A 113,601-nucleotide genomic window follows, 5' to 3' on the forward strand; every position below is an offset into this window, starting at 1 on the left:
GGGAGATGTGAGGCCATGCCTTTGTGTTAAAGACTACACTGTAAACAATTACTTCCCATAAAAAAAAAAAATACAGGCAGGGGAGATAGCATAACGGTTATGCAAACAGACTCTCATGCCTGAGACTCCTAAGTCCCAGGTTCAATCCCCTGCACCACCATAAGTCAGAGCTGAGCAGTGCTCTGGTGTTTCTCTGTCTCTGTCTCTCTCTTTCTTTCTGCACCTCTCTCAATAAATAAATAAATAAAAATACAAATAAATGAACAAATCAAAAAAAGAGAGAAAGAAAGAAACCCTAAAAATAAAACTCAACCAGTGAAAATTGTGTCCATTACTATTGGTGAAGTCTAATTATGAATCCTGTGGAAAGTGTGTGGTCAACCAGGTGCACACATGCTCAGCTCCAAATCTAGTATGTCGCCAGTTAAAAATATTAATATAGAGAAATGGAAAACTAAAAAATATAAATGCCTGAGAAGAGAAATCTGCAGACATACAACAGAAAGAAGAGATTCTGCAAATGAAATCTGGGCCAATTTACGAAACAAGCAAATCAAACAAAACAGTGACTAGCAACCAACTACCCTCAGAGGAACAAGTACCACATCCAAGGCTAACACAGCATTACATACAATCTCTGGCTTTCAACAAAGTTATGAAGCATATATGAAGAATTAGGAAAGTGTGTCCTTTGGTCCTTCTCCCAGCCATGACATCATCTCCCCAGACAATAATTAGGATTCACCTGCATATCAGATTTCAGGCTCAGGCAAAAAATAATAATAAAAATAAAAACAAAAAAATAAAACACTAGTATAGCTACAGGCCCTTTGAAATATAACTAAACTATGCCTACTAGCTATCTACAAAATGGAGGACCCCCCCAATGCTTCACCTGCACTATTCCAGCCTTTAGGTCCATAATTAACCAACAGTTTGTTTGGCTTTGTATATTAACTCTCTTTTCAGCCACCAAGTTCCAGATGCTAACAGGATGTGACCAGACTTCCCTGGACAGACAACCCCACCAATGCCAATGTGTCCTGGAGCTCCGCTTGCCCAGAGCCCTTCCCCACTAGGGAAAGAGAGAGACAGGCTGGGAGTATGGATCAACCTGTCAACGCCCATGTTCAGTGGGGAAGCAATTACAGAAGCCAGACCTTCAGCCTTCTGCATCCCACAATGATCTTGGGTCCATACTCCCAGAGGGTTAAAGAATAGGAAAGCTATCAGGGGAGGGGTCAGTATACAGAGGTCTGGTGGTGGGAATTGTGTGAAGAAGCTGTATCCCTCTTATCCTATGGTGTTGTCAATGTTTCCTTTTTATAAATAAATTAAAAAAAAAAGTGTGTCCCATACTCAAGAAAAACAGATATTTGAAACTGTGAGCTCCTTTGTTGAATTTGATAAACAAAGACTACTACTCCCCAAAGGGCAAATACTGCATGATTCTATTCATAGGAGAAATATGAACGATAAAACTGTTTTAGCAAGAGAAAATAGAGTCTTGGTTGCAGTGAACTAGGAGGGAAGAGGGAATGAGCTGGTCAGTGGGTAGAAAACTTTAGGTAGGGGGTCCAGACCTAATTAAGTGCACATAGTACTAAGTGCAAGGACCTGGGTTCAAACCTCAGGATCCCCACCTGCAGAGCGGACGCTTCACAAGCTGCATATCAGGTCTGCAAGTGTCTACCTTTTTTCTCCCTCTCTGTCTCTCTCTCCCTCCTCAATTTCTCTGTCCTATTTAATTAAAAAGGAAAAAAGTGGCTGCCAGGAGCGTGGATTAGTAGTGCTGGCACCAGGCCCTAGTGATACCCCTGGAGGCAAAACAAAGACAAAAACAGGGGAGTCGGGCTGTAGCGCAGCGGGTCAAGCGCAGGTGGCGCAAAGCACAAGGACCAGCATAAGGATCCCGGTTCAAACCCCGGCTCCCCACCTGCAGGGGAGTCGCTTCACAGGCGGTGAAGCAGGTCTGCAGGTGTCTATCTTTCTCTCCTCCTCTCTGTCTTCCCCTCCTCTCTCCATTTCTCTCTGTCCTATCCAACAGTGACGACAACAATAACTACAACAATAAAACAACAAGGGCAACAAAAGGGAATAAATAAAATAAATATTAAAAAAAAATTTTAAAAAAAGACAAAAACAAACTTTAGGTATAAAAGATGAGTAAGGTCTGCTTTACAACACTCCGGATTATAGTAACAATATTATACTGTGTGCTCAAATTTTTTTAAGAGATCTTGTGTGCTCAGTCTGTACTGGCTGAATTGTTCATACCGAGAGAGGTTCGGCGCAACACCACAGTGCTGAAGATTCCCCCACTGCTATAGGAGCAGGGTTGTAAGCTGGGTCTTATGTATGTAAGGTGAACTATCTCACTGATTTGCTCCTTCAAATTTTAATAAAAAGATTGATCAATAAATTTCAGAGGTTGAAAACAAAACCCAAACAAAACTAAATACAATTGCATACATAGACCTACCATGGTTATTGCTGAAAACTAAAGAGAAATCTTAAAAGAGAAAACATAATATCACAAATAAAATGAGTCCACAGACAAAAAAGCAAATTTTTCATCAGAGACAATGGCAACTACAAGGTATTTGAATGATTCAAAGTCCTGTGTGTGGGGGGGAAGTCAACCAAGAATTCTAAATATACCAAACTGTTCTTCAGTGAAGGTTGGAAATAGAGTAAATTAAGGCCAAGTGGTGGTGCACCTGGTTAAGTGCTCATTACTATGCACAAAGACCTGGGTTCAAGCCCCTGGCCCCCCACCTGCAGGAGGAAAGTTTCACTAGCAGTGAGAGAAACAGGTGTCTGTCTCTCTTTCTTTATCTAACCCTCCTCTTAATTTTTCTCTGTCTTATCAAATTAAATAAACCCTAAAAAGAAAAGAATCACTTAAAAACAAAAAGAAATAGTCTAAATAAAAGACAGAGAACTTCTTGTTGGCATATCTGTCTCAGATGGCATATTTAAAGTTCTTATGGTAAAAGGAAATAACAGATTTAGTGACATATTGCATGAAGGAAAATGCAGGACAGCAGAGCTGGTAAATAAGTCAAAATTAAAACAAGCAGAAGAAATTAAAGATCAGAAGCAAGGTTATCAATGAAATAGGAAACAGGAAAAGAGAAATGAAAGAAAGCAAAAATTGATGGGGATCAAGAATCAAGAGTAATAAACTTTTACCTAGAATGACACGGAATACCAAAGGCAGGGATGTAAGAGGAGCCGCCAGTAACAGTCCGACTGAAATAAGGAGTATTTTTTTTTTTCCCTCCTCCAGGGTTATTGCTGGGCTTGGTGCCTGCACCATGAATCCACCGCTCCTGGAGGCCATTATTTTTTCCCTCTTTTGTTGCCCTTGTTGTAGCTTCGTTGTCGTTGTGGTTATTATTATTGCCCTTGTTGATGCAATTCGTTGTTGGATAGGACAGAGAGAAATGGAGAGAGGAGGGGAAGACAGAGAAGGGGAGAGAAAGACAGACACCTGCAGACCTGCTTCACTGCCTGTGAAGCGACTCCCCTGCAGGTGGGGAGCCGGGGGCTCGAACCGGGATCCTTACGCCGGTTCCTACGCTTTGTGCCACATGCGCTTAACCCACTGCGCCACCGCCCGACCCCCAATAAGGAGTATTTTAAGAGAACATTTTAACCAATATTATGTCAACAGACTAGACAACTGAGGTAAAATAAATGACACAGAAACCAAAAATGACTAAAGATACCAAGAATGACTAATGAAAAAAAAAAAAAAGTCTACAGAAGAAATGAAAACCTGTCTATAACTAAAAAAAAAAAAAAAAAAAAAGCTGCTTAAAAATTGCTCCTTCAGGGGGCTGGCAGTGGCATACCTAGTTAAGAGCATATGCTACAGTGTGGAAGGACCCGGGTTCAAGTCCCTTGTCCCCACCCTGCAAAAGGGGAAAGCCTCACGAGTGGTGAAGTAGAGCTATGGATGTCTCTCTGTCTCTCTATCTCCCTTCTCAATTTCTATGACTCTACTCAATAACACATAAAACTTTTAAAAAATTGCTTCTTCACTCTCATCTCACACAGAAATACAAGTTAAGCTAGAAGACTTCCCCTAGTGAATGCTAACAGTTACAGAGAAAATTTTATCAATTCCGCAGACTGCTTTCAGAAAACTGAGACAGAGGAAGTTTCCAACTGATGCCATGAGATCAATACTATTGTTTTACCAAGGAAATCACAGCTAACACAAGAAAACGAGAAACTATTATCTCCCATGAAAATATACATGGAAATCCTTAACACAATATGAGCAAGTGAAAGTCATCCATGTTAAAGTGGGGCTTAAGTCATCATAGCATCTGTGGGACTACTGTCTCCTCTCTGTTCTGAAAACTATAAGCCACCACTGACAGCTATAAACCACTGCTGTAGTTTGGTTCTGCCGTTTCTTCAATTGCACACCATTAATGAAGATGTGCCTTGGTTGTGTATAGGGGGCCAGAAATACAGTGACTTCTTTCTACTGAAATCATGCCTGCCAAGAGATTCAGGACACCATGAAAGGGACAGAAAGCACAATTCCTGAGCTCAGCCTTGAGACCAAGGGGTTAAATCCCTAAGGATTTAAAACAAAGACATAAAGTAGGTGAGTGATAAGCTGCATTCTCAGTTCAGTATCATTGTGCCTGGCCTAAGAGACTTTCCTAGAGAAAGGATACCCCAAAGGGTGCTGGCTCATCAGAACTGACTTTGCAGAAATGGCATGTTTCTTTCCCCAGCTGCATGGCAACCCAAACACTGAAGTTCAGTGCTGACTTTCAGGCTAATTTCATCAGGCCAGGAGTCCCAGTAATAGGGCTTTTCTAGCCCTAGAATTCTTTTTGGGTCTTGCTGTTTGAGATGGTTGGTTATGAAGAGAATGTGGAGGGGGAGGAAGAGGACATACCTCATCACCTATCCAACCAGCAGCCAAGTTTACCTGGCAAAAAAATATACTGGATCACCCACAAATAATCCATCAAACTGCTGGAAGCGAGGAAGAGAAAACTACAGTTAACAGTTTTGGAGACTATACTTGCATACACTAAAAACCTCTATCATCTCTAGGAACTGCAAATTAATTCATCTAGAAACAACAGTATTGGGGGCCAGGTGGTGGTGCTTCTGCTTAAATGCACAGAAAACTAAAGGACCCATGCAAGGATCCAAGTTGGAGCCCCCGTTCCCCACCTGCAGGGGAGATGAAGCAGGGGTACAGGTGTCTAACTTTCTCCCTCTGTGTCTCCCCCTCCTCTCTCAATTTCTGCCCTAGTCAATAAAATGGAAAAAATGGCCTCAGAAGCAGTGAATCTGGAATGGATTCAGAAAAAAGAAAAAGGAAAAAAGAAACAAAAGTATTTAAGTGATTACCCATTTCTACATGGCTTAGAAGTATAGCCTTCAACTTGCAGCAATAATAAATTTGCTATTTCTGCACTATAAGAGAGGATAAATATCTAATATTTTTGCTAAAAGATAAAGTAGTTATTTCTATTTTAATTAATGATTTAATAATGATGACAAGACTATAGGATAAGAGAGGTTCAATTCCATATAGTTCCCACCACCAGAGTTCCATATCCCCTCCCCTCCATTGGAAGTTTCCTTGTTCTTTATCTCCCTGGGAGTATGGACCAAAAATCTTTATAGGGAGTAGAAGATGGGAGGTCCGGCTTCTGTAATTGTTTCTTCACTGGACATGGGCATTGGGAGTTGATCCATACCCCGAGTCTGTTTCCATAGTTCCCTAGTGCGGCAGAGCTCTGGGGAGATGGGGTTCCAGGATGCATTGGTGAGGTCATCTGCCCAGGGAAGTCAGGTTGGCATCATGGTTATTTCTATTTTTTAAAAGTAATTACTGGAGGTGGTTATGCTAAGTGAAACAAGTAAATATGAAGGGCAACTACAAAATGATTCCACGAACTTGCAAAAGATCGTTAACATTCAATCTCTGATTTTGTGAGAACTTTGGTGGAGAGTGCAGTAACTTTATACACACTATGTGTGGGTGTGAAGTCATAAACTTTTGTAAAAATTACTTACAATTATAATAAAAATAATTTTAAAATTACTAATAGATATGTAAATAAGTAAGTTTCTGATGAAAAAAAGACAATGAAAGAGGCAAAGAATGTCCCCAGGTATCATAAAAGATTAGAAATAACGCAAATGTTAACTGAAAAAAAAAATTCTGACATATTTTAAATAATCATACCAAGACACAGCTATACATTTTGTGGCAATCTTTGCAAAACATTTTTTCTACCAAGGGTCAGCATTCTGAGTAGATTTGTTTCCAGGAAAAGGATGTCTAGAGTCAGCCCAGTCTCATTAAACATGCCTAATTTCAAATCTTCAGTTTGGCTAAGTAGTCATACATGGAAATTATTCAAGTTGTTTTCTCTGGATGAATTCTGAATATGCCAATGCAACATTCTTCTACTATGAATCACAAAATAATTCATAACAATTCTACAGACCATACATATTTATTTAAATAATTTAACACTCCACAGAGAACTAATTTAGCAGTATAAAAATAAGACGGTTTCACAGCCAAATACAAGCACCACACAGAAACAGAATTACACATACACCAGCCGTTGGAAGATTAATGCAACGTTCTCCAGTAATTTTATGAGAATACTTTACTCATGCGATAGTCGTATGTTATTAAGCCATCTCAAAACAGGCAGAGGCCACATGTTTTCAGAATTAAGCCTTCCTTCCCTGTACCCTTATTATATTAATGATTCTTCTTAGATACTGTACAGCAGTTATTCTAAGTTGATGAAAGGGCTATCAAAGCCACTATCTTGTTGGCTTGATAGAGGAGCGATTATGTTTTGGGCAGGCTGCCAGTGTAAGGAAGATGGTAGCATGCTGCTCAGTGGTTTGGGTTCTGACTTCAGTATATCAGCCCTCTGATGACTTGGACTGATCTTCCCTGGCTGGCATTTCATGCCTCCCTGTGACAGGTCTGAAGCAGGGCCTCGTGGACACTTCACTGGTTGAGACGTTACGTTCTTTTTCTCTGAATCAGAAAGACAACTGATTGCTGAAAATGGCTTGAAATCCACAGATTCTGTGAGCATATCTAGGATTTCTTGGGGTCCACCATGTGAAAATGACCCTTCGGGACTGTCACAGAGCGGTGTGACACAGTTGGAATGCCAGCTCCCCAAGTCACTGAGATCCCCTCCGTCCTTCACGGGAGTTTCCTGCACACCTGAGCTTTTAATAGTCTCAGATAGGATGTTTTCTTTTTCTGTGAGTGGATCACCCTTGTATACTTTCAAGCCAAGTCTCTCGTTAGGATCTTGGAACGGTATCTGTGTACATCCAGTTTCAGAGATGCCTGTGAATCTCAATGAAGGTTTATTTCTACCAGATCCAAGAAAAGGGGAAGTGTCTGAGTGTAGGAGTGATTCAGAGCTAGTGTCACCCAGCTCTCTCTTCCAGTGCAAAGCCAAGCTTTCGCCTTCGCAAGGAACAAACTCAGGAGTAACACCCTGTGGTGAAGCATCCAGGTGTCTGTAACTGCCATTCCCAAACTGAATATCTGAATGTGACCCTTTGGGACCCACATGCTTGATGTCCCCCTGCTGTGTATTTTCCAACCGTTTCTGCAAGTTACAAGCTGTCCTCCTCTTGGGGACCTGGTCACACATACTTCTGGGGACAGTTTTTACGCTGCTGGATTTGCTTTCAGTGTGATATGGTATATTCTGGTTCACGTCATTTCGTTTTGGCTTTTCAGTTCCCATCATCTCTGAAGTCACAGGTTGTGCTAATATATACAAGGAGATACAGAATTAGGAGGATACAAAATTAGGAGAAAATTAATATTGAAAGAGAAGGGAAAACTATGTCTTCTCAAAAAAGAAAAGGAAAGAAAGCATTTGCATTTAAATCTTCCTCAAAGAAAATGCATCAATACTGAATATTTTAGAAATTCTTAAGATGGATATGGGAGATGGCTCATCCAGTAGAGTACACACTTTGCCATGTATGAGAGCCTGGGTTCAAACCCCTGGCCACCTCATGGGAGCACTGTATTGGGGGTGGGGGTCCTTTACAAGTGGCAGAGTGGCAATGTTGTGGCTCTCACTATCTTAAAAAAAAAAAAAAAATCGACCCGTCAACTCCCATGTTCAGTGGGGAAGCAGTTACAGAAGCCAGACCTTACACCTTCTGTACCCCATAATGTTCCTGGATCCATACTCCCAGAGGGATAAAGAATAGGAAAGCTATCAGGGGAGGGGATGGGATACGGAGTTCTGGTGGTGGGAATTGTGTGGAGTTGTACCCCACTTATCCTGTGGTTTTTGTCAGTGTTTCCTTTTTATAAATAAAAAATAAAAAAAATACAATATAAAAAGAGACCACTGAAAGTGGTCGAATCATGTAGACAGACAATTTCAGCAAAAAGAAAATTCTGACACACAAAAAAATTCTATACATATATACATTAGATAAAGCTAGGTAAGTTTGTTATTGAAATCTGATACAATTGCTATCCACCTGAACTATTTGTTTTCCACAGTAGAGACTATAGCATTTCAAGACTCAACTCCACAAATGTATCCTTTGATGTCAAGTATGGTGTTTTTCATGAAGAAAACTTATTGAACAAACCCTACTGCCGACAGTGAGCATAGCCCATTCTCCCACACATAGAAACATATAGTAAAAGCTGATCTGATAAAATGAGTCAAGACATAAAAGGGCAGAGGGGAAGCTGTGTAGCACCCAGTAAGATGCTTACTGTACTGTTTCTTGGTCCCTAGTTTTCATGAAGAGAGTCTGCCTCTCCTGGGGACATTACTGTTACTCTAGACATTCCTCTCTCCTTTCACACCATCAATCTGAATTTTATACAGTAACACATGTGCTCCTATTTGAGGAATGTTTCAAACATCAGACTCATGGATTCCTGAACAATCTCTGTTTTAAGCTCTCCAGGAGTCTAAAAAAAAAAACAAAAAAACAAAAACCATTTCCTGAGATATGTTCAAAATCCCCCAATTATGACTGGGAAATTACCAAACTTCTCATATGCATTTCCATCAGCTTCTGCTCTGTGTGTGTGTGCATGCATATTCTACAGCTATTTTTTTATGTACAAAAAAATGCTGTTTTATCTTTATCTTATTTCACTCAGTGTAATGTACTCAAGGCTACCTACCGTCAAGTGACAATTTCTATATATGAAAAGAGTCCATTCTTTTCCATTACTGAGTAGTATTTCAGAACGTGTGTGTGTGTGTGTGTGTGTGTGTGTGTGTGTGTGTGTGTGTGTGTGTGTGCACCTCTCTGTGGTATACACACATCTTTATCCACTCAGTGATGAATACTTAAGCTAGCTTCGGATCTTGTATATTGGACATGGTGAACACAGGAGGCACTTATCTTTACAAATCAGTATTTGCACTTTCTTTGGACAAATATTCATAAGTGGAATTGCTGGATCATATATGGCAGTACTGTTTTTAATTTTCTGAGGAGGAAAAAAAACTAAACCTAAGCTCACATACGCAGAGAGAACAGATTGGTGGTAGCTTTAGAATACACACACACACACACACACACACACACACACACACACAGCAAAAGTTGATCGGGGGAGGTAAAAAGAGAGGACAAATGGGGGAAAGAGGTCAAAAAATAAAAATCCCCAGACAGGAAATAAGTCATGTGGACGTAAATGTCTCAGTGACAGTCATTAGCATTCTATGACATCTCTGGGAGTTGCTATGAGTGTAACAAGTCTTTCATGTGTGTGTGGATCCAGGCTCTCATGTGCGTGCGACTTCACAGTTCCTGGGCCGATTTTTTTCATTCAGGTTGAGAGAGACGAAGAGACACCATAGTATGAGAGTTTCCCCTGGTGGCATGACATTCCCTTGTGGTGCTGGGCCTGAATCTGAGTCATGAAGGTGGCAGAGGACAAGCCTTACCCAGCGAGATTATCTCTCCAGCCCAACAGAGGCAATCCCTATAGGTCTCAACACACAAACACCAATGCTTGCAGCTATGCATGATGGTGAATGGTAACTAGACTTCACTGTGGGTCATTTCAAAGTGTATCTAAGTGTTAGATCATTATATCGCACACTGAAACTAACAGTGTCATATGTCAATCACACCATAATTAAATATAACAGCTACGTATTAATTAACCAGTATTAAAACATATATTTAGTATCAAGCCAGAGAGAGAGAATTAAAGCTTCTTGGAGTGATTATTATTATGCACTATCACTTTAGCCCCATGTCACACTAACTCCAACTTATCTTAATATTATATACTTTACCTATGATTTATAAATATCAGCTCAATATATCCTCACATATCTTTTTTTTTTGCCTCCAGGGTTATATGTTGTGGCTTGATGCAAGCACTATGAATCCACTGCTCTTGGTGGCCACTTTTTCCATTTCACTGGCTAGGACAGAGAGAAATTCAAAGAAGAGGGTGAGGTAGAGAGGGAGATAGACTTGCTTCAACATTTGTGAAGCTTTCCCTTTATAGGTGGGGAGTGGAGGCTTGAACCTGGATCTTTGCAAGGGTCCTTGCGCTTTGCACTATGTGTGCTTAACTGAGTGAACCAACCAACTGCCTGGCTCCCCTGACATGTCATTCACTATTCCTTTACTTTGAGTTGCGAATGTTCTTGTGAAAAAAACAACATATACCCAAAATATTTAAAGTGAAAGCTATCACCTTCTGATAAATTTAACCCATTTACATTTAGTATGATTATTAACATTTCAATCTATTATTATTCCCTATCTCACCATGCTTTCTAGCTGTGATTTTCCTCCTCCTTGATCCCCCTAAAGTTTAAAAGACACATAGGTATATTCTAACCCTCTTTGGATAATATTAAAATCTAATACTTGTATTTATGACTATATTTTTCTCAAAATGACTAGAGTTATCATATTTATATCCTAGCTTTGAAAACAGAAACATGTTACTAATGGTTAGTTTTCTCTACAACATCTTCTTGCATCTTTCTGAGAATAATTTTCTAACATTAATAAATCCTAATGCTGTCCCAACAGGTATATTTTCTACTAGACTTTTTTTTGTTGTTGTTGTTGTTCTGCTTTGAGTTTGCTGGTGTGTGTGTGACTCTGTGTGTGTGTTTATGTTGGTTTTTTTACTGGATAACTCTTGGTTGAATCTTACATGTTCAGGAGGCCAGGTGGTGGCACAACTGGTTGAGCGCATATGTTACAGTGCACAAGGACCCAGGCTCAAGCCTCCATCCCCACCTGCAGGGGGAAAGCTTTGTAAGTGGTGAAGCAGGGCTGCAGATGTCTATTTTCCTCTCTCCCTCTTCCCTCTCGATTTGACTATCTCTATCTTAAAATAATAATAATCTTCTATATTCTTCTTTTTCCATTTTGTTACCCTTGTTGTAGTTGTTATTGTTGTCATAGCTATTGTTGTTGAATAGGACAGAGAGAAATCGAGAGAGGAGGGGAAGACAAAGAAGGGGAGAGAAAGACACCTGCAGACCTGCTTCACCACTTGTAAAGCAACCCCCCTGCAGGTGGGGAGCCGGGAGCCAGAGCTGGGATCCTTACGCCAATCCTTGCCCTTTGCACCATGCGCACTTAACCTGCTGCGTTACTGCCCAGCTCCCTAATCTTTTATACTCTAAGCATGGCATCTGCTTGTGTCCCCTTTAAAAGAATTGCAAGTGAGATGGCAAAGAGTGAGCTGTGGAATAGGGAGCCCTAGTGGCTAGTATTCCAGGCATATGGATGCTCAGAGCCTCTCAAAGAAGCTCTACCCAGTTCTGCTACTCCTGCTGCCTTTCTCTCTCCCTCTCCCTCTCCCTCTTCTTCCTTTGCTGTTTAAAATCTTCTCTATCACTTCCAGAGATGGAAAAGGCAATAGCACTTTGACAGGAAGGCGCAGTCTGATGACAAAACTGAAATGCTACTCTTTATAAGTCTCTAGCTTAAGTGAAACATACAACTTTGTCTATAAACTCTCACTATATTGCTGGTTTGTTTTTTCTTTCAATCCTGGAAATATTAGCTCTCTAAAAGGAGATAAAAATTCTTCAAGTGAGTCACTTTGACATACCTGACTGTGTAGTTTTGCTCTGGGATTTATTAGAAATAGGCGATTCCAGCAATTTGGCCATTGCAACAAGTTTGCTAGCAGCATTCATAATCTTTTTCTCAGCCCTGTGAGGAATTCCAGATATTGAGTTAGTAGTATGGCTTAAAGGAAAAAAAAAAAAAAAGAGTTCCCTTAACGTGAAGATTGCCACTTTCCTATTAGCTCTGCCAACATTTGGCATAGCACAGCCATAAGCCTCCCCTCAACCTCTGATGATGCTCACTGAGAAATACTGCATTTTGTGGTTTTTTAAAAAAAAAAAAGACAATTTTGCTGCCCTGTTCCTCTCAGGGCCTAGTGACTGTTTAGACTTGAACTTACCCTTCCTGTTTCCCATTATCTTGCAAAATCTGTTGGAGGCAAATCAGATAATATTTGCGCATCTTTCTGGCAGTTTCTTGCCTTTCTCGCAGTACTTCTGCTTTGACCATCTCTGCAGCTCTTTCCTTGCTCTCCTGAATGTAGCGAAGCATGTCACCTGGGGGCAGGAGGTGGGCAACGTTTACTGATCATTTGTCAATAGAGCAGCAGAGGCAGACTTCACACCAACGTTATGGCAGATGACATGATTAGAGCCATATTCAGAAATTTTTATTTCCCACCATGGAATGTTTTACATCAGCATTTTGAAGTAATCTAAAAGTTCTTTCAGAATGATGGCAGTCACATACTATGGAGGAAATTTAGCTAGGGACTTTTTTTTTTTTTTTTTTTTATTCCCTTTGGTTGCCCTTGTTGTTTTATTGTTGTAGTTATTATTGTTGTTGTCATTGTTGGCTAGGACAGAGAAAAATGGAGAGAGGAGGGGAAGACAGAGATGAGGAGAGAAAGATAGACACCTGCAGACGTGCTTCATCGCATGTGAAGCGACTTCCCTGCAGGTGGGGGGGGACTTTTTAAAAAAAAAACAAATTACTAGGCAAGGAGTAAAATAAAGAAGGAACAGGTCTTAAGAATTTCAATTTTGGGGGGGCGTATGATGGTGTACCTGGTAGATCATATGTTCTGCAATGCACAAGGAACCCAGGTTAAAGCCTCCGGCTGCCGCCTACAAAAAGGGAGCTTCACATGTGGTGGAGTCATGCTGCAGGTGTCTCTCTTCCTCTTTATCGCCCTCCCTCCCCTCTCTCAATTTCTCCATCTCTCTCGAAGGAGCAAATAAAATCTATAGAAAAATAATTTCAATCTTACATGATATGTATATGCAATGTGCGGCCAAGTGAAGAAAAAGAAAAAGAAATATATATAGAAAGGGTGAGGCAAAGAGGGAGCAAGAAGCAGACACAGAGAAAGAGGCAGAATGAACAGAGACACTGAATACATGCTCAAACTCTGATGGATTCTGCTCGGAAAAGACGAGTTTCAGTATTTTCATCTTTCAGATCTAACTAAATCTAACTAAACTTACAGCTAAGTTAAAGTATATGACATATATAGATATAGATACAAAATACCGAACTAGGAAGAAGGGTGAGACATAGGTTGCCCCATGGAAACTACATTTAAAACTAGTTCACAGCTTTGGAGGGCTTTTTTGTGGGTTTTGGTCACTCTGGGGGGCGGGGAGCCTAATGATTTCTTTAGTATGGTTGTTGCCACCTGGGTACAATTTCTCATCTCCCCATCTTTAGTTCCAATTGGCTTTGCTTTGATGGGTCAACCATTACTTCAGATTATCGCTTTTTCATTAGATGCTATCCTTGCGGTATCTACAGTATTGCCATCCCAGGGATAGTAAGAACTCCAATTTCGGGAGGGAATCTGTTCTCTCTTAATATCGGTATATATTCCTGAAAAGTAGGTCTTCTCTACAAAACACTAATGAGGGGAGTGTTTCCATTCTTCGAAGTGGGTGGAAAAAAATAAAAAAACCTCTAGTCTGCTAACAAAGCATCACTTTGCTTGTAGTAGCATGGTCTCTCTCTCTCTCCCCACATCAGCAATGACTGAGGAGAAATCCTCCTTATTGATACTGAATGGGATTTTTAAAACATCTACACATGATTTTGCTTTTCTCCCAATTATATTAGAAATTGAGACTTTTCCCACTCACTTTGTTAAAAATGAACTCAAGTGGCTGGAGAGACAACATGATGATTATGCAAAAGATTTTCTTTTTTTTTTTTTTTCTCATGCCAGAGTTATCGCTGTGGCTTAGTGCCTACACAACAAATCCATAACTCCTGAAATCCATGTATTCTTCTAAATTTCTTCTGTTTAATAGGACAGAAATTTTGAGGAGTGTGGGAGGGAAGAGAGAAAGAGAAAGAGAGAGAGAGAGGAGAGACACCCACAGCACTGCTTCGGCCCTTATGAAACTTCCTCCCTGCAAATGGGAGACATGGGGACTGAACCTGGATCCTAGTGCACGATAATATGGTAATACTCAATGGGTGGTCCACTGGCCACCCCAAATAAGGCATTCATGCTTGAGGTTCTAAGGTACCAGGTTCAGTCCCCCAACCCATAATAAGCCAGTGCTCCATTTTCTTTCTCTGCATCTTTTTCTCTGTATCTCTTTCTCATTACAATAAAACAAATGTTTAAAATAATATAAATTCGATTTTAGGAGGTAAATATACATTTCTCCTATACAAATGCTGGTTATTATTGTAGGACATACATACATTCTATGTAATAATGTAAGTAAAACCAATATATACTCTACTTGGAAACCAAAAACCGGGCAAATGCTCTGAAGAGAATGTCACACTACCTAGTGTACTGCCAAGGACTTAATGAACAAATTTGTATATATTATTTAATCCACTATCAAAATAATGAAAAACAACAGAATAACTCCTAATTAGCTCTGCTTCCCATGGTTTATGGTAGTAGACTTTTAAGTAGTAGTAATATGTTAGTTAAAAGCTCAGTGGCAGGAGTCGGTGGTAGTGCAGCAGGTTAAGCGCACGTGGTGCAAAGTGCAAGGACCGACATAAGGATACCGGTTCCAGCCCCTGGCAGGGGAGTCACTTCACCAGCAGGGGAATCACTTCACAGGCGGTGAAGCAGGTCTGAGGTCTGCAGGTGTCTATCTTTCTCTCCCCCTCTCAGGTTCCACTCCTTTCTCCATTGCTCTCTGTCCTATCTAACAATGACATCAACAACAATAATAACTACGACAACAATAGAAAACAACAAGGGGAAAAAAAAAGGGAAAAATAAATATAAATATTTAAAAAAGCTCAGTGGCATTTTCTTTGTCACAAGTTATTTAAGTTGGGTGATTATTTTTACTTCAGTATTACTGTGCTCAAAGAAAAAGCAGACTTAATGACATAAAATAACTGTACACTCATGCTATATTCAAAGGATATTGGGCAAAATAATCCATTAATGTATAGATTACAAAGATATCAATAGTCTCTTTTAAAATCAGTTAAGAACCCAGAACAGAGGCCAGGCAGTGGCTCACCTGGTTGAGCGCACATGTTACACTGTGCAAGAACCCGTGTCTCTACCCCAGCCAGCCCCCACCTGCAGGGGAAAAGCTTCATGAGTAGTGAAGCAGGGCTGCAGGTGTCTCTCTGCCTCTCTCCCTATCTCCCCCTTTCCTCTCGATTTCTAATAGTCTCTATCCAATAAATAAATAAAGATAATTTTTTTTAATGGTAAAAAAAAAAAAAACACTTTGGAAAAATCACCAAAGTCACTACTGCTAGTTAATTCTAAGTTCACAATTACCAACAACAGCAAAAGGCCCAAATAATCTGAAAAAATGTTAGGACTGTGTTTTTCTTTTTTATTGCCACCACGGCTATTGTTGGGGTTCAGTACCAGGACAATGAATCTACTGTTCCCAGTGGCCAAATTTTTCTTTCCTTTTATGTATTACTATTTTTATATTTGATAGGACAGAAAATAACTAAGGTGAGGGGAGAGAAAGAGGAAGAGAGAAACAGAAACATCTGCAGCCCTGTCTTAACACTCCTGCAGTTTCTCCCTTGCAGGTAGGATCGGTTGCTTGAATCTGGGACCTTGCACGTTGGAGCATGTGTGCTACCATCCAGTCCCACTGCCGGGACTTTTTTAGAACTTACGTTTTATTTTTTTTACAGCTTTAATGTACTGCCCACGGAGTTCTTCCAAGGCCTCCCTATTAAATGGCAGGCAAGTGCTTTCAATGGCTCCTTCTGACAATGACCTGGAAGCAAAGCACACGTGGCAAAAACAGACTGTCGGTAACAAACTTCATTCTCAAAAATAGGTCCTTTTAGAGTTTAATAAACTGATGTGCTTAAAATTCAAGGTTCTTCACACTGTGGTTAGTTACAATAGGAAAATGGAATTAAAACATATAAATTACAGAAGATAAAAATGATATAAGACAGATATTATGACATGCAAAAGGTTAACAGGGCATCTTTGAGGTTTGGAAAGAACTGCTTCAGTTTTCACTTTTTTTTTTCTTTGCTACAAAGCTATAAAAATCAGATTCCAGGTATGCTATTGTTCTAGCATTTCTTGAAAACAGCAAACTGTCTACCTACCTTGGTGGTGTTTTACAAAGTGTTCTGAGTTCTTCTAATTTAATCTTCATGTCATTGTTTTCTTCTATTAATTCTTCAACAACTTTATTATTCTCCGCTAGAAAAAGAAAGGTTATATGGTATTGGTCAAATTAACCTTTGCTTTTTCCGTCTTCCTTTTCGTATGCTGCCAATACAAATATTTTTTTCTGAGGAGACTAAGTAATCCCCAGTGGCTCCCTCTGTCATTCATGCTTGATGGGTCCTACTCTGGCCACTCCCAGTTCTATTTCCTCAGCACTTAAAAATCTGTATTCTGGCCGAGCTTTGAGTTATGCAGTGTCTTGGATAGGTTTCCAATGATGTCATATGTGTGAGTTTTGTTTTCCAGCTAAATTGGAGCGCTATAGAAAGGCACTAGGCTTTCTAATGGCATGTTTTCCGTCTATCCTAATACTAGGGACTATTGAACAAGTACCTCAGTACAAAAATAACACAAAAATTAAGCATAAGTAGGGGCCATTTTTGGAAACATATTTTCAAATTCTTTAAATACTTGAAGAGGATGAGGAGACTAGTGGTGTCATGTGGCACATAAGACAAAGCATAAATGTCTCAGTGAGAGGGACATAGCCGTAATTCCAGCTCTGTTTCTACTAGTTGGGTCAATTTAGGTAAAGGATGAATCTCTTCACATGCACATATTACCAAGTGCAAGGACTCTAGTTAGAGCCTCTGCTCCTCATCTGCAAGGGGTATCCTTCTCAAGCAGTAAAGCAGGTTAGCAGGTGTCAATCTTTCTCACGCTCTATTTCTCCCTCCTCCACCCCCTCTCAGTTTCTCTGTCCTATCAAAGAAAAAAAACTAGGAAAAAAAAAAAAGTCCACCTGCATATTAGGTATCAGCCTTAGGCAAAAACTAGTCATGGGCCCCTGGGAATCTACCTAAAATAGACCTACTAACCTTTTCTAAAATGGAGACCCCAAATCTTCATTCTGTAATATTCTTGCCTTTAGGCTCATGATTAGTCAACAATTTGTCCTGCTTTATATCTTGACTCTTTTTCAACAACCAGGTTCCAGATGCTACCATGATGCCAACCTGACTTCCCTGGGCAGACGATCCCACCAATGTGTCCTGGAGCCCCACCTCCCCAGACCCCCTGCCCCACAAGGGAAAGAGAGACAGGCTGGGCATATGGATGGACCTGCCAACACCCATGTTCAGCAGGGAAGCAGTTACAGAAGCCAGACTTTCCACTTTCTGCACCCCATAATGAGCCTGTGCCCAAGTTCCCAAGAGGGATAAAGAATAAGAAAGCTTTCAAGGGAGGGATGGGATAGGGAGTTAGTTCTGGTGATGGCAATTCTGTGGAATTATACCCCTTTTATCCTATGGTCTTGTCAATATTTCCATTTTATAAATAAGTTAAAAAAAAAAAAAGGCCACCAAACGGTGGATTCATAGTGCCAGCACCGAGCCCTGCAATAACCCTGGTAGCAAATAAATCAATAAATCAATTTGCATACAGCACCCTAAGTATACTGCTATGCCACTCAATGTACTCTATCAGGTGAGCAACAAATGAACCACTCTGTTCTCCTCAGTGCCTGGTAGGGTCAGGCTGTATATGCTTTCAGATCATTTACTTGTACTCCATTACTTTTCAGTAAGAACTACCGAGACAGTAGGAGACAGGATTCAAAGGTGGGGGTAGATAGCATAATGGTTATGCAAAGAGACTCTCATGCTTGAGGCTCTAAAGTTCCAGGTTCAATTCCTCCACATCACTATAAGCCAGAGCTGATTAATGCTCTAGAAAGAAAGGAAGGAAGGAAGGGAGAAAAAGAGAAAGAAAGAAAACTAGAAAAGAAAAGAAAGGATTCAAGAAACAACCACAGTAGCAACGGTATTGTCACCTAGTAGATTTCAATTAATTGAAGTTAAACAAGAAATGATGCAAATTCAGACCCTGTGACGTTTCATTAACTGCTGTTCCGAGTTAGTACCAACTTTCATGAATTATCTTCAAGTCTATGAATTCTAGAACATAACACCCCCCCAAAAAAAAGCACTAGGTAGAATGGCTTTTACAGTCATAGTGTATGGAGCTAAATATTATTTATAATAATCATATCAACTTTCACCATGTATAAAATTGTTTTCTGGTTTCCATCAAACTTGATAGCAGTTGCATTCTAACTATATCTGCGGATCTACTGCTAAATCGACACGGCCAGTTATGGTGCTAAGTACAGGGAAGGAGACTGAGCCTGGTTACCGCCAAGTCTATACCCTGAAGGAGAAGAGAGACAACAAATGATAGCCAGCAAGAGGACTGCTGAAGAACTCCTACATGGGGCTGTCCGGCAGATGAGCCAGACCAGGTCTGGGATGGTCAGGAGAGCCTGCCCCCGAGGAAGTGATGTACAGGGAGCCTGCTGAGGAAGATAGAGTCAGGTAATGGAATGAACTGGAAGACAGATGCTCTGGGAAAGGGAGAGCGTGAAAAGAGGTGCAGAGGAAAAGAGCCAGTATGGCCTGACTAAGAAAGAGAGTAAGGGAAATGGGAGGCAGGTGGAACTGGTAGGAGTTGGATCATGAAGCATTTTTGAAACTGTTCATTCAATTAAGTGTGCTTCATGCTGACGAGTCACGGGAAGGTTTTAAACACGAGTACCAAGATTAAATTATTTATTAAGAATTATTGATGAGAGAGAGAAGAGAGAGAGACCAGCACGCTGCTCAGCTCTAGCATACAATAATGCTAGGGATTGAACCTGGGACCCCTGGAGCCTCAGACATGAAAGCCTGGTGTGCTGCTCCTGCACTAACTCCCAGGTCTCCAATTTATTATTTTTAAAGCTACTTTCTATGGGGGGTCACTAAAGGTGCAAGATGAGGGGCATACAGACACATGGGAAGTAACTGTTCTCCAAGCAAGTGATAGAAATGTGTTTAGCTCCAAAGAGGGGGTTGGATAACATATTCTATCTACCACCTGAAGATGGGTCCTGAAATTGGTGCAACTCGTAATGATCCTTCTGATGACCACAGAATGCAAGTTCAAACCTACAGGGATGTAGAGGTCACATAGGCTCCTATGCTGAAGATGGGCCCTAGATCAAATCGATGGGATTTACAGTCAATAATATGTATACACTTTTCCCATATTTGGGAGCAACTCTGTTACCAATTCCAGCTTTCTAGCCCTTTTTCCAGCCATGGTATCATCTCCCCAGACAATAACCTGGGTCCACCTGCATATCAGATGTCAGGCTCAGGCAAAAACTAGTAAAGTCATGGGCTCTTTGGAATATACCTAAAATAGACCTACTAGCTATTTCCAAAACAAAGGCCCCAAATCTTCACCTACAATATTCCAGCCTTTAGGTTCATGATTAGCCAACAATTTGTTTGGCTTTATATGTTAACTCTTTTTTCAGCCACCAGGTTCCAGATGCTAACATGATGCCAACCAGACTTCCCTAGGCAGACAACCCCACCAATGTGTCCTCGAGCCCCACCTCCCCAGAGCCCTGTCCCACTAGGGAAAGAGAGAGACAGGCTGGGAGTATGGATCGACCTGTCAACGCCCATATTCAGCAGGGAAGCAATTACAGAAGCCAGACCTTCCACCTTTTCACCCCATAATGATCCTAGGTCTAGACTCCCAAAGGATTAAAGAATAGGAAAGCTATCAGGGGAAGGAATAGGGTAAGGAGTTCTGGTGGTGGGAATTGTACTCCTCTTATCCTATGGTCTTGCCAGTGTTCCCATTTTACAAATAAATTAATTAAATTTTTTTTAAAAAGAAGTGTGATTAAGTTAAAAGTGAACCTACTCTGTTTGACTTTTCTGGATACTGCAATTATCGGAGACACTTGCATTCAGTCCTTCATAAGTTCAACTTTCAGTGTTGTCTGGTATTTACTAGGTAAGCACCATGACTAAAAGGACATGATGAGTACTTATTCTCAGGGGATTTATAGGTTATAAAGGGTACCAAGAGGGCCAGGTGGTGGTGCATATTACCATACGCAAGGACTCAGGTTCAAGCCCCCTGTCCCCATATGCAGGGGGAAGCTTCGCAAGTGGTGAAGCAGCGCCACAGATGTTTCTGTCTCTTTCTTCTCTCAATTTCTATCCAATAATAAATAAAACACTTTTAAAAAGAAAAAGAGAGGGTACCAGGCAAGTAACAACAACAACAACAAAAATTAAATACTGACCAAAAATGAAAGAGGATTCAAGTGCTAAGAGGCCACACAGAAATGCCCCATGAAACCAAGACTGGAGAAAAATCAAGAAGGACTCTGGAGATAAAATATTTTCTGGGTAGAATCCTAAAGGAAGAGGATGAATTAGACCAAAACAAGAATAAGCAGGTCAAGTCTAGGACAGAGTAACAGCATCATATTCAAGGCCCAGCAGGAAAACAAAATGCCTGACCAGTTGAGGTATCTGAAGTATGTCTACAGCAGAGTGCACAGAAAGTGGCATGTGAGTGAACAGAGCAAGGTGAGAGGAGAAGTCTTAGGAGTCTAATAGCTTCCTTTCTTTGAAGGGCAAGAAGAAATGGCTGAAGGTCTAGTCTGCCTTTTAGGTAAGTACCCTGAGTGCACTGTGAAGAGTTTTCTTCAAGGAAGCTAATTAGAAGATCAGACTCATGGGCTTTGTCCCTGTCTTTCCTGTCTACCTTGAATACTGTCATCTGTGGTAGACACTTTCATCTTAAGAAGCTTAGTCAGTTTTTCCTTAACTCTAACAGGAAGAGTCAAGTAACACCTTTTCTTTCAAATTTACAAGAACATATTGCCAGAAGCACTCAATAATGCACCTACTTATTAATCCCTTTCAGCCTGTCTCACTTGACCATAAGCTTCTTGAAGCAAAGGATCAGAGTCTTGTAGCTGTGCATCAAAACTAGCATTCGAGGGAGTCGGGCTGTAGAGCAGCGGGCTAAGCGCAGGTGGCGCAAAGCACAAGGACCGGCATAAGGATCCCGGTTCGAACCCCGGCTCCCCGCCTGCAGGGGAGTCGCTTCACAGGCGGAGAAGCAGGTCTGCAGGTGTCTATCTTTCTCTCCTCCTCTCTGTCTTCTCCTCCCTCTCTCCATTTCTCTCTGTCCTATCCAACAACGACAACAACAATAATAACTACAACAATAAAACAACAAGGGCAACAAAAGGGAATAAATAAATAAAAATAAATATATAAAAAAATTAAAAAAAAACAACTAGCATTCGAGTGTGATATATTCATTGCTCTCTTCTGGGTCCCTAAAATACTGCTTACCACAGAGCTATTCAATTAAGAAAGGAAGGGATGCAAACGTTTAATCAAAGTTCAGATTTTTCCCTTTTGAGTTCAGTAATCACTTGGTTAGCCAAAATATAATCAGATTCGCTCACATCAACCCTAAGAGAGTCAGCATCAACATGAACTAAGAAGTCACATTTGCACATTTTGACAAGGACCAAGGGGATGCCGGTGGCAGTGGTACTAGAAATGCTAACCTCCGATTTTTTCCACTACATTTTTGTGCTTCCTTTCTAAATGCTGAAGATGCCTACAGCATTTCTCCAGTTTTCCTTTCAGATCTTGGCATTCCTGCTTTGCCTTTTCAAGTTCTTGGAAGCAGTGTCCACAGCATGAGTCTTTAATTTCAAGGATCTTTTCCTTATCTGCAAAAATTAAATGATAGCAAACTTTTATACCAATTTAGACTAAGGACTACAAATCAAAACAAATAAATCAACAAAATAAAATAAAAGCAAGGAAGAAAACCAGAAGAAACATCTAAACACTGAAATGTAATAGAAAGATGCATGGTGCTGAAAAGAGAAAAAGCTGGAATTAAATCCTTTTCCCACTATTTGTTCAATGTGTGTACTCTCTAAAATTTAGTTGTTTTAACATGTAGAGTTGAATGACACAGTTTATTTACACAATTGCTATGAAACCTTGCACTCAGGTTTTAGTAGCGATTATCATTTCCAATTAACAAGAGACTGCAATCTATAAGAAACAGTCGAAGCAAGTATTGGGACAGGAGATACAGAAAGATGAGACTAGAATATTTTGCCATGTCAGAAAGTAGAAAATAATTAAAAATATGGGCATGCCATAGTTCAAGGAAATGTTAGAGTCAGTTTAAAGGGGCTTTGCTCGCTGAATATGGAGCAGTCCAAAAACTAATATAACAACATATTACAAAATATTGAAAAAATATGAATATGTGAGTCATATTAATATCCTTCCCCAAAATGGAGAGACAGACTCTTAGATACGTGGGAAAGGAGGTAAGTGGACAGGCAGTGGATGAGTGGACAGAAAGATAGCTAGATAACTATACAAGTTAAAAAGGAGTTTCAATGTTCAACAAAATGCTATGTGCCAAATGGTAAAAGTGGAGGGAGGCCAAGAGTTGGAAAAATTATAATTTTGTAAACACCATGGTAAAGACTAGATCACACATGCATCATCACTGAAAGGTAAGTCCAGGAGAAAGTTCTAATAAGGAGAAAGATATTTTAATGGTCTGAAAGGTGTCTCCCCATATAACACTTATTAAGTTGCAAAGGAACGTGAAGCAGAAAGCAGACAATAGCTTGTCAGTGTATCTAAAGAGCCTCACCAATAAAAGGAAACAGACATAATGCACCTCCAGACGTGACAACACCCACCTTGCAGTGTTCCAGTCAAGAAAGCATAGGGTGAATTTAACCCCGAGGAGACATCAAGCACACACCCCCCAAATAGGAAAACCAGGATAGGAGAGAAGGAGGGGAGGATAAGAAACAGGCCTCTCAAAAATACCACTGGCATGACAGACAAAGACATATGCTATGGAAACATACTAGATCAAAGTCAACTCAAAAGATGTGGCAACAGGGAGCCAGGCGGTAGCTCAGTGGGTTAAGTGCAGGTGGTGCAAAGTGCAAGGACTGGCATAAGGATCCCGGTTCGAGCCCTCAGCTCCCCACCTGCAGGGAGGTCGCTTCACAAGCAGTGAAGCAAGTCTGCAGGTGTCTTTCTCTCCCCCTTTCTGCCTTCCCCTCCTCTCTCAATTTCTCTCCGTCTTATCCAACAACGACAACATCAATAACAACAATAATAATAACCACAAGAGTAAAATAACAAGGGCAATAAAAGGGAATAAATAAATATTTTATTGGAAAAAAATGATGTGACAACTAAGTGTAACATCTAGTCCCTGACAGATTCCTGCACTGGAGAATGAACGCTGTAAAAAGATAAGAGTGGTTCAACTGGCAACTCTAAGTTACTATAGTACCAGCAGGTTGATCTATACTGTGATAAAGCTCTAATACTAAGGGTATAGAAGAAAATACTCCTAACTCTTAGAAAACATACATCGAAGTATTTCGGAGTAAAGGCCACTGGAATAAAATATTCAGACAGTGAGTTGTCGCACACCTGGACACACAGAAGAACATGCACAGAAATCAGGTAAGATATCATCTTACCTGACACCTTAGGTATATCTAAGAAAGAGAAAATGGATGTTCTTGGAAACTATTTCAATTTTTGTAACTTTTCTGTATGTTTGAAATTATTTCCAAATTTAAAAAGAGATTTAAAGTTGTTGGGAGGCCTAAGTGTATAAAAATTGCTTAGCACAAGACCTGACATGGAGCAAGGATACAATAAATAATTGCACTGCTATTAGGGACATGTAGAGTGTGTAAAACTAAAACTACATATGAAAATGTTATGACTAATGTTGATATAATATATATATGTTATTAATACTATTGTATTAACAGTATAGTAAGAATACAGCTTGGCAATACAGGAATAAAGATCAGGCTCTGATAGCAATGCCCAAAATGTTTATGTAAAGTCATTGGTTGAATAAAATTATTCCTAACTATTCCCAATTTTTTAATTTTTACTTTCATTTAAATGGTATAACTTGTGGTCTTAAGTATCGAAGTATTAATCACATATCACATTGTTAGCATTATACTGTATATTTTATTTAAAACATTTCTGTAAAACTGGGAACCAAGGGGGGGCTGTCGGGCGGTGGCACAGTGGGTTAAGCGCATGTGGTGCAAATCACAAGGACTGGAGTAAGGATCCCGGTTCAAGCCCCCGGCTCCCCACCTGCAGGGGAGTCGCTTCACAGGCGGTGAAGCAGGTCTGCAGGTGTCTATCTTTCTCTCCCCCTCTCTGTCTTCCCCTCCTCTCTCCATTTCTCTCTGTCCTATCCAACAACAAACAACATCAACAATGGCAATAATAAAACCACAACGAGGCTACAACAACAAGGGCAACAAAAGGGGGGAAAATGGCCTCCAGGAGCGGTGGATTCATGGTGCAGGCACCGAGCCCAGCAATAACCCTGGGGGGGAAAAACAAAAACAAAAACAAAAACTGGGAACCAGGTTAATGTCCACTGAGGCAATCACAGTACGGCCATATAATGGGAGACCATGTAGCAATGAAGATGGATCAACTATAGACATTTCTGCATCAACACAGACAAAGATGAGAAGTATAATATTAAGGGGGGGGGGAAGGAAACAAGTTACAAAGACTATGACAGGTAGCAAACCAACTTTATGTTAAAAAAAAAAAAAAGCAGGACTGGGCAGTAAAAAAACCTGGTAGAGTATACTCATTACAGTGTACAGGGACCCTGGTTCAAGCCCCCAGTCCCCACCTGCAGGGGAGAAGCTTCATAAGAGGTGAAAGAGAACTATAGGTCTCTTCTTTCCTCCCTCTCCCCCTCCTTTCCCTCTTTCTCCCCTTCCCTCTCAATTTTTCTTTTTTAATTTACTGTTGTAGTTATTATTGTTGTCATTGTTAGGACAGAAAGAAATGGAGAGAGGAGGGGAAGACAGAGAGAGGGAGAGAAAGATAGACACCTGCAGACCTGCTTCACTGCCTGTGAAGTGACTCCCCTGCAGGTGGGGAGTCGGGGGCTCGAACCGGGATCCTTATGCCAGTCCTTGCGCTTCGCGCCACGTGTGCTTAACCCACTGCACAATCACCCAACTCCCTCCCTCTCAATTTTTCTCTTTTTCCAAAATAAATAAATGAGGAAAGAACACGCAAAATAAAATAGCATTGTTTAAGGTACCTATATTTGGTTGAAACAAAAGAATAATTTTAAAAAATATTTGTTCCTTTGGGTTGTGGGGATACTGCAGGGATGGAACTGTAGTAAAACACACAATGGTCTTAATAATACTGTTGATATTTTATTCAGTCAAATTGTGACACTTGATTGAGAGGCATCACAACTCACTCATACATTCTATGCACGGTGAGTATTTCATAATTAATGTTTTAGTCCTTCTGAATGGTAAGATACTATGATTGAGCAATCAATAGTAGTCCTCTCTGATGTTACAATGGCACAGGACTTTGTCACTTAATAGATGTTTTGGATTATTTAATCCTTTCTAATAAATTTATTAATCTGTTTGCTTTTTGAAGAAAAAAAGACTTAAGAAAATTTCATCTTTTCATAGTCCAATTTGACTTAGATAAAAACTAATTTTTCCTTCATAGTGATAGGACTTCCCAAAGTCAAATACTTGTTTCTATTCACTTAAAATAAGTTTCTCAGGCTATGATACAGATGTATCTACAGATATCAAATTACATTGATAAGCAAGAGTATATTACAAATTAAGGTAGTATTGACATTCACTCAATTGAGAAAAAAATATCTTCAACCCTACAGAACCTGAACATAAAAAAAGAACCAAGGGCATATGGATTGACCTGTCAATGCCCAAGTCCAGTGGGAAAACAATTATAGAAGCCAGAACTCCAAAAAACTATTCTGCACCCCAAAAAACTATTTTGATCCATATTCCCAGTGGGTGAGAAGTGATAGGAGGAAGAAGATAAGAGGGCTCTGAACTCCAACTCCAGCAGGACATGCAGAGAGAGGAGGAAAAAGGGAGGGACATTTGGACGTAGTAATAGGGTTATGTGTGGCTTGGAGGAGAAGAGAGGATGGGACCTGGAAGAAAAATGGGGCAATTAAGTAAAAATGTAGACAGACAGTTGTAGAAATGATAGCTAACCCATGTCTGCAACCTTAGGAGAACTGCTGTGGCTTACAATGGAGGGATTAGGGATTCAGAACTCTGGTGTTGGGAACGGTATGGAAGTATACCCCTGTTGACATGTAATTTTGCAAATCAAAATTAAATCACTAATAAGAAAAGGAAGAGAGAAAGAAAGAAAGAATGGAAGGAAGGAAGGAAGGTAGGTAAGGAGCCATGAATAACGAGAAAAAGGAAGGGTTGGTTGATCTCTGCAGAAAAACAAAGGTTCCCTAAAAGTCTGGTAATACTGTCTACTGAATTACTCATTACATGGAAACTAAGGTTGCTGGCTTAGTACATATGGTTTACCATAGCACTTAGTTCTTTTCCATATTAGGGTGGGACAACAGGTAAGAACAATGTACATGTTTATATGTGGAGAGAAGACATAGGCTGCAAGGAGTCACTCAAGATCTATTTAAGGACAGGAGCTAATAAAAAAATACACCAGTTCTTAGTTCAGATATCTCAATGGTTTAGCAAGATACGACACATATTTCTGGGTGGGCTGTGAAGGTGATGTAGTACTGTGAACAGTTCTTTTTCATAATGCCAGCCTACAGGAAGTTAAACTATTCACCAAAAATTCAAGGGAAGTGAATCATGTACTATTTACTCTACAGGGAAGGAACAAAACAGTAACTCAGAAAACACCTAGTATAATTCAGAGAGATTTTCATTTTTAAATATCGTAATTACCTTCATTAATCTGAATTAAAAGGGTGTCAGTTATTTGGCAAATCTTTTATGCGACCCCCCCCTTTTTTTTTTTTTACCAATGAATTCAAGGAATAAAAACTAGACTTCTGGGAGTCAGGCGATAGCACAGCAGGTTAAGCGGACATGGCGCGAAGCACAAGGACCCTCGTAAGGATCCCGATTCAATCCCCTGCCTCCCCGCCTGCAGGGCAGTCACTTCACAGGCGGTGCAGCAGGTCTGCAGGTATCTGTCTTTCTCTCCCTCTCTGTCTTCCCCTCCTCTCTCCATTTCTCCGTCCTATCTAACAATGACGACATCAATAACAATAACAATAATAACTACAACAACAATAAAAAACAAGGGCAATAAAAAGGAATATATATATTTATTTATACATATAACTAGACTTCTCTTAAAATTCTGATTCTCCTCCTTATAGTAAGAATCACCTATGAATGGAAACAAAAGACAAAAAATAGAATATCTAAAGCAGCAGGGGAGATAGCATAATGGTTATGCAAAGAGACTCTCATACCTGAGGCTCCAAAATCCCAGGTTCAATCTCCCATACCACAAGCCAGAGCTGAACAGTGCTTTGATGTTTCTCTCTCACAAAAAATTAAATAAATAAAAAATATTTTAAAAATACACACGAAAACACTCATAATAACTGCATCTTTAATCTCTCTGCTCAAATAAACTGTCTGGAATGGTAACTGTGCATACTACAAAGACTGGGAGAAATAAAAGTTCATTACCAGCTTCTGCTTCTGTTTCTTGCAAGGCCAAGGGTTGGAAGTGGTGTCCAGAAGTGGGTGCAGGGACTCCAGGGTCTCCTCTGCCAGTGACCCCAGTGATCTTGACCATATATCTCTGAAACAGATGATCTTCATCATTAAGGCCTAGTAAACATCTATATACAATTCTTTATTTAAATGCTAGTATTGCCAATAAGAAAGCTCAGTAGTAGAACAGTGGCCTGGCATGTCCAAGGCTCCAGATTTGGTCCCTGGTCACCAGAGTAGATTGGTGCTCTGGTCTTTCATAAAAATAAAGAAATCTGGGGCTGGAGTGGGGGTATGTGTGTGATATACCCAATAGAGTGCAGAGCTTACAATGTGCAAGGATTATAGGTTCAATCTCCTGAATGGCATCTGCATGGGGAAGCCTCAAAAGTGGTGGAACAGTGCTGCAGGCATCTCTTTTTCCTTCTCTCTTTTCTTTCCCTTCCCTTTCTATTCACAGGGGGAGAGAGAGGGAGAGAGGAAAAAGGGAAAGAGAAGGAAAAATATGGCCACCACCAGTAATGGAATCATCATGCAGACACTAATCCTCAGTGACAAAAAAAAAAAGAGGGAGACTTTTTTCAAAATAAAATAGGGTGTCACCCATGCAATATATTCTCCCTGCTAGGTCTCTCTTTCTCCCTGGCCACTGCACTTTCCTTTTCTAATTAAGGGCAGTTGAATTTCATTGATACAAAGAGAAACTGAATCTCACCCAAGTTAAAACATTTTACCCAAAACTATTTCTTCTTTGTGGATAGAGGCAGAGCGAAATAGAGAGAGAAGGAGGAAGATAGAGAGGCAAAGAGAAAACAAGACACTTACAGCACTGTTTCACTACTTGTGAAGCAGGTGGAGACCAGGGGTTTGAACTAGAGTCTTTACACACGGTAATGTGTGTGCTCAACCAGGTTCACCACCACCTAGTCCCTCTTCACTAACATTTATTGAACATTCTTTGCGTTCTAATTCCTGTGACAGGCAAAACAGCTACTGAATTCATCCATGGTGGCGCACCTGATTGAACACACACATTACAGTGTGTAAGGATCCTGGTTTCCACCTGCAGGGGGAAAGCTTCACAATATAAGGCAGTATTTCCAGATTTTGGATTACCAGATCCAAAAGCAACAGATCAAGGTGATCTGAAAAAGGATGTCTCGTTTCCTAACTTAAAACCACATTGTAGATGTTTGGTTCTAAAAGTTTTGATTTTTTTGATTGTGAAAAACTCTTTGAACAGATTGTCAGGAAACCTACCAATAATGTTCAACAGATGCAGAAGTTAGTAGCTCCAGAGAAAAAAGGCAGACACCAAGAAGCAACCGAGAGGATGTGGGGTTGAGGTAAAAAGGAAAAATAAAAGCTGAATCTCAAGGCAGTCAGTGTTTTGTTTCTACTCAGAACTGGGGAGAAAAAAAATCAATATAACCAACAGTGGCTGGAAAGCGGCAACTACACATTAAAAAAAATAATAACTATGTTTTATATTTCTACATTCGACTTTACTTTTGGGTGGGGAAGGAGAAATTGAGAGGGGAAGGAGAGACAACTGCAGCACTGCTTCACTATTGTAAAGCTTCCCCCCTGCAGGTGGGAACCAGAGGCTTGAACCTGGGTCTTTGCACACGGTAATATGTACACTCTATTGGGAGCACCCTGGCCCATAGCTACATTTTACATATATTACACCATTTCCATCCAAAACTTTCTATAGCTAAGCTATTTTAATAGAGACTTATTTTACTTATATGTTAACTTTTGCCCGTCTTAATTTTCATGAAGAGTTCCACAAACTATAGATTCAGTGATAAGTCAGAGTTCCTTGCATTAATGGTATATATACTGAAAGTTTATAATCACTTCTCTTGCTTTGCTTCAAGTTCTCAACTGAGACAGCCTAAGTATTACGCTGTGACAAATGCCAGATTAGGCATTTCAAAGCCACCCCTTTCTCAGCAATGGAATCTGATCCCACCCAACAAAAGCTGCAAATGTCTAAATTCTTGGCCAGATTATATAATTCTGTGTCTGTAGATGTGTGAGTCACACTAAGTCATACAAATGATCTTATACTGCTTGTACAATTATAAACCCTATAAAAAGCCTCCAGGGTTTATTATATGTTAATAGGAGGAGAAAGGTTTTATATTTCTTGATTTTTAAAGCAGATTGCCTTTTCAGTAAAGCAATAAAGACCATACACCATGATTCACCCTATAAATTTGTATCCTGAAAGCCTGCGCTTGTATGTATGTGTGTGTGTGTGTGTGGGGGGCTCGACCTAGTGAATTCTTAAATCATCTTTCCATCCCCCCAAATTCTCAATTGAATATTTTAAGCAGTATTCATTGGAAATTATCTTGTCCAGCTATTTTCACATTGAAAACAAATACTAAGAAGTAGTATCTCTGTGGGGGCTGGGTAAACACGCATCACCAGATACAAAGATCGGAGTTTGAGCTCCTAGTCCCTGTCAGCAGTGGGGAAGCTTCACAAGTGCTGGCTCACTGGCTCTTTCCTGCTCTACCGTTCTCTGTCTCTTGCTCCCTGAAAGGAAACAAAACTAAACACCAGCCACAGGGAGCAGGGATGTAGTACAGGCACAAAGCTTGAATGACTGCCCTAGTGACAAAATCAATCAATCAGTCAATGGAAGGGCCAGGCAGTGGTGTACCTGGTTGAGATAACCAAGAGCAAGAAGGACCCAGGTTTGATCCCTTCCCCCCCACGCAGGGGCTATACTTCATGAGCAGTGAAACTAGTCTACAGGTGTTCGTTTTTCTCTCTACTTTTCTACATACCTCTCCCCTTTTATTTTCTGTCTTATCAATTAAAAGAAAAAGGGTTTTAAAAAAGGGGGGGAATGGCTGCCAGAAGCAAAGGATTCATCAGGCAGGCACAGAACCTCAGCAATAACCCTGGTGACAAGAGAAAAAGAAGAGAAAGGGAGGGGAGAGGAGGGGAGGGGAGGATAAAGAAAAAAAAGAAAGAAAAAGTAAGAAGGGAAAAAAGGAGAAAAAAGGAAATTTCTTTGTGAAATCTAGAATAAAAATAATCTACTGGGTGAATAGAACTGCAATTGAACTTTCAGTTATTTTTGCCTCTAAAATTAAACTATTTTGGGCACAGGACTGTAGAAACACCAAGTGGTATCATGTATATCGTGTCACAACTCAAAGAACTAGACAGGCCAGAAATCTGTAATTTTTTTTCTCACATGAACAACTACAGACATACTGCCCTAAGTGGATCATCTCCAAGTATGGAGTCAGAACTGAAGACTATCTTTCCTAGTTTACAACCCTTTCTAGTAGGTATTAACATGAATGCCACACCTTAGCTCTTGAGTTTCAACTCTTCTAACCTGACAAATCTTACAATAATGACGTTTTTTCTACCTTTAATTCCAAATGTAAATAATTGCTTGTTCTCATAGCACAGAGTATCATTCTGGATTTTTCACATATAGTAACTTTCCTTAATCATAAGGTAATGAGACTATGAGTTTAGCAGATGTTAATCACAAAGTAAAAGCTGGTATCAGAGAATATTTGTACAGTAAAGGAAGACAACTAATCCATTCCACACGACCATGTGCAATGAAACTGGGCTTCCGAGTTTAGTGTGAGTCATACTTCTATTTTCTTGATTATACATCAGAATTATATACTAACATTGTTTCTGCTCTGTTGGCATCTTGTGCCTACATGAGATATAAACTCCTTGAGGGCAAGAAATAGGCTTCCAACCTATTTGGAAGCTTTCAATAAACTCTAGTTTAAAATTACACATATTTCCTGAAGTGATCGTGATCAAATTTTCTGATAAAAAAAGGAATGAGATCTATTTAGTTTCTGAAATCACAGAAATCACCTTTACAAAGAATAATAAATAAACTATTTGGGGATGAAGGGGTGTCTGGAAGCTAAAAGGTAGGCCTCAAAGTTATAGCACTGTAACAAGTAAACTTCTTATAGCAAAATTAATTTTTTTTAAAAAAGGTATTCTTCGGATCCACTAGGAAAAAAGTTTCTGACGCCACTAGTGAAAGCACATGTCTTGATTCAAATGGTAAAGAAAGGGACAAAATAAAATGAAGGAAGAAATCCATAGGTAATTGTTCCACTCATCCTCAATGTTTTAAGAGCTCTTTTCCCTTCTCAGGGACATACCTTTTCCCATTCTGGGTTGGCATTTTCTATGATTACTGTGAGTATATCTTGAAATGCTTTCTGTATGCAGGCCTTCAGTTTTTCATAGTAGTGCACAGATATCCATTTTGATGAACAACGCGGCATGAGTTCCAAAGTCTGTTTGCTCTCTGAAGCTCCGGCATACTCCTTCTGGGTGTCCTTTAAGAGGAATTCCAGTAGAGTCAGGACATCTTCTTCAAACTGACAAATTTCCAGTTGGATCCGTCTGGCTTCCTGCATAGTCCATTCTCTACGGTTCTGGTCGAGACAGGCTTGTAATTCTGTCTCCTTCTGAAGAAGGAGCTCGGTTTTCTGTTTTATAAAGTCCTCTTTAGCAGCCGCAAGCACCTCATTAATTTTATTTCGATGGTCATCTAAAAACTGCCGGTAATCATGTTCATTTTGTTCTTGAATTCTGTGGATTTCTTCTTCCTTCTCTTTGTTCCATTCATTTCGGGCCTTAGCCAACTCGGCCCTCACAACCACAGGGGTTTCCTCAGTTTTTAACTCCAGCTCTCTCTGAAGAGAAAGAATCTTCTCTTCCAACTCCTTCCCAGGTGTTATGTTCATCTTCATACTTTCAACTTCACGTTTCCATTTCTCTTTAGCTTCAGAAACAGCAAACAATATCTGAGGGACACACAATGTACATTTTGAAGTCTTTATAATTCTCATGTCAAAAATCAAGGTAGCAATTAGGACTAACTTCAGAATGTACTAAGAGAGTTTAAGTGAAAATTAAACGGGGAAGTGAATATAGACAAAACACTGGACTTAAATGTCATTTCTAAAACACACCTACATTAAACATAAGGTCTTTTTCTTTGTTTAAGATCACCTAATATTTTTCTGTTGTTGAAAAAGCATCAGTTTCCTGATGGGGAAGTACAGTATAAATATAAATTATATATACATTCTATTATGTCTATCCTGTGTGTGTGTGTGTTTCTGTGTGTATCCCAACATACATGTGTATGATTAGCCAGCACTAATTTTAGAAAAAATTCATGATTTTTTTTTTTTTTTGCCTCTAGGGTTATTGCTGGGGCTCAGTGCCTGCACTACAAATCCACTGCTCCTGGAGCCCATTTTTCCAATTTTTTTTTTTTGATAGGACAGAGAGAAGTTTTGAGGGAAGGGAAGATAGGAAGAGAGAGAGAGACAGACACCTGCAGAGCTGCTTTACTGCCTGTGAAGTAAACACCCTGCAGGTGGGGAGCCAGGGGCTTGAACCGGGATTCTTAAGCGGGTCCTTGTGCTTTGTACTGTGTGCACCTAACCAGCGTGCTACTGCCTGGCCCCCCAAAAATTTCATGATTTTTAATGATGAAGTAGATGAAGTCCCAATTTTATCTAAGCCCCCAACAATTAAATACTTTTTACATGAAGCAAAAGCAGTATCATATGAAAATCTTACTTAAGAATATGCATACATCTGAAATATTACTTGCTGACTGAGTGACAACATCTAACAGAAGAGGTCATTTTTTTCATAAAGCTAATTTTCTTTGTAACAGAGTTGACAAGACCAGATTACAGGAACTCACATATAGCCAAAAAGTGTAAAAGGGAACTCTGGACTCTGGTTGGAATCCTGCCATTGCTTTGGGGGCAGCCTAGCACTGGGTTTCACCAGCAAGCTCTGGACAAACTGCTCATCTGCCTTGCCAGCTGCAGGAACTCAGGCCACAAGCTCCTGGCATACAAAATGGAGATAAGGGGTGGGAGTAGATAGCATAATGGTTATGCAAAGAGACTCTCTTGCCTGAGGCTCCAAAGAGCCAGGTTCAATCCTCTGCACCACCACAAAACAGAGCTGAATGATGCTCAGGTAAAATAAATAAATTCCCATTAAAAAATGAGGGGATGGGCCAGGTGGTGGCATACCTGGTTAAGTGCACACATATAGTACACAAGAACTGGGGTTCAAGCCCCTGGTCCCCACCTGCAGGGGGAAAGCTTCACAAGTAGTAAAGCAGGGCTGCAGGTATCTCTCTGTTTCCCTCTCTATCTCCCCCTCTTTTCTCAATTTCTCTCTGTCTCTATCCAATAATAAATAAATAAATAAATAAATAAATAAATAAATAAATAAATTTACAAAACGGAGATAATTATCATGCTCTTCCTGGTAAAGGTCTTTAGGATGAAATGGCAAAGAAGAGATGATGTATTAATAACATGTCACCCAGAGTCTGGCAGATGATATGGGCTCAATATACTTTGTTGTTATTCTTGGCTGTATGGCTTTGGAAAAGTGAATCGCTTTTACACTTAGTATCTTAATGGCTACAGGGAGCACAATGGTTAAAGGCCTTTTACTTCTAATATTCCCTGATGAAACCACCAGAATGCAAATGTTAACAGAAGAACGGGGCATCTCCAAAGGCTTGGCCTCGCAGTAGTCACCACTACCTTCACTAAAAGTCTCTAGATGCTCTGGCTCAGATAAGGCACCTGCTTACTAAATTTTAGACCGTTAATATCAATACACAGAACATCTTCACCTACATAAGATTCTGAAACACCCCCAGTCTGTCTTTTTTTTGCCTCCAGGGTTATTGCTGGGGCTCCATGCCTGCGCTATGAATCCACTGCTCCTGGCAGCCATTTTTTTCCCATTGTTGATGCTGCTGCTGCTGTTGTTGGATAGCACAGAGAGAAATTGGGGGGGGGATATTGAGGGGGAGAGAGAGACACCTGCAGACCTGTGTCACTACTTGTGAGGCAACCCCCCTGCAGGTGGGGAGCCAGGAGCTCAAACTGGGATCCCTCAGCCCCTCCCTGCACTTCTCACTATGTACACTTAACCCAATGTGCTACCACCTGGCCCCCAGATTCCATCTTTAACAGTATGCATTCTTAAATGCTTGCATGTGAATAAAACATTCGAAATTGTATTTTTCCAGTTTACTAAAGGAACCTGCTGTCTAAGATGAGCTTTGCAATGGAAATCACAAGAGAATTCTTTTGTTACCAGCAGAATAACTCAGTAATGATTTGAAACATGTTTAAAGAGTTCCTTTAGGGACAGTAGGTCATGTCACAATGGATGCCTGGGAATCATTAGCAGGCCATTTGGGCGGAGGGGGTGGATTCCATGGCTTTTACACAAAAAGCGAGCATCCTCCTCTCACGTGAACTTTTATGAGGAGAAATTGACAGCAGTCACTGACTTGGATTTCCAAGGCGTCATCTGAAGAGTCTAAATTAGAGTCACCTTGAGAAGCTTTAAAACATCCTGATGCCCAGGTCACACCCTGTACCAATAAAAATACAAAGCTTGGGGTGGGAGTCAGCCTCAATGATTTTTTTTAAAGAAAGATCCTTGAGTTTTTCCAAAGTGTGGGAGGCACTGAACCAACATGGTTACTTCTGGACTCTGGAAAATCAGCAGTAAATTTCCACAGACCCTGATCACTCATGTTAACCTCAAACTCTCCAGTCAATGTTAAGAAGACGTTCCTTCCTATGGAATGACAACCCTTCAGCTTCATTACTCGGGTGAGACCTTTCCTTTCATAGTATTCTCTAATTCCATTCCAGGTGGTTCACTTCCTAACAAAGTCCCAAAACCTGACCAGTCCCCTGAGATAGAGCATATGTTCACACGTATCCATAAACTAGGACAAAATATATACCTGAAATCAAAAGTACACAATAGTCTGCAGTGAGTACCCCCCAACACTTCATCTGCACTATTCCAGTCTTTAGGTCCATAATTGTTCAACAATTTGTTTGGCTTTGTATGTTCACTCTCTTTTCAGCTACCAGGTTCCAGATGCCAGCATGATGCCGACTAGACTTCCCTGGACAGACGACCCCACCAATGTGTCCTGGAGCTCCGCTTCCCCACAGTCCCACCCTACAAGGGAAAGAGAGAGACAGGCTGGGAGTATGGATCAAACAGTCAATGCCCATGTTCAGCAGGGAAACAATTACAGAAGCCAGACCTTCCACCTTCTACATCCCACAATGACCTTGGGATAGAGGGATAGAGGGATGGGAAAGCTATCAGGGGAGGGGATGGGATATAGAGATCTAGTGGTAGGAACTGTGTGAAGTTGTATCCCTCCTATCCTACAGTTTTGTTAATGTCTCCTTATTGAAAGAAAGAAAGAAAGAGAGAAAGAGAGAAAGAGAGAAAGAGAGAAAGAGAGAAAGAGAGAAAGAAAGAAAGAAAGAAAGAAAGAAAGAAAGAAAGAAAGAAAGAAAGAAAGAAGACGTCCTTCCACAGATCCCTAGGTTGGATAGATGGCACAAATGTTAACTTTATGTTTTGTGGCTGAATAATCACCAAGAATAGTCTTTTATCTAAGTGTGGCCCAGAGATCAGCAACGTCACATGCCCTGGGGTTAGGGGGGGTCTTTCAAGAAAGTAGCTTCTCAAATCTCACTCCAAACCCACTAAATCAGAGTCTCAAGAAGCAAAATTCAAAACGGCACTTTAGCAAGCCTCCCAGGAGGGTCCCACACCTGCTCAAGCTTGAGAAGCAACAAGCTGTCCTCTCCTTTCTGTGTTTCTGCATTCACAGATACTCGCCTCTTCTGAATGGAAGGAAAAATAAATGGCTTGTTGCTTAAGTAAAAAAAGACCTCGGGGCCAGGTGGTGGCACATCTGGTGAAGCGCACACATTACAATGCGCAAGGACCCAGGTTCAAGTCCCTGGTCCCCACCTGCAGTGGGAAAGCTTCACAAGTGGTGAAGCAGGGCTGCAAGTGTCTCTCTGAAAGACCTCAGGAGAGATCCTTTGCCCATTTCATTGTCTATATTCTACCCAATTTTATTTTCTATTTTATTATTTATGGGTTCTCACACACCTCTGCACAGCACTGTCTTGTTCCTTCTTAACTGCTCCCTCTCAAATTTCCTCCTTTTTTTTTTTTTTCTTACAGGGTTATCACTGCCACTCAATGTCTGCATTATGAATCCACTGCTCCTGGAGGCTATTTTTTCCCTTTCTGTTGTCCTTGTTTATCACTGTCATTGTTGTTGTTATAATTGCCATGTGTGCTTAACCCGTTACGCTAATGCCCAACTATGGGGAACATTTAAAAAGATCATTTTGCTAATGATGAGTGATTCCCTCAAGTCAACTGTGGAATTAGAAATATATTGTATGAGTCATTTACAATGTGTTATCCATATTATCATCCAAAATTATTGTGACAGAGGATCAGTTAGTGTACGCTTGTTACTGTCATCTATTATATTTAGTTTATTATAATTAAAGAATTTTCTTTTTTAAAAAATTTATTTATTTATTCCCTTTTGTTGCCCTTGTTTTTTCATTGTTGTAGTTATTATTGTTGTTGTTGATGTCATCGTTGTTGGATATGACAGAGAGAAATGGAGCGAGGAGGGGACGACGGGGAGAGAAAGATAAGACACCCGCAGACCTGCTTCACTGCTTGTGAAGCGACTCTGCTGCAGGTGGGGAGCCCGGGGCTTGAACCAGGATCCTTATGCTTTGCTCCACCTGTAGTTAACCCACTGCACTACCACCCGACTCCCAAAGAGAAGAGTTTTCCACATATGGCACAAATGGCACCTTAAGTCTATGCTCTTTTGCATGCCTCAAATCCTGGTAACTATGGACATCCTTCCACTGGTTGTGTTCCAAGTGAACTTCTCATGAAAATTACCATTTATATTATTAGTACTTATTCATAGATTCCTGTTTTTCTTGTAAACCAATACTAGTTTTATCTTATCATTATTAGCACATTTCTTAAGCTTTTGTTTCTTCCTTTTTAATAGGACAGAAAGAAATTGAGAGGGGGAGGGGGAGATAAGAGGGAGAGAATAAGAGAGACATCTGTAGGTGTGGAGTGGGGTTTGAACCCAGGTTCTGTGAATGGTTAACATGTGTTAACCAACTGGGTGCACTGTAGCCCAACCGCCTCCAGTTCTCGATTCATTTACTTTCCTTATTTTTATTATTCCTTTACTTTTGGTTGGTTTTTATTATTACTATTACTATTGCTTTTTTTTTTTTTTAAACTAGAGCACTGCTCAGCTCTGGCTTATGGTGGTGCAGGGGATTGAACCTGGGACTTTAGAGCCTCAGAGATGAGAGTCCCTTGCATAACCTTTGTGCTCTCTACCGCCTGAGGTTCATATTTTTTTATGACATAAGTAAAATTGTTTTAAATGTCCATTATTTTATCCTATTCCTTTATTTTTGCTACTATGCTTATTGCCTCAAAACAGTTATTACTATGATACATATTTGAAATATTGCTTCTTTCAATTTTTCTGCAGTTGAATTTTAATTTGTTTAATTAATTAGTTTTTTAAAAAAAAACCAAAGCACCACTCTGTTCTGGTTATTGGTGAAGTAGGGGCATTAAAATCAGAAGCTCTTGCATGCAAGCCCTGTGTGAAACCATTGTGCTATCTCCCTGACCAGGAGTGTCCCCCACTACAAAAAGTTAACTTGTTACTCAACTTAAAATTTATATAATACAAGAAATGGGTACTTAATTTTTTTCATAGTGCTATTTGGGTATTAAAAGACTACTTATTGTGAGGGGGTAGGTGGTTGCGCACATGGTTGAGCACACACATTACAGAGCACAAGGACCAGGGTCCAAGCCCACAGTCCCACTTGCAGGGGGAAAGCTTCACAAGTAGTGAAGCAGTGCTTCAGGTGTGTGTGTGTGTGTGTGTGTGTGTCCTCTCAATCTCTGTCTCTATCCAAAATAAAGAAAAAAATATTTCTTTTAAAAAGAACATTCATTATGGACTACTACTTCATTATCTGGTTTTCAAACAATTAAGTTCTTATATGGGCACTCTGAAGTTTATATTCAATGAAAAAGAATGACATATTTTCTCCCTTTTTTGTTTATATTTTATTTATTACTACTAGAGACTGAAAAAAGTAGAGAGGGAAGTGAGAGACAGAGGGAGAGAGACACCTGCAGCACTGCTTCCCCACTTGTGAAGCTTTTTCCCTGCAGGTGGGGACTTTGGGCTTGAACTTGAGACCTTGTGTGTTGTAAGGTGTGCTCAACCAAGTCACCCTGCCCCAAGAATTGTATTTGTCTCAGTGATTGAACATGGACACATATAACATATATATACACTGATATGTTTTAAGACTGAATGACTATTTCTTTTTTCTAATTATTTATTTATTCTTTTTTCTATTTATTTCTCTGATAGAGACAGGGAAATTGAGAGAGATGAGAAGGAGATAAAGAGGGAGAGAGAGAGAGAGAGACACTTGCAACCCTGTTTCACTACTCATGAAGCTTTCCCCCTGCAGGTGGGGACCAGAAGCTTGAACCTGGGTCCTTGAGCATTGTAATGTGAGCACTTAACCAGGTGCACCACCGCCTGGCTCCCATGACTACTTCTTCTCTAGAATATTATAGAGGTACAGAGAAAATGAGAGGGGGAGAAGAGATAGGGAGGAAGAGAAAGAGAGAGAGAGAGACCTACAACACTGTGTCATCTACAGGTAGCGACCAAGGGCTTGAACCTGGGTCCTTGCACACCCAGGGGCTCGAACTGAGATCCTTATGACATTCCTTGCGCTTTGTGCCACATGCGCTTAAGCTGCTGTGCTACTGCCCGACTCCTGAGTCCCCACCTGCAGGAGTCACTTCACAGGTGATGAAGCAGGTCTGCAGGTAGCTATCTTTCTCTCCCCCTCTGTCTTCCCTTCCTCTCTCCATTTCTCTTTGTCCTATCCAAGAACGATGACATCAATAACAACAATAATAACTACAACAATAAAACAACAAGGGCAACAAAAGGGAAAAAATAAATTTTTTTTTTTTTTTAAAGTGTGGACTCAACTAGGTTAGCTACCACCCAGACATCTCTAGAATATTTTTGAAAAATTCTGGTCCTTTCAGCTTTCCAAATAAAACTTAGAATTACTGTATTGAATTTCAAAGCTATATGGAGTATAATAGAATTCTGACCCGGAATGCTTTATGTTGGTATACTGGGCAAATACAAAGGATATTATTATCTGATTGTTCTAGTCAAGGAAAATGACATCTCAGAATATAAGTTGACTATTTACTAAAAAAACCATACTATATATGACTAGTGACACAGCACAGACAACAATCTATAAGGAGAAAAAAATAATAAATTAAATTAAGACAGAAACATACCTATTCTCAATTTCTCCTAATGACAGGGCAAGAGAACAGAATTTATTTTCACAGCTATCTTCCTGATTACTAGTTTCCAGATGCTGGCATATATGCTCTCTTCCTGGACAACTTCATCATTGAGAGCAGGTACTCTAGGCTGGCCCTAAGCTAGTGCTTAGCACACATTATTATTGCACTGAACCCTTCAGTAACACTGTGAGTCAGTACACATTCTCCACGACTGTGATGAGAGGTCAGGAGAGGAGGCCTCCTGAAACCTTGCTTCTAGAAAGCTCTTACCCGTTTGGCCACAGAGATTTCTTGCTGTTCCTCCCACTTCTTTTGTTCCGCTCTTACTCGAGCTTTATACTCAGCGAGCTCAGGCAGTTCTTCCAGCCATCGATGGCGGGCATTTTGCACAGCTGTTTCTACCTGTGGAGACCGTGAACAGAGAGGTAAAATTAAGGACCAGACTGCAAAAAAAAAAAAAAAAAAAAAAAAAATCCCATTTCAAACAAACAGATTTCACATGCTTTACACTTTGTTAGCACAACTTTGCTAGCTTTAAGCATCCCACCTGGCCCAAACGGAGAATTTTCATTGTTTTGTTCTGAATTTACCAGGTTGTCTGACGTAAATGCTACAGCAGAAAGTGGGAATCTAAAAAAGTTTGATGGGCATAGCCTGGGAGCGTTGGACTCTCAAGCAGAACCACAGAGTTTGATCTCCAGCATGATATGTGCTGAGAGGATGCTGTAATTTTAGTTCTCTGTCACCCTTTCACTCTCACTAAATAAAGATTAAAATGTTCGATAGCCTATTTCAGAAAGGTTTATACGAAGAATCAAGTCTTTATTCTAACAAACTCTTATACTTATATTGGGAGAAAAAAAGTAAGCAAGATAGCTTCTTGGTGCCAGTTCCTATCTAATCAAAACACTCAACATTTTTCAGCCCTTATGTGCTACACACACACACACACGCACACGCACACGCACACGCACACGCACACACACACACACACAGTCTCAGTCTGGTTGTTAAGCCTATCAGGAATGGTGGTGAGGGCTGGCTTAGATAGTGTGCTGTTCTGCCGTGTGTATAACTCTCATTTAATGCCAGGCTCCACTACACTGAATGAAGCTTCAGTTCTGTGGTCTTGTCTATGCTCTGCCTTCATCTCTATCTTACCAAAAAAAAAAAAAAAAAAAAAAATCATAGGAATGGTGGTAATATGTCAATTCACATAAAAACAAGACTCAGGTTAAGTGCACGTGGCGCAAAGCGCAAGGACCGGCCTAAGGATCCCAGTTCGAGCCCCCAGCTCCCCACCTGCAGGGTGTCGCTTCAAAAGCAGTGAAACAGGTCTGCAGGTGTCTGTTTTTCTCTCCCCCTCTCTGTCTTCCCCTCCTCTCTCCATTTTTCTCTGTCATATCCAACAACAATGACATCAATAATAACAATAATAACCACAACAATAAAACAACAAGGGCAACAAAAGGGAATAAATAAATATTTTAATAAAAAAAACCACAACACTTAAATATGGGAGAGGTAAGGTTATAAATCTACTATAGATTACCCTGAAGGCACTTAGTAATTTTCCTTATTTTTTTTTGAAATCTACACACACACACATCCATGCATGCACACAAAATCAGAGTTGATATAAAAGACTATATTTCTCATTAAAATGCTAATTATATTTACAGATAAATTCTAGGAAGTTAAATACAGGGAAAAGACAAAGCTCTCATAAAAGTTTATATTCCTGGTGGTCAGGAGGTAGCGCAGCGGGTTAAGCTCATGTGGCGAGAAGCGCAAGGACGGGCGTAAGGATCCCGGTTCGAGCCCCCCACTCCCCACCTGCAGGGGAGTCGCTTCACAGTGAAGCAGGCAGTGAAGCAGGTCTGCAGGTGTCTGTCTTTCCCCTTCTCTGTCTTTCCCTCCTCTCTCCATTTCTCTCTGTCCTATCCAACTACAACGACATCAACAACAACAACAATAATAATAACTACAACAATAAAACAAGGGCAACAAAAGGGAAAAAATAATTTTAAAAAGTTTATATTCCTGTAAACACTTTCTTTCTACTGTATCATGTGATTTGTTTTTCTTCACAAAAAATATCTATAATATCAGAATTTCCAAAGCAGCATACTTAACTATTTTTGTCTAGAAAACATTTGCATTCTGATCAATTTTAATAGCATTCCAGAAAAAAAAAAATTTTAACTGACTGAAGACATCTGTGACATCATTACATATCTTTGCCTGTGCTTCCAGTCTTAAGGATGATCAATAAAATCACACAGAATAAGTTGACAAATAAGCACGATTTTAAGTATTTATCAAAAGTTGAGTGTATTTTTAAAAACCTACTTATAGTGTTCATGGGTATAAAATGATAAAAATAAAACACTAAGGAATATAATATTAAGGTACTAGAGATTTTGAGGGCTAGAAACCTTATCAAGTGGTCTGTGAGGTCAAAATTATTATTTTGAAAACCATACCCAGCAATTGAGGACAGAACTCACAGGTAGAACACTGGACTTGCAAGCTAGAAATTCACTGTTCAATCCCTGGAGTAGCATGGCACAGAGTGGTTCTCTGACCTGTTTCTGTCTAGACGTCTTACATGTAACTCTTGCTCTCACATGCAACAAATAAATCTTTAGGGTCCAGGCCTAAAGATTTATTTTAGGCCCACCTGGTTGAGCACGCACATTATCATGTGCAAGGACACAGGTCCAAGGCCCTAGTCCCTACCAGCAGGGGGCAGGCTTCACAAGTGGTGAAGCAATGCTGCAGGTGCCTCTTTCTCCCTCTCCCCCTCCTTTATCAGTTTCTCTTTGTCTCTACCCAATGAATAAAAGTCGTATTTTGGAAAAAGCTAGTTTTTGTCTGAGCTTGACCTTTTGCACCCCATAAGGATCCTGGGTCCATACTCTCAGAAGGTTAAAGAACAGGAAAACTTTCAAGGGAGGAGGTTGGATATGGAGTTCTGGTGGTGGGAACTGTATGGAATTGTACACTTCTTGTCTTATGGTCTTGTCAATATTTCCATTTTATAAATAAAATGTATTTTTAAAAGTAATACTTTAAATAAATAAATCTTAAAAAAAATTCCCAGGTCATCACATGGGAGCACCTGCATGAGGAAGCTTCACAAGTCATGGAACCGTGCTGTGGTATCTCTCCTCTCTCCCTCTACCTCCCCTTCCCTATCTCTCTCTCACTCTCTGTCTCAAAAAAAAAAAAGGTCTACTAAGAGGCAGAATTGTGCTGGTTGTAGAGCCCCAGCAATAATCCTGGCAGCAGTAACAAACAAAACAAAACCCAAAATAACTGTAATAATAGTGTTCAGACATTACCTTTTTTTTCACCCCCACTCTCTCATATGTAAACAGAATAGTATTCCAAAGTCTGCACTTATCTGGTGGATCATGACCAGAGAGCCAATGAGAGGTTTCCTTGAGCATTTTTCTTTTTAGGATATCCCAGATTTATCTCCCCACACAGCAAATAGATATAAGCAATACAAACAAATGCTCCTTGGAGTCCTCAATATTTCAAAGTGTACAGGTATCTCAAAACCATAAGCAAAAGAATAACTCATTCTTAATCGGTTAACTCAGACCTGTAGAGACTTTTCTCAGTATGACAGTTTTTAGAAACCAAATAACTTGACCCCGTTCTAAGTGAGCTCACTTTCTGCACACCTCCCAGGAGACAACAGAACTGATTCTTGGCAGCAGCAAATGGGAGTAACTGACAATGTCCCACGTTAGGAGCTTGCCTGTAGATTCCACCCTGCAGATCTCAACACAAATACTCTAATACTTTATTCATCATACAGCTATCTGTCTCTAACAACTGTAGCGGAATCTTTTCTATAAAGTTAGATATGAGAGATTATAATTACATTCATTCACATATAAAATCCACTATCTTTAACCTAAGGCATGTTCATGCTTAGATGGACCTTAGCGGATCAAGCATCTTGTAACCTGAAGTAATACACAGAAAAACTGGAGAGTTGACAGCTGTGTGACAGAAAGACAATGAAGACAGTTTTAGGAGCAATGTAAGAGGTTCCTACTCTAAAAGGCACGAAGATCTTAAAGGTCAAGCTATGAAAAAAATTCAGAGTTAGCACTTTCAATGTTCTCATTAATCGACAAGCAATCCCAATAGTGTTCGTGTGGTCAGCCTGCCTATTACCTGTTTGGCAATATTCGCACAATATCTGAGTTCCAATTCAGCCTCCAGTTTCTTTAAGTGCCCCTTGATTGCTATTTCCTTCTCATGCTCCAAGTCTTGATGGAGCTTATTCTTCTGCTCTTCTATAATGACCATCATCTCTTCCTTGGAAAGAAGCTCCATGATGGTTACTTGGTCAGTTTGACTACAGCAATCCAAAGTCTTCTTTTTCATTGCCTGTATAGCTTGGTCCAGTTTAGACTGCCAGCCCATTTCAAGCTCTTGCGTAAGTTCTTGTTTGACCTGTTTACATATGAGAAGAAAAGAATAATCAGTAAATGTTCACTGGTCAACACAGCAAACACCTGTCTGAAAGTGGTCTGAAATGGGGACCAGGGCTCGAACTTGGGCCCTTGAGCATTATAATATGAGCACTTAACCAGGTGTGTCACCCTTTGGCCCCCTCACAATTCAGCTCTACATTTTCTAGGATACTCATAACATTTCCTAATATCATATGCCACTTAAACATTGAGGAAGCTACATAAATTTAAGATACTTAGTGAATGAAGATATATTCTCACGTAAATCTTGAAAATCATACTTTAATCTTATAAACTAATGGAACATATAAACATGCAGTGTGACGTCATCTATATTCCCCCTGAAGATACAACCTTCCAAAGCTTTGACTTTGCCACTATAAAGATGGCATTATAGTCCTCCTGGGTCACATTTGAACCTTGTTTCTTAGGATGACATGAGATTCTCAGTAGACTGTGTATTCAAGAGGAAGACATATTGAAAGGATGTCTCAAGATCCTTTTCTCCTTCCAGCAGTGTAGTGGATGCAGCCAGTCAGTCAGTTTCGGGTCAAACTGTGAGATAGCAATATTTGCTTTCCCCTTTTCAGTTTCCTACCTCCTAAGTATCAAAAGCTTTAAAATTGGCCCCTTGGCTATCATGGCCCGTGGCTATATTGGGTCATTTAAAATGGCCAATGTGTATAGCAATTTATGCTGTCCTGACATCCTTCCAAAAACATTAGCTGTTTGTTTCATCTCCCCACTAAAGCACTAGTTAGCAAATCCAACTTCAAAAAAAATGGAATCAATGTAAAAACAGGAAATTTGTTGTGTACCAACCATAGTTTGTATAAATATATATACATAAGCATGTATGTATATATGTAAATTATAACACAATATGTTCATATGTGTACATGAAGCATATCCACATTTCTGTACAGTTGTATATGGATAGCACAGACATACATAATGTATATTCCATGTATACATATCATATACATGGATATTGTATGGATATTGAAACATATAAACCAGAATATCTTTTTTTTAAATATTTATTTATTCCCTTTTGTTGCCCTTGTTGTTTTATTGTTGTAGCTATTACTGTTGTCGTCATTGTTGAATAGGACAGAGAGAAATGGAGAGAGGAGGGGAAGACAGAGAGGAGGAGAGAAAGATAGACACCTGCAGACCTGCTTCACCGCCTGTGAAGCGACTCCCCTGCAGGTGGGGAGCTGGGGTTCAAACCAGGATCCTTACTCCAGAATATCTTTTTATGTTAAAAATGACTAGCAGAAAAAACGTCAGTTGCCAGCACTAGATTAATGAAATGTTCTCAAGGGGAAGGGCTAGGTGATGAGAGGTAGCAAGGCCAAAAGACAGGACAATGGTCTACTATTTCAATTACAGGTAGGTAGCCCCAAACCTACTTCAGAGCAACCTCAGGAATAAGAGAATCCAGTTTAGTCAGGCAGTGACACAGCTGGTGAAGCGCACACATTATAGTGTGTAAGCATCCAGGTTCAGGCCCCTGGTCCCCACCTGTAGGGGAAAGCTTCACAAGTGGTGAAGTAGGTCTGCAGATGTCTCTCAGCTATTTCCCTATCTCCTCTGCCCTCTTAGTTTCTCTCTCTCCAGTAATAAATTTATCTTTTTAAAAAGAGAGAATCCAGTTTAAATAAGCTTGAGAGCTTATTTCATTTCTAAATTTTATTTTATTTTTTAAATCTATTAACAAATCTTTTTTTTAATTTTAGTATCTTTATTTATTGGACAGAAACAGCCAAAAATTTAGAGGGTAAGAAGATTAAGGAGAGAAACAGAGAGACACCTGTAGCACTGCTTTCCCCTTGCAAATGGGGACCAGGGCTTGAACCTGGGTCCTTGAGCATTGTAATATGAGTGCTTAACCAGGTGCGTGACATCACCCCTTGGCCCCTCTAAATAAGTGTGTCACCCCTTGGCCCCCTCACAAGTCAGCTCTAAATTTTCTAGGATACTCGTAGCATTTCCTAATCTCATATGCCACTTAAATTATTAATAAAGGTAATGTTTTGTGCTTCTAAGTCTGCTCCATCATTCTTTTTTTTAACCAGAGTACTTCTTAGTTCTGGCTTAAGGGGGGAGGGGGGGAGATGAACCTGGAACTTTGGAGCCTCAGGCATGAAAGTCTCTTTGCATAACCATTATGCTATCTACCCCCACCCCATTATTACTTCTTTTAATCCACAATCTGGGTTATAAAGTTACTTGTCAAACACAGATTGGCCCAGAGTTATCAGAATCATTCCAAATAAGAAACTAGGTCACAGTTCCATTTTAAGGCAGCAAACCATATTTTTATCCTGAGCTGGGTTGAAGGGTCAAGGAAGGGGACATTTAAAACATTTTATTTATTTATTTATTCATTTTCCCTTTTGTTGCTCTTGTTTTATTGTTGTTAATATTATTGTTATTGATGTCATCATTGTTGGATAGGACAGAGAGAAATGGAGAGAGGAGGGGAAGACAGAGAGCAGAAGAGAAAGACAAGACATCTGCAGACCTGCTTCACCACCTGTGAAGGGACTCCCCTGGAGGTGGGGAGTGGTGGGGAGCCGGAGGAGGCTCGAACTGGGATCCTTAAGCCAGTCCTTGTGCTTCCTGCCACATGCGCTTAACCCACTGCACTACCGACTCCCCAGAAGGAGACATTTTAAAAAAGACAACATGACTGTGGGTAAGCTACTTGCAGCCCAATTCTGAGAAGTAAAATGAGTAATACTCCGTTTTTAAAAGAACTACACAAATATTTTATTAGGGAAGACACTATGAAAGATCAAAGCAGAGGGAGGGCAGAGAAGAGTCAAACCATCATATAAATTTGGCACATTTTCTGAACACATAGCCTGTTTACCGAAGTCCAGGGTCCTTTTCAACTTTCAAAATGATTGTCCTGTATACAAGGCAAAGATTTCGCTTGACTTCAGTGTGACCCTATCGTTTTACTATGCATGTCCTCTGCTCTAATACAGACTTTGGTTTGTGGCTGCATCTGTGGGTCTATATGTAGCGAGAAAAATTATCGTCCAGTGTCAGACTAAGGCCTCTGAACATCCAGAATCTCATAATGATCTTTTTACTTAAGTGGCAGGACTTAACCCCCCCCCCCCCCAACCACCGAGTCTTGTTTGTACCTGTGGAGACAGAGGAGGAGAGACAACACAACAGGGCTCCACTGCTTGGAAAGCTTCACCATGCATAGTACTCTCACATGGTAGTGGTGGGGGACTGGGGTCAGAGCTGGGCTCTGGAGCATAGTTGTGTGTGCTCTGCTAGGTGAGTTATCTACTAGAACTGACTGTTAGGTTTTTGCCACCAGGATTATCAATGGAGCTCAGTGCCTGCACTACCACATTTCTCCCAGAGTTATGTCTTTATTAGTTAACTTGAAGTAGAGGCTGAGAATCAGAGGGAGAAGGAAAGAAAGGCTGAAAGAGAAGGAGAGAGAACTCAACACTGCTTCTCTGATTTTTTTTTTTTCCACACCAGAGCACTGTTCAGCTCTGGTTTATGGTGGTGCAGAGAACTGAGCCAGGGGCTTTGGAGCCTCAGGCATGACAGTCTGTTAGCATAACCATTATGCTAGCAAGCTCCTCTTCTTGTGAAACTTCCTCCCTGCAAATGTTCCCAGGTGACAGTCTAGGGACTAGAACCTGGATCCCTGAACACAGTAAAGTATGACTTGGGCTGTTTTTGTTTTGTTTTGGTTTTGGTTTTTTAACAAAAGACTATTTTTTAAACACAGTGACTAAAAAGGACTTATCCCACACCTTTTTCTTTTCCTCTTCCCAGTGTGCTTTCGCTAACTTCACTTCTTTTTCAACCTTGTGTCTAACAATGACTTCTTGTTCTTTCAGCCACTTGCTCTTCTCCGTCACAAGGGTGTCTCGGCGCTTTTCTTCAAGTTCCATCTGCAGTCTGCTTACAAATGCTTCTCTTTCCTCCAGTAGCTGTCTCTTTAAACAAAACTCAAGTAAATACTTCTGAATAGCACTAAAAGAGTTGTCCATGTTTATAAAATGATGGTCCTATGCATGCATGGAAGACAGAAGCAAGTCAAATGTACTTTTTTTTTTTACCACCAGGGTTACTGCTGGGGCTTGGTGTGGCCACTACAAATCCACTGCTCCTGGTGGCCATTTTTTCCATTTTATTGGAGAGGACAGAGAGAAACGGAGAGAGGAGGGAAAGATAGAGAGGGGGGAGGAAAAAGAATGGCACCTGCAGACTTGCTTCACCACTTGTGAAGCTTCCCCCACCTGCAGTTGGGGAGCCAGGGGCTCGAACCCAAATCCTTGTGCTTAGTATTAAGTGTGCTTACCTGAGGGTGCCACCATCTGGCCCCCTTAAATGAACTTTCTAAAGGCTAGCTTAATCAGCTTAATAAATTGCTTTGTAAAAGCTTGCTTCACCTATGTGGATTAAAATATCTAAGAATATAGGCTCTGTAGTGGAAGCAGGAGGTTCCTGCTGTCTTAGGGTTTAAGAAGACAATTGGATCCACTGGCATATCAGATTTCAGGCTCACGGGCAAAAAGAAAAAGGAAAAAAAAAAACTAGTATAGCCACAGGCCCTTTGAGATTTAACTAAAATATGACTACTAGCTATTTACAAAATGGAGGACCCCCCAACTCTTCATCTGCACTATTCCAGCCTTTAGGTCCATGATTGTTCAACAATTTGTTTGGCTTTGTATGTTAACTCTCTTGTCAACCACCAGGTTCCAGATGATAGCATGATGCCGACCAGACTTCCCTGGACAGACGACCCCACCAATATGTCCTGGAGCTCTGATTCCCCAGAGCCCTTCCCCATCAGGCTGAGAGTAAGGATCAACCTATCAACGCCCATGTTCAGAGAGGAAGCAATTACAGAATCCAGACCTTCAGCCTTTTGTAACCCACAATGACCTTGGGCCCATACTCCCAGAGGGTTAAAGATTAGGAAAGCTATCAGGGGAGGGGATGGGATACAGAGTTCTGGTGGTGGGAACTGTGCAAAGCTGTTACCCCTCTTATCCTATGGTTTTGTCAATGTTTCCTTTTTATAAATAAAAGATTAAAAAAAAGAAAAAATGTAAAAAAAAAAATCTAAGAATAGCGATACTGAAGAAAAGCAGTTAGTACAACATATGCATTCTTAGAAATCCAGATATTTTCTTCAAACATAAAACTAGCACTGATATTGATATCTTCCCTCCTCCCCGTACTCCCCCCCATGACATCCGTCAGGCTTCACAGCCCAGGAAACACACACACACATTTCTGGAGAAATGTATATATTAAAATTACACTGAAAATGATTAAATGCATGTTGAGAGAAGCCCCAAATTATTGCTCCATTCTAAACATCTTAAATGCTTATGGTAAATCAATACTAGCTACCATCACTTACTGGAGAACTGCCAACCATCAAATAAATTTTAATCATTTGTATTAGTCATATAATATTCTCTATTTGTTCTAGAATTCTAATTAATTCAAAACCTAATTCCTTGCATTGTGTTACATGATAGTAATGAAAATTCTACTCAGGGGTCAGAGTTGTTTCTGAGTTGGTTAGAATGTTTTTGGAAATGGTGCCCTGGAAGTTTGACTGAGATCGTCACAATAAGTTACACATTGAGACCAACACACTATAGCACCAGAGGACACCTCACATACATCTACCAGATAGCAACAGAGCTTGAGCTCTGCATCTTTTTGCCATCGTTTCATTTCTTTTCTTTTTTGCCTCCAGGGTTATTGCTGGGGCTCCGTGCCTGCACCACAAGTCCACTGCTCCTAGAGGCTATTTTTTTCCCTTTTGTTGCCCTTGTTGTTTAACATTGTGGTTATTATTATTCTTGTTGTTACTGATGTCATTGTTGGATAGGACAGAGAGAAATCGAGAGAAGGAGGGGAAGACAGAGAGGGGAAGAGAAAGATAGACACCTGCAGACCCACTTCAGACCCCCCCCCCCGCAGGTGGGGAGCCGGGGGCTCGAAACGGGATCCTTACGCGGTCCTTGTGCTTCGCACCATGTGTACTTAACCTGTTGTGCTACCACCCAAGCCCCTGCCATCATTTCTTATCTGTGACAACCTGGGTGGCCAGTTTTTTGCTGGTTCACAGCTGACCTAGATTATTTATGACATTTGATTCCTCTCCAACACACCAAGAAGATGATATCTATGTGCAGTGCTGCACGATTCTGGGAAAATTTCTGGAGACCGAGATACCCATTTTCCTTACAATTTTGTGACGGGGGTCGCAGCTGTCACAGTTGTGACTGCAGGACAGCTTCAACGAGGCAGTGTCTCATTCTATCATGTCACATCTGTGTGTGTCAGTGTGTTGCTTCCCTTTGTCTGCAGTGCCTTTGACCCACAGCAGAAACTTGCTACCAAGTCTCCATGTCTTGCACATTTGTTAGTATGTATGTCAGTTAGCTACACTACAGAATGAATCAGTCAAAACGTAGTAATTTAACACAACAAACATCTATTATTTCTCATCATTCTGTCAGACAGCTGGGTGGTGGCTCTGGCCTAAGTCAGCTTATGCCATTGAAATACATGGGCTGGGCTGGCTCGTGTTTATTCTGTGGTTAGCTCCGTATCTAACAGAGTGATGGTGATCACATGTGTCATCATCTAGCAGATCTTTCACACGTCAGTTGCCACAGGGTCCCAAGAGCATCAAGCTTGCAAGCCCCAAGATTTTGTTTTTGTTTTTGTTTTGTTTAATGGTTGCTAGTGTCCCAATGGTCAAAGTCAGTTCAGTGCAACCAACCAAGATTAGTTATAAAGAATGGGAAACAGATGGTCACTTGTGGAGAAGATCTACATGGTCACATTGCAAGAGAACATGCATTCAGGGAAGAGTCTGTGGCCACTTAGGCCATCCAGCACAGTGAGGAAAATATTGCTTTCTTTCTCAACAGAGGAAAAGTAATAGACATACTGGTCTTCGTGATCTGTCACTTGATTAGCGAAATATCTAATTCAAAAAGCTTTAGCATTGCTAAAGGAAGGAAATATTTTTGGTAGTTTTAAACATTTAAACATGTTTGACAAAGCTTAGATAGAGGTTGAGTGCCGGGATAGCCTGAGGGTGCTTCTTCCCGAGCAAGTGCTCTGTGGGTTGGAGAGAACTCAACTGGAGTCAACCTAGGCTGCTGCGTGGGAGAGGGACCAGGAAGGAGATACACTCTGGAACTCTTGGAGCCGGAAAGCAATTCCAAGTGTTTTCACTCAGAAAAGCAGTTTGTATATATACTAGCCAAGTAGGGTGGAAACAGGGTGTGCCGTGAAAAGACGGTGGAAATCAGGGTGACTACAAGAGGGGGCGGAGCAAAAAGACATAGTGAACCAATGGGGAATAAACCAATGCTCTGGAGGCAGGGTGGTGCTTAGTTAACAGTGGTTTATGTAAATAGACCACAGCTTTAAAAGTGGGATCAAACCAACGCCCTGCAGGCATGCTGGTGCTTAGTTAAGCAGGAATAGAGACAGAAGCTTTAAGCCGGGGGAGCTGGCATACTACCCAGTTACTAACAGTTGGGGGCAAACAGCATAATGGTTATACAAAGAGACTCTCGTGCTTGAGGCTCCAAAATCCCAGGTCTGATCCCCTATACCACCATAAACCAGAACTGAGCAGTGCTCTGGTTAAAAACAAAATAAAACAAACAAACAAATCTCAGGTAGATAAACTCAACTTCTTTTTTTTTTATTATTAATTTTTTTTATTTTTGAGAGAGATGCAGAGACAGAGACACACACAGAAACACCAGAGCTTATGGTGGTGCGGGGGATTGAACCTGGGACTTAGGAGCCTCAGGCATGAGAGTCTGTTTGCATGACCATTATGCTGTCACCCCCACCCTAAACTCAACTTCTAAGGATAGACTTAGCATGTACTACAAGTGTTTAAAGGAACCTTAGTGTGTACAGAGAAAAGCCTTATGAATGGGAATATCACATGTCTTTGTCTGATCTGCAAGTCAGGAAGGTGCTCTATGTATAAATGACTTCTTTCTCTTTCTCTGGACAAGACAAGCTAACTAATGAGGAAAATTCGGGGTTAGAAAAACCTTTGGAACTTGGAGTGGAGCTTCTATCTAATTTAAGCCCTCGCTAGTCAAGCTATTTCAAAAAGGAGCACAGATCAAACAGGAAAATACACCCTTGAAATTTTGATGCTGCTTTCTGTCTTAGGAATTCTGGATCCAGACTTTCTCATCTGAAAGCCAGTGCAGAGAAAGGCTTCCTTCCTGCAAAGCTCCCTAGAGTCTTCCATTGTGAATGTGTGGAAAAGTCCCTAAGAAAACAGACTGTCGGGTGGGGGTGACAGCATAATGGTTATGCAAACACTCTCATGCCTGAGGCTCGTAAGTCCCAGGTTCAATCCCCCCGCACCACCATCACCACCATAAGCCAGAGCTGAGCAGTGCTCTGGTGTTTCCATCTGCGTCTCTCTCTGCATCTCTCTCTCAACAATAAAAAAATAAATAAATAAAACAAGGGCGACAAAAGGGAAAATAAATAAATATAAAAATAAAATAAAAGCTATAAAAAAAAGAAAAAAAAGAAAACAGACTGTCTACCTCTAGAGGATCTGAAAAGACTGCAAAAATTTTGTCTCTGAAATATAAAGAGCTTATAAAACCTACTCAAACTATGAACAAACCAACTTTTTCTTCTCCTAGAGAAGAAAGTAATTAAATGTCTAAAATATGACTTTATTATTCCTAGGTCAAATTTCTCTAGTCTTCTTACTCCAGATATAGACACAGGATACATAGATGAGAGATGCTTCCTCTGCCTTCTGATCTCACCCCTCTGTTGTCAGGGCTCAAAACAGAGACGGCAGGGGATTGGGCAGTGGGGCACAGGGTTAAGCACCTATACTACAAGGCACAGGACCCTGGCAAGGATCTTGGTTCAAGCCCCTGGCACCCTATCTGCAAGAAGGTTGCTTCACAATCACACTGAAGCAGGCCTGCAGGTGTCTCTCTGTCTCTCTCCCTGATCTCTCAATTTTTCTTTGTCCTATGTAAAAAAATATTTTTAAAAAAATGGCCACAGGAGCAATGGATTTGTAGTGCAGACACCAACCCCCAGTGATAACCCTGCAGGCCAAAAAAAAAAAAAAAACATACTGCACATGGCAAAGCAAATGCTCTACCAGGTGAGCTGTCTCTGGCCCATAAACGTCTAATATTCTAAATATACAGTCCTTAAATGGGAGGAGAGTACTTTTTTTTAAATTTTTATTTATTCCCTTTTGTTGCCCTTTTTTTATTGTTGTAGTTATTGTTGTGATTGATGTCATTGTTCAATAGGACAGAGAGAAATGGAGAGAGGAGGGGAAGACAGAGAGGGGAAGAGAAAGAGAGACACCTGCAGACCTGCTTCACCGCCTATGAAGCGACTCCCCTTTAGGTGGGGAGCCAGGGGCAAGAACCGGGATCTTTACACCGGTCCTTGTGCTCTGTGCCACCTGCGCTTAACCTGCTGTGCTACCGCCTGACTCCCAGGAGAGTACATCTTACTGCAAAGGGGTAGCACTGGGAGTTTTCAGAATGATGAAACTGTTCTGCATCCTGATTAACCTACACATGGGCTAAAATGTATAGAGCAATACAATAAAGGAAGGGGTCAATTTCACTGGTTGAAAGTCTTAAAGAAAAAAAAATGGAACCTGTGAAGTTTTCTTGGCAGGGTCAAACAATTTTAACTCTTCTTCCTGCTCCAGTGCACAAGTATTCCTGAGTCCAAATATCAGTCAGTAGCAGCTATTAATGGCAACTGACCAAGTATATGAGATCCAAGCTTATGGTCAAATTAATTCTTTTAAAAATACCAGAAAATATATTCCTGAAAAGAATGATTTCTTTGAGAAAACTTCTTATGTCCTTGCCAATTTATATACTTTAAAAGAAAAAAAAAAAGTCAAGGATCACACCAGGTCTTCTCCCTATTTTAAGTTTTTAAAACACTACTGAACGTTAAGGCCTCCATTTCTAGGTAATATAAGAACCCTTTTAGGGGGTCGGGCAGTAGTGCAGCGGGTTAAGCACACATGGCGCAAGGACTGGCGTAAGGATCCCGATTCAAGCCTCCAGCTCCCCACCTGCAAGGGTCTGTCTTTCTCTCCCCCTCTCTTTCTTCCCCTCTCTGTCTTCCCCCTTCTCTGTCTTTCTCTCTCCATTTCTCTCTGTCCTATCCAACAACAAACAACATCAACAATAACAATAATAACCACAACAAGGTACAGACACCGAGCCCCAGCAATAACCCTGGAGGCAAAAAAAAAAAAAAACAGAACCCTTTTAACCCTTTTAACGGCTACATTGCCAGAACTAGCTAAAATAACTCCCTTTAGAAGGTCTGTTCCCACCAGATGATAAGTATAAAATAAATGACATATTTTAAAACCACATTAATCTATTCAAAAATAATCACAACCACAATCTTCAATGAAGTGAATTCCTCACCTGCTCTTAACTATTCCTTTTGAGTCTCTGGTAGCAAGAGCTTGCTTGAATACAGCTTCTTCAGAAACTTTAGAAGGTTTATTCAAGCCTTGAAAAAATACTTTCTAATCTTGATTCGGGTGGCTTTCCAGGTGTTGTCTCTGAAGGTTGGTCCAGAGTAGGAAAGAGAGCTGGGCGTGCGTGTGGATGGGGGTCAGGCTAAGATAGGGGGGAGTGGTAGAGTGGGGGCTAGGTGCCTGTGACTCTGCTCCTGGACACTCACCACTGACAACTTGGGAGACTTGGACAGAGAGTTAGGCTTGGGTTAGAGAGTGGATTATAGCTCCTCCGGCTTCCTAAAACTGAGCTTCTATGGAAGAAGTCAAGCCATGCCAGTGACCTCCCTCTCCCAGGATCTGAGTGTCACCATCTTCAAACTCCTGCCCTGCTCAGAACTACATGAATCTTAGCTTCTAAGAATGTCTCTGTAGTAATATTTTGTGTGGTGCTCATAGGACTGTGCAGAGCTTCCCAAGTATCAGACAGATTGGAAATGAAGACAAGTTATGTTTCCAACTCAGAACAATTCCGGTTCACTCTTAATTATTCCTAAGACAGTTTTTTCTGGCTGAACGTACACATTAGAATGCGCACAGACCTGGGTCCAAGCCCCCAGCCCCCTCCTGGGGGGGGAAGCCTCATAAGTGGTAAAACAATGTAGTGGGAATCTCTCTGTTTATCTCCTCCTCCCTTCTCAATTTTTCTGTCTTTATTCAAAGTAAATTAATTTTTTTTTAATTAAGACATTAAAATATTTTTTTGGATAATTCTATAAGGAAGAATCATTTTTTCCTAAATACATGGCAATATCTACAAGGGTTTTAACAATCCTATTAGTTCAGTTTAAAATTTATTAAAAAATCATTATTGAGGGTCGGAAAGACAGCATAGCAATTTATACAAAAGACTTTTCATGCCTGAAGCTCGGAGGTCCCAGGTTTAATCCCTGGTACCATCATAGATCAAAGCTGAGAAGTACTCTGGTCAAAAGAATTTAAAAAAATGTTTACAGTATTTTAGAAACTATATTAATGTGATACAGCCCAAAGCAAAGGTACTTCTATGTAAGACTTCCTGGTTTCACAAGAGAATAAGAGTAGTGTTTAAAAGGACAAGAGTGAAACAAGAGAAATGAAGTCAACATAACACAAGGTGCACTGTACCTTCTCCTGTGCCTGTTGCTCCTTTTCAGCGGTCTCCCTGAGAGCCGACTCAAGATTATCCTTCTCTTTACACACTTCCAGGTAACACTCCTGCACTGCAGTCATCTCCTTAGTCATCCTGTCCAAGTCGGACCTTGGATACATATAACCAGCAGTGAGATGACCATGAGCAAAGGTGAGGAGACAACAGAACAAATGGTTTTCCTCTAAATGCTGGGATAGAGCCAGGTTGTTCCTGTAGTGTACAGGGCACTAAAAGTTGTTTGTTCTCACCTAAGTTGCAAGCAAGTCCCCTCATAGGCCTCAAAGAGCTGCTGCTTCTCCAAAGTATGCTTGGCTAACAGGCTTTCACGGATCTGTGCTTTCATAGCTTCATGGTGCTGTTGGTAAGTCCTTTCACATCTAGGACAGCAGAGGGTGGGATTTTAGAAAGAGCCCTGCAGAACTAAACACACAGATGTGACTTCGTTTGCCTTTTTTTTTTTAAATCCGGAACTTCTCTTGTAATGCAAATTATAAGTTAAGATTGATTTCACCCAACCAAAAGTGGTTAACAACTAATTTATAAGATAGTCTCATGAAAATGTTTCAAATTTTGTAGAGTTTCTGGAGAAAAAAATTAGAAACTAGGATGTGAGAATGACCCAGTCCTTTAAGCAGAGATAACAGTCTAATTGTGAATGACTGTTCCTGAGAAATTAACTGAAATAACTGAGGTGATTCCAATATGCCCAGTCATCTACAGAAAACACAAATGCTAGCACTACTCAACTTACAAGTAAGTTACATTCCCAAAGTCTGATTCCAAATTTATGATTTCCAACTTGGAAGACATATTTCCTCTCACAGATTTCTTCCTAATAAAGAATTATTTCCCAGACTACCCTTTGAACAAAAACATTAAGCTACACTATTACAGTGAACTACAGTTTGATGGAGTTAAAGAACCAAGCAACCCTATAGCATCATTTCTATGGACAATGTATTCCAAATTCTATTTTGAGAAACTAGGAACTCATCTTCTACACTCCAAAATCTTGACAGGATGGTTCTATCCTTCTATTATTTCTTTCCAATCTTCTTTGGGGGCCAGGGGTCAGAGAGAAGGGGAAGGGTACCCAGAAGGCAGGCTGGTATACCTATCCACAGTTTCTTGCTTATCCCGGTCAAAATCTTGTACCATTTGTCTCATTTGATTACATAAGTCTTGATTTTTACTTCTTAGTTTTTCTTCAGTTGTTTTAAGTTCCTAAATATAAAGAACATAAAATATTTAGAGGGAATGAGCATCATTTTAATTGATTTGTCAATATCACTCTTAAACACCCTCATACTAGGGAAAGATACAAACAGGCTGGGGATATGTACAGCGGAGAAGCAATTACAGAAGCCAGACCTTCTACCTTTTGTACCCCATGAAGGGGTAAATGTTAGGAGGAAGATGACCAGAGGGCTCTGAATTCCAATTCCATTAGGACCTGGAGAAGAAGGGGGGAAAAAAGGGGGTGGTAGTGGAGGAAACTAAGTTGTAGTATGAGTTAGAAGTGAAGAGGAAGTAGGACCATAAGAAAAAAAAAAGGGGGGGAATATATGTAAATAGATAGTTATAGAAATATTAGTCAATCCATATCTGTGATCTTAGAAGAACTAAGGCAGTTTCCAATGGAGAGAATGGGGACACAGAACTCTGGTGGTGAGGAAGGTGTGGAATTTTACCCATTATCCTATAATTTTGTAAATCAAAATTAAATCACTAATAAAAAAAAAGTAAAAAAAAAAAAAAGTCCTTTGTGTCTTATCAGTGTACTGTAACACTATAGGATATTAAATCATCGGATGTGAGGGCAATCTGGCTGCGACATCTGTCACCCATTGCTCTCCAGGGTTGATTCTGCTGATCTGGCTGGGCCTTCCTCGAGTAGACGGACTGGTCTTCGGTCGAGGGTATATGAGTAGCTGCGCTCCCCTACTAGAACCTCCAAACAAAGTCTCAAGGATATTATATCATCTTTATAATTCTACAAAAGGAAAAAATCCCCATGCTTTGATAAAGGTATGAATTCACTTCATGAATGAGCAGCTTTTTGACAGAAGTAGGAGTTATTTTTTATTTATTATGAAATGCATGGCATTTTAATCAAAGTATTAGCAAACTGATGCCTTCAGAACTTAGCAGTTTGTAAAGGAAGAAAGACGCCACTATCATTCATTCTACCATATAGAGAGGAAACTGTTACCACACTAAGTTACCTTCAGTGAAACTACTACCCAGAATCATGAATCATCAACTCATATCCTTATTTAGTAGGCTCATGGTGCCTCTCTATTTTTGAAGAATATATTACAGCATTGGAATTTAACGAGGCCATAGCAATTCTCACAGAATGCAGGAAATTGTTTAAATCACCTGGTTTTGCTGTTGTAAAACTTGAATTTCACTTTTTAGTTGCAGAATATCACCTTTGACTGTGATATCAGGAGTCGAAGAGTCAGGCCATAATTGATTAGTTGTTCTTTCTGGGGTGTAGATCTTTGTCTAAAAACAAAACAAAACAAAACAAAAAAAAAACAAGAGTTTTTCAGGTTTTTAAAAAAAGTCTAACCATATATTTTGAAATAATTTCACAGTTGTAAAAAATACTGTGAAAACGTCAATAATAGAATTGCAATAAAGTGATCAGAGCCAGGAAAAAAAAGTCAAATGAACTCAAGAGGCAAAAGCTTAATTGCAACGTAAATATTGCTTCCTAGACTAAGGCTTCTGAAGAATGACTTAACTCTACAACTGTACCTACCTCAACCTCAGTGCTTCTTTCATTCTCCTTCACTGTTTGTTGGAGATCTTCAAGTTTCTTCTGACAGTCTTTGAGGTCACTTTGTAACTGAGACACAAGGTGACGTTTCACTGAGTTGCTCCCCAGCAAGTGTTGCACTTCCGTTTTGAGCTTCAAAATGACCTCGTCTTTGGGAAGCTCTTCACTGTCATCTTTCTGCTGCACAATGCTAGCAGAGACATTATCATGTTTAAGAACAAATGAAAAGAACAAGTCAAGCATAATTATTCCATAAAAGCTGCTAACTACTGAGGTGGTCATGTTTTGTGATCTCTGTTAACTGTACAGCAGAATTTAAAAAGCAATTGTAAGCTTTGCTACATACAAAGATATCTATCATCTTTGCTACACTCTAGAGCACTGAAACAGGTTTATCCATAGGGTGACCATTAAGCTTAGTCTTGCTGTCTCACCTAGAGTTCAGTAATGTGAACATCAATATGGCATGCATGTTTGTTTTTTGATATATTATATGCTGTATAGCCATGTACTTCATAACTTAAAAATAGTACTTCAATAAGAAGGAAAAGAATAACATAATAACCACAACGAGGCTACAACAACAAGGGCAACAAAAGGGGGGAAAAATGGCCTCCAGGAGCGGTGGATTCATGGTACAGGCACCGAGCCCAGCAATAACCCTGGAGGGAAAAAAAAAAGAATAACATAATAGTTGTCCTAATCAACAATTTTTATATCTCTTCTTTTTCTTTTCTTTTCTTTTTTAACTAAAAAAATGTGTCTTAGTGAATATCTGATCAACTGGGGGGGGGGGGACTCATAAAAGTCATATTAATTTACTTCCAACTTTAGTTGTAACATCTTTCAAAACTGAATGAGAATTTCTGTTCTTCCTCACAATGGATTAAAAGGACCAGATTTAACTTCTGTCTCTGTTTTTTAATTCATTGTTTGGTTGCCAATAGGGCTTAGTGCTTGCATACCTCCACTGTTCCTAGCAGCCACATTCACTTATTTACTTTTTTATTTTATAGAAGAAAAAGGATAGAGACAAAGAGTAGCAGAAGACACTTTAATACTGCACCACCATTCATGAAACTTCACTTCTGTAGGTGGCAGCCAAAAGCTTAAACCTGAGTCCTCAAACATGGTAATATGTCTGTGCCCCTGCATTGCACTGTCTAAGAAAGTCATCCCAGCATAGTGAAGCCCAGGCAATGCCAAAAATATAAACAAACAAAAAAACCCACTAATCAATAAAACCACAACCTAATTCAAAATAAATAAAATATCTGAATAGCCATTTCTCTCTCTCTCATCTCTTTATTGGGGGATTAATGGTATACAGTGGACAGTAAAATACAATAGTTTGTACATGCATAACATTCCTCAGCTTTCCACATAATGATCTGATCCACTCTAGGTCCTCCTCTTCCATCATGTTCCAGGACCTGAACCTTCCCCAACCCCTGTCCCCCACCCCCTACCCCCAGAGTCTTTTATGTTGGTGCAATACACCAACAACTCCAGTCCAAATTTCATTTTGTGTTTCCCCTTCTGATCTTGTTTTTCAACTTCTGCGTATGAGTGACATCATCCCATATTGAGCCTTCTTTTTCTGACTTATCTCACTTAACATGATATCTTCAAGCTCCATCCAACATGAGGTGATGCAGGTAAAGTCACCATTTTTAATAGCTGAGTAGTATTCCATTGTGTGTATAGACCACAACTTACTCAGACACTCATCTGGTATTGGACACCTGGGTTGCTTCCAGGTTTTGGCTGAATAGCCATTTCTTAAAAAAAGAAAGAAAGAAAAAGAAAAAAGAAAAAAGAAAAAGGACCATACACATGGAAAATAAGTGAGTATTCAACATCCTCAGCCATAAAGTAAAAATCACATTAGCAAATCAGAATCACAGTGAAAAAAAAAAAAATCACTCTGCACACACTCAAGGAGGGCTATAATTAAAAAAAAAAAAAAAAAGAAAGTAGTAAGTGTTGATGAGGACGTGGTACAGCCCTCATAGATGGCTGGCAAGAATGTGGAATGGCACAGCTACTTTAGGAAACACTTTGAACTTTCCTCAACATTCTAAAGTAGCTTATCATGTAACTCAGCAATCCCTTCCTGCACACACATCTCAAAGAAATGAGACAACTGCCCATACAAAGATTTGTGCACCAAAGACCATAGCAGTGTTACAGAACAGCCAGGAATTTGCAAACAATTTGCATAAAAGCCCATCCGTTGATGAATGAATAAACAAAATGTGGTCTACTCATACAATGGGATATTATTTGACTATGAAGTGAGATATAAGACTGACACATACTATAATATGGGTGGGACTCAAAAACATTATATGCTAAGTGAAAGAATTCAATCACAAAGGACCGCATACCATGATTATATCATCTCATATCAATCATATCATATGATTATGGCCTCTCAAAGCACAGAATAGGCAAATCCAAATGGATTTGCACAACGGAGCTCAGGGGAGATGAGCAGAAAGAACACTGTGCGTAAATTTTATGGAATTGGAAATATAGCTTAAGAAAGTGATACAAAGAGGTGGGGAAAAAAAGACATGTAAGGGGCAAGGTGGTGGTGAACCTGGTTAAGTGCACATAATACTAAGCACAAGGACCCGTGCAAGGATCTGGCTCCCACTTGCAGGAGGGAAGCTTCACAAACAGCAAAGCAGGTATGCAGGTCTCTCTCTCCCTCTCTGTCTCTCTCTCCTCCACCCCCTCTCAATTTCTGTCCTCTCCAATAAAATGGAAAAACTGGCCACCAGAGGCAGTGGGTTCATAGCGCCGGAACCGAGCCCCAGTCATAACCCTGGAGGATAACAACAACAAAAAGACATGTACAGCATGAGTTCCCTATATAGAAGCAGAAACCAAATCTATCCTGTCTAGGTCTTCAAAAGAAAATGAAAACCAGAAGGTGATTGTCACAAGAGCACTGGCAGTATTACTTCTTGACTGAGTGGTGTTTCCACAGATAGTTGAAGTCATTCATTAAGCTCTACACTCATGTTTCAATTACCTTTCTGTTACGTCATGATTTTTTAAATACGTTTTTTTTTAAAGTAAGATAAACTGGAAACAGTTGTGTGTGGCAGCGGGGGGGGGGGGGGAGGTCCATCAAAATAATCATGAGGGGAAAGAGTGGTGGATTTAATGACCTAAAATTTTTAAATATTTTAAACAGGAAAGGTGATAAGTATCAACCCTGGCGAGGGAAGAGAGAAACAAGTACTGTCATGTGGTGTAGCAATGATGGAAAAATAGGGGTGCTTGGCAGCCTGGAGCAGAAGCCTTAAATATACACTCAGCTTTCTGCCAGAATATTCATCCACTTCTTAAGAAAATAATCAAAGATATGCATAAGGATTTGACAGAAAAGGTCCTTGCAATAATAACACTGTTTTATTTGTAATAAAAATAATTATAAGTGGTATATTACTAACTTTAGAGAGCAACCAAAGAACTACTGAGTAGCCTGGGACCATTAGTAAATATAAATGTCTTTACTGACATCTAAAGATTTCAAAAATCACCAACTTAAACAACATAACGAAATAGCACACTCAGTTATTATTTTATCTCTTAGAAACATATACAACAGATAATGTGGAAGTTATATACCAAAATGGTAAAAGCAACTTTCTTCATGGGAGGTGAAGACTGTGGGAACATTTAGTTTTCCTCTGTTTTTTTTTTTTTTAATTTATATTTCTTCATTTTTCATAATATGAGAGAAGTTTTAGAAAGCAGTAGTGATGGTATGTGCCCTTAGTATGTGAGGGAAAAAAAAGATGAAGGTGAAAGACAGTCTCTGTGGTCTTCCTCCACAGAGCCCACAAGAAAAACATAACATTTCAATAGAGAGACTTTCTATAAGCTAGTCGACCAGTATTTCTCTAAATCATCAAAGTCATCAGACACAAGGAAAGCCAAGAAGAATCTGAAGACACAGGAGTTCTAATTTGATGGTAACCTAGATGCAGTCCTGGGGCAGATTGTAAAGGATAACAGAAAAATCAACTATTTTTTTCAACTTCTAATTTTACATTAAAAAAAAAATAAAAATCTTCCTTGGTCTTGTGTTGCGCTTTAAACAAAACTATAAATTTTGTTCACAATACTGTGTAATTGTCACAATGCTGATTGTAACAAATGAAACACGCTGAAATAAGATGTTCACAGGGAAAAAAATACTGTATACGGTATGACAACTCTGAACTATATTAATTTTTCCATATATCTAAAACTGTTCTAAAAAGTAATGCCTATTTCTGTATAAGTACCACACCCTAACCGACAGTGCCACTGGAGCTCAAGTAATGCCTATTTCTAAACAAGAAAAAGGCTTTAAAGTTTTTATATTTTCAGTTTCAGACAAATCTAAATGTAAGTATGTATATATGTGTATACTCTGCATACACACACATATACAGGTGTGGAGAAAGATATTAATGAATAAGTTTCTTTTTAACATTACAAAGAAACTCCTTGAAATATCCTACATATGTACCAATGTACACAACTTCTACAATGTGTGTAAAACATACTGTAAATGTTGGATGAGCAGGAAAGCTCACCTGAGCAGTGCACCGGATTTGTTCTGCATGTGACCCAGGTTAGAGTTTAGCACCCATCACACTGAAGGAGGCTGCACTCCTGTGGGGTCTTTCCCTCTCTCTTCCTCTCTCTCTCTATCTGAAAAAGTCAACTTGGAGGAATGAAGCCCCAGTAATTATTTTCCCCCCAATAAAGTAAGGTCTATTTGTATGACAGTTCTCAGCTATTTAAAACAATTCTATCTCTACAGAAATATCAGCAGAAGATAAACACATGAAATGCAATGGTCATGAAACAAATAATAAACACATGAAACACAACAAAACTAAGGTTACCTAACAAGAAAGGGAAGGGAGATGGGAAATAAAACAAACAAAAAAAATGGCAGGTAAATATATATAAATATATATGTATATATATAAGATATATATATATATATATATATATATATATATAATATTACACCAAAGTAAAGGACTCTGTGGTGGCAGGAGTGTTCAGATCCTGGAACATGATAGCAGAGAAGAAGCAAAGTAGGGAGGTAGAGTGTTATGTGGAAAACTGAGAAATGTTATACATGTATCAACTATTGTATTTTACTGTTAACTGTAAACCACTAATATACCCAATAAAGAAAAATACTACATATCAAACATATTACAATAAGTATAATTACATAACACTTATAAGATACATTTTCCTGTGTTGTAGGGCATGGTGAAGTATGGTATTAGAGCATAGGACTTGTATGCATCAGGCACCAGAGAAAGTGGGTTCAGTACTCAGCACCAAAATTTGCCAGAACTGAGCAGTGCTCTGGTCTCTCTCTCTCCTCTTTAAAAAAACAAAAAATGGTGAACTAACTTTAAGCTGAATGCTTACTTTGCTCAGTTAACAAATTACATATCTTCCAGGTTATGAATGCTGGCCACTGAAATAGCATGCCATGTACTCCTTGAAGAAGCCAAGTCAGAAGGCAAAGAAAGTGCTTGCTATGACAATTTTCTCTTTTTTTTTTTCCCTCTAAGGGAAAAAAAAAAAAACCAGCATTGGTGACCAGCCTTGCATAAGGTCCACTACACAGCCCTGTGGAAATGAGTTCCCCCAAGTCCAAATAAACTGTAGTCCCTTATGAAGCCTGCTGAGAAGATTAAAGGGGAAAGGCATTCCACTTGTTAAATGTTTATTATTTGAGCCTCGCAGCCAACTATAATAAGGGGAAGGGGGAGCCGTCTGCAAGCTACATGTAGCTTTAGCTACTCAGATTCCATGAATGTGAAATGGAACACTGAAGCTAGACCTTAAGAACTCACTAGGCAGTAGCTTGAGGGAGGTGGTAGCAGAGAATAAAGGCTTGGAGTGACTAATATTTGGGTCAGTGACTTGAAAGCAGCTCCAGTAAACAAAGCCCTAAAATTCTGTGCTCTGGGGAAAGTGTGGCTTCTTCTAATTCAAAGAATCACAGTCTGGGAAGGTAAAAATCTCCTCTCCTGAAAAATCTGGAGAACTCTCAGAAGGCTAGAAATAGACCTTCCCTATGATCCTGCAATTCCTCTCCTGGGGATATAGCCTAAGGAACCCAACACACCATCCAAAAAGATCTGTGTACATATATGTTCTTGGCATCACAATTTGTAATAACCAAAACCTGGAAGCAACCCAGGTGTCCAACAACAGATGAGTGGCTAAGCAAGTTGTGGTATATATACACAATGGAATACTACTCAGCTATTAAAAACGGTGACTTAACCGTTTTCAGCCGATCTTGGATGGACCTAGAAAAATTCATGTTAAGTGAAATAAATCAGAAACAGAAGGATGAATATGGGATGATCTCACTCTCAGGCAGAAGTTGAAAAACAAGCTCAGAAGAGAAAACACAACTAGAACCTGAACTGGAATCGGAGTATTGCACCAAAGTAAAAGACTTTGGGGTGGGTGGGTGGTCCAAAAAGGATGACAGAGGACCTAGTAGGGGTTGTATTGTTATATGGAAAACTGAGAGATGTTATGCATGTACAAACTATTGTATTTACTGTTGAATGTATAATTCCCTAATACAGAAATTTAAAGAAAAAAAAAATCTCTCCTGTATCTCCACGTCACTTTGATCTAAGTACAAATATTTTGACTTTTTGCTGGAAGTTAGATTCTTATCTATCAAGCTCTTGGCAGATGGGATGATTATATGCCAGACGGGTTTTCACTTATTCTCTTGCACTGAACATCATCTCACTGAATCTCAATACACTCTTTGCTCGAGTCAACCTTCACCATTTCAGTTTGTCCTCACTGACTTTTTTTAAATACAATGCTGATTATGGTGCGAAGTCTCCAGTTTATTATCTATAGGAACATGCCTTAGAATCACTGTAGGCCATGAGCATCAATTTAAAAGGGCAACATGACAAGAATATATTTTCAAATATATTATTATGATGTCCACTTGAAAAAAAACAGATATGCAAAAGTATTATTATTTAAATCCGAATTTTTCTTTTTAGTGGTGTTTTTTAAGAAATATATTAATTTTTCAAATTTTATTTAGGGTGGAGGAGATAGTATAATGGTTATACAAAGAGCCTCTCATGCCTGAGGCCCTGAAGTCCCAGGTTCAATCCCCCGTACCGCCATAAGCCAGAGCTGAGCAGTGCTCTTGCAAAAATAAATTAATTTTTTAAAAAAGATGTTTTTAAAAGGAGAGTATTGACTTTGGGTCCATACTCCCAGAGGGTTAAAGAGTAGTAAGAATAGGAAAGCTATCAGGGGAGAGGAGGGGATATGGAGATCTGGTGGTAGGAATTGTGTGGAGTTGTACCCCTTTTATCCTATGGTTTTGTCAATGCTTCCCTTTTATAAATACTAAAAAAAAGAAACCTGCAAAAAATTATTGATTTATTTTTGGATAGAGACAGAGAAATTGAGGGGGTAAGAGGAGACAGTGAGAGAGAGAGAGAGAGAGAGAGACAGAAAGACACCTGCAGCCCTACTTCACCAATCGTGAAGCTCTCCCCCTGCAGGTGGGGACCAGGTCTTGTGTGCTTAACCAAGTGTGCCACCGCCTGGCCCATGCAAAAGTATTATTTATTCACTTCACAGGCTGATGTCACAAATTAAAATATCTGAAAGATAGCTCACTTGGATAGTAAACTTGCTTTGCCATGGACAGTTTAAGCCTGCCGACCTACACCTCCAACCCACCCCCAAGCCCTGTCTTTCTGTGTCTATCTCTGTAGCTCTAGGTGAAAAAGTCAGTCTGAATCAGTAAAGCTCCAGTAACAACCAAGAAAAAAGAAAAAACAAACAAAAAAGGCCCTAATAACAAATAAAAGAGAAACTCTTGGAATGGCCTACAATTTTAGTCCTCTCAATAAAAATAAATAAATGAATGATGAAGCATGAAGTTTAAGGCAAAAAGGTTGATTCTCATGTAAATATGGACCCGCAGATTTCTCGGACAGTGCAGTTTTAGATTCAAGTAATGATTATGCTGCTAACTGTCTATCTTCCTGGGCAAATAAGTCCAGCTCTTTCAGCTTCAAATGTCCTGAGTCTAAAATGGTTGAAATGAGGTTCAACCATTTTTTTAGAAAGTATGAGTTGAATTAAAAATAAATTAATATAAATCTGATCAATGCTTTATTTCAACCATGTATTAATCATGATTATCAATGATTAAGTGGCTGGTATGTGTCAGAATGCATCTTAAAATAACCCTTTACATTTTTCAACTATTTTGATTTTCAAAGGATAGGCTACAACCTACAGAGAATAAAAAGCCTACTAAGAAAACTAGCTCAGAAAAGTCAATAAATGTGCCTAAGAACATAAAACCAATAACAAAGGGCAAAAAAACCATGATTCAGACAAGATTTGTTCTGAAGCCCATGCTCTTTCCACAATCCCTTTTGACATAATCTGGCATTAAGAGGAATAAGGGCTTCACAGCAGTGATCTTTCCAGATGACTATGTTTTAACTTTGCATTTTTATGTCAGTTGTTTATCCTCTTGCTTTACTGCATGAACCAAATCGAAAGGCTTTCTTCGACAACTCAGGAACACAATTGTGGACAAGGTGCTACAGCTGATAGCTCCAGTTTTGGGGTTTCTACAGTCCACCCCCTTGCTAAGGCTGAACTGTATCACTAGCGTAAGTGAGAGCCAGGACCCTGACTGTCAGGGTATGGGAAGAACAGAATAAATATGCCCTTAGCTTAACGAGTAAATCAGATACATGATTTTAGTTGTAGAAATTACTTTGTATATTTAAATAAATGAACATTCTTACCTTATTGAAACTGATATACCTACAGATAGTAAAGATAATACCAATACAATACAAGTCATTGAGATGTTTGGATTTCAGACAATCACACTTCATTCATAAATGACCAAAGCATCCTGTCCCATATTTAGGACTACCCAGTCAGCACATGGCATGCCTACTACGTCTTATTTACCGTGTTCACTAGTGGTGTTAATGTAGGTTATTCTACAGGTTTGTTTTTTAAAAAAAAAAAAAAAATTTCTTGATACCTCTTAACTCTGGCTTTTTTCCAGTTGGCTTTTTTAATGCCCAAATCCATATACGATTCAGTGAGTTCAACATTTAATTCTCCTTCTGAGTCACTTGGAAGTATTCCAAGTTTTGCAGCGGATTCATAGAGAGAAATTTCCCCTTTTAGTTCTGTTAATTCTTCCTAGAACACAACATTAATGAATATTGCTTTAATAGCTTTCCAACATCCAGAGAAGTTGATGATATTTTCCTATTTAAAAGAATCAGTTATCCTACCTATACTTCAAAATTCATTTTTTTATTTCTTTTTTTTTAATTTCTTTATTGGGGAATTAATGTTTTACATTCAACAGTAAATACAATAGTTTGTACATGCATAACATTCCCCAGTTTCCCATATAAAAATACAACCCCCACCAGGTCCTCTGCCATCCTTCTTGGATTTAAATTTCTTTATTGAGGGATTAATGGTTTACAGTCAACAGTAAAATACAATAGTTTGTACATGCATACCATTTCCACATAACAGTACAGCCCCCACTAGGTCTTCCTCTGCCATCATGTTCCAGGACCTGAACCCTCTCCCCCATCCCAGTCTTTTACTTTAGTGCAATATGATCAAAAGGAGGTAGAAACACTCAGACAAATATTATATATATATATATATTTGTGTGTGTGTATATATATATGCATTAACAGTAATTGTACAAAGATTAACACCTAACAGATTTTTTAAAAACTGAGTTAGTAAATCAATGAGAAAGTAAATGTTAAGTTTCTCTCTTGCTTACACTTAGTCCTCCATGTAAAGAATCCTTTGAGCTGAGAGTCTGATGGCTAGACTTTCTGGACTAATAAGCAGAGCACGAAATAGACTAGTTTACAAGAATATTCTAGTCGGGCAGTGGAAGGAACACTGGAACTCTTCCTCTAGTGGGAAATGTGAATAGCTTCGATGAAGGAGAGAGAACTGCAGGTAAACTGAAAATTTCCCATGTGTGTGGGTAGACTTATCTCTGGGTCACATCCACAACTCAAAGGACATACTCTGTGAAGGAGGGGTAGGAAGATTGGCCAGAAAGGACAACTAGCCATCTGCGTGAGGTAGATTATGAACAACCCTTATGTGCTAGCTGAGAGATGTTCCAACCACCTCCTTGTGTAGAGGAAAAAACCCAAGGATCAGGAAGGCGATGGAAGCACTGTTGAATTCAGTTACCTACAGAGTCTCTTCCAGGTGACAACACTCACTTACTTGCAAGGTCTTGTTCATGTCCTCGCTCATAGCATGTGCCTTCTGTGCTTGCTGCAGCTGCAGCCGTAGCTGAGCCACCTCCTGCACTGAGCCTGTGGGGGAAAGAACCACAGAATGTACCAAATGCAAATGGACGAAGTGCCTATGGCCTATAGAAGACCTTGGATCTGGGAGTTGGGCGGTAGCGCAGCGGGTTAAGTGCGGGTGGCGCAAAGCACAAGGACCGACGTAAGGATCCCGGTTCAAGCCCCCAGCTCCCCACCTGCAGGGGAGTTGTTTCACAAGCAGTGAAGCAGGTCTGCAGATGTCTATCTTTCTCTCCCCTCTCTGTCTTCTCCTCCTCTCTGCACTTTTCTCTGTCCTATCCAACAATGACAACATCAATAACAACAATAATAACTACAACAATAAAACAACAAGGGCAACAAAAGGGAATGAATAAATAAATATTTTAAAAAGATATTTAAAAAACTTAAAAAGAAAAAAAGAAGAAGACCTTGAATCCACGGTGGATGCTGCTTTAGAATGTCTTTATTATCTTTTTAGAAGCATAAAGAGATAGCCAGTGAGACCCAGAAGGCAGAGATCTAGTTCAGACATTTCCAGAATTTATCACAACTTCAATGATAGCCTTGGGGAGTTGAAGACAGGAGTAAGTAACCTTGCTCTGGGTCATATCAGCCACACTGACAGCCTGTCATACTCCCAAAAATTCTCACCATAACATTCCATCTTATAGAAAGGCAAAGAAAAAAAAAAAGTCATTGGATCCCATTTCTACCTACTGACAAGAAAACTAAAGGTCTTGCTGCCCTTAACTTCTTTCTAAAGCTTTGGCTTCTACCAACCCCACTTTCACATGTGAAAGATAGATGAGGAGTATGCTTCTAGAACATTAGCAACCTAATATTTTCAATTCATCAAGGGAGGTTCCCACTTAAAAGGGACTTTCTGGGGTTCCCTCAAAAGAAAATCAACATCTGGGAAATGGCTGAGCAAAGTAATGATGACATGTTATGCAACTAAAGAAAATCAGATTTTTCAGAGTCTTTAGTGCCAAGGAGAAAGGCTAAGTAATACCATGTGAAACAAAACATACAAAACTAACAGGGGAGGGACCTAAAGACTATGATTTACATTTTGCCCCAACAAAAACACACACACATATTTAGGCAATCTTTGACCTTACGACTTTCAGCTGCTGCACAGTCCATCCACTCTTAGACATATTGTACAAACAGTCTGAACTGACTTTCTGAGCCAGAAGGTGACTTTAATACATCAGTCAATAATCACTGAGTTTGCTTTCACGGTGTGAGTTTTTCAGGGCAGTTTTATTTACCACAGTGTTCTTTTTTTTTTTTTTTTTAACTTCTGGTTATTTTAGTGCTTTTTACACTGAAATCATTTAAGGAAAAAAAAAAAAAAAGAAATGGAAATAGGAGCTGGGCAGTGGTACACTTGGTTGAGTGCACATGTTACCATGTGCAAGGACTTGGGTTCCCTTCTGCAGGGGGGAGATTTATGAGCGATGAAGCAGGCCTATAGTGTCTCTCTCTCTCTCCTTCACTCTCTCTCTCCACTCTCCTTTCAATTTCTCTCTATCCTATCAAATAAAAAGAAAGGAAGAAAAAAAAAAGAGAGAAAAAAAATGGCTGCCAGGGATGGTGGATTTGTTATGAAGGCATGGGGCCCCAGCAATAACCTTAGAGGCAAGATGCTACCAGACCTCCCTGAGGAGACAACACCCCACTAGGGAACGAGAGAGACAGGCTGGGAGTCTGGATCCACCAGTCTATGCCCATGTTCAGTGGGGAAGCAATTACAGAAGCCAAACCTTCCACCTTCTGCACCCCATGACTCTGGGTCCATACTCCCAGAGGGATAAAGAATAGGAAAACTATCAATGGAGGGGATGGAATACAGAGTTCTGGTGGTGGGAATTGTGTGGAGTTGTACCCCTCCTATCCTATGGTTCTGTCAGTATTTCCTTTTTATAAATAAAAGTTAAATAAATAAAAAAATTAATTGCTGGGGAAATACATAATGGCTATACAAAAAAAAACCCTTTCATACCTGGGTCACCAAAGGTCCCAGGTTCAATCCCCAGCATCACCATATGCGAGAGCTGAGCAGTGCTATGGTTAAATCAAACTAACACAAAAAGAAAAAAAGGCACTGATGAGACTAATGATTGGTGGAAATTATGTCTCAGACTTCATACCATGGAGCATATCATAAATTTTAAATATGACAAAAATCTGACCAGGTGAGAAACCAGTCCACTGGAAGAGAGAAAAATAAAATAAAATAAAATAAAATAAAATAAAATAAAACTATATGATCAAAGATCACATCTAAAAAGCAAATACGGGATCTCATAATCATTTTTAGCTTTCAGGGATGGACTCTCCCCCCTTGTGACATATATTTTATTGCTTTTTTTTTTTTTGCATATTCAGCTCTAAGTTTTCAGAAATGAGCTCTGCACAGGAGGAGGAAATTATCCAAGTGCATTATCAGTCACTTTATTTGAGGGAAATACAACCAAATAGTTACTCCTGTGAAGCAGGATTACTGGTTATTTTTACTTTCCACCTTACACTTACTTGTCTATGTTTTTCCAAATAAAACTGTGCTATCTAATAAAAATGCACTATACCCTTACATATGCCTGATGATGATGCTTAAAAAATAATTATCAGTGATGATCTTTCCTGGATTTTTATAATTCACGTTCCTACTATGGCCTTTCTGCCCATTATGTCAGTCTTCTGAGGAGACAACAGCACAGCCAGAGACCCACCTGAGTGCAATAAGTTAGCGCATTGCTTTTGACTCTCCTCGAGGCTCCTGGTCAACCGGTTAATGATTTCAGTCTTTTCTAACTTAGTTGCTTCTTGATTCCTTTCCAGTTGTTTCACTTGATCTTTTAAACGGCAGCAAATATCCTCCTAAAATTGGGGAGTGGGGGGGGAAATGAGCATGAGGTCATTCTCATGATGACTTTTAAATTTTTTTTTTGAACCAGGGCTTTATCAGAAAATTTTTTCCTTAAAATTTTCAATGAATATCATTTTTTTTTTCCCATTGGAGCTCCCATCTAACTCAAAGTATCTTGAAATCACAAACTCTTATCAATCTAGCTAAAGTCATGGGACATTAAAATAAGAATATCAACCTTTCAATAACCCTGGTTTCTGAAGTACTAGAGACTAAAAGACAGGCTAGGCTGTCAGTGTCATATGGGATTTTCCACTGGCTTGACAATTCCATGACTGACTGTAGGGTCTACAATAGTTAGGCTTCCCACTGAACACTCAGGAAAAAATAGCATTTATGCTAAAGCTTATCTAATTGCCATTTTTTAATGTATGACATTATCACAGGAGTGAAGTGGTATCTCACTGTTGTCTTTATTTGCATTTCTCTGACAATCAGAGACTTGGAGCATTTTTTCATGTGTTTCTCGGCCTTTTGGATCTCTTCTCTAGTGAATATTCTGTCCATATCCTCTCCCCATTTTTGGATGGGGTTATTTGTTGTCTTGTTGTTGGGTTTGGCAAGCTCTTTATATATTTTGGTTATTAAACTCTTGTCTGATGTATGGCATGTAAAGATCTTCTGCCATTCTGTAAGGGGTCTCTTGGTTTGGGTAGTGGTTTCTTTTGCTGTGAAGAAGCTTTTTAATTTGATGTAGTCCCATAGGTTTATACTTGCCTTAGTCTTCTTTGTAATTGGATTCGTTTAATTGAAGATATCTTTAAAATTTATGCGGAAAAGAGTTCTGCCAATATTTTCCTCTAAGTATCTTATAGTTTCTGGTCTAACATCCAAGTCCTTGATCCACTTGGAATTTACATTTGTATTTGGTGAAATACAGTGATTCAGTTTCCTTCTTCTGCATGTCTCAACCCATTCTTTCCAACACCATTTGTTGAAGAGACACTGCTTTCCCCATTTAATAGTCTGGGCACCTTTGTCAAAGATTAGATGTCCATAGGTGTGGGGGCTCACTTCTGGGCTCTCAATTCTATTCCACTGGTCAGTGTGTCTATTCATGTTCCAGTACCAAGCAATTTTGATGACAATGGCCCTATAATACAACTTGAGATCTGGGAATGTGATGTCTCTGGTTCTGTTCTTTTTTCTCAAGATTGTTTTGGCAATTCTAGGTCTTTTCTGGTTCCCAATAAACATTTGTAGCATTTGTTCTATTCTCCTAAAAAATGTGCTTGGGATCTTGATGGGGATAGCATTAAATTTGTAGATGGCTCTAGGTAATATATTCATTTTAATGATGTTAATTCTTCCAACCCATGAACATGGAATATCTTTCCACTTGTGTCTTTTTCAATTTCCTTGAGTAGTGACTCATAATTTTCAGTAGACAAGTCTTTCACTTCTTTGGTTAGGTTTACTCCTAGATATTTTATTGTTTTTGTTGCTATAGTAAAAGGAATTGATTTCTGGATTTCAATTTCTTCTAACTTAAGTGTTTGCATAGAGGAATGCCACTGACTTTTGAATGTTAATTTTGTAGCCTGACACCTTACTATATTGCCTGATAATTTCCAAAAGCTTCTTGTTGGATTCCTTAGGTTTTTCTGTGTATACTATCATGCCATCTACAAATAGGAAGCGTTTGACTTCTTCTCTTCCAATCTGTATCCCTTTATTTATCCCTGTATCCCTGTATTCCTTGCTCCTGCCTCATTGCTATGGCAAGAACTTCCAACACTATGTTGAATAGTAATGGTGATAGTGGGCAGCCTTGTCTTTACCTGATCTGAGGGGAAATGCTTCCAGTTTTTCACCATTGAGTATGATGTTGGCTGTAGGTTTGCTATATATAGACTCTACTATCCTCAGGAACTTTACATCTATTCCCATTTTTTGTGGTGTTTTGATCAAAAAGGGATGTTGGATTTTGTCAAAGGCTTTCTCTGCATCTATTGATATGACCATGTGGTTTTTGGTCTTGCTTTTGTTGATGTGGTGGATCACATTGATTGATTTACATATATTAAACCAACCTTGTATGCCTGTGATAACCCCACTTGGTCATGAACAATCTTTTTAATATACTGCTGTATCCGGTTGGCTAGAATTTTGTTCAATATTTTAGCATCTGTGTTCATCAGAGATATTGGTCTGTAGTTTTCTTTTTTGGTTGTGTCCCTGTCTGCTTTTGGTATCAGAGCGATGTTGGCTTTATAGAAGCTGGCAAGGAGTACTCCAGTGTCTTCAATCTTCTGGAAGACTTTTAAAAGTAGAGGTATTAGTTCTTCTTTGAAGGTTTTGTAGAATTCATTTGTAAAACCATCTGGTCCAGGACTTTTATTCTTGGGAAGGTTTCTGATTAACTGTTTCAATTTCATTAGCTGTGATGGGCCTGTTCATGTTATCCACTTCCTCTTTACTTAGTTTTGGAAGTTGGTAGGTATCTAGGAAATCGTCCATTTCTTCCAGATTCTCTAGCTTGGTGGCATATAGTTGTTCATAGAAGCCTCGCATGATATGCTGAATTTCTGCGGTGTCTGTTGTGATATCTCCTCTTTTATTTAGTATCCGATTTATTTGGGTCTTCTCCCTTTTTTGTTTTGTGAGTCTGGCTAAAGGTTTGTCGATTTTGTTCACTCTTTCAAAGAACCAACATTTACTTTCGTTGATCTTTTGTATGGTTTTCTTATTCTCAATGTTATTTATTTCTGCCCTAACTTCAGTGATTTCTGTCCTTCTGGCTGATTTAGGGGACTTTTAAAATATTACGTTCATTGTCACAACACATAATTGGATTTGGGATCAAACAGGACATTGTCACAGGGCAGCATCACTTCAGTTAGAAGGTTAGTTGGACAGGACTGGATGGGCCAGGAGAATAAATTCATGTCATTCTGTGTGAATCGTCAACTTGTCAGGTTGTTTTTTTCTCTTGTAATTACATTAAGGAGAACTGAATTTATGACTTCTAAAGCCCCTTTCTGCTCCACAAACATAAGTTACTGTTATTCTAAAATTAGACACCAAATAAAGGCAGTGTGCTACATACTGACTTGCATTTCACATTGGCTGTGTAAGTATATGTAAGCATTCTAGACAGATGACCTGAACCATAACATTTGTATCCTATGACAGCAAAGATACAGATAAACACAAGGGAACCCCCTTTATTCTGAACAGCCCAAAGCTCATACTATTCACAGTCACCAAAACTAATCTCTCCTTCTTCTGAACTTCTTTTATACTTGATCTGTTTCCTTGAAGGCACCTATACAGTGTTGCAAAAAAGCACTTGAAAAAAAAACATTTGTAAGATCTCTCACTTTAGAATTAAAATAATAATAATAATAATAATAATAATAATAATAATAAATAAACCACGTGACATGCATGTGTGTTTACATCTGTGTCAGTATATGAGGATATACAGAAAATCCAAGGGTAAGGGGAACAGCATAATGGTTATGCAAACAGACTCCAGTGCCTGAGGCTCTGAGGTCCCAGGTTCAATCTCACATATCACTATAAGCCACAGCTGAGTAGTGCTCTTGTAGTAAATAAATAAATAAATATAAAATACATAACTGTTATACAATATAGCCAAACTTTTTTTTTTTTTTATCCAAAACAAAATATCATTGGGAGTAATGAGCCTAAGGGGTAGCAAACTTGGAAGAGTATCACCTCTCTTTCACAAAAGGCTACACACAGGCTAAATTTCAGGCAGATAGAGTCAGAGTAGTAAATTAACATAAGTGCTTGAAGTTACACTAAAAGGCTTGAATAAAATCATAGTAATATAAAAAAAAAAGGCACTGAAACAGAGACACTGTATTGGGGGGAGCTAATCTGTAGAATCACCTAACATCAGAAATGGCGTTAAGGATATTAAGGTCGTGCACACCTTATCAGGATGCTAACACATAAGGCTGCTATTAAGAGGAATGGGACTCTGAGTCTGTTTAAGCTTTAAAATCCCTGTGAATTTTGAATTCGATTTCATAACAGTCATGTTTGCCTTTATTATTTTTTCTACTGAATTTTTAATCAAAATGAAGCTACTGGAAACTGGTCCATGTTTATTCAGTCCTGCAAACCACCTGCACACTCCTGCTGATTTCTAGGCCAGCTTGAGAAACAGGATTCGAAAGCCCCAAGGTAATAGGGCAAATACAATGAAATGTGTGTGCCATGAAGGGGTGAAAAGACAGCTCATGGCTATGTGCTTGGGAGGTCACATTAGCTTTGGCCAAAGACTGGGAACTGGCCAAAACAAAAGTTCCAAAAGAAAAAACAAACAAACAAACAAAAAAGACAGAATGAAAGCATTTCAAAGAAAAGGCAGGCTATAGCAATAATTTAATTATATGGAACAACCAATTAAGCCATGTTATTTTCTCTTGACACGATAAGAGAAACAGGTTATAGTCTTCTATTTTTTTTTTTTAGTTTAAATACCAAAAACCCAAACCAAACAAAGTGAATGGTGCTAATAATGCTGAACATATGACAAACAATGCAAAATAAATGTCATGCTACTAATGACGAACTTAGCTCAGGTAAGAACACTCAATTCAATAGGGATAAAGGCAGTCACGACGCAGTTTTGCCTTGAAAAACACAGAAAAATACATTATGACTTTTACAACATCCAAGTATTTCAGGACTGAATGAGACCAGTGAGGTAACAGACATATTACCTGAATCTATGGCAGAACTGGACAAATTTCTAGTGCACAGAAAAACGATGGCTTGATCATATACACAGAGGTCTGTGGGGGCACATCTGTCAACAGAAAGTGCTTAGACCAGAACCTTCAAATATTTCACTAGGACCAGCAAGTAAGCCAACCTTGGTAGTGTTCCTGTTTTGTCCTGTGCTCAACCTAGGTTTAAACCCACTCCCCCACCACACCGAGGGGAGCATCAGTGCTGTGGTATCTTTCCCTGTCTCTCTCTCTCTACCCGAAAAAGTTAATCCACAATGGTGAAGCCTAGTGAACACACACACTTCGGCGGTGAGGGGAGGTAGAAAATAGATCAGGTAAAAGTCCTAGCTTCGTATGTTAACTCTCTTTTCAATCACCAGGTTCCAGATGCCACCAGGATGCCGGCCAGGCTTCCCTGGATTGAAGACACCACCAATGTGTCCTAGAGCTCAGCTTCCCCAGAGACACACCCTACTAGGGAAAGAGAGAGGCAGACTGGGAGTATGGATCGACCAGTCAACGCCCATGTTCAGCGGGGAAGCAATTACAGAAGCCAGACCTTCCACCTTCTGCAACCCACAACGACCCTGGGTCCATGCTCCCAGAGGGATAGAGAGTGGGAAAGCTATCGGAGGAGGGGGTGGGATATGGAGATTGGGTGGTGGGAATTGTGTGGAGTTGTACCCCTCCTACCTTATGGTTTTGTTCATTAATCCTTTCTTAAATAAAAAATTTAAAAAAAAAAAGTCCTAGCACAGAAGCCCAAGTCTAAGCTGAGGTCTCCAAGAAGTCTAAATATCATCATGTAAATGATCAGGGATTATGAACATTTCTTAGAAGAATAATCAGAAATCTTAGGATAGGAGGGGCAAGCAATTAGAAGAGGCAAGTCCAGGAGTTAGTTTGCTATGAGAGAGTTCTATGACTTACAGGGTCACAGTCCGCTTCTTGAAGCCCATTTCTGACTTTATCACATTAAAAAAAAAACAACAACAACAACAACAAAAAAAAAACTCAAGACAAGACTCACCAAAAGTAAAAAAGAACTGTTTTGCATTTTGATTATATACAATCTTTTCTACACAGGGAAAAAAAATGTTTAGGGATGGCTCAATGGAAACACTGAATTATTATTATTATTATTACTGAATTAGTAATATAATTTTACAAGCCATATATTTTTCAAAGTACACTAATTATAGGTAACAAAAACTAATTAATATTTCAGAGGCTTCTATGCCTCCCATTACACAGAATCAGACAGTCCCTGTGTAATTTTTGCATTTCAAAATATAAATATATTGGGGGCTGAGTGGTAGTGCACCTGGTTGAGTGCACATATTACAATGAGCAAGGACCCAGGTTCAAGCCCCTAGTCCCCACTTACAGGGGGAAAGCTTTACAAATGGTGAAGCAGGACTGCAGGTATCTCTCTTTCACTTTCTATCTTTCACCCCCTTCCCTCTTGATTTCTGGCTGTCTATTAAATTATAGATAAAGAATATATATATATATATACACATATACATATATAGTCTATTTACTCGCTCACATTTAACTGCTATTAAAAAAACTGTCAATCAGATGAAAATAATAATAATCTACACCATATTTCTTTTCCACTAAGAATAGCTTTTTTATAAAGCAGTAGCTTTCAGCATTTTTCAGGTTATGGCATGACTCTCTTGGAGAGTCTAAACAGCTCACTGAACTTCTAATATATATACACATATAACTGCATTTACTCACAGTAAAAAGGAATTCATATTCACAGTTTCAGAAAAGCCGTCAACTCCATGACACCTAACCAAGGGCTGGCTTCCTTAGGAGATGCCACTAGCTGTGACTAGTGAACTACCTGTGTGTGCACACCAGCTCTGTTAACACTGTGCACACATGCACACCAGCTCTGTTAACACTGTGCACACACAGTAGGCAGGTATTCAGACGAGTCACTCAGATCCTAGACAATGAAGAACATACCTATTCAAAACTATCTGGTAAATTATCTTGTTATTTTACTTTGATATTAGTTTCCAAGAATTGTCTCCTTGGTTTGGTTTTGTTTTTTAAATCTGCTGAAAGAAATGTGGTGGGAATAGGCAGGGAGATATTTTATACATCTGACAAGGAGCTATTCCATCCCTCTTTAACAACTTTTAGAAAGAAGAGAACAAGGAGGGAAATGCAGTCTGTTATGTTTCACTATCTAAGTCAGTTCCAACTGTTAAGAAGACACTCATGCATCTCTAAAATACTGCTGAGAGTGGGGGACAATAGCATAATGGTTATGCAAAAAGGCTTTCATGCCCAGAGTGCCAAAGTCCCAGGTTGTAATTCCCTGCTCCCCCATAGAGCTAAGCAGGTCTCTGGTTAAAAATAAATAAATAGGGGGCCAGGCGGTGGCATAACCTGTGAAGTGCACTTATCTCCAAGCACAAGGACCCAAGTTCGAACCACTGCTTCCCACTTACAGGGAAAATGCTTCATGAGTGGTGAAGTGGGTCTGCAGGTGTCTATCTTTCTCTCTCCCTCTCTTATTTTCTCTCCCCCTTCTATTTCTCTCTGACCGGTGAAAGGAAGGAAGGAAGGAAGGAAGGAAGGAAGGAAGGAAGGAAGGAAGGAAGGAAGGGAGAGAGAGAGAAAAAGAAGGAAGGGAGGAAGGAAGGAAGGAAGGAAGGAAGGAAGGAAGGAAGGAAGGAAGGAAGAGAAGGAGGGATGGAGAGAGGGAGGGAGGGAGGGAGGGAGGAAAGGAAGGGAGGGAAAAGGCCACCAGGAGCAGTGGATTCATCATGCAGACACCAAGTCCCAGCATTAAATATACTGACCCTGGAGGCAATAAAAAAATAAAGATGATGCTCTAAAATTATATATTATATTCATTCAGACTCAGCTTACACATTTCATTCCCTTTGACATGAAAATAAAAACTATAAACTATCACCTGCAGGGGGGATACTTCGTGAGTGGTGAAGTAGGCCTGTAGGTGCCTATCTTTCTCTCTCCCTAACTCCCCGCCCTCTTTCAATTTCTCTCTATCCTATCAAATATAATAGAAAAGAAAAGAAAAAAATGGAAAGAAAGGCTCTCGGGAGCAGTGGATTTGTAGTGTCTGCACTTCTTCTTCTAGCGTTTGCCAGTGTCAGCACTGAGCCCCAGTGATAACCCTGAAGGGAATTTGAAAAAATAAAAATAATAAATAAGTGATAATAAAAACTACAAACTATACTCATATTTCAAAACCTCAATTGTATAACACTAGACTTTCTTCCCTACTTTATTGGTCATACTGTGCTCAAAATTAACTCTTCTTCCAAAAGCCATTTCTAGATAGCTCTTACTACCTAGTGTTAGAAGAAAACCAGAGAAAGACTTTCTACTGGTTAATTCCCAATAAGAGCAGGCCACTTCCCAAAACATTCATTCCTTTTAGCCAGCAATTATTCTAAGACAATATGAACACTATGTAGAAACACTCTACCAATACAGGACTGGTAATGGACCAATTGGGAAAGTACTAACCAATTCTATAAGAAGAGAAGAATTTCCAAATTCTGCCATTGGCACACATTCTTTGGCTTTCAAGTTTTACTCCCAATCAGGCACCTACTGTAAATATCCAAAACTTCTATTGGTCAAACCACACAACGTCAGAAAGATCTAACCAGTTTAACTGTTTGATAGTAGTTGCTCATTTGAAAACACCCTGACCTGTTCCTTAAGTGCAGTGACGGTAGCATCCAGATTCTTCTGTAAAGAGGACACTTGCTCTTCATACTTCATAGTGAGGCCCCGAACAATGTTCTCATGCTGCTCTCTGGCCCGCTGGAGCGAATCAGACTGATGAAGGTCCATTAGCTGCTGTTTCATGCTTTCCAGAGCCACTTCAGTTGTTCGGGACTTCTTAATCATCTAGTAAGCACACACAAGATATCCGTGTTTACAATAGTGTGACTCTGCCTCACTACAGACATTAGCTCTAAAAATGAACCAGACTTTATGAGAGTGGAGTAGAAAGAGGTTGGGGGCACACTCAGTTGAGTGAACAAGGACCCAGTCCCAAGCCTCCTCCAGTCCCCACTTGCAGAAGAGAAGCTTCACAAGTGGTGAAACAGTGCTGCAGGTGGTTGTTTTTTGTTGTTTTTTTTTTTTAATTATCTTTATATATTTATTGGATAGAGACAGAAATCCAGAAGGAAGGAAGAGATAGAGAGGGAGAGAGGCAGAGAGATGCCTGCAGGCCTGTTTCACCACTTGCAAAGCTTCCCTGCAGGTGGGGACCAGGGGCTTGAACTCAGATCCTTGCACATTGTAACATGTGTGCTCAACCAGGGTGCCACCACCCGGCCCTGCTCCAGGTGTTTCTCTCTTTCCCTCTGTACCTCCCCCTTTCCATCTCAGGTTCTCTTTGCATCAATCTAATGAATGAATACATAGATAAAATATTAGAAAGAGAGGGAGAGAGATGGTGGCTCCATGTCCTACAGACTCCCTGGGACTCGCCAAGTCCATGGTTGCTGAAAACATTAATCAGAAAATAAATTTTGTAGCTACCCTAGGAGAACGGAAGAGAATTTTACGCAGCATGATGGCAATGTGAGCGTTGGGCAAGGAATTGGCAGCTTCTAGACTGACCCTAGCCATGGCTGCACCACTCTGTGAGCCAAGTGTGCTGGCTATCCATTGTTAGGTCATAGAAAAATGACTCTGTTTCATGAGAGACTGAAGAAGTCTGCCAATAGCTACTTACTGCAAACAAAGCTTGAAAAGCTACAACTGTACACAGGCTGCTGCAGAATTATTGAACAGGAGGCAAAGTAATGGCTCCCCAGAGATGTCAGTGTCCTAATCCCCAAAACCTGTGACTGCATATGTTCCATGACAAGGAAGCATTAAGGCTGTAGACGGAGTTAAAACTGATAATAAGATAACCTTCAAGTAAGGGGATTATCCAGAACCCCTGGAGTATTCAGGTGGGTCCAATGTATACACAGGAGTCATCATGTGAGGAAAACTCACTTTACAAAGTCAGAACCAGTGACTTATATGGCCTGGAAGATGGAAATGGGCCACCAGCCAAAGAATGCAGGAGACCTCTAGAAGCTGGAAAAAAGTAAAATGGATTTTCCCCTAGAGCCTTTTAAAAGCAACACAACCCTGCCGACACCTTGCTTTTTGTCAAGTAAGGACTATGTCAGATCTCTTACCCCAGAACTGTGAGATAATAAATCTGTGTAATTTTAAACCACCAAATTTGTGGTCAAAGGAAGCCATAACATTTGGTAATTCTGTGGCTTTTTTCTTGTTAATTTCTGCTTTGTTTTTTATACATGAAATTTCAAACTTACAAAAAAAAAAAAAAAAGATTACCAAGTTATAGCCTCTTACTACATAAAGTCAACTGTCCTAGAAAATCTTATCCATTTTCAAGAAGTTGAAAACACTAATAATCTATCGTAAACATAAAATTAAATTTTTGAATTGGGTTTATTTTTCATTCTATGTTAGAGATTGTTAGGGATGATGAATCTTTATTTTTCTGCCAAGGATCATTTGGATATTTATATCATCTGTGAGCCACACAAAATTATCAACTTACAAATTAGCACATAATGTTGCCATGCAAAATCAGGTCCAGTGGCCTTGATAAGCCAAAGATTCACAATTTCACAATTTAATGAACAGAGACAGAGAAAGTGAGAGGAGAGGAGGAGATAGAAAGGGAGAGAGACAGGGAGGAACCTGTAGCCCTGCTTCACCACTTGTAAAGCTTTCCCCCTGAAGGAGGGGAACAGGGGCTGGAACCTGGGTCCTTGTGCACTGTAATGTGTGAGCTTAAACAGGTTTACCACTGGCTGGCCCCAGTGCTGGCCTTTTATCTAGCAGATATTCACAGGTTTGGGGATTAGTGTATGGACATCTTTTAAATAATAACTCCATTATTTACTTCCATGCATCAGCCTTTTGCAGCACTGTTTTTCACTGCTTCACTATTCAATAACCAATGTGAATACTCAGTGTCAAGCAGGGTTCAAAGCACTTAAGGACAAACTGACAAGACAATAAGAAGAGACAGACAATAGTATATCAAACAATGTCATTTCAGAGACCCTTGGAGTACAATATGGCAAGATGAGGTTGAGTGGGCATGTGGAGCGACTAGCTCCATTAGATGTAAGGTAGGTATTTAGTCCTCTGAAAACATGACCTTTAGCTGAGATCAGAAGGATGAGAAGTCAGACATGAGACAACACTGTTTAAACTCTTCCATTGAATCATTCCATTAAATCTCATCCAAAACCAAGCCCATTATTTCATACTTTCTTTAATTTTTTTTTTTCCCCTCCAGGGTTATTTCTGGGTTTGGTGCCTGTACCATGAATCCATCGCTCCTAGAGGCCATTTTTCCCCCTTTTTGTTGCCCTTGTTGTTGTAGCCTCGTTGTGGTTATTATTGCCATTGTTGATGTTGTTCGCTGTTGGATAGGACAGAGAGAAATGGAGAGAGGAGGGGGAAGACAGAGAGGGGGAGAGAAAGACAGACACCTGCAGACCTGCTTCACTGCCTGTGAAGCGACTCCCCTGCAGGTGGGGAGCCGGGGGCTCGAACCGGGATCCTTACGCTGGTCCCTGTGCTTTGCGCCACATGCACTTAACCCACTGCGCCACCGCCCGACCCCCACTTTCTTTAATTTTTAACTGCCCTCTTATTGGCATTATTCTCAGAAATCACCATTATTATGGCATTATTCTCAGAAATCACCACCATGCCTGGCTACCAAAGATTGGTGACTACAGCAGCCAACTATCTATTTAGTTCATTAATCAATGAATATGTCACCAATCTAAGGGCAAGCTTACTGGAGTCAGGAAATTTAAGTTCTGTTGGTTTGTCAATAACCAGTATTATAAAAAAGGAAGAAATGTGACCCCCCTCAAGACTTGGTTAGCTCATCTCTAAAACAAATCCCAAAAAGGGATTTTTAGAGAACACCAGAAGTTGATTCTCAATAACTAGAGGGAAAAATATATGTCAAAGTGCTACAAAAATGTTTTTTTTTTTAAAAAAGTAGCCCTGGTTTGCTGAATTTCACAACTCACAAAGAAGTCATTGCCATAACAGTATCACAGCATGAATAGATAGATTTAAAAAAAAAAAAAAGTAACCAGCAACATATTTTGAACAAAACTCAGTCAACACATGCTGTACCTACTATGTGCTAGGTGTTAGGGTTACAAAGTAGGGCTACAACATCCATGTCCATCACAGAAGCCAGAACTCCTTTCTTCTGGACCCCGAAAAAAAATTGGGCCCACACCTCATCATCCGGGGTCTTGGACAGGGAATCCTGGGATTCCCACACAGAGATGATGGGCCTAGACCTCTAATAGATCCCTCTCTCCATCATTGGTCATCTCCATCAAGAACAACATCATAAATCCTCTTGTGGGCCTCTACAGAACATCACCCTCAATGTAGAGTAACAATGGTAGAAACTGCCCCACTGTCTGAAGGAAGGCTGAGTCAACAAATTCTGCCACTCGAGGAAGACAGGTCCTGAAATGAGTGCAGCCTAGAATATTCCTAACTATGACCATGGAAAATGAGCTCAGACTGACAGGAATGCAGAGGTTACAGTCTCCCGTGCTAAATATGAGTAAACATGGGCCCTAAGTCTGACCAATGGGGTTTACAGTTAACCATATATATTCACTTGTCCAGGGGCTGGGTGGTGGCGCACCTGGTTGAACATACATGTTACAATGCTCAAACCAGAGTTTGAGCCCCCAGTCCCCACCTGCAGAGGGAAAGCTTTTTGAATGGTGAAGAAGTGTTGCAGGTCTCTCTTTTTCTCTCCCTTTCTTTCTCTTCTACCCTCTCAATTTCTGGCTGTCTCTATCCAATACATAAAAGATAATTAAAAAAACAAACTTTTTAAATGTTACTTTTCCCATATTTGGGAGCTGCTCCACCCTGATCTAGCTTTCTAGTCCTATTCTCAAGTCTGATACCATTTCCCAGACAATATTTTTAGCCCACCTGCATGTTAGCTGTTGGGTCAAGGCAAAAATTCATAGGGCCCATCAGAATATACCTAAAATAGGGGGTCAGGCGGTGGTGCAGTGGGTTAAGCGCACGTGGCGCAAAGCACAGGGACCGGCGTAAGGATCCCGAGCCCCCGGCTCCCCACCTGCAGGGGAGTCGCTTCACAGGCGGTGAAGCAGGTCTGCAGGTGTCTATCTTTCTCTCCCCCTCTCTGTCTTCCCCTCCTCTCTCCATTTCTCTCTGTCCTATCCAACAACGAACAACATCAATAATGGTAATAATGATAACCACAACGAGGGTACAACAACAAGGGCAACAAAAAAGGGGGGGATGGCCTCCAGGAGTGGTGGATTCATGGTGCAGGCACCGAGCCCAGCAATAACCCTGGAAAAAAAAAAAAAGAATATACCTAAAATAGACTTCCCAGCTTCTTCCAACATGAAGACCCCAAATCTCATCTGCTCTATTCTTACCTTTAGGTTCCTGATTATTAAACAATTTGTTCTGCTTTATACCTTAATGCTTTTCAGCTACCATGATGCCAACCTGACTTCCCTAGGCAGGTGACCTCTCTAACGTGTCCTGAAACCTCACCTCTCCAGAGCCCTAACTTCACTAGGAAAAGACAGAAATGAACTGGAGGTATGGATCAACCTGTGAATGCTCATGTCCAGCAGAGAAGCAATTACAGAAGCCACACCTCCCACCTTCTGAACCCCATAAAGATCTTTGGTCCGTACTCAGATGGATAAAGAACAGGAAACCTTCAGGGACCGGACAATGGCATACCAAGTTTAACACAGTACGAAGCCCTCTGACTCCTCACCTACTGGGGAGTCGCTTCATAAGTGGTGAAGTAGGCCTGCAGGTGTCTGTCTTTCTCTCTCCCCGTCTTCCTTTCCCCTCTCATTTTCTCTCTGCCCTAACCAAAAAAATAAAAAAACTGGCCACAGGAGCAGTGGATTCATAGTGCAGGCAGAGCCCCAGTGATAACCCCGGAGACAAAAAAAAAAAAGAATAGGGAAACTTCCAGTGGAGGGGATGAGATACAAAACTCTGGTGGTGGGAATTATATGGAACTGTAACCCTCTTATCCCACAATCTTGTCAATCATTATTTAATTACTAATAAAATAAAATTTAAAAAATAATTTAGGCCTATATTCCCAAAGGGGAAATTGTTAGGGAAAGCCAACCAGAGGTCTCAGAACCCCAGCTCCACTGGGACCAGGAAGTTCTGTGACACAGAACCTTTGTTTCTGCATTAGCATGAAGAGGGAAGAGAAACTGAAGAACATCTGAGAAAGTCAGGCACTAGTTGGTTTACCTGAGAAGGAAGAGGAGAAAAGAAGGACAACTATGGGATGATTTCACTCATTAAGTGGAATACAGAGAACTAAAACACATGATCATATTTTCTTTTTTCAAATATACATATATATATACATACCATAACTATGATCTTGAGAGAAATATGGATGGGGAGGGTCACACAGAACTTTGGTGGTGAGACTAGTGTGGAATTAATCCTATTATCTTATAAGCTTATAAATCACCATTAAATCACTACTACTAGTAATAATAATATAAAAGTAGGGCTACCCACAAATAAAGCAGAGTCACTGGGAAGCTTCAAACAAGGGAAATTATCAGAAATAGTATATATGTTAGAAAAAGTGTTCAGATGGCCAAAAGAAAGAACTTGGGGGTGTGGTTAAGGAAAAAAGACTAGCAGATTTTATAGTATGTGTTAAAGTTGTGTACAAGAGAAGACTCAACAGATCTTTTCTTAAAATGTATTTATAAAATTAACGAGACTATAGGATAAAAGGAGTATAAGTCTACACAATTCCCATTACCAGAGTTCTTTACCCCATCCCCTCCCTTGAAAGCTTTCCTGTGACTCAACAAATCTTGATGGTGGACTGGACAAAGAGGGAGAAAAGGAGCTTAGATCTCCCCCAAATTTCTGGTGTATATAGCACCAGCCCACAAGGAGAGGGAAGAAAAATCAGGCTTATAAAGAAAGAAAGCACAAACTTCAAAGCTCTTAAATTTCGTCCTCATACCAAAATTTTGTTACATAAATAAACCCATCACTGTAATGAATCATTTTTTACTACAAGTAACCACGGTTACCTGTTCTTCATTGGCTTTTAATGCTTGTATTTGGGCCTCCAGCACTTTTATTTGAGCTTCAAGCTGTATCTCTCTTTCTTTTCCATTTTGAAAGAGTTTCTGTGATTCTCGCAGGCTGAGGGTCAAGCCATCCTTTTCATCTAAGACATTCAAATATTTGTACAAATATTACATTACTGTAAAGGAATCTCAATGGTCACAACCCCTATCAGATATTAAATCTATAAAATAAATATTGTTGCGTTTGAATCAAATGGTGAACTTTACTGGATTTAAAGAAAACTTTAAAAAAAAAAAAAACAGCCACAAGAAGCCATGGATTCATAGTGCTGGCACCAAGCCCCAGCAATTGAAGGCAAAAGGAAAAAAGAAAAGAAAAGAAAAGAAAAGAAAAGAAAATGTTTTTTAATCAAAAAAAAAAAAAAAAAAAAAGACCCAGTGATGCCAGAAGTTGTTGAGAACCAGATACATGTCCTTAAAAAAAAAAAAAAAAAAAGTCTTATTTATTTATTTTTGCCACCAGGGTTATTGCTGGGGCTCAGTGCCCACAAAAGTCCACCATTCCTCATAGCCATTGTTCCTTTATACTTTAAGAGAGTGAGGCACAGAGAGTGATGGAGAGGGCGAGAGAAACATACAGAGGAGAGACACCACAGCCACAACTTCACCATTCGTGAAGCTTCTCACTGCCAGTGTTGCCGTGTGTGAACTGGGAGTTTGAACCCAGATCCTTATGCATGGTAACATGTGCACGCTACCAGAGGAGCCACCTCCTGGCACCCAAAATTTTATTGTATCCTTTGGGAGAATCAACGGATTTCCTAGCAATGATTTGAGCATGTGTGCACTTGAGAAACTACACAGATATGACAAGCCCTTACTAAACAGAGAAAGAATCAGAGGACTATTAACTTCTTGTGCTTTTAATAAACTCTGAAATTCTCTTAGTCCTAAATTCTGCCCTCATACTCTATTGTAACAGTTTGCAAGCCCTTTGCACACAATAATTTTATGGCCATTACAGAGATATTTTCATTAACAATTAAATTTGAAATAAATTGGATGTGAGGAACAAAATTATCCTACAAATGAATGCTCAATATTCAACACAACTACAAAGAACACAAAAGATAAGGGGTCATTGTTTGAATCTCTATTTACTCTAACTGCTTCTCCCAGATATAGCAACATTTTCTCCCTGCCACTCCTAAGTGAGTTCAGGATCACTAACTCCTAACTGTATTAAAATTGAATGCTAGTTTTAGGCTCAGAAAATGTACTGCAAACTAAACACAGGTCTTCCTGGAAATTGGAATATTTCATCCAAGGAAACTTCAGGAAGGAGTCAACAAATTTGTAGGACAGAATGCTGTTAGCATAGCTCAGTAATGTCCGCTGATTCTAACACGCAAATAGAGAGAAGCAAATGAGAAGCTCAAAATAGCATGGTGTCAAAAGTTTTTTGTTGGTATTGTCTGCTTATTTTCACTCAAGTTTCACTTTGAAATTTCACATTCATTGGAAACAAGACATTTAGTTCTAAGATATCCTCTTCTGACAAAGACCAACAGTTGCTATCTTTGCTTACCTTTGATTATTAGAAGCTGATGATTGAGATATCTTACTTGGCGTTCACTTTCATTTAGCTTCTCAACTAAATTCTCTAGTTGTCTCTCTTTTGCTTTGTTGAGAACCTGAAGCTGAACGATCTGCATATTCTCTGCAGAATCTGCTTTGGAATTAAAGGTGATTTATTAGATAAAAACATGGCCAAATAAAAAAATTCGTGCTTATTTAGGGTAGTGTTTTTCAGACTGTTAGTACTCATTAGATACCATAGAAAGATACTGATTGTTACCAACATTTAAAGGGACAAGAGAGGCCACTAGGTTATATCAAATACATTGTGTAGTACCAATAGTACTATGTTGTGATTTTCCTGTTTCAGTTTACTATGTTTATTAATATAGTTAAATGTTGTCAACCATATCACAATGCAAAAAAAAAGAAAAAAATGTAATTATTCCTGGGCTCACTCCAGAAAAGCTTGAAAAGTTTCTGACTTAGAGTATAATCATAAGTCACTACTACTTTGCCTAATAAAAATTAAGCATATGCCAACTACAGTGGAATAGAGTTCCACAGTCGCATAAAAATGAAAAAGTACATTAGCTTCTAGACACTTGTAATGTCTAGATACCCTCCTCAAAATATTTTAAGATGGAGAATTATCTTGTGTCCCTATCTATATAAGCACATTTATTGATGAGTTAACAGGTTAATAAAGACTTTTGACATCTTTCACGGATTATTAGAGTAATTCTTAAGGAACAATTAGAAAAGATCAGAAGAAATAGCAAAAACAATGGTAACAGAAGGAAAATACTTCAACTATTCAATGAGAAATACCCATTTACTGCTAGAATGACGTTTCTACTTCCTAATAAATTCATCTTGTTAAAAAAATATATGCATTTAGGTTAGCAGAATAGCTCACTGGGACAGTGTACCTGTCTTGTTATGTACACGACCCCAAGTTAGAGCCTGGCTGCCACTGTACTAGAGCAAAGACTGGCGCTGTGCTGTCTCTCCCGCTTTCTGACTCTAAAGAAAAAAAAAAAAAGCTGAAGACTGACAAATTTGTTAACAGTCAAATCTCTCTCTTGGGCTAGTTAGCTTCAAAACAGTGCATAAACCTCACCCCTCATGAGATTCCTCCCCTCCCCCCATTACTGTTATTCTGAAGCTATAGTTATTAAATTTGGTGTAAAGCCTTTAACTTATTTAATGAACTTCCAAATGTCAAGTTTAGGCAAATGTACAAAAACTTAAATTGACTTGATAAAATGCAGACGATCAAGATGAATGGTTATATGTGTGGAAAACCTGGAGACAGAAGTGCAAGTGAAGACTGGGCTAAGGTGTCAGCCCACTGTGGTAAGGCTCACTTATTCAACTTGAAACTATACAGTCCTGTCAGCACACTCTCCACTTCTTTCTCCTCATTCCCTAACAACTTAGGAACACCCATATTTGCAGTAAACTCCTTTGAGGGGGAAAGTGAGCTCTGGCTTCTCCAGCAAACTATCCTGCGTCCCAGCACACAGTAGCAGCACAGCCACAGAGAGCACAGAGTTCTGTCTGCTCTGGCTCCATCCTAAGGACATCCACCCAAGACAAGCAGCAGAATATCCATGTGACTTGTCCCCCCCACGTCTCAAAGGGAAAACAAAAAAAGTTTGCTTTCCCTCTCTGGATTCTTTCTGGCTCAGCAACGTGCACAGTCATTAAAAGCTATTTCATACGCCAACAGTATGACAGCACGAGTGGAAGGGTGGAAAGGTTACGTCAGGTTAGTCAATGTATACAAGTTTAGGTTTTTGGTCATGGTTATTTCACCTCCTCAAAAATTCTTGAGTGGTGTTAAAGGTAGTGCACCAGGTTAAGTGTACATAGTACAAATTCTCTAACAGCTATAAGCACTTCTCTCATCCTTGCATTTATTTGTACATCCATTAGTTAAAAGACTTTTGGGTGGTCCAGGAGGTGGCACAGTGGATAAACCATCTAATCTAAGCATGAGGTACTGAGTTCAATCCCCGGCAGCACATGTACCAGAGTGATGTCTGGTTCTTCCTCTCTATCTCCTATCTTTCTCCTAAATAAATAAAAATAAAATAAAATACTTTTTGGCAAGTAGCACAAGACTGAATCTAAGATGTAAGTCACGCCTGAATTCTGAATATAGCAGCCTGAACACACTTGCCTTAAAATTTATATCAAAGTTGCATGATTACTATACTAAAACTCTTAAAAAATAAAAGAAACTTAAGATAATGGCAGATACATTAAATATGACTTCATGTCATGACCAGCCCAGAACTAAAAGCAAAACTAAGTATCATTTTACAAATAAGACACAAGAAAATTTGAATTCCTAACAAATTAAATTAACTGAAATGTATTGCTGAAAAACATTCCTTTTAATTTTTTTTTATGATGGAAAATTTTAAACATATATGAAAATTAAAAATACAGAGAATCCTATGAATTCATCATCCAGATGCAACAATCTTGAGCTCATGGACAGTCTTGCTTTCTCTAGCTGCTCTCCCAACATTTAAGTTACACTTGAAGGAAATCTTGGAAAATCATATCTGCTATTCACAAGTGCTTCAGGACATATCTCTAAAATTTTGGGACTCCTTTAAAACACACACACACACACACACAATACACAATTCCATTATCATATGTAAATAATTCTCTAGCGTGTTCCAAGTGGCCCAAATCCTCCAGTTGTGTTACTAAGAAAGAAATAGAAATGTAATACATACTTTCATTAGCTCCTAAAAATTGTTGCTGCAGGTCTTCAAATGTGTCACCACCTGCTACGTCCTGGGCTGGTGGACTGTTGTTCTGGACAGAAGGCTGGTAAGGCTTATATGTGACTTTATATGGTTCTAAAGCTTGACAGCTCGGGCCTTGTGATGTACCAAATGGCTATTATAATATAAAAAAAATTTAATGGCAATTAGGATTTGATCTTTTCTTCAAAAACATCTCTACTAGAAAACCTTGCTTTTATGCTACTGTGATTTAATTTTGGCACAGTTGCATACGTTATACATAAATATTTGCTCAAAATAGTACTTACTGTAGTATAACACTATTGATGGAAAAATTGCAAAATATAATTTCACACATCTTAACTACCTTTCAAGCAAATGACAGAGTAAATTTTCTATATATCACTCAAGAATTCCAATATATATAAATATTTTTTAAATTTCTTTATTAGGGGATTAATGTCTTATAGTCAACAGTAAATACAGTAGTTTGTACATGCATAACATTTCTCAGTTTTCCACATAACAATACAACTGCCACTAGGTCCTCTGACATCCTGTCCTTGAACCTGAACTCTCCCCCCACACCCATCCCAGAGTCTTTTACTTTGGTACAATACACCGTATATATAAATATTTAATGATGGTTAATTGATACCATCATCTTGGGAACATAAAAAAAAAAAACATATATTCAATAACAAGAACATGTGATCCAGTGCCTCATAGATAATAAACATTCCATAGCCAGTGTAATAAGTAGCATTCTAAGAGACAGAAGAGAAAGTGATCACCCTACAGAAACACAAAAACACTCTACCATTAGATGTCATGAAAAATGTGCCATTCCCTGTCAATGAAAAAGTCTAAGGAGCAAGTAACCATATCCTGAGTTCTTTGTTAACCTTCCCCACAGTAAAGGCTGTTCCTTTCATTCACAAATGGCCAAACTGCTACAATATCACAAAACTGATACCACCTCTTATTTAAAAAAAATTTTAACTATATTTATTGGATAAAGACAGCCAGAAATTGAGAGGGGAAGGGGAGACAGAGAGGAAGAAAGACAGAGAGACACCTGCAACACTGCTTCACCACTTGCAAAGCTATCCCCCCACAAGTAGGGTGATAGCGCAGCAGGTTAAGCGCAGGTGGCACAAAGAGCAAGGACCAGCATTAAGGATCCCGGTTTGAGCCCCCGGCTCCCCACCTGCAGGGTAGTCACTTCACAGGCGGTGAAGCAGATCTGCAGGTGTCTATCTTTCCCCTTCTCTGTCGTCCCCTCCTCTATCCACTTCTCTCTGTCTTATCCAACAACGACGACAGCAAAGCTTTCCCCCTGCAGGTGGGGACCAGGGACTCCAACCCAGGTCGTTGTACAATGTAACATGTGTGCTCAACCAGGTGCACCACCACCCAGCTCCCAGACACCACTTCTAAACTGCTTGGCCTAACGTTTGTGAGTAAGGGTAGTAAACTAGAAAATGGAAGCAGTAAGCATAGATAGACTGCTTCCAAAACTTCATCAAGATACCTGAACATAGCTCCTCACTAAGCACAGTGGCGTGGTAGGTGAGGGTGGTGGACTTTCACAGACTTAACTTCTGAGGGTTTGATGAACTGTTTCTCTAAAGCCTCCATTTGAAACCTCTGGCCTAAGATCATGATCACAGTAGATTATGATGGGTAGACAAAACATTGGACTGAAAAGCTTAGGATAAGGGGCCGGGTGGTAGCACACCAGACTGAGCACACATACTACAAAGTACAAGGACCTGCTCAAGAATCCCGGTTCGAGCCCCTGGCTCCCCATCTGCAGAGGGGTCACTTCACAGCAGTGAAGCAGGTCTGCAGGTATCTATATTTCTCTCCCCCTTTCTGTCTTCCTCTCCTCTCTCAATGCCCTATCCAACAACAGCAGAAACAACAATAACAGTAGCAACAATAATAACAGGAAAAAAAATGGCTACCAAAAGTGAATTTGTGGTGCAGGCACCCAGCTCTAGCCGTAACACTAGAGGCAAAAAACAAAAACAAACAAACAAACAAAGCACATGGGAGTCCTGAGTTTAATCTCTGGCCAGAATATGCCAGAATGATCGCCTGGTTTCCTCTCCCACCCACCCCCCTTGATATACCTACTAATTGTGAAATTAATGAAACGTTAAATAAATAAATAAATAAAATTATAAACAGAAAACATCATGATGAATTCAACATGAGCTTGAATAAATATACTCTTTGAAATGTTTGTACTTAAAAGTAAATCTTGTCACAGGCACACATACACAAACTCTTAAGAACCAAGTCCTTGGCAATACCTAAAAATGGGGGCCGGGTGGTGGTGCACCTGGCTGAGCGCACGTTATAATGCGCAAGGACCCAGGCTCGAGTGGTAAAGCAGTGCTGCAGGTGTCTCTCTGTCTCGCTCTCTTTGTATTTCCCTCTTCCTCTTGATTTCTGGCTGTCTCTATCCAATAAATAGAGATAATAAAATTAAAGTTTATGATCAGGAGGTGGCACAGTGGATAAAGCACTGAACTCTCAAGCATGAAGTCCTGAGTTCGATCCCTGGCAGCCCTGAGTTCGATCCCTGGCAGCACATGTACCAAAGTGATACATGGTTTCCTCTCCCTCTCCCTCTCCCTCTCTCTCTCTCGCTCACTTGCGTGCGCCCTCTTACTCTCTCCTTCCCCCATCCCTCTCATTAGTAAATAAATAAAATATATTTTTTTAAAATACCTGAAAATGATTCCTTTGAGGCTCTGAAAATTTAATCACATTGGCTGTTTGATTATTAAATTCCTGTTTCTGGCCATTGGAATATGGCCTAAAGTTTTCAGGAAGATGATATAAATCAGTTTGGTCATATGCACTTGGAGGACTATAACCACTTCCACCTTCGTCTCCGCCTTCTCCAGGATGGTATCCAGGATGCTGGTCTTTGGCTTTATTCTGATTCTCTCCCCAGCCATTGACATTTTGTTCTCCAATATACATATCCCGAATCTCATTGAATTCCTATTAGAGAGTAAGAGTAAAACAAATGTGCCAAGATCTACCCTCCCCTCATCTCCCCCAGGTTGAAGGCATCAAACCAGACACTTACATTCACACTCTGAGGTTTAGGCAGCACTTGGCATTCATTCCAGTTCATTTCCAACTGCTCTGAATGATGTGGTCTTGAGAAAAGTTAAATGTTAGATTTAGAACCTATCATTCATTTGGATATTGAGTTCACAAAGAACTTCAACATTCTAACATGTTTTCCCTCCAACTTTGGTCTAAAAGTGTAACAACTGGTGTATGGTCTCATAATCATATACACTATTAGCAGCCAAGAGTCAAAAGAAAGGGACTTATATAAGAGAAAGTGACTGTGGGTCCTTACTCTCCCTCTGCGCTGTCGTCACTGCAGTCCGAATACTGGAGCTCGGGGGAAGACAGGTCATCATCCAGCATATCATGGGGAAGGTCCGTGAGTAACTGCTGCAACTGAAACAGGACAGCCAGCGTCAACATCCGACTTCAGGAACACGTGATGCTGAAGCAGAGTTGCCTCGGAATCAGTGCTTTATCTGTCCAAGTCCCCAGCGTCTCTATTTAATAAATGTCTTATATTCTATACCAGCTGTCCTCATCGTTTCACATGGAGAAAGGAAAATGCATGATACCTCAAATTCTTTTTTTTATTTATTTTTTATTTTTTTATATTTATTTTATTTATTCCCTTTTGTTGCCCTTGTTGTTTTATTGTTGTAGCTATTGTTGTTGTTGTTGTTGTTGGATAGGACAGAGAGAAATGGAGAGAGGAGGGGAAGACAGAGAGGGGGAGAGAAAGACAGACACCTGCAGACCTGCTTCACCGCCTGTGAAGCGACTCCCCTGCAGGTGGGGAGCCGGGGTTCGAACCGGGATCCTTATGCCGGTCCTTGTGCTTTGCGCCACCTGCGCTTAACCCGCTGCGCTACAGCCCGACTCCCGATACCTCAATTTCTATCCTTCTATCCGAAGGTCTAACTTTCCTCTACAGGTTTTAGATTTAAAGACATGTTTTTTGTTATTGTTTTTTTTAAAGCCTCTTTATGAAAATGCAACAAGTCATAACTCTATTATACTATCACAGGGCAGACTTGCATCTCAGAATCCTGTTCTAGCAGTAATCAGACTGTGGAGACTTAGCAGTCAGATATCCCCCAGGGGCCTGGGGCCAGAGTGGCCAGATGCACTTGGCTACAGTGGTGAGAAAGCAGTGAGTATCAGGAACAGGTGGCCAAAGCAGTCTCAAAAGCTCTAATAACGGGCTAGAAGCTTCTCGGGTAATGACTAATTAGCAGACAGGCATTTAATTCCAGTGATGAAGAGATACACAACACTCTGCTCCTGCAAAACAGGCGAGGGAAAGGAAAGTACGGGAGGGAGACTCAGCTTTCCACACAAAGCTCTCTCAAAAGCACAACTCGAAACTGACATAATGGATTTCATTGCCGCGTTTTTCTTTAGGAAAGTCAAGTCTATAGCAGTCTGCCTGTAAGAAGCAGGTAGCTTGAATTCAAGTCTCAAGATAAACTGAGATGAAGAGATTACAACTGAGATGAAGAGATTCTTGAGTTGCTTAATTTACTGACTTTCAGTTGCTATCTGTAAATTCCTTTCTTCACCTTCCAGTGGCAATAGATGTGTAATAATCAAAGGACTCAGGCAGGGGATAGACAGCATAATGGTTAGGCAAACAGACTCTCATGCCTGAGGCTCCAAAGTCCCAGAGTCAATCCCCCACCACCATAAACCAGAGCTGAGCAGTGCTCCGGTAAAAAAAAAAAAAAAAAAAAAATCAAAAGGACTCAAATGTAGTGTTAGCAAATAGCTAGAGGATTGTTTCCAGTGACTTCTTTAAGAAACTGAGTATCATCTAAATAATTTGAGGGGGTCAAGTGGTGGCACACCCAGTTGGCTGCACATGCTACAATGCACAAGTACCCAGGTTCGAGACCCCAGCCCTTACCTGCAGGGGAAAAGCCTTAAAAGTAGCAAATCAGTGCTGCAGGTGCCTCTCTTTCTCTCCCTATCTCCCCACCCCTTCTCAATCTCTCTCTATCTGTACCCAAGTAAAGTAAGATAACAATTTGAATAAATAACACCGTAATGCATATATGATCTCATCAAATAATGTAATGAATGAAGGTTTAAGATATAAAATGCCCTGTAGAACATTGGAAAGAAAAATAAAATGTTCCTTAGTCTCCAGAAGGCTTACTTTTCCCACTTTCCTCTGTGATTATTATTTTTAATTTTTTTATTATCTTTATTTATTGGCTAGAGACAGCCAGAAATCAAGAGGGAAGGGAGTGGTAGAGGGAGAAAGACAGAGATACCTGCAGGACTGCTTCACCACTCGCAAAGTTTTCCCTCTGCAGTAGGGACCGGGGGCTCAAACCCTGGTTCTTGTGCATTGTAATATATGCATTCAACTAGGTGCACCAACCACCCAGCCCCTGTGATAGAATTTTTAAGTGTAGCTATAAAATATATTAAGTATTACATCTATAATAAAATCTCTCTTAAACAAATACACATGGCATAATTTAAATTTCACTAGTCTAAGAGAAGCCTGAAAGAAATGCCTCAAATTATTAGCTGTGCTTTGGTGAAGTCCAATTTGGAAAATAAAATGAAATTGGTGAGATGGGGAGAAAAGATAGCACCTCTTCTCTACTTACAAATATATTGCTAATACTCACTACATTTAAAAAGCTGTTTGCTCAATACATTTGGCTCTTTTAAAATGAAACAAAAGAAGGACATGCAGTTCTAATGAACAAAGTTAGCTTTATCTCAAAATCAATTTATATTAATACTAGCACTGAAGTTCTTCATTTATTAGGTACCCATTCACATCGAGTAACTGAAAAAAAAGTCATTTGGGAATTATATATACCAGAGTTGACCAAAGATATAAAGAGTAAGAAACAACACTAAATGCAAAACAATGCACCAACAAATTCCTATACTGTGGCCTTCAAATCAAAAATAGAAAGTCATTTTATAAACACAAAATTCAAAAGGGGATGGGGGAAACAACCAGAGAGTCTTTTAAAGGTAGTCCAACATGTTTTTTCTATAATTACACATAACTGCTTGAAGGAAAAAAAAAAAAAAAACTCCCACATGTTACCCAGGGAAAAACAACAAAATTAATGTTTTATACTTACATCAAGTAAGGACTCCTGTACAGAAAGAATATTTTCTTCTAAACCTTCAGCAAGGTTCAAGTACAGAGTCTCATAATTCAGGGAAACAGTGACATCTGAGCAGTACATTTCTCCCCCTCTCAAAGACAGAAAAAGCTACTCAATAATTAAGCAAATGTTGTGGCTTCTTTTGTGATACCACAAAAATCAACAAAAGCGGTATCTGTGAAAGAGATTAATCTGAGCATAAGCAGTAAGTTCATCAAAATGCTTTTGGAGCTATAGGATAAACTTATAAACTATAGTAATCATTTCTGATGTATTTAGGGTCCTATATTTTACATATATAAGAACATTTTTATAACAGTTTCATTCACCTTCAAAAAGATCTGTCCATCAAGGTCTTTGGCACAGTTGGGCCATATTCCTTGGCTTCTCTAACCCTCAAAGCAGATGCTGAATGAGATAAATGAAGTCCCTAGCAAGGCCACTCAGAAACAAAGCTCCACCCCCACAGCTCCCATTTCCCAGGATCAAAGTGTGCCTTCCTCATATACAGTATCACATAGATTTTGCTTTTTCTCATTGAGTCACAAAATTACCATATCAATTTGTGCATGTTACCAACTTGAGAATTTTGGAAACTATAAATTTCGCTCAGAGATTCACCCAACTACCAAATACAAGTTCTAAGCAACAACAGTAGTCCTTATCAATGACTAGATTTAATTTCATTCCTCAATTTCAAATTAATCTGATTTATTTTGGAAATAATCTTGCAAAACCAGTCTTCTCTAGGCTGTTACTGTGCATCACTAGAGTTTAATAATTAGAAGAGATACCTTCCCTTGAAGTAAAAAGGCAGTTTGTCGCTGCCAGAGTTTCTGCTGAAAGGCATTCTAACCTAATTCTATAAGCCGAATGCCCTTTATAGTTAGTTCACAAGTGTCTTACCTATAATGAAAGGAAAGAAGATACTGTACTTAAAGGACTTCATCAGCAAAAACAGTTTATAGTAACTCATATAGCAGACAGACAGACAGAAAAAAAGAAAGAACTATGGGGGAAGCATAAAACAGAGAACATGCAAACCATTGTTGGGATTTTTTTTTTTACATAAATTAACTAAAGAAACTGTCTCAGGAGACTCTAATCCTCAATATTCATGAAAGCCAAGAGTTCTCCAATTACACAACATACAATATGTCTCTCCCAGGAGAAAATCTGCAAATGGAATAACTAGCTCTCATATTTCTTTTAAACGGGTTACTTCTAGGTACACTGAAAAGATTCTAATATTAAAAATGAGTTGTTAGAAAATGTTTTCAAAGACACACAGGAAGCAAAATGCTCATTTGAAACTAAAAGCCAAGTTTGAAACATCCTTAAAAGGTGCCATGTGGAACTGACAAAGGGCCAAAGTTCTTGGCAGCTAAAACTGTAGTTTATAAAAGTTTAGATAATGGGGGAGTCGGGCTGTAGCGCAGCAGGTTAAGTGCAGGTGGTGCAAAGCACAAGGACCGGCATAAGGATCCCGGTTCGAACCCCAGCTCCCCACCTGCAGGGGAGTTGCTTCACAGGCGGTGAAGCAGATCTGCAGGTGTCTATCTTTCTCTCCTCCTCTCTGTCTTCCCCTCCTCTCTCCGTTTCTCTCTGTCCTATCCAACAACGACAACAACAATAATAACTACAACAATAAAACAACAAGGGCAACAAAAGGGAATAAGTAAATATTAAAAAAAATTTTTTTTTAAAGTTTAGATAATGGGAATGAAAAAATAAATTCATTCCCTTAGTTACACTGAATTTTATGGTGTCTGTAGGGGATACCTGGTTTAGGTTGCCAAATAGCTGAAAAAAATATATACATATAGCAGGCCAGCCAAATAGCCCAGCTTGGAAACTCTGCCTGCTTGGCCATGGGCCCGACCCAACTTCAAGGTCAGCACCCACTACACTGGAAGGAACTTTGGTGCCATGGTGATCTCTTCTATCTATCTGTCTGTCTGTCTGTCTGTCTGTCTACTATCTATCTCAAAAAGTCAGCCTATCGTGGTTAAGCCCTGGAGACAGAGAGACAGGGGAGTCAGGCAGTGCGCAGCAGGTTAAGCGCACTTGGCGCAAAGCGCAAGGACCTGAGTAAGGATCCAGTTGGAGCCCCCGGCTTCCCACCTGCAGGGGAGTCACTTCACAGGTGTTGAAGCAGGTCTGTGGGTGTCTGTCTTTCTCTCTCCCTCTGTGTCTTCCCCTCCTCTCTCCATTTCTCTCTGTCCTATCCACCAACAACGACATCAATAACCACAACAATGTTATACAACAAGGGCAACAAAAGGGAAAATAAATAAATATTTAAAAAAATTTTTTTTAAAAAGATAGACAGGCAGATGTCAAATAGGCAATATATACATATATATGGTAACATTTACTAGACAATTATGGCAAGCCCTACAGACAACACAATAGAAATCAGGTCTGAAAAGAACTCTGAAACTTGCCCAAATCAAACTCTCCTACTAAAGGGAAGCAAATCAAGGCGCACTGGTGAGGGGTAAGCCTACGAAAAATGAGCACTACAGGGCTAGGCAGTGGTGCACCCGCCCACCCAGGAGAGGCCATGGCACCATGCTCAGTCCCCACCTGCAGGGGGCAGTTTCACTAGCGGTGAAGCAGTGTTGCATGTCTCTCCCCACCCCTCTTATTCCTTTCTTCTCAATTAAAAATAGAGAGGAGGAGGAGGAAGGAAAAAGAAAAGAAAGGGGGAAAAAAAGGAAAGGAAAGGGGATAAAAGGGAAAAAAGGAAAGGGGAGGGCAGGGGAGGGGAGGGGAGGGAAGGAGAGGAGAGGAGAGGAGAGGAGAGGAGAGGAGAGGAGAGGAGAGGAGAGGAGAGGAGAGGAGAGGAGAGGAGAGGAGAGGAGAGGAGAGGGGAGGAGAGGGGAGGAGAGGGGAGGAGAGGGGAGGAGAGGAGAGAGGAAAAGCTACCAGGAGTGGAGGATTCATATTTTTTTTTTCCACCAAGGTTATCACCGGGGTACGGTGCCTGCACTATGAATCCACCACTCCCCGCAGCCTTTTGTTTGTTTGTTTTTGTTTTACAGAGAGAAATTGAAAAGTGAGGAGAAATAGAGGAGGGGAGAGAAAAATAATACAAAACACAAATACTGGCTGTATAGCTCCCTCTAGTGGGGACAAAGTAGCAAAATGTTTCTGTAACTAATCAAGGCAGTTAAAAAGTGGAAGAGAGACAACACAGTGGGACATCTTACTCTAAAATGCACGAATCTAAGCTCCGTTGAGCTCTATTATTCTCTTAGACAATAGCAAAACCGGGAGCGACTTAAATCTGGTGCAAGTTTCTGCCTGCCATCTGCTACCTTTCTGCTCAAGATCATTTTCCAGGTTGTAAACATAACACCCTCAAGAAGGGTGGTCAGATGATAGCTCCCCTGGTAGAGCATATACTTCACCATGTGTGGGGAACAAGCTTTGGGGTTGACCAGCATGTGGGAGCATCATGAAAGGAGAAGCTACATGAGAAGTGTGACCATGCTGTGGTGACTCACCCCCTTTCCCTCCCCCCCACCCAGCCCCTGACACTCCACTTTCACTCTCTCTGGGGAAAAGAAAAAAAAAAGACAAGAGTCCACTAGAAGCAGTGGAATCAGGGTCAGGTGGCGGCGCACCTGGTTGAATGCACATGTTACAGTGCACAAGGACCCTGGTTTGAGCCCCTGGTCCCCACCTGCAGGGGGAAAGCTTTGCCCCTCTCAATTTCTGACTCTCTCTCTATCCAGCAGTAAATAAAGATAAAAAAATGTTTTAAAATAAATAAATATGAAGAAGCAGTGGAATCTGCCAGCACTCATCTGTTGTTGGACACTTGGGTTGCTTCCAGGTTTTGGTTATTACAAATTGTCCTGCTATGAACACAAGTATATGGGCAACATAGGTATATCTACGTATTCCTATGTTCATAGCAGCACAATCTGTAATAGCCAAAATCTGGAAGCAGCCCAGGTGTCCAACAACAAATGAGTGGCTGAGCAAGTTGTGGTCTATATACACAATGGAGTACTACTCAGCTGTTAAAGATGATGACATGCACCTTCTTCACCTCATCTTGGATAGAGCTTGAAGGAATCCTGTAAAGTGAAATAAGTCAGAAAGAGAAGGAAGAATATGGGATGATCTCACTCACAGACAGAAGTTGAGAAATAAGAACAGAAGGGGAAATATTGTGCAGAACTTGGACTGGGTTTGGTGTATTGCACCAAAGTAAAGGACTCTGGGTGAGTGGGGTGAGGGTGGCCTTCAGGTCCTGGTGCATGATGGAGGAGGACCTACCATGAATCCAATAAAAAATTTTAAGAGAAGGAGGAGGAGAAGGAAAATATAAGCATAAAGCCCAGTGACAAAAAAAAAAAAAGTAGTAGTAGCTTGGCAGCACAGATTACTAAGACTCTTATCATTTCATTCTCCAGAACCTGCTAATAATCACAGAGCTTATTCTCAGAACAATGAATTAAGTTTATCTAAACACCAGCACACTGTGAGATTCCAAACAGCCAGCTACCTTAAACTTGTAGCATTAGCAACAACTTTAAAGTTTATAAAAACTAGTATTATCACAACAAAATAACAACTCCAACTGTAATATCTGATGATAGAATCACAAAGGGTGACCATCAGTGAGAAGAAATATTTTGGAAACCCACTGTTACATCCTATGTGACTTAATAAAAGATTTTCTGAATTCTTCTTCTCTGGCTCAACTTTAGAAATGTTTGCCTAGAATAGTTTGGATGAAGTCTTCTTAGGAGCATGAAGGAAAAGTCTATCAGTAGTCCTAAGATCACATAGCAAGATAATATGAATTCTGAGAAGCTGGAAGGGATTTGAGGGACAGGAATATGAATTTGTTGTGATACCCCATCTCTGTGGCATTGGCACCCTCACTTACCAAAATCTAATTTCTGTTAACTGTGTGAGAGACAAGTTTTAGCTGAAACTCTGGGTTATGCATTTCTCAGCTATTCCTTGGACCACAGTGGCCCCATTTTTCCCCAATACACCAGTTAGAATTGTGACTATTTAGAAATGACCATAGTGCCTCACTTTTCTGCAAATATTTCACAAGGTTTTTTTCTTTTAATATAGAGGGTCTATTCATGGTAGTTTGTGTCTTGAGATTCCGTGGGTCTAAATGCTTTCTGAACGTTGAATCACGTCACTAAATCCTTTTATTTGTCCACTAAAGATCAAATGTGATTTTTCCACTTTTCCTTTCAATGCAAGCAATGAAGGAAGCAGAAATGGAAAAGACAAGATCATAAGGGGGGGGGTCTGCTAAATAGAATGGAGGATGGAATTCAGACTCTGGTTTATTTACTGATTTAAAGGCAAGTGTGGACAAGAGTCCGACTGACCCCAAAGCACCACAATTAAATTCTTGGTAAAGCATATTGTATAAACAATTGGTCATTTGCATTAGAAAGACAAAAATCAAAAATAAGGATTATTTGTCATATACAGGAAGAGACTTACAGAACACTTAGCAATAGACTATAAGACTGATATCGTCTTCTCAGCTACTATGAGGTAATACACACAATCTTCTTACATAAGTGAACTATTACAAAGTGACTGAGTAGAGAAAGCACTATATAGTAACCCATAACTAACAGTTAGTTATAACCTGGCCAACGGTCCCAAAGCAAAATACTGGGCTTTGCCTTAACTTCCCAATACAGTGAACTGCTGCTCTCTACGTAGGCTCAAGGAAACTAGGAGCTTGAAAGATTTTGGATATGCAAACAAGCCTAGGTGTTTGATCAATTTATGATTTTAACTTGCAGTCACAAAATATGCATACAGCTGAATTTTATGAATAGCTTTGAATCTCTTTGAGCTCTCCTCTCACTTCGGTTAACGCTTTAAAGTAATTAAATATATTTGGTCCATGTGTAAAATTTCTCAGTTTTCTACAAAACAGTCTCATGCCCATACTAGGTCCTCCTCCATCATGTACCAAGACCTGAAAGTCTCTGCCTCTCCAGTTACCCTGAGTCCTTTACTTTGGTGCAATACCCCAAACCCAGTTCAAGTTCTACTTTATGTTTCCCCTTTCAGCTCTTATTTCTCAACTTCTGTCCATGAGTGAGATCATCACAGCTTCATCCTTCTCTTTCTGGCTTATCTCACTTAACATGCTTCCTTTAAGCTCCTCAAGATGAGGTGAAGAAGGTGAATGATTAACATGAGCCACATATAATCACCATGTTAGAATTAAGATTGCTAGATAAGACTCATTCCTAGACATTTCACCTCTTGAAGCCTCCTTTTCTTATGGAAATATTCTCCCCCAGCATACAATCAAGAAGCAACCCCATGGCTACTTTATATGTTGTCTGGAATTAATTGCCTCCTTAACTAATACTCCCTTTAAATTTTTCATGTGATAGACCTGCCAGTCATTATACTTCCTAGATACTTTCTGTATCTCTCCAATCATTTTTCAATGAAAAACCACCTTCAGAATATAATTTGGGGGGGGCCGGGTGGTGGTGCACTTGGTTGATCGCACATGCCACAATGATCACGGACCCAGGTTCAAGTTCCCACTCTCCACTGGCATGGGGAAAGTTTCACAAGTGTTGAAGCAGTGCTGCAGGTATCTCTCTGTCTCTCTCCCTCTCCTTCTCTATCTCCCCTTTCCCTCTTGATTTCCGGCTATCTCAAATAAATAAAGATAATTTTTTAAAAATTAAAAAATATTCAGAATATTTTTCTTCTACATCTTTAAAAAGTCTACCAGAGTAACTCCTTAAATGGAACCTCTCACAAATTTTAGTAGCTAAATTTCAGTGGATTATTCAAAGGCACCAGGCCACGAAAACCTTATGCCGTGCGTTCTCAAAACAACGGAATGCCTACATCCTAATCCCTGTAACAAAGATAGCCATAAAAACCCAGTCAAGATCTGGAAAGTCTAGCCATGGTCATCGACACTATGCCCCTGGTGACATGGGTTTAGAATCTTGTTTTCTGAGCAACTTACCTCTTTCTCCCTTTCATAGTCTTCTTTGTCATATTCTTCATCTTCATTTTGTGTCTGCAGTGCCACACTGCCAAAGTCTAATGACATGGTCCTTCTGTGGAAAGAGGAAGAGGTTCCATTTCTAAGTCGTCCCATAAAATATCCCTAGATCAAACAACTCAAGAGATGGCATGCACAAAAGGCAACAATAGCCTGGGAAAAGCTACCTGTAACTCATGTATGAGAAAGGGTTAGTGCTTCAAACTAATGTTCTTGCAAATTGTTAATATATATATATATGTATATATATATATATATACATATATATATATATATATGGAGAGAGAGAGAGAGAAAGCTGATGACAGCAATTCATTGAAAAGAAAAATGCAAATAGCTTTAAATCTAATACTAAGAACTTTCTAGACTCTGGAAAGTAGCACTTAGAAGCAGGAAGGCTTCTTTTGTCTTCGCGCACACATACACACATAATAATAAACAAGTAAAGTGTGAAAACAAAGATGCTAAGACTAATATTACTCTCAAATTTTCTCATTTGTGATGTGAAATCAAACATGGCATACATTGGTAGTATCCTTTTGAATTAATGATCCTACCAAAAGCCATTTTCAGCCTGGTGAATTCAATGCCATAGAGCACACAAGAAAAATAGAAACAAATGGAATTTTAGCAGTCATCTACTCAGGAAAGACAGAAGTTTAGACTGGGAAGCTGTACAACTGTAAAGTTCCAACTCCAAAAGCAACAAGTGAGAGTATCCTGGAGAATGGTAACTGCAGTGACAGGAACAGCAGCTGGAGCTGCTTCAAGCACTCACAGTCAACTGACTGCTACTGGTTAGGATTATATTTAGGGACCCTGACACTACACAAAAACTACCCAGAATTCCAAACTTCTGAACAACACTGACAAAGATGTCACTGCCCTTCATTCAGTTCCAGTCTTCTGTGTGACGGTGAAGTACACTTTGGTTGCAGCTGGAGCTCATTCACTCATTCACCACACTTTTGGGGCCCTATTAAACTGGAAGGGAAAGATGAGACATATTCCCAGCAAACCAAATACATTTTACATAAAGAATTTAGTTCCCTTGTGTTAACAGCTGAGAATTAGGATCACAAAATTGTACGTAAGCCAACAGTTTTTACTACTGTAAAAAATAACCCCCTTTTTTAAATCTAAGGCACCTTTGATTGTGGGAATTGGTTCCATTTATACCCCTAAGGGGAAAAAAATGTGGCCAGTTAAATGATACATTACTAATTTTAAAATGTAGCCTGACTTTGTAGGTGTTAAAATGTGAAACTGTGGGCCTTAGAATAGAGTAATGTAGGGAGAGGGTAGATAGCAGAATGGTTATGCAAAGAGACTCACATACTGAGACTCCAAAGTCCCAGGTTCAATCCCCCGCCCACCAGAGCTGATAAATGCTCTGGTAAAAATAAATAAATAAATAAATAAATAAACAAACAAACAAGATAGAGTAGAGGTAATGCAGCATTACAGATTAACACAAGCCAAAATCTCAAAGCTGAGCATCCCATTATGTCAGGGTTTTTGTTGATAGTTTTCAAGGACTTAGTTAAGTTTCTTGGCCAAATTTGCAGCTGATGTTTTTTTTTTAATTATTTATTTATTTTCCCTTTTGTTGCCCTTTGTTGTTTAACATTGTTGTGGTTATTGATGTCATTGTTGGATAGGACAGAGAGAAATGGAGAGAGGAGGGGAAGACAGAGTGGAGTAGAGAAAGACAGACACCTGCAGACCTGCTTCACCTCCTGTGAAGCGACTCCCCTGCAGGTGGGGAGCCGGGGGCTCCAACCGGGATCCTTACACCGATCCTTGTGCTTGGTGCCATGTGCGCTTAACCCACTAAGCCACCACCCGATGCCCTGACGTTTTTTTTTATCCCTCCCTCACTGGTCCCGACAACCACTCCATCCTTTTCAACTCTTGTCAACTCAAACTATTCTTAGCACCACAAACCCTCCCAGACTCTGCTGCTTATACAAATCTACTCCTTCCATCCTGGTGCCAGCATTAACAGAAGGAACATGAGTAGTTTTTCACAGAGAGGGAAACTACAGATGCTTTTGGGAAATTTCAACCTTGTCTCCACTCAGGTGCTACAGGAACCCCCTTATATGAAAACACTCAGTGCTATATACAGTACAAAGCCCAGAGCATAGCTAAAATTGTCAGGAAAAAAATAAAAAAAATTCAGTGTCTCTAGGATTGTTCTCACTATTGCAAGTGAATAACAAAACTACAGAGTCTGTAGATAACGAAAATACTAATTCACTTAAATCCCAGGTCTTTCAATGCAAGCCAGCAAACCTCAAAGTGATAAAGATAACACATGACAGAAGATAACCACCAGAATTTTGCATATGACAAAAGAGAGCATTACAAGTCAAACATGAAAACATACATCCTTAATAAGGCAGAAAAAAATATGAAGAAATAATAACAAATATTTTCAAAATGCATGTTAATGAGAAAAACCCCAATTTAAAAATGGACAACTGACATGATGATTCATTTTTTAAAAAATGTTGGATTAGCTTAAAAGTGCTTAAGTTCATGAATTCAAAAATGTGCTTTAAACAATGAAATGTGACTTTCAACCACTAAATTGAAAAAAGAAAAAACCTAGTGGTAGCTATTTTCTAGGAACTTCTAGTGCTAGTATTAACTACAAAAACCATCTTAAAATCTATTAATATTGGGAGTTGGGCGGTGGCACAGTGGGTTAAGCGCAGGTGGCGCAAAGCACAAGAACAGGCGTAAGGATCCTGGCTCGAGCCCCCGGCTCCCCACCTGCAGGGGAGTCGCTTCACAGGCGGTGAAGTAGGTCTGCAGGTGTCTGTCTTTCTCTCCCCCTCTCTGTCTTCTCCTCCTCTCCCCATTTCTCTCTGTCCTATCCAACAACAACGACATTAATAATAACTACAACAATACAACAAGAGCAACAAAAGGAAATAAATAAATATTTTTTTAAAATCTATTAATATTGATAAAACATTTCTTTGATGAAAATATTTTAAACAATTTTGGCAGTATGTGGCACTAGTAAGAATGATGAGATATTTCTATGTCTACTGAATGATCATTAAGAAAATGAAAATGTAAAATAAGTGTCCAATAAGCTTTAAAAAAAACAAAAAACTGTTTTCCTGAACCTACTAACAAGACTCTGGCCTGTCCTCTGTTATACCCAAACTGGAAAGGCTTAGGCTCCATGCTCACTTTACTGTTCTGGACTATGTTTTCTTTGTCCTCCTTTCAATGAGAAGAAAGATCAATGGGTGGTTAGTTGGACAATATATTCAAAGGCAATAGAGCATTGTTTTTTGTGTTTTTGGTTTTTTTTTTTTTTGGCCTCATCTAATTCTTCTAGCGTTGGCCCTTCTTCCGTAGCCAGTCAACAGCATCAGGTTGAGCCTGATGTAAAGTTTCCAGACCTCCTTTGAATCTGGAGAGGTGGCAGTCGTTGACTATGTGGGTCATAGTCTGTCTGTAGCCGCAGGGGCAGTTCGGGTCGTCTCTGGCTCCCCAGCGATGGAACATAGCGGCGCACCGGCCATGGCCTGTTCGATAGCGATTGAGGAGGGCCCAGTCATAACGTGCTAGGTCAAAGCCGGGTTGACGCTTGCAGGGGTCTGTGATGAGGTGTTTGTTCTTTACCTCAGCTGACTGCCAACTCTGTTTCCAAGAGTCTGGAACAGAGAAGTTCAGTGTAGGCGTAGGGGACCAGATTGGGTGACAAGATGGCAAGCGTTGGACAGGGTGGGCGAAGATATCCGCATATATTGGCAGGTCCGGTCGAGCGTAGACGTGGGAAATGAACTTAGATGATGCCGCATCCCGACGAATATCTGGCGGGGCGATGTTGCTAAGAACTGGCAGCCATGGAACCGGGGTGGAACGGATGGTTCCAGAAATTATCCTCATGGAGGAATATAATTTGGAATCGACCAAGTGGACATGGGGGCTACGGAACCATACTGGGGCACAGTATTCTGCAGTGGAATAGCATAATGCCAGAGACCTAATAATGCATCTAATAATCTATAATGCATGAGCACTCTGAAGGCAAAATTAAAACATGTCACCTCCTATATTTTGCACATAGTAGTCGGCAAACAGCAAATACTTGTTAAATAAAGAGTATACATTCATGCTGGCCTATAAGTGCCTGTTATTGCAATTAAATGTCACTGAACATTTATAGTGTGTCAGGTTATATCCTAGATGTATCTAAGAAGTATCAGTCATGAGGAGCTCAAAGTCTCTTAGAGAAACAATGATACAAATTAATAGCTACAATATAACACACTATCGCAAATTATAGTAGTATAGTAGTATGTAGTAGAGGAATGTACAAAAAAATAATAATTTTGCCTAAGAAGGAAATCTGAGAAATTTCACATAAAGACCATGGATTTGAAACAGGTCTTTCAGGACAGGACATAATGAGAGGAATACGGGGTGCTCATTCAGACAACCTGGGCTCAGAACTGGTTCCTGGTTCTTCTAGTTATCAACTGTGCAACCTTAAGTTAAGGTTTACTTAAGGTAACTCTCTAACCTAAACTGTTTCCAAACTTTCATCAATCAAATGGGAGTAAAAATTATACCTACTTCAAAGACTTGTGAGGATTCACAAGCATTAAGTGCTTAACATTGTTTAACAATCGATATGTTACAGTTCTGTTATTTTGATATTAATACTGCCAACTAGGAGTCAGACATTTACAAAGAAGTTAAAGGAAAAAACTTTATCTGAGAAAAGTGGCTTGTGGGAAACCTCACTTCAAGTAGTATAAGTTATTCTGGGATGCTAATGCCATCCATCTCCTTCCAGATGCCCACCCAATTCTCTTCCCCCAGGAAATGAGTACATACTTTGCACTTCCAGTTCTATCTCTTATATTTCTCCTAAGGCCGTAACTTCAGCGTCTTATCTGAGTACACTTTGTTTACAGAGTACATATACTGCTATGCATTGTAAAAGATAAGGTGAAATTCAACTTAAATTTGACTCAAGTTTCTAAGACAGAAATGGGGTTAAGTGTCACAAGAGAAGTGGTATAAAATCCTTGGCGGGAGTCGGGCGGTAGCGCAGTGGGTTAAGCTCACATGGCGCCAAGGCAAGGACCAGCATAAGGATCCCGGTTCAAGCCCCCGGCTCCCCACCTGCAGGGGAGTCACTTCACAAGCAGTGAAGCAGGTCTAGGTGTCTATCTTTCTCTCCCCCTCTCTGTCTTCCCCTCCTCTCTCCATTTCTCTCTGTCCTATCCAACAACGACGACATCTACAACAACAGGAATAATAACTACAACAACAATAAAAAAACAAGGGCATCAAAAGGGAAAATAAATATAATAATAAAAAGTATTTTAAAAACCCTTGCCTTAGACTAGGGAAAGATAGAAACAGGCTGGGGGTATGGATCGACCTGTCAATGCCCATGCTCAGCCGAGAAGCAGCTACAGAAGCCAGACTCCTACCATCTGCTCCCCATAAACAACCTTGATCCATACTCCCAGCGAGGGAGAAGCGATAGGATGAAGGTAAGTGGACTCCAGCTCCAGCTCCATCAGCACCCAGACAGAGAGAAGGGAAAGGAGAGGGACATATGGAGGTTCTGATGTCATGAGTGGCTTAGGGGGAAAGAGAAGACTGAATCAGGAAAAAAAGGGGCAACTATGTATAAATGTGGACAGATAGTTGTAGAGAAGATAGTTGGCCCATGTCTACAACTTTAGGGGAACAGTGGTGGACTGCAGCGGGGAGAGTGAAAATTCGGAACTCTTGTGAGAATGGTGTGGATTCAAACCCCTGTCGACATGTAATTCTGTAATATAAAAATATTAAAAATAAAATAACAATAATAAAGAATAATCCCCATCAGTGAAAAAAAAAATCCTTGGCTTAGAAAATGTACTTATTAACACATTAGCTTTACTTCCAGAAAAGCAAACAAGACACTACAAGCTCCGTTTTAGACTTGAAGTGCCAAGCTGAGTCCCATTCACAGACCTAGCAAATCACCACACACCACGGAGCAATACTCAAGGTGACAACATTTCACAACGCTTTGGAGGAGGGAGAGAAAAGAAACATCACAAATGCTGACAGTTATCTTTATGACCGGTGCTCATCAGGAGAGAGGTTTGGACAAATGCATTCAGAGTGCCTCCCCCTCCGCCCCCGCTCCTGAGACTGGAACGAGAGGCCGGTCCCCCATACCCACAGGTCAAGTGAGAATAATTCAATGACCTTAAGGAACTTCAGTGTCAACTACTGCACAACCGATAGGTTGGTTCAGTGAGCTCCAGGTGGCAGGGGCTGCAGGTTGAGGTTGCCGGAGCTGCAGGCTGGGGCTGCAGGGGCTGCAGAGGCTGCAGGTTGGGGCTGCAGGTTCCGGCCGCCCGCATCACCTGCTCTCTGGACGACACACGTGTAACAGAGCGGCCACTGTGAGCCAGGCGCGGAACCAAGGCGACGGCGCAGAGGGTCCCCAGGACAGTAGACTCAAGGCTACCAGCGCAACCTGGAGGAGACGAGAGGAGCTCCCCTGACCTCACTTACTAAGCAGTATCAAGGAGGGTGGATGACACCTCAAGTCTAAATTTAGCTAAGCCCTGCAGCCACTGCTTATTTTGGGGAGGGGGAGAAAGTCATCCCTGCAGGGAACTTTCCACCCGGATCCCGAGGACCCAGCACCCCCTCCGACCCCGGCTCTCCAGCCCAGGAGAGAAGAAGAACTCACCAGGAAACACTGGGTGCTGTCACTACCCGGGAGCTAAGCCCCAGCACGAACCAACTTGCAGCAAGTCCCCTTCCCCCAGGCTCTGAGCCTCCAGCGCCTTCCTGGTCACAACCGAACCCTGAGGTCTGACGCCATTGAGAAGCAGCCGCCTGCTTCAATCGCCGGGTCGAGGCGGCCCCGTGGGCGGGGCCATGGCTGCTGTGGGCGGGGCGTGGGGGCGGAAGTCCCTGCTTCCCTCAAGCTTAGTTGAGAGGTCCGCCTGCAGTTGCAGCTGTATGGCTGTTTGAAAGCTGGCGCCAGAGGTGGCGGGAAGTCCCTCCTGTGCGCCCATTGGTGAACTTCGGAGCCAATAACTAAAGAGATGACACTGGAGGGGGCGGGGTTGCCGGTTGCTTAGAGACGCCGAAGCGCCACGCCCCGCAGCCCTGTCCGCCAGGGTTCTCAGGCCACCTGTGCTGGAGAGGGGTGATGTGCCTTGCGAACCCCCAACGTAGGCTTCCCCTTCTTAAACCCCAATTCTCAGCTTCAGTACGCAGAACCCCTCACTTCCCTCACCGAACCTTCACTTTAGAGCTGTATGTGTTTGCATTTGACTTGCTAAGTCCCTAAGGCACCTCTGTATCCAAGGCACCTAAACAGCTTTAGAGAGTACTTTTTTCTTTTCTTTTTTTCTCTTTCCTTTATTGGGGGATTAATGTTTTACAGTCGACAGTAAATACAATAGTTTCTCAGTTTTCCACATAACAATACAACCCCCACTAGGTCCTCTGTCATCCTTTTCCAGGCCTGTACTGGAGAGTACTTCACTTTTTCATCTTGCTTGCCTTGTTTCGATCTCTTTCCTTTTTATTTAATTTTACTTTTTAAAGTGTTTATTGGGCATTAATGGTTTGTAAAATACAATAGTTCGTACATGTGTAACGTTTCTCAGTTTTCCACATAAGAATTCAGCCTCCATTAGATCCTCCTCTGCCATCATGTTCCAGGACCTGAACCCTCCCTACCTCCCACCCCAAGTTCTTTACTTTGGTGTAATGCATCATTTATTTCTTTAATTACTGTTGGCATGGCAGCCCCCCTACACACACACACACACACACACACACACACACACACACACGTTTATTCACTGTGTGTATTTTTTCCAGTGTGAATGTTTATCATTTAGCTGGAAGGTAGTAACCTGTCTTCAAGACAACACCGCTCAAGCTCTGACCTATGGTGGTGCTGGGGATTAAACCTGGGATCCCTGGGGTAACAAGCTCAAGTTCTGTCTTTTGTCCTATTCTGCTCTGTCTTCTCCACCCACTCATCCCTCAAGGCAACTAAGAACCTCCTATGAGGCTTTCATGGTACACACCTCCCTTCCTTGGCAGAAATCATTTCCCCC

General features: G+C 40.1%; 1 protein-coding gene across 8 annotated transcripts; it reads right to left on the reverse strand.

The window, feature by feature from the left end:
- Positions 1 to 6,496: 6,496 nt before the first annotated feature.
- On the reverse strand, positions 6,497 to 112,471 carry CEP152 (centrosomal protein 152). 8 transcript variants are annotated; one of them, XM_060174618.1, is made up of 28 exons: positions 112,212 to 112,471; positions 105,434 to 105,527; positions 95,580 to 95,683; positions 95,298 to 95,370; positions 94,931 to 95,209; positions 92,177 to 92,342; positions 89,428 to 89,568; positions 87,840 to 87,979; positions 81,367 to 81,567; positions 72,750 to 72,897; positions 69,944 to 70,035; positions 68,706 to 68,869; positions 59,570 to 59,777; positions 59,182 to 59,310; positions 57,914 to 58,023; positions 57,048 to 57,176; positions 56,775 to 56,907; positions 48,859 to 49,044; positions 44,760 to 45,041; positions 40,833 to 40,964; positions 32,396 to 33,046; positions 28,194 to 28,308; positions 22,158 to 22,325; positions 16,660 to 16,756; positions 16,210 to 16,313; positions 12,488 to 12,644; positions 12,128 to 12,231; positions 6,497 to 7,810 (listed from the first exon to the last, which is right to left on the reverse strand). In XM_060174618.1, exons 2-28 carry the CDS (start codon positions 105,518 to 105,520, stop codon positions 6,798 to 6,800), a joined length of 5,313 nt encoding a protein of 1,770 aa, XP_060030601.1. In that variant the 5' UTR covers positions 105,521 to 105,527; positions 112,212 to 112,471; the 3' UTR covers positions 6,497 to 6,797. The 8 variants fall into 8 exon arrangements, with proteins under 8 accessions (XP_060030601.1, XP_060030603.1, XP_060030600.1 ...); XM_060174620.1 differs by having other exon boundaries at positions 48,859 to 49,038; positions 89,428 to 89,571; XM_060174617.1 differs by having other exon boundaries at positions 89,428 to 89,571.
- Between the last annotated feature and the right edge of the window lie 1,130 nt (positions 112,472 to 113,601).

The sequence above is a fragment of the Erinaceus europaeus genome, chromosome 16 (assembly GCF_950295315.1).
Source record: "Erinaceus europaeus chromosome 16, mEriEur2.1, whole genome shotgun sequence".
Taxonomy (NCBI): Eukaryota; Metazoa; Chordata; class Mammalia; order Eulipotyphla; family Erinaceidae; genus Erinaceus; species Erinaceus europaeus.

Coding starts and splice junctions, on each gene's coding strand:
- CEP152 (XM_060174617.1), bottom strand. CDS start 105,520: ATGTCATTAGACTTTGGCAGTGTGGCACTGCAGACACAAAATGAAGAT. Junction 33,047..40,832: donor AAATCTCTGTGGCCAAACGG/GTAAGAGCTTTC, acceptor TGTGTCCCTCAG/ATATTGTTTGCTGTTTCTGA. Junction 22,326..28,193: donor AGAAACAGAAGCAGAAGCTG/GTAATGAACTTT, acceptor TAATTTTTGCAG/ATAAGGAAAAGATCCTTGAA.